Source organism: Syngnathus acus, chromosome 12, assembly GCF_901709675.1.
Source record: "Syngnathus acus chromosome 12, fSynAcu1.2, whole genome shotgun sequence".
Taxonomy (NCBI): Eukaryota; Metazoa; Chordata; class Actinopteri; order Syngnathiformes; family Syngnathidae; genus Syngnathus; species Syngnathus acus.
In genome coordinates this window covers 4,845,446-4,965,770 of record NC_051097.1, presented here as the reverse complement: position 1 = coordinate 4,965,770, position 120,325 = coordinate 4,845,446, and the positions used below count along the sequence as shown (strand labels likewise).

The window sequence follows — 120,325 nt, the reverse complement described above, 5'->3', positions numbered from 1 at the left end:
AAAAAGACTATGGATAATTATTTTGTGATTATAAAGTAATTTGTTGCGTCTGAAGTTGAAATAAACAAGATAAAATGGAGAATGATTTGATTTGGATTAAAAATCTGACATGATGCATTAATGGTGCGCCTTATAGTCCGATGCGCTTTATATAAGGACAAAGTTTTAAAATGGGCCACTCGTTGAAGGTGCGCCTTATAGTCCGGTGCGCCTTATAGTCCGGAAAATACGGTAGTAATAATAATAATCACACATCAACCAGCTCACTTTAACCAGTGTTTTATTTCTACACAATAAATGACAGCAAAAAAAATCAACATGATACTCATCTTTATGACTCTTCCTTATGAAAATATAGTACAGTTCCGACATGTTTTTGCCATGTACCAAAGCACCAAAAAAATTGAGATAATTGCAACTGTGAAGAAAGCAAGGACAAACATCCACGGAAAACATAAAAAGTCCAACTGGTTGTATATGTGCCTGAAAAAGTGCATACTGTAAAAAAGAAACCAAAAAGCGAGGGAGCCATCAGAGAGACATCCGATGGCCTCCTTTACAGTGTCGGTGGAGACCCAAAGGCATATCTGACTCATACAGTCCAAAGTGAGGGCAAAGAAACTGTTAAAAGTTACTGGCTGGTGCCTGAACCAAACATTTAAATGCATAATAATAATAATAAAAAAAAAAGCAACAGAGTTGCTACTGAGGTTCCATTTCAACCCAGAAGTGATCATTCGGGTTCCATTCATTTGGACGACAAATAAATACGACTCACTGGATATAATTCATGGTCTAGAAAGCTGACAACAGTACTTCCACAGAGCCATTATGGACAAATAAATGCTAACTGCAAGTGGGCGTGGCAAAGCATCTTGTTTGTTTTTTTACTGTGGTTTTTTTCTCACTGTATTTTGCGGGCGATACTTTGACACAATATACAACATCTTTTGTATAATAGGATAAAAATCCATCCAAGAGCTACTCCCGAACAGTTAGTACATTGTTTTTGCAAATACAATCATCAATATTTACATCGTAAAATATATTTGTTGCGCAATCGGGTACGAAACATTGCAGTAATACCACTAGATATCCACGTAATATGCAAATACACTTATTTTTCTATATATATATTTTTAAAATAAAAATAAACAAAAGGACAAGTCACCTTTATTGAGGGAGACAAAAAGTGGACTAAGTCTAGAACCAGAGGCCTGTGAGAGGTAATTCTTCATGTGTTACAATACACAAAGAAAAATGTCTTCAACAAGATGGCACATCAGTATTTTATGATCGGAGAGGCTTCAAACAGTCCTCGACTTCTTTGTCTTAGTTAACCATTTTTGGGCATGCAAAAAAAAAACAAAAAAAAAACAGGTGTTAAATTAGAAACAAAGTGGCAACTGTTGGTATAAATGGAGTTATATCAAAGCCTGTCAGGGGAGCGAGCACGACTCCAAACATATTAGTGTACGTGATAAGCCAGGCGCTTGGCCAAGAAGAAGTGTGTTCCTTCAGCTTGCACTTCAAACGCCTCTTTAAGCTGCCCAAACTTCCTCTCTCCTTTTTTACGCAGGGCCTCGCTCCACACTGGCCGCCCTGTGCCGCCTGAGCTGACAGTGACAGATGAGGCAGTGTGTCAAAGGAGTAGGAGGCGGGCGGGGCAGGGGCCCGAGCAGGGGGCAGGGGGTGTCCAACCTGGTGGAAGGGGGACGGAGAAAATCTGACTCACTTGCCCCCGTGGCTTACGTGTCGCTTTGCCAGTCAAGCGCTGGCCGCCACCGCCGCCGTGGGGGCATCGGGGTCCGGCCCCTGTGAGTACACATTTTCACACCTGGCCAAATAGCTGCCCAGGCCAGGAAAAGCAGCCCACCCATTCCCTCCACCACACCTTTTTATCACCATCCAAGAACACCCTGCACCCTGCACCACACTCTCAGAAAAAAATGGACTTCATCCTACCAATCAGGGGTACCCTCAAAAGTATTCGCCTCTTATGATCGGTCATAGTGACCTTTTTGAAAACCCACAATTACAAAAAAAAAAAAAAAAATCTGGTTTATTCTTCTGTCCATATGTTTTCTATCATTGAAAATATTCATATTCACCCATAAAACAAACAGGATTTATTTTTTAAACTTAAAAAAGGTACTTTGGAGTCTCATAAAAGTACCTAATTTTTAACATTGTAGTTGTTATAACACTACATACATGAATTTATTTCCCCAAAAGCAAACAAGAGAGTTAAAAAATAATTACATTCTGTAATTTAAATCTGTAACATATTACATGTGTGAAGCAAGCACTGTCTCTTTTCTAACGTTTAAGGGTTAAAAAAATATAAAAGTGTGTGAGGGCAGAGGGGGTTGCCTGATTACAATAATAATGATGGATGAACAATGTCAAAAATAACTTACATGGACATTAAATATAACTTAAAAAAGTATAACACTCTCAATAAATAGTTCTACTATGTACACCATCGGTATGAGAAGCCAAAAGAAAAAAAAAATCAATAAAATAATATATATCTATATATTGAAGCAGCAAACATTACAGGCATGAGGTACAGTGAGGGATCCTGTGATGACGACAGTTTCGAGGTGATGTTCCTTCTTTGCGTGAATCGCTCGGTTGGACTATGGCTTTTACGAGAGGAGAATACCTCCTTCTTCAAAAGAAAATCCAGTCTTAAGTCTGTAGCCTTTGGAGACAAGCGTGGATTTTTTTGGATACAGGTCATCATGAGTCACAAACAACCAAATGGTCCATTCAAATAGCATAGCAGGAAGGGAGCTGAGTGGTGGATATTGAACCTGTGGTCATCAGCATGAAGAAGTAGGTTGAGCCCCCCCACCCCACTGGTTGCAGTTGTATGTAAAACAACTGAAACCAGAGTACTAATATATATCATAACATTGTATCGTAATATCAAGATAATACATGTCTTCTGCTAAATGCAATAAGAATAACATAGCCTTACAATCATTCATAAATAATTGTGATTTCTTCATTTAGGTTTCCTTCTCGTTTGACTTTGAGTTTCTTGGTGAAAAATAAACAGTTTTGAAAAAAGAAAATCAAATGTCCAGTTGAGTTAGTTGTGATATGTTGAAATATTAGTAAATGCACAGTACAACCTCCAACATCGATGAAACCAAAATGTTGGGAAATATCACTAGACTTAATGGAGAAGGTGAGTAAACATTTTTGGGGGGCAATTTGGGTGTGTTTTAGATTTATATGGCGCTCAGGGGGCCGTATTAAAAGTATAAAAATTGGGGAAGCAATGATTTTTATTAATTTATTATATTTGTCGTGCCACCGCAGGAGCAGGATGACACAATATGGCAAAGAGCCGAAAAATGGAACTTACTGCAGTTTAAGACAGTAGTCTTCAAAATGATTGCTCAGCACAATGTGATGGACCTTGGAGGTTCTACTGAATATACACTGGGGCGGATTTAAAACCTTTCGATATATCTGATGTTCTTGTTCGCAATAAGCAAAGCAAGTTTGGGAAAAGGTCATGTCAAAGCAACACATGGGGGGCAAAAGGATCAAATATTTGTCTTGGATCACCATTTGGACGATAGCAGCTTCTACATATGTTTTTTTGAAAGACATCCTTTTTTTTTTTACATGGCAACTTAAAAAGTGCAGTAACTGAAGTCATTATTACAAACACTAATTGAATATGACATTTGGTTGAAAAATCAAATACATGAAAAAGAAAATCTCACCCTCTATTGAGAAGTAATATTTACAAAATATTTGTCGTTTCTTGTGTGTATTTTTGGTGATGAAGAATCCCTCGCAACTGTGTGTCTTAGTCACGCTGTGACCTAACCAGAGCAGCAAAACGTGGGCTGATAAGCCAAGCAGCAGCATCAGCAGCACTGTTTGTGCTTGTGTGTGCGTGTGTGTGTGTGTCATGAAAATGAAATTAATTCACCATTTCGCTAAGCCTGGCCAATCACCGTGAAGAATACAGGTCAAAAGTTTGGATATATTATTGATCTCTACAACGATCCTTTTACGTTGCGGGGCAAATTGACTAGTTAACGATGTAGAATATTTAAGTATAATTTTTGGGGGAAAAACCTTTGCGAATTCACAATGTAATAGTTATTAATAGAATTTGTCATGAAATAAAACCAATGTTTAGTCAGATCTTTTTCTTTTTTGACATGTCTGGTTAATTAATCACACTCTGGGTCAAAGTGACCCAGTAGCATTTAAGTATAGTTTTTGGGGAGAAAGCCTTTAGGATTTCACAATGTAATAGTTGGCAAGAAAATTTGTCCCTAAATACAACCGATGTTTAGTCCGATTGTTTTCTTTTTTTACATGTCTGGATAATTAATCACACTCTGGGTCAAAGTGACCTTGTAATATCATTGCTGTTAAAAAAAAAATACCCGGAAGGTTTAAAGGTTATTGGTTCCAACTTGAAACATGTTGTTAGTCTGTTTTTTTCCATTTGCCAAACACAACGGAAATACTCTAAATGTAGAGGATAAAACTATGAGGTCATCTGTCGTAATCACCATCTGCAGTGTTAGCAAGGTTAGCCAGGGTGATTGAAATGTCTTCTGTTTTGTTTCTTTTGAAAACTGTGACTGGAGATAATGGAAGCACCAAGTTGGTTCCAAAAGTTTTATAGACTGAATTAATAGGAGAGATGGTGGAAGGGCCGTTATAGGTCTTAGCGAAAGGTGAATTTATGGGGAAACCGTTCCGTGAGAATTAAATAACCCAAACTCTACAACTGAAACTAAAACCAACTACTGCAAAGTGAGGTGTTTACAATGACGTTCCTTCAGTTGCAATCAATGGATAATGCTATTTTTTGGTTGCAAAGGATTCCCTGCGAACCGCAGAAAAAAGACGTAAACCGCCCGCCCCCCCCATGAGGATACTACAATGCAAAAAAGTCGAGTAGCGGCAGATGCAGTAGCAGAGGCCGCATGGACGTTGTTTTTATTCCACGCTCTGAAATTTGCTTAAACAAAAACAAACCGAGACGTATGGGAATATTGATTCTGCTGTGGCAGGGTAATTACTTAATAGTTTCTGTGACTGTTTGTTTATTTTATCTCAGTTATTGTGTGTGGAATCTGCGGAGTGTAAATGAGACGATCGTTCCAGGCGAGTTTGAACCTCTGATGTGCCGATGAAGAAACACATGAGTGAAATTAAAATAGATACAGAATGTCTGACCACTCGTGCCAAAACCTCATGTCTTCTAAACGTGTCTGAGAAACATGTGTCTTCATTTCCTTCATATTTATAATTATTGATCCAACACTCCCCCTCCCCCACACACATTTGGAATTGCTTTCATTTTGTAATTATCGAGCTAGGGCACTAAACTAGACACTGAACAAAAGGCATGCTACAGTACCTCGGCCTGCCTAGGTTTTCCTTTTTTTTTTTTTTTTTCTGGCTATTTCATAATTGGCTGCATTTTGCTTCATGATGATGATACTGTGAGGCTACTTTCCTTATAGTTGAGGAATGACGTTTTCAGTGGCGTCTTGTGAGTCCTGTCGTCTTTTCTCGATCTTTTCGTGATGCAGAGGCAGAGGGGTTGCGAGGATGGAGAGGTATGCCTGTTAAAGCAGCATGTGCAGGAAAATGGAGGATAAAGATCGAGGGGCAGTTGGGGGGTGTTACCGCCTTACCCACTCTGAGTGTGGTGTTGGTGCAAAGGGTCTTGAGATGTTGAACAAAGCCCCCCCACCCCCACCCCAAAGCCCTCTTCCTTCATCGGTTTGGTCAGCCCAGGGAATGGACCTTCTCTTCCCTTCTGTTCTCTACGGCGTTGGGATCCCGACAGGAGCACTCGTTCCGTATGTTACAGGACATCGGGAATGGAATCACCTAAGCACAAGACAGAAGTGAGAAGGAATTAGGTATTTTTTGGATGGGGTATTTCTAGCTAGACCTCTTCTTCCTTTGCTTTCTGGATGGAAGGATTGATGGAAGGCTGCTACTGTCCTTTGATAACATCTTAATTGGTAGAATCGTGGGGTCAGTATCCTTCGACATGACCGGATAAAACGCTGAGAATGTGCTGCCACCTTTTCTGCAAGCTTCTCTGGGGGGTCTTCAGCTGTTTGGGTTAGGGTTAGAAAAAGGTGGCTTATCAGCTTAATCTGTGGAGGTCTACTGCCAGCATCACTATTTCTTATTAGAGGTTAAGTGGTTGTGAACTCTTTTTGTACAATGGTTCCCAGTATGCAATGTGAACATTAAAATAAGACTAATCCAGCCTGACACACCACACAGTTTGGGGTTGTTTTTAGCTTAGGTATCAATAATGAAAGTTGACTGGCTGTTCCTTTCTGTGAATTGAAAATGTGGGATAAAATTGACTGTTTAGATTGCAGAGCATGAAGGAGTCTTTGGATCACACTGGAAAAATATTGTAAAATTCTAATAAAAAAGGTGTTAAGACAAGAGTTTAGAATGACCCCTCCATTAAATTTTGAACATTCAAATTAGTCGGGCCTGGTCAGACTTCTTTTAGTTAATCTCTGTTAGAAAAGAAGAATATAAAGATTCCATCGGCCATTTTTGAGCCACGCAAGTTAAAGGAGACAAAGTGAGTGAGTGTTGGCACTCCCTTTAAAAGAGTGTATAAAAGAAGTTGTTTGTACGTACGGCGGGGTGGACAGAGTGGGCAGTGCCGTGGACCCACCTAAGAAAACGACGCCTGGATGGGATGATTTTTACAAGACCGGGGCCGGATACGCATCAGAAACAGCTGTCAACAGCGTGATGTGTGTTCCTGTATGAGGCCAAGAGCTCCCAGTTTCAGTTTAGTTCACGTCTCACTTTGGTTTATCTTTCTATCCCTACTCACACCCCACCAATTCCTCACTTCACCTCACTTTCCAACCAAGGCTTATCTTCTATCCAAGGTTTACCTCTCTATATATATTGAATGTTAGTGGGTGGCAAATTTGAACTGTTTTCCTTTGACCTTGACCCAAAGGGTGGCGGGGGCCAGCTGCAACATCTGGCCCTGACTTGAGAGTCTCTCTTCAGGGTGGCTGTGAAAAGGCTGGCTGGCCTTGTGGGCCCGAGGCCTCATATCCCAGTGCTAGAGGGAGGCCTGGGGGTCGGGGCGGGGTGGGAGACACGCCGTAAGTGCGACATGAAAGACCTTCTGGTGGTTGTTGACCCTGTCAGAGCCTCATCTTTCCATCTCTGGTACAGGTCAAAATAACACAGTGTCCTTCTCATTTCACTTCACTCTGTGTACGTCAGCCATTGCTTGGAGTAGTGGAAGGTATGTCAGGCTAGTGTCGACTGGACTGTATCAAAGGCGGCTTTAGACTCTGGTGACTGATACGCTTGCAGATTTTCAAACATGAATGCTGTTTCAAGGGCAAGGCAAGGATGTAGTGTCAAGGGCGCCAATCCAACACAAGCAAGCACACAGTCACAATAGATTTCCAGGTGTGAAGATAGTGTCCAAAAGCATTTGGAAATGGACGTCACAAACGACAAAACAAAACATGACGATCTCCATCCTGGCAGACTTAAATGGAATACAAACTATATTGATTGCCAGTCAATTACTAATCGGTCACTGGGTCACCAAACAAGATGAAGAAGATCTATGCTGCTACTTCATAGGGGAAGGTTTTATGATAACTTCAGAATACTTTTATAAGAGGGGGAGACTTATTAGGATGTAGGAATGGCAACCTTAATGCAAAAAAAATAAAAAATGCATAACTCTGTTTGGCTACATAAGTGCTAGCACTTAACATCAGCAAACTGCCAAAATCGCTAACAAACAGAGGCAAGTGTGTCCTCACTGCTGTGCAACTACCTTTGCTCAGCTGCGGAGAAAACCCCCCAATCCTCCTTCACATTACCCCTAAGTCCCGTCCTACTTAAATGCCCTCAACCACCAGAGTTGGCATTGGAGCTAGTTATGGCGAAATGCTGTTTATTCAATTGTTGGCAATTACAGGGGATTTCAGTAGCCTGGCAAAAACATGAGAAGGTAGGAAAGTAACCCTGGATACCACCGGCAAAACACAACTACTGAATATTTTGTGCGGCTGTTGACCACAGACACCTACCAAATGCATATATTTAATACTTAAGTGAAGGCAAACATATTTTCTATATTTCAAATACATGCACCATCATCATCTTCATCTGTCATTTTAGATGTATGAAGTTGTTTAATCATCTGCAGCTGAGAGCAGGAGCAAACGCGGGGTGGTCAGTGCTGGCAATGGCGGACCATCAACTTGGACACAAACATCAGTCATGACACTTTACAAATCGCGTATTGAGAGTTCCTGCGTCAGACGGAGAGCTGTAAACAGCGTTGAGAGACTGGGAGGCAACTCAAGAGCCGACCACCAAAGCAGACAGAAAAACATATAGTCTCATTTAGCAAAAGTTGTTTTAGAGGGGCCAAGCCATATAACTATATAATTGCTGCCCTCTCCATATTGCTTCAAGCTTCCAAGAGAGGAATTTCTTCCAAAATTGGGATGTGAAGGAGGGGAGGGGGGGCTCTGTGCAGGCAACCCTCAAAAGGCATTACTCCATACGCTTGCCGACTCTCATCCTCTCCAAATCCGACTGACAGCTTGCAACTATTAACGCTAGATCCAGAGGTGACCTTACACGCAGCTAGACCTTGCACCCTCAAAGCTCCTGGGGGTGGAATAATACATAACAAGTCATCCCGAACTCAAAGGGGGAGTCAGCCATTGTAATCCAATACATGTTTTGGCAAATCCAAGAATATTTCCTCATGATCAGTTAGCTGTCTATACTGAATGTGCGCTAAGAACAAAAAAAATACAAATTAAAAAAAAAAAAAAAAAAATCAAACAAAGTGGCTTGGACGAAGCTACACAGTAGTTCTCCAGCCAATCGCTTCATGGGGGCGTTCGGGTTCTTGTAATGCTTCTGCTGGCGACTCGCCTTCTTCCATGAACGTCCCTGAAAAATTTGCCTCTGAGCGAAAAATCAAATGTAGATCAGCATACATTACACGGGCTTCTTGGTATATTCATCAAAATATTTGACTTGGCAGACTCAGTATTTCATTCAGCTGGCGCTGTCTCCCTTTTTGATGTTATGACACAATGAAGGTGCACTTTGAGCCACTGGCTTGGTTCTGCCTGAAAACATCTTCATAATACTTGTTTGCAATGGTTTGTTTTGGACTTTAAATGAAGCGTACTAAGCTTTAAACTGGTCTTGACCTGACATTTAACAGTACGGTATAACCCCCGTCGCACTCGGATTGCAAGAGGAAGCAAGGTCTTAGCGAGAGCTGAGCAAACAGCTAAAGGCTATGGTTCAGAGACTGCAGCCTGTGCTTCGAGCAAGTATTTAACGATGTACTTTTGTAAAATCAACTAAGAAAACAAACATGGAATACCGCCGTCTACTCCCGTATAAAATATATACCATCATCTTTCCAATATTCGCAACAAGATATTGTATAATTTTCTAGATTTCTGGAGAAGGAACAGAGTGATCACCACTGTGTTTTCAAAACTTTACTTCCCTTGAAATGCAATCCATTGCTCAAAACGCCGTCACTTAGAAAAGCACTGCTTGTGATTGCGGCTTATGTCTGCGCGGCTAAAATGAACCGTGCAAATGGACAGGAAGCATTCTGGAGATGTTCGACTGTACAATCAGAAAAGCGCACGATGTTCCTTGTACTACATCCTAATTCATTCGAAGCAATAAAGAGGCTTCCTAGTCAGGCACAGTGAAATATCCAGGGACACGCATAGACCTCTGTATAAATGTAGCCAGACATACAGATGGATATGCCAGGAGTACAACTACAGACCCTTGCCAAATTCAGGAGAGGCCAAACCAGAGAAGCAGATGTTGCAGCGCAGAAGCTAAACTACACTTCCAATCATGCCATTTGCCAGCGACTGCTAAGTGTGATCCAGACAAAGCCCGTTTGGTACACTGAAGAGTGCTGCTGCTACCACAGGACCCGAGTGCTTTGCCGTATGCAGCCAACCGCAAAAACGTTAACAACTGCCTAAATGTCGAGAAAGTGTTTATGAATGTGGGGAATAACATGGAATGCAACGGAATGTTCACAGGTCTGAATGCTACAACCGCAACTAACATGGACATATGTTCAGGATTATTGACCGTTTCTAAGATTCACTTTTGGTACAGTGGTACTGGGTCATTCATTTGATGTACCATGGAGGAGTAAGCAGAAAAGACCAAATATCCAAGCAACTTTTGTGGATGTGCTTCAGTGTCCTGAGATATAGAGATGATTGTCAGGAGCCCAGTGAATGATTAATTCAGTGTTGCTTTGGTTAAGTCATGCAGACCAATTTTGATAGGCTGCCAATGGAACGAATGTGGTTGAATTTGGAGGTACCCTATCAGTGTAATTCTACTTTTTTTTTTCACCCCAGTGGTCATCAATGAACATGCTGCTTACAAGCGAGGCAGACTTCATTGTTTGACATAATAGAACTTAGTGTGCAATGTTCTGTTTCTGTTCTCAAAAGTTTGCATGATAGCCAATCAAAAACAACAACGAAAAAAAAGATGATTACTCAATAGTACAGTGGCTGTAATAGTGTCTTGGATTCATCTGCGTGTTACGCCGTGTCTCGCTGTTATGATGTCACACAATTTACGTCGCTGGTAGCTGACGAGACTAGCATCATCTCGCCTACACACCCTGCGGTGGAAACAAGTTGAGGTCAGGATTTACCGTTCCAAGCCATACCCAGGGGATGGAAAGTGAACTTTTGTTGCAGACAGGGTATGAACTCAGAGGCTTCTTAAAGTGCCAGTATGGTATTGATAATGAGTTTTGGCAACCATCAATAAGGCAAAATGACTCCAGAGGGAGTCCAGGACGAGGATTTATGGGCATAACAGTTCTCATTTAACATATTGCCTCCAATATATTTTTCTTTCAAAAGTACTTTATATTATTTATGGTGGTAAAGGCTTGCCAATGGTAACATGTAATCTAGAAAAAAAAAAAGGAAACCGAGTTCATGTGCCGTACAATGGTGTGTCTAACCTTCTTGGTCTTGACAGTGGATTGGCAGCAGTCTCCTCCATCGTAGTTACAGAAGGCTCGGTTGTTTACTGCATCACAGTAGTTGTCTCCCATGAATGGCTGTGTTCAAAAAACACACAAAAACAGTCATCTTCAGTAGTATCATATTGATATGGTTGTGTTAATTGTAGTTTCTCATGAGCAATACATGGCCTTTTACATCCTTTATCTTTTAATGTGATCCCCCACCCCCTTTTTTTTGGCCTTTGGTGGACCAGAATCGTAAATCTGACAGAGAGTGCAATAAACTATTCACTACAGGAAAAAAAATAAACTAAAATCTCCCCTACGAGGAGATTTATAGGGTTGGCCCGACCCTTTTCACTTGCGTTAACAATCAGGATATCCAATTGGTCTAAAGTGCGCACATCATATATTTCTTACATACAGTGGAGGGGAATTCCTTCACACGTGAATGCAATATTTGCAGAAGACAGATGCTGTTTGATGTCATGACCTCAGTCTGACCTACAAATAAACTAAAGACTTAAAAGGCAGTGGATGACACGGTAATGACTGGCTGTCTGGATTTAAGTCAACTACACTTCACCTCTTGTAACCACTCCCAAAGGTTTTCTTCCTCGTTTACAAAGCCTTGACGAGTCCACCGATGTTCAAGAGATTTTATTGTGAACTTCAAATCATGACAGACAAATGTATTCAATAAGAGGGAAAGGGGCAGACATGCTTATTCAATTTTATTTGACTATCATTTAAACTATTTTGAATCCTGATATATGTATATTTAGTTCAGTTCAAGCTCTTTCAAAACAATGTTTACCTGTTTTGTCTGACCTTTTCTCAATTTATTAGAAAATTAATTAATGCAGGCATGCTCTACTAGATGATTTTTTTTCTAGCATATCAGGTCTTTAGAGCATATCAGGTTTTTATAGTAATAATGATAATCCACGACCACATTTTTTAAATCAAATAAATAAATAAATAAAATATCGTCTTACCTCACATCCTTTGAAGCAGTGCAGCAATTCCGGGTGTGGATGCCACTTCAGTCCCATTGTACAGACTATACTCTGTTAGATACATTGTGAAGAAAGGTATAATCAATTAAGCTGTTAAGATTAAAGAACAAACAAAAACAGTCAATGTCAACTCATCAAGACACGTGCATGCATTTATGATCGTGTACTCTTTTCATATTCTTGGCTGCCTTTGATTTACACTGACCCGTGCCCCCATCAGATCAATACAGTTTGATAAGATAGAACCTAATAATAGTTGTGTGTTTGTTCATCGAAGTAAAGCTGTCCAAAGGGATAATGTGTCCGGCAGTAGGGTTTGAGGGGAGGACAGGGGAAACACACACCCAAAGGTAAAGAGCACAATGTTCTCAAATACCTTAACAGAATGTGTGGAATCCTTTCCCACTGTGCTTGTACTTAAAATACAGCTCATGGGAGGTGTGTGTGGAATGTGTGTGTGTGCATTTGTTTGTGTGCATCTGCGTGTGTCTGTCTGTCAATCTTTTAGCATTAATCCCATGGCAGACAGTAAAATGTCATATCCAAAGTTAATTTGTGTCAACTTGTGTGCGCGTGTGTGTGTGTGTGTGTGTAAGAATGAGAATTCAACCGTCGTCGTCCACATAAATAACTCCACAGCTCTCACAGAAAGAGTACAAAAAAGAGGTGCCTTGGAATGTCTGTGATTATCTTTACTAGGCCACCATATGAATCAATCAGACAATCAATGGTCTCATGCATTCCAGTACACACTGAAATTGTGGCATCTGTAAAGCTGAGGTACACAGTCCGGTTTCATTATAAGTACTGTAACACAAATTGTCAGATACTTTTGTAAAGGCCAAGATACTGTTTACTTGATCATGTGCTGCTGTTTTGGTTAGCAACTCATTTTTCACAATCTAAGTAAAATATTTATGTCTACTAGAGGGAGGCATTTATTCATATTAATGTGTATGGTGTCTATATGAGGAATAATGAATGGTATTATAAATTAAAGAGGCGACTTTTGCCCGACATGCCTCACACTCTGCAGTTGAGTGACTCAAAGCTCTCAGCCAGAAAAATATATAAATGCAGAGAATCACAAATTATTCCACTGGATAGCTTGCCCGCATTCTAATACGCCAGTAAAGGAAAGCACACTTGGATGTCAGTGAATTTACACTTTCATAAACCCTTCAACACCTGAACAAAAAAGTTTCATTATGGAAGCAAAATACATAAAGGAAAAAGGAAATACCATTAAGATCTCAAGTGTTGTTATAAACACACAAACTGTTCCAAATTAAACAGTGTCCTGTGTTATCCGTGCAGGTCAGACCACTATAAATCTAACATATCCCGGCGGGATAAAATAACTGCCTTACCTCAAATAACACCCCCAAATAATAACACCCCCTGTGTGCCTTTATCTAAGAGAATTGACATGGTTTTCCTTTGCGGCCGAAAACGAAGGCTATTTGTCATTTCAGCACTGTCAGCAAATCGATGCGATGGAGAAAGATGGAAGATGGAGGAGGAGGCGCGCATGGCAGAAGGCGAGGCCTACAGTAGCCACGCGGCGCAAGATGGAGCACCTTAATTCATTCGGGAGCCGAAAACTTTTTGCACCTACTGTACTTTCCACTTGTTCTCGGTGCTTTAGCGATGATGTCATCCATAAACCCTGTCCCCTCCCCTCTCTCTCTCTCTTTCTCACTTTCTCTCTCCCACTCCTTTCTCCTCTCTCAGCAGGGCCGTAAATCATGATAATCCATGATGGTTGCCTGGCTTCACCCCTCACTATGTATGTGATCCTCACTCGCTCCAAGCCTCCCGGGGCGCTGATACCACATAAAAATAGATCCCCATCTCAGCGCCACCTTAGACGACGTAATGTCATATAGAAAATGACTAATGCCACTGGAAGCCCGACAGGCTAATTTTGCTGATAAAGGGGAAGGCGGGTGCTTGGGGTGGGGGCCCGCAGAGTCGTTAGCTACACAGGGAAAGAAGGAGGAAACATGTCTAAGTGGGTCATAGTGAGAACTGAACTACAACTGGTTTAAAGCAATTAATCATCATCACTTATTAAGGTGGACAAAGTTAACCTCTCGCGTAGGCAACGTTGAACTACATTGAATTTACATTTTGCTGCTGTGCGTTAATTATTTTTTCAATACAGAGACTTTGGGTAACAAACTAACTGTCTTGGGGGGGCGTGGGAGGGTCAAGGATATCTCAGGGGGTCAGTAAAAAATTTTTTTTTACAAACCACAACATTTTTTAGAAAAGAGATTCATTGTTTATTCTTTTCGAGAGACGTGGAAATGTTGAAATTTATTTTTGAAAAAAGGAAAAAAATGGGCCAATGTCAATTATCTGGCCTGGCACCAAGTGTGTGCAAGCATATTTCAAGGGGGGGGGGGGGGGGGGGCAGTGCCCTTGTGCCCCACCTCTATAGCTACGCCAGTGTCTTCTTCTGATGGTTCACCGAACTTTGTGTCCAATGGCAAAAGTGGTGTTTTAGGGTTAAGATATATTTTCTTTTTGTATTTTAATTTTCTTACTACATTTTAGAGGACAAAGATGCGTTTTAACGCTTGGCTACAAAAGTTCCTGTTGATCGTCCTTTTTGTCTGTGGAATAAGATACACACACTTAAGTCAATCCTTTAGATACACACACTTCATTGACTTTCGGGCAACTGACTGTATGTCAAAGTAATAGTTAATAAATCATCTTCCCGCTAAAGTAACAAACAATGTCAATGCTGAGCTTTGGCTCCCAGGACGCACTCAACCTTCTGGCATATGACCGCTATCTCTTTACGGATTTACTTGTATGCAATCCATTGCGGCGCCCTCCAACAGCACAGGCTCAATTTACCACTGAGCACAAATCATATCAATTACGTACACCCATGAAAAACAGATCATTTCATGTCCTCGTGGCCCAGCCCACTGCTGACTCAGCGTGACTCTGAAAGCATACGAAATGGGTTGTAGGAGGGAAAGCACACCAACACATAAATAGTGTGATTCTTTCCACATCAGTGTCCCCTCAACTTTCCCTATCAAAAACTAAACAAAGCAATGCTGGGATAGGCTCCAGCACGCCCACGACCTCCATAGGGACAAGCGGTATAGAAAATGGATGGATGGATGGATGGATCATCATTAAATGTGATACTACTCTTATACCATACAGCACGGGTTTCAAACTTGCCGCCTGGGGGCAATTTGTGGCTCACAGGATGATATTTTGCGGCCCCCTACTTGACATCAAAGTTTAACGCCAGTGGGGCCCCAACCTTTTTTGATATTGCCCTGAGCTTTTTGTAGCCCATAGCTCAGGCTCATGACAGCGTTTGGCGAAATGCAATTCCAAAATTGACAACAAGTGGCATGAAAAGATATTCTTTCACCCAGTCCTAGTCATGACTATAAAACCTAACGTGAAGAAAATATCAGCAACAAGAACAGCCAATTTAAAAAAAAATAGGAGCTGGACCGTTTTATTTTATTTATTTTATTTTCCCCCTCACATTTCTTCAATGTACGGAGAAAGTTGCATTGCTCAAGAAATCAGATGTCATTATTCAACAAGACATGTTGCGGAATACGCTATGGGGGACAGGGTCATCAATCTTGTGTTTGTTCTGAGGGGCCGTTAATTTTCTGAACTGTTATAAATAAATGTTGAGAAGACTGGATTAGTTGTACTTTTTGAACCCTTTTTTGTGGAATACTTGATGTGGCCCAGAGACACCCAGATCCACATATAAATTGGGACCGTTTCTGTAAACTATTGAGATGACTGTTAGGGTTAGGTTAGGTTAGGTTAGGTTAGGTTAGGTTAGGTTAGGTTAGGTTAGGATGAATGCAAAATGCTTAACCCTAACATTCACCCCAACTCTAACCCTATATATAGTAAACTTAAATTTTGATGTGAACACTAAACATGAACGTTACGCCTAACTTCTAACTCTTAACGCTAGACATATTTGTAATCCTTAACCCAACCCAAACCTTAAACCTTTCCTGCTCAACCTAACGTCTATAACATTATTTGACTCAATTTCTGTAATTTATTCCAGTATGACACACACAAAAATTGAACGTTTGCACAGGTGTGACTTGTCTGCATATCCCAAAAATAGCAGTCGGCTCAAGCACTATAACGACCACGCTAGACGGTAACACCATGTTCTGAAAAATGTCTGAGGGGTTGCCATGTTTCAAATCAAAACATTTGGTCACGGCGGAAGATAAAAGGCAGGCACACGTGGGCCTTTTTCGAATTTCGACCGATGGAGCAAGGATATCGACACCAGGCGGCAAATTCCTTAAAGGAGAGTTGTGATCACAGGGCTTTGTCAAGTGCGTCTGTCACAACGGTGAAGTGGACACGCTCCTCCAACGTACCTTGACCTTGTGCGGGTTCCTCCAGTGCTCCTTGAGTACACTCTCTGCCGTCATGTTGCTAGGGAGGATCACCACGTCGTTGTTGCTCTCCCTGCACGACAGCTCACACTCCTCGCCTGCACGTGACGGGAAATCCAGACAAAAAAAATCCAACATTTTAGCAATGGGCATTTGATGATGTTGATGACAGCACTTCTGCTGGTTACAACCAAGTAGTGCACTCATCTTGGTCTAAATTGCTTCATGACTCCATTAATCAACAATCAAGTCAACTGAATCAGTTAATTAGTACGACCACTCCAAGTGGTTGTTTTCAGCTAATTATTTTCATCCTAGCTTATTAGCAGAACACCACAGAAACACTTTCGGTTGGCTGATGCTAACCCTACCACGAAAGTACTTTGTAATGCAGATTCAAGTAATGATATAAGTCCCTTGGAGATTGTCAGAAACAGTGATGCGAGCAAAAAAGTTGACATGATTAATAAAGACAGCTGATCTCTGAGTGCATACCCACCTATGCCATGACCTCGCCTGCATGAGTACTGAAGGCTGTAATGCAGGTTTTGAGGTAAGGAACACTGGCCTTTGATATTGGGGCAGAGGCGGAAGGACCCCGTCCAGTTGCCGTCCTTCCTACAGCGGATCGCGTTGGCGCTCGCGCCCTGCAAAAACAACACGGACACGCTCAACCGACTGGCAGGACGAGGACATTACGCGAGGACATTATGCTGGCATCTCGTTGCAAAAGCAGGGAAATACAATCCAACTTTTATCAGGCATCCAAGCCACGAGGCCTGAGAGGCCGAGCAGATTAAGAGGTGTATACATTTCAGAATTCCAAGGCAAGCAGTGTTGTTGTGGAAATCAATAGCCTTCTGAATAGAGCAGCATCAAACTAAGGGGTGCTACGGGAGTCGACTAACCTGAAAACAATGTAAGGACTACCCGATAAAAGATGGCAGGTACTATGGGGGCAAGTCGGTTTCATTAAATATCTATACGAGGAACTTATCAGAGAACTGTTTATAGCATGTGTTTAGTTGACAATATTGTCTGTTTTACACAATACGGACAAAAGATTAAAGCTCTCAGGTTCTTCTACGGTGCTTTAAGCACTGAGGCACAAATTAGGATCTCTCTTAAACTGTGCCTCCAAATGTCTTTATATTAAGACTCGTGGGGGGGTATTAAGCCGATTAAGTTAAATTTATGGTGTTACTAATATAGATATATCATAACTCTAAAAATAATTATTATCTTAATTATTTAGGAAGCTAACTAATATGATACCAGTTTGCATTTAGAATATTTTAACTCATTTTTAAATTACAAATGTTTTCATTTTTCCAATTAATTATAATCAATGAAAAATCAATTAGAAAAAGTAATTAATATACAGTATTTTAATTGATTTTTTTACCGTAGTATTTTAATTTTTTAAAAATAATCTACCCATCCATGAGCTAATTATCTACCCGTCCATGTATTTATTTTAGTTCATCGATTTATCTCTTTTTGCATAAAGCCTTCAAAGTACAAAACACTCAAAAAGAGGAAAGAAATCCAAGACAAAGGCAATGTTTTGTTGCTCTACAAATGACACATGATAGACACACACACAAAAAGCGCAATAAAGAATAGAAAGAGAGGCAAGAGATGGACAGACCTGCTTGCATGGAGCGTGCAGCAGCCTCACCGTGTGGGCGGAGCCTCCAGTGACGGCATTAGCGCTATTACCGGCCGGGTCAGAGCAGTTAAGTCGGCAAACGCTGTCGAAGCGGAAGCCGTCGGTGCAGTGGTAGGAATCATGGAAGGTTGGTGGCGGGGGGTCGCAAGTCACCGGTTCGCAGGCCCCCTCCAGCCAACTGCCGTCTTCGGTGCACTGACGTTTAAACGCTCGCCTGCAAAAATTTAAATTATGATGAGGAAATTAGAGAACGTTTCAAATAATCTGTTTCTATTCACCACAATTCTGTTTGTGGGGACAAAAGATTCGTTCATCAATGACCATTTGCTTCTTTACCTCTTGGGTTTATTGGTCACATGATAGCCCGGCCTGCATTTGTACTTGCACAGTGTTCCCACTTTGAGGCCCGTCTCATTGCAGCGTTTAGTCTGCAGCACGGCGTTGGGCACGGGCGGAGGAGCAGGGCAGCGAAGCTCGCAGAGAGCCTCCGGAAAGGACCATAGCCCATCCTCCAAGCAGGTCAACGTGTTGTTGGTACCTGATCAACAGACGAAAACATGTAGATTGAAGGACCAGTCATGAGATGTTCAGTTGCCTGTAAAAGTCGTGTCATCTTGCTTTGTATCTCTCCCACTAGACTCTGAAAAATGCAGAACTTACCAGGATCCTAATGCGCATTAAAATTTAAAAATGAAAACAATGTAAGAGAAGACACGGGCCTCATCTGTTTGCTTGTCTGACACTCCCAAGATTGCACTTAAGTTTATGCCATCTTTCCCAAGCAAACCTCGCCAAAGGTATTTTAAGGGCAGGCTGAAAAAAAACATCTATACATGCACGAGCACGACGAGGCCACTCACCTACAAGCTGGGCGGGTTCGCGACACTGGAAAGTGCTCTTCTTGCCATAGGTGGTTCCCTCGGGGAAGTTGAAATTGGCCGGATGAACGTGATATTTGTCAGGCAGACCGCAGTCGACTGGCTCGCATGACACCTGTTTGTTCCATTTGCCGTTTGCGCAGGTTATGGTCACCAAAGAGTCAGACTGCAAAGGAGCACAGGGTATCGTTTCAAAAGTTGTTCTACTAGTTTCTTTGTAAAGCAATATCTTATGCTTCCCAATTTTCAGAAGAGTATCATTTGGTAGTAGTACGCTTGTATATGGTAAATGTACAATGTAAACAGACTGGCGCCATTCATAAGATCAAAAGGTTGCATATCAGAACTGTCGTAAACCATTTTTTAATATCACTTACATGCGAAAGAAACTCATTGTTTTTGTTATTTTTTTAGGGTTAACCAGTGATCCCAGCTGACTTAAACAAGACACCTATTCATTTTTAATAATATCTCGAAACAGGATGGATGAGGTTGCTGAAGTCAAAGGTCCTTAAAGGTTACTGCTACTTTTAGTGTTTTACCCGGTGCAATTTTTGACTTCAAGACGCAATAACCCAACGAATTGACGTTTGCTCGTTGATGATAGTGAATCGCTGTCCGATATATGCTTTTATAAGCATGTCGCCTAACAAAATCCGATTGAGCTTCGCTTACGGCACGTCGGTAAGCCGCACTGGCCACTCAGCAGTTCAAGTAACCAACAGGACATTTGCAAGTTGCACCATTTAGACAACTGATATCCTACAAGTGCACCTAACACCTCAGCGCTAACACAATGCAGGCTGACCTAGGTAGCAGTGTGTCAATTTCTGGGAAGCACTCACACACAAACACACACTGGATGTTTCTACAGAAATTCAATCGGTTTTGGTGCCTCAATTTCTTTTGACAGACAGCCCATTTTTTTTTTTGTCTGGTGGATAGAAATACAAAAAGATGGCTCAATGACACATACACAGATTTGACCTACCAAGCTAATGCCCTTAGCTTAGCGGCATGATTTATTGATTGACAGCTGACTGATATCCATAAATCTAAATCCCGCCAGTCTGGGATTCTCAAACAAAAAAACGACGTCAGACCTTCAAGTTGACTGATTGCACTGAGAGCGATTGGGGACTCGAAGGCTGGTGAAATGGAAGAGGACACAACGGAACACAAAGGAGCCAGACAAGCATTTATAAAACTTGCACTATTATACAAATGTTTGGCGGCAGGCGCATGCACGCATAGGGTTGGTGTTCATACACTGAAGCTGAGTGAAAAAAAAATGAGGGGAGGGATAAACAACAGTTATAAAATTTCTCCAAATCGAAATTTCTGATTGGCTTGATACCCTAATAGAAATAGTTTGGATTCCTTTATATTAGTTGGCTTGTGGTATTCTATTGAGAGGGATGAGAGCAAAATGCGGAGCGCCGTCCAAACCTCAAGTGTTTTCATCCTTTCCTATTAACTCGCAACATGTTACACAACGGGAATGCTTAGATTTATAACCACGCCAACAAATCTCGCAACAAAGCTGGGAACCTTTTATCATTTTGACATCCGTCGCCGACTCAGACTAAATAAAGGAAAATCTGTGTTTTTAACATAAATTTCTCCACTTTTTGTTTTCCCCTTTAAAGAGTGTCCAAATATAAACGTCATTCAATTGAGCAGACTTTTCTTTTGCAACAGAAACCCCTTATTTCTCTGCCGTCATTAATTTTTGATCTTTCATCTGGATCCCAGCATATGACACTGCATAACAGTATCAGGTTCACCCCAAATAAATAAACTCCCAAATGCTTAGAACGCAACACATGCGTCCCATGTGAGCGAGGCCGCCGTAAAAGGGAGTCATTAATCCCCCGGGAGCTAATATGATTACAAAGAGTATGCATGCAAGGTTCTTCAAACGCAAAGGAAAGCCATCCGATGACAATATTGAGTGCTGTTAAAGGTCTGTGGTAGGCTGCTATAGGGCACGTAAGGCTGCGAGTGCCGCTGTGCGTGTAAATTTGTGGGAAGTTTCCCTCCTTTAAAAACTTTACAGCTGACTAGCGCTCCTCCAGTAGCCACTTTAACAACCTTTGGCCACTCTGCCTAATTCAAGCCAGGCAGCCTATTAGACACAAGAACCAACAGAAGGACGACATTTTCATTCGAGCCAGAGCTTTTCCTTAAGCGGCACACAAACACATGAGCACATGTGAAAAGTATGGCTGCGGCCTATATACTGCACTTGTATTTTGTTAATACGTTCCAATGGCGCTATATAGAAGTACCACATTTGGAATGGTTTGATGGAAACAACCTATATGTCATTATCCTGTTCATTATGTTGATGATTTGACGCACTAAAACAGCAAAGGAAACACATTTTCAGTATAAATTTGGACACGCGTAGACTTGAAACTTGTATTGTACAATAAAAAGGACTCCCGCTGGTATTTTGGCTGAGGTTGACTTGATGTCTAGCCAACCGCTGTTGTGAAAAAAAATAAAATGATTTGTGTGCAGAAAAAACAGTAACATCAGAGAGTCTTTGAGTGACAAAACACAGTAAGGATTTTGACTTTGGCAACAATATAAGCTCTCATTGTAACCTAATGAATGAGAGAAGGAACCAGAACCACTGAAGGATTTAAGCACATAATAACCTTTTCGGGTTATAAAATCCGCAAACATGGTGCAGACGGATATTTTAGCTGGAAGCAACTGTATATCTAAAACGAAGAACCCCATGTGTTGCTCTGCGGCGGTACCGCAACAAGCTCCAATTTTCAAAATTAATTTCCGAATAAAATTAATTGGAATGAATCGGTCTAAAACCCCGAATAGCTGTACAGGGAATATTTTTGAAATTCGATACAAGTTCAAGCAAAGATTCAAACATACTTCTGAAATTAATTAGAGTGAGTGTTGCTGCGTCGCATTACTAGCAAAAAGCTCTTTTTGTGTGAAGGTTTTTGGTTTGACTTACAAGCTTTAAAAAAATGAAGCCCAAAAACTGTCACTGGAAAGAGGTAAATAGTGATGACAGAGCTGAGGTATTTAAGTTTGCCAGAGTTGCATTTTTTAATTAGCAAGGTCCAATTTGGCCAGAACTTTGATGAGGGTCAAAGTGTTTGGAATCTACTGAGGTGGGACAATAAGAGAGCAGAAGCTCCTCAGCTCTCCAGAGTTTTGGTAGTAGTAGGTACTAGTTTTTTTAGATATATTTTCTGTTATTTAGCAAGTTAGCTATAGCTGCTTATACGTTATCTTATGCAAAGACATTTTAATTAACTCAAAGGTATCTGCAATTAGCAGTAGAAGACAAAAAGCAGTAGAAGACATCTTCAGATGAACTGACTGACTTCCTACTTCAAATGCCCTTTCACTAAAATAATGTCAGCGTCTAATACGCATTAATTCCGTACTGAAGGTAATGGCCTCTGGGACATTCCACAGCATTTGTCTGAACGGAGCCTATAGTGGCCCTCTCCTCGCACGGCCACACACATTTACAGGTCACACGTTGACACCATGCACCACCGCCTTAAAGAGACTTAAGAGGGTCTTCTGGTCACACTCTAAATCTAATATGTAGTCGGGCTGACTTGATCACATACAGTACGGCCGTAATTCAGCTCGCCGAGCACTTTCAAGTTGCCGTGTTGTATTACCACAAGCCAGTAGAGCCCGAAAGGGATGTCTATATGAGAAACCGTGGCTATTAGTCAGTTGTGGTGCCAGTACTCAGTGTTCTCTGACCACTTGAAAGCAATTCAAATGGCAAACAGACAGCTGCAACATTTACAACTTAAATGTACGGATGGGGGGGAAAGAAAATATCCAGAGAAGAACGTGTTCCTGGATCTTTTTTTTTTTTTTAGTGTGATAAAGATACAATGGCTAATGGAAGAAGATAAGAAGACACTGCCTGTTAAACTTTTCAACTCGAGCAACAAGGCAACCACAATTCATTCCATGAAACACTTTTTGTTTACTTTCAAATAGAAATTTCCCATTGAAAGTAATTCTATTTTGAATAATGTGTACCAGAGTCTAAACTGTCAGCAAAGCCATGGATGGCAGGCAAAGTAACGTTTTAACATTATTGTCATATAAAATAGATATATAAGTTTTTAAAAAATATATATAGTATTTCATCAAGTGGTGGTCCAGATATAGTTTCAGACATGATTTTATTGTCTGCAACATAATCCCAAACCAAACATGGCCGCTATTTGGTAGTTCTACTAAGTTGCAACTACTGAGACTTTTTTTTTTTTTTTTAAATTCATACCGGTAACGTCTCCCAAATTTTGACCGAGATAAACGCACCAGTAAGACTTTGTGAATTTGTATGGAAGGGAAAGCACTCAAATGAGCAATTTGGTCTAAGAATAATATTGACCTCAAAAAGTCAAAGGGGCTTTCCTACCCCAACTGATATAATGTAAAATATTAAAAGAACAAGCTTATTTTGATCACAAATCACAAGCATATTGCTCGCCAGTTGGCGCAACCACAAGAAACTAACAGTCAGAGCTCTCTTCAATAGAAAACAGACAATTTCACTTTGAATAAAAGCAATCTGATATTTTATTTTGTTCAACTTCTGTGTTGTTGAACTTGATTTGACTTTGCAATGGAACGACGGCTCGTGACTCAGCTCGCTTTTGAAATTGGGATGTAAGAATGGGCGTTCACAGTGACTGCCTTAAATCTCCTTCACGTTTGTCTTGTTTGTCCAGTGTTTTGGCAAATGTACGCTGCTGTCCAGGCGTGAAAAGAAAAAAAAAAAAAAGCCACATCCGCCCCCAATTAACCCCACCACATTCTATAGAGTAATTATAAACATCATTCTGTCAGCACAACTACTTTGCAGCATCAGCTCTATTATCGGCGACATGTGAGCTGAGTGATTTAGGTGCCCCCAGTGACAGGACAAGGCTCATTTGAAAATCATTTCGCAAATTTATGTTGATGTTTTTTGGCACATGGTTGTCTGTCTGCCTACTTAAAGAACATATGTAGCCAAGTTTAAGAGTCAAGAGGAACATGGCTCATCGCTGAAATGATCCAAACCCTCGAAGTGACCCCAGAGTGACTCTGACTGGGGTTGGACATTTGACTACATCATTTTCTTCATTGACTATGGGATAAATGAACGATCAATCAATAGTTTTTTTTTTTGGTTTTTTTTTTTCAGTATTTCTTAATATTTCTCATTGAATATTCCATAATACATTTTGTGTTCTTTAGACAGCAAACTGGCTGAGAGTCTCAATATCATATCAGTAGTTGTTTCTTTTAAGAACTGGGGAAATTGAGGAAAGTCATCGTTTTAGAATTGATGAAAGTGTTACACATTCTGGAATATTTTCTCAAACGAATTTCTGTTTTGTTGACACTTAAACACCAATAAAAAAAATTCCAAGAGGGTTCATCCTGGTAATTTTTCACAAGTATGAAGCCCTCAAATTGGCTATGATGGTGAATACATTTAAACAGTGTATACAACAAATATTTTATAGTTGACTTTTTTTGTATTTGGGTGAAGTATGGCAATAAGATTTGAAAACTTGCCACATTTCTAAAAATGTCACAAGGTCAGAGTTTGCCCAAACGTCTTATGTGTGATGATGAAGACTCCTAAATGTATACATGGAATAACGATGTGATTTCCTTCAAACAAATCCATCATCTGGTGCACCCACAACCCATTTTTATCTTCCTCGGTGGTCCTGCTTAACACATCTTAGTATTTTGATTGAGGTTAGCCTTCTCTATTTAAATAACTGTACACAAAATGGGGCAGACCTTACTGTCTTTCCTATTTGCCGCTGTCCCTCCCCTCCACTTTCTCCACATATACCTGCCCCTGCCACTCTAACAAAGCATAATTTAGCACTAAATGAATTGGCATTGATGAATAGCCACGAAGTACGGCGTCAATCAAACCCTAATGCAATTAGCGACGCGCTCAGACTCAATGGGGAACTATTGTGTTTGTGGACGTAAATGCACCGCCACACTCCACTGGTGTAATTATTCCCATGTGGCACTTTATGCACATGTACAGTGCAGACCGGGTCATTGAGCAGAGGACACATCAGGGACAGCTATAAAGGAAACAATACCTACTAAAGTCTGGGAAAGTCTGCTCACTTTTTTTTAATCATTATACACGTGTGGCTATGCATAAAAGCTCATTGGACACTTTGTTATCTCATCTCGTTTCTTATTATTCTGGCTTTAACGTTAGCCATATTGGGGGATAAAGCATTTATACTGGCCTTTCCAGAATCTTGAAGCCAATTTTACAGCTTTACGGCATGGCGTCAACTCTCCTGTTTGTTTATTTACTTGTAGAAGTGCATGTGCCTGCATCTGTGTGTATCTTGTTTATGCAGGGCATTGAGTGCAATTTCCCGTATGCGTGTCGGTTTCTACATGCAAGTGCCTTTTATGTGCCGACGCGGTAGCAAATCTATGCAGTTAAACAGTGGCTTCACTGTGTGTGTATGCGTGTGTGAGTGTGCGTGTGCACACGCATGCGTAAAGGAAGTGAGAGAGGCTGGGAGTGAAAGAGGGAGGGGAGGGGTAGCAGACACTATGCGATGATGTCATGGTCCCAGCAGAGCGACAGGCACACAAAGTGACTGTCTGAGGTGATGGCGCAGCATTCTCGGCGAGGGACTAAACAGGTATGAGGCGCTCACATGTGCAGAGAGGAGGCGCCGGGTGGACATCTCCCCAGCTCCTCAGTGCCGCACTATGTCTACCTGGATGATGTCATCCCCTTCCCCCTACCTCACCCAACCCGAGGGACTGGCTGTGGCACTGGCAGGTGACAAAAGAAGTGCAGAGGCAAGCAGAAGCTCTCCCCTGGCCACTTGTGTGCTGAAGTTTGCATCGTGTGTGCATTCACATTGGCACGCATGTCCCAATATGCTCTTTGTTATGTACAGACGATGTTGTGCATCACCTGGCTCTTGATGATGTCATCATCCTGGTGGATCTGCAGGACATATCCCGAGTTGCAGGAGATGGTGCAGCGGTCGCCGTTGTAGAAATGGCGGCCGGCGTTGTTGCACTTGAGCTCTGCATTGCGGATCAAGGGCTCCTGGCAGTCGATGGCTTCGCACGAATAATGCACACAACTGCGAAGATGGTGATAGATAGAGGGGAGGGGAAAAAAGTGAACGAGTGAAATGATAAGTCACAAATGAAAGTGGGTGAAGTAACAATGTAAAATGTCAGTGACCACATCTGTCCCTCGATGACTGCTTTACATAGTGGATCGATAAACCACACGGAGACAGAAGACAGCCATATTTGGCATATGAAGGAGGAGAAGTGAAGGCTGGGATCGACACATTGTGGAGTGACATGTCGGAATGAAGAGTGGCAGATACAAGCACTGCGTTGGCATTTCATGCTCGTGAAATGCCTGCACGCTCAAACTGACAACGTTTTTTTTTTTTTTTTTACAAGTCTACCATATAGGGGTCCACAGAGAAACTGTGTGTGTGCGCATGTGTTGGACTGCAGAAATTTAATCTCGAGTTTTATCTCTTCATCCATTTCTGTTTTACGGCCTCTCTTCTAGCTGTAATCTTTCTTATTTAAGTGCTTTTTCCCCTTCCACTGAATCACGGACTGCCTACGTAGTATGTAGGCTACCGTATTTATATGCATCCATGCCCAATAGTTCCATCCCGCAACTGACAAGCGTAAAAATGTATTGTTCATAATGGAATTAGGCCAAATAAAATGTTTAAATATGCAAGGTAGGGCGACATGTGGCGCTATAATGATGCAATCAAAGTCTGATTTAGCCAGTCAGAAGCAGCTGTCGCTCAGTTGGTTCGAATGCCGACACCCATTGTCTGCTGTCAAAGTGTCCTTGAGCAAGGCATTGAACCAGAGGTATGCATTGTAACTGCTCTCAATTGCCTTACCTGGTTAAGAAAAAAACAAATAAATAAATACTGTACATAAAGTATTTGCAAAAAATAACAAGGGAATTTCCGAACTATGCTCAGAATATCCTGTTCAAATATAAAGGTGATGAAAAATAGTAGAGCAGTTGAGGACAATGAATTGGAGGAAATCCGGAGGTACTTTATATTCTTTGGTACTTGGAATCCTTTTGTCATAAATTTGGATTTAACCAGTCAATATTCAGCCTTGTGCATCGTATAACTCAATACTTAACTGTGGACTGGCACGAAAAAACGGAACGGGAGAACGGTGTGCACAAAGTGACGTTTAATAGCTTTTTACTGTTGTTAACGAGTGGGGGCGGATGAGGGGAGGTGGTGTGGAGGGGTAGGGATGTGGTGTTTTGGAATGTTACAGGAAATGTGTGTGAACGAGGCAGCACTGGAGATGGAGGCGCACAAAAATGGGAGACCTCTGCGAAAGCTGACGTCTACGCTAACAAAATGAGAAATTTGGTCAAAATGAAGCGTCAAATTCATTTTCGACTATGATGGTTAGTTAAATCACCACGTGTTGGCATCCATTGCAGATATAGTTCTAAATCAATTTAGTTTTTGACACATGACAAACAGCATAAAGAGCTTTGAGTGTTTGTGTGTCTATATGTGTGCATCATCAGTGCGAACAGTTGCATGCGTGACAGCGGTGTGGCAATCGGGTAAACACTGCGAGTTCCTTTATACGTGCGGTCGGATGTTGTCTTTTTTTGTGGTTCAGTGACTCGTCACTCAAAAAGGTTTTGAATTCAAATTGGTACCAAATCTCCAAAAGAACGAATTTTACTACAAAATCGCATTGGTGGTCCAATGAACAACCCAGAGGAATGACATCAACAATTGTTGGTGGTGTTGGACTTTGATTTGAAGTGGCTGGCTGCATCACATGTTGGCTTTCCACACATCCTCTCACACGCACGCATGCACGAACACACACACAAACACAAACACACAGCTAACTCTGATGCTAACAAGAACAGCAGCACCTACCAAAGCTCATAAACAGTTGGAGTTGAATAGAATCATGGAGACAATAATTACACTTATTTTATGTGAAGATGGCTTTAATGATGATTAGCATTCGATGAGATTCTGACATGTGACCCTCAACCGTGTTTTGTGTGGTTTATATTCAAGTTTTGGGGTGCTACATTATATATGTATAATTTTTCCAATTCATATTTTCTTGAATGGCAATTCTAGTTGTTTGTTTTTGTGGGGAAATCGAGACATCTGCTTTGCTAAACTTTGGGGAGTTAAACGAATCATTTCTGGTCAGAGGAAATTTGTCCGTCAGGGACGTATAAATAAACTTCCCAGTGAATACAGGCAATGTTTAGCACATTCGCGGAATTGTGTCTCAGATTGATTTGGAGTAAATGAAGCATGTCTGATTCCTCTGGTATTGCACGTCATTATTTGGCATAAACACATTATTACATTTACTAATTTTAGTCAGACTACAATTGTATCGTGAAATAAACGATGACAGCAAAGTTTGACAATATGGAATCAATTGTACGGCCTGTGGTATGTTGGCACATTTTGCTTACTCACCTTTGACCAGTGGGGTTGTAGATCTCATTACTCTGGCAGCTGCTGATGGTGATGGGGTCAAAGGACTGGAAAGAGCGCAAACCCACACCGGAGATGGCCACCAGGCGGGAGGCGAACATGACCAGGATGGCCTTGGTGTGGTAGAAGGCCACCGATAAGTCGTGGCTCACTGGAATCACCAACGGGTTTGTACGGCAGCTCAGTCGCCATTCACCTGTGAAGAAGGACCAAGAAGAATTGGGGATTTTGTTGACCAAATACAGACCAAATATTCGTACTGCACGCAGAAGAAATAGTATGTGAATGTTCTTGCCAAGACTATGGATTCCTTCTTTGGTGTCCACCAGCTGAACGGTGATGTTACATTGAGTCTGGTCGATGTAACCCGTCCCGTCAGCCGCCAGGTGTATGATCACCGCTGCCGCCACCATCGGGTGAGAAAAGTGGGCCTGAATAAGAGACGAAGACAAGCCCAGATTTCCAATGAGCGAAACTAACTGCGCTATTAAGTGGTTTTCTTCTGAGCCATATTCAGGTTGCTTATATTGCACCATAAATGTGACTGTATTATGTGGTTACATTCTTTTAGGCATTTTTCCCTCTTTTCAGCAAAATCTTAAAAGTTAATGGTTCACGAACACAGGGTGTTATAAAACCAAGATGTATGTTTAAGGTTTTAAGCATCTTTTCAGTATGTTTCAAGAAAGCAGCCACTGTAATTAGGATATGATGCGATGCTGCATCGCATGGTGCCCTGGTTTAAAATGTTAAGGTGGCAATCAAATAACACTCATCAAAACTGACAATTCATTCACTTGTTGCACCATCTTGCATGCTAACATAAAAGTCTACAACATTAGATCCAGTTGGAGACACAAATATAAAACACTAAGGATTTTTAGTTGGTTTATAACACTAAAACCTGAATGACTCAAATGTTGCATCAGTGCCAATTGATCCATTAAATCAATTAAATTACGGAAATGAATCTGGTGTTACCTTAAGCCAGAAGTTTGGGTATCCCCACCGAGACTTGCGGGCATCGTCACACGGGAACCAGGCGTATTGAGAAACCCCATCAGAGAGATCAAACACCTTGGACTGACATGTCTAAGGAAAGACAAGAAGTAGAGGGCATAAAACATTTACTACTATTTTGACTAGTAGTTGTAGTAGACAAAGAATGTTCTAGCCATCCCGTGCCCCTTGTGCTTAACTTTATTGGGCCCCAAAGACCAGGCCCTTTTGTTTTGTTTCTATTTCAGTCAATCAACACATTGTTTTACATAAAACCAGTTTGTTGCGCCTTTAAAATGTTATGCTACACCTGTCCACTACAAGGCGCTAGAGTGCTGTTACAGTTCCAAATTTGCTGACGCTCGCTTTTCATGAAAACGAGTCAAATGGTCCATATTGTCTTGCGTGTCAATATTTACTGTCAAAGGATCGTGTAGCATAGGAAGAAAACATCATAGATTGAAGAGAAACAAAAGTGACAATGAGGAAAAAGGTGACAAGTGGACGCAAAGTAAAGGATTAGCAAACACAAAGGCAACTGGAGGGCAGATAAACAAGGACGGCCCGTGTCGCCCACTGTCCTGAGCTAGTGAAATGGGACACCCGTAACCGGAGATTTTTTGCTACAGGGGCTACTGTAAGATTCTGCCACCGTGGAAAAACTGTCCTATCCACCTATCTGCCCATATTATCTGTTCCCTGAATCTGTTGACATGGCCTCTATACTTTCTGCTGATGCAGCAGAAATGAGTATTCCTATGAGAATGAAAATGCCATTTTGTGAAGAGAGTCCCATGACACTGTGATGTTTTTTTTTTTCAGGTCATTGCTAATTGCTGAGAATAATGTGCAGGTTACGTGTAAAGGACCTTCCAATCATCGGAATCATAAGACGAGAAAGTAACAATACACTGTGTTTGCACGACTTGCTGTAAAAGGAAGGGCACCCATCAAAAAAAAAAAAAAAATTCTTGGTAGCACCCCTGAAGTTCAACCCCATGCTGTTCTTTGACGCCAGTGGAACTTCAAATGGCGGTCAACTTGCAAAACAAAGCATCCTAGTGACATCAATCACACCGTTCCAGTGTAGTGTTTCACCTTCCTCCTCTCAACTAGTTTCAGTCTTCAATACTGTGTGCTTTTGTAAAGATGGCTCAATACCTTTCATCTGATCTTAAAGCCACAGACACCATCTGTTTATATATTTGTCTCTCCATCATCCGATCCCAAAGACTCCTAAATCGGTCACTTGTCTCCCATCTGTGACGAAGCAATGGTTTTGATTCAATACATTATTTTCTATAAGGTTTCATTTTAAGATCACTACTGTCTTTTCCAGGTATATTATACCTGTATTTCAGTCAGGTTAGTTTACTTTCAAGCTCGGTCTATATTGCACATAATTTCTGAGATAAAGCAGACACCCATGGATCTCTCACTCAAGGGCATTGTTACGGTCCATAGTAAACCAGTAGTTGAATGTCATGTCAGCAGAAATTCACAAACTCTATTTCTATTAGCAAAAACCCTGCTATCAAAAGCCAGAGTTGCAATAAGAATACTTTGAATTTTTAATGCATTGAAACAAAAATGAAATTTGCAATGATGTTCGCAAGAGTAACCACTGTGGATTTTGCAATCACTTATAAATGGATCATCACGGACAACAAACATACTTCAACAACTGAGCTATTGTACCAAGATTGATCAGAAATCTTGAGAAACCAAAATGTGCAACCAATCCCTGCGTCCACAATCCTGCCTAGCGTTAACCTAAGAAGCTTAATTTGATACAGTCGTGATGTAGCAAGAGCCTTCAAACACACTGCAGGGAAACATTCCTTGGACTCCGTTGAGCCATGATCAGGTATTATATTAAGACCAAAAATGTGTCCCGGTGGACAGTAAAAATGAACGTTGTTGATGAATGCGCGAGGGGAGGGCTACAGAACCCCGCAACATTTATAGAAGTCCTCTTTATAACAGGTTGAGTAATAAACCACATGGAAACAATTATTAATATTCCAAGGCTACTTCTACCAGTTTACCATCTGCGAAAGCCAAAGTCTGCGAGACCGGACAAACATCTGCTTAGTCATGTCACTATTATTGACAAATTTGAGACAGGTAGTCTTTTGCAATGTCTTTTACCATGAGACTTTCCCTCAATAGAATAAAAATGAGAAAATGGAGGAAAATACATGAGTTGAATGAAAACCAGATGCCTTTAGCTCTATCACAGTCAAACTGTATCAATACTGACCAGTCAGCCCACCCTCGAGGCAACGGAACTGTCAAAGGCATTAGTAACTGATATTTTGTAGGCTGTGGTATTCAAGGCCAAGACGACTGTTCACACAAAAGTGATTGGCAGGCAAGACTACACAGTAGTTTGCATACGAGTGGTACAACACCAAAATCAGCACACGTTAATGTAACAAGGCAAAACTGGAACAAAACCTTTTGCAAAGAGTATGACAACACAGATATTTGCCCTCCTTCAGTCTGGCTATTAAGAAATACCGCCTGCTAGCAGACCTTTCAATTGATTGCTTGATTAAAACAGCCGTAATATCACAGCGGGAAGAGATGACAAAATGTGCTACACAGAATATTTATAGTCTCAAAGTGCCCAGAGACAAGGGGAGGAGACAGCAGATATGGATGATTTAAACTGGTATGCACTGGCAGTGCGTAGCGATGACAAACAATGAGCGTCACTGCTTGTGAAAAGTGGCGATGGGACACCAACGCCTTTAGCGTTACAGGAATAAAAATGTGAATACTTCGAGGGAATTGTGAGCGTTGTTAAAACGTACCGTATTTTCCGGACTATAAGGCGCACCGGACTATAAGGCGCACCTTCAATGAATGGCCCGAATTTAAAACTTTGTCCTTATAGAAGACGTACCGGATTATAAAGGCGCACCATTAATGCATCATGTCAGATTTTAATCCAATTAATCATTCTCCATTTTATCTTTTTTATTTCAACTTCAGACCCATCAAATTACTTTATAATCACAAAATAATGATCCATAGTCTTTTTGATTCATGATTCATAGTCTTCAGCGGGCCACTTATGATTGATTTCATGACACAATGCTTCGGGCCAGTTTAAATTTAGGAATTTGGTCCATGTATAAGGCGCACCGGACTATAAGGCGCATTGTCGGCTTTTGAGAAAATGTTAGGTTTTTAGGTGCGCCTTATAGCCCGGAAAATACGGTAATTGGAGCACTTGCTTGCTTTCCTCAAGCTAAGTTTTAGACTAATTGTATACTGATGACTTTCACACTTAAAGTATTTGCTTGTGGCTTAATATTTTACAGTATTACGCCAAAATGACTTCATTTGACAGAATTCTGGAACCGCAACCTTTATTCATTAGGAATAGGATGAACGCACTTGAGATTTCCTTACTATGAGATTATTGAAAGGAAGTGACACACATATGCTAAGGGATCCAGTCTTGAACCCTAACCTCCAGCTCTTTACGGGTGTAGCCGTAGGACTACACCCTGGACTTGTCGCCAGTCAGTCGCGGTGCAATGGTGAATGGGGCATTGAGTGCGAATCAATCTTATGCCAGCTGTGTGCAAGTCAGCCATGTAAACCACCGCACTACCAACGCAATGATGAATGAATGAATGAAACAGTCAGCCAACTCTCAGCAAACATTTTATTGCCCATTTTACTACGAGTGCCTCACTTCTCCCGACACAAAGCCAGTTTCGACTGTCTTAATGGTGTCACCAGTCTTCGAAACAAACCGTAGTGACTCATTGCTGCATGGAACTTGTTTTTCCCTCTACCAGCCACATTCTAAAGAGTAAGCCAGCGACTGTTCTGAGATCAACAACCTTAAATCTTCCAAAACATTTGGTCCTGTCATCACAGCAGGAACAACCACAACACTAAGTTCACAATACTTAAAAAATAACTCAATAAGCCCCTGTAACAAATTCAAGAAAAGTACCAATATTAAATCATGTATGCCATTCTAGGTGTTCACTCGGAACAAAAACTCACAGGGAATACGTGCGGTCTTAATTTGTACCAGCTGGCTGGTCAGGCAACAGAGCGACCGACCCTATCTGTAGACACCCGCTCGTGTTTGTTAAACATTACTTTAGCTAACAGCAGCATTAATGTGGAGCCAGGGGGCAATGGAAAGGAGAGGAAGTCAAGCAGAAAAAGAGTGAGAGGGCAACTGTCGGACTCATTACTCTGAAAGTTTGTGGGCACGGGGAAATGTTAGAGAAAGAAGTCATGATTAAAGAGGGAAACACTGTTGGTAAAGTCAAAGTCATGGCAATATTAATGACTCCTATAGAGTGATGTACTGAATGTGGACAAAACTGAAGCATGACAAACATCCAGGTAGAAAAATGATCAAACCCTGCCCGGCTTTCGCTCTTATTATGAAGCCAGACTGTTGGTTCAACTCAATAAACCCTATCAATAAACACAAGCATGAGGTCATTTCTTCACTTAGATCATCTTTACTGTACTTGGCAATGAAAAGATGCAACACATAGGCCAGAGAAAGTGATTGTTTTCATGCTGGCAAGCCCTCTCCATATAATTCTATGCCACTCCTAAGAAAGTCAATAATTGGGGTACTTGCTGTGATAGATTAACGGCTAGACTGTTTGCTGTTTGTGCCAACGACTTAACAAATCACTTGTAGAATCAACATGGACTTAGTCTTAAGTATGGGCTAGGTACAATGTATCGGCCTGTCTGACAAACGGCTAAACTGTCTAGTACATAGAAAATCTTTCAAAGACAAGAGTCTTGTGGAGTGTTTTGGCATAATCAAAAATAAAGAACACAATCCCCGTCATTCATGTAATGCAATATATCTAAATGTAAACCTTCTTAAATTTTGTGCATGAGTTCTGACAATTGACAAAAATAAATGTGTATTGAGTAATTACCGGTGGTGACACGTTTGTTATGCATGAGATTCATGTTCAGTAACTGCAGGTTTACCTCGCAGTTTAAATTGTCACTTTGAATTTGACTGGCAACCAATCCAGGTTGTAGTCCAGGTTCACCCACATCTGTGATAGACTCCAGTTGGTAATGAATAGATGAAGGCTATTCAAGTTAGCTCTTAGTAGGCTACATTAGCCGCAATGTGCTTTTTACATTGCAGAGGTTGGAACCCATTGACGCAATAACATCAAAACATATTTGCCACAGGTATGTTTTTAGGTTTATTCCTCAGATTCTTGGCAAACATACATACTATGAATTTGAAGCCTGAGGAGACGTAAGCAGCTGCGAGGTATTTGTGGAAGGAAAGGGAACAAGCAACAGAGAGAGAAACGAGCATCACTTTCCAAGCGCCATCCCATGGTTTACCGGAATGTTGGTGAGCGCCTGGCGTGTGAGGTAATGTCCTGTCACCCAGTCCCACCCTCAACCATTGAGGCTCACCGTCTCATTGGTGCACGGCTAATGGCAGTGACGTCGGCAGCCTGCTGAGAGCGAGGCTGTTAAGCACTAACGAGGGAGGGCAATTATGCAGTTTACCTAAGCCTGTCTCATCAGGGAAGACTGGGTGGTAGCGAGCATCGACCGCAATCTAACATATATGAGTTGGTGGGCGTGCGATGGCGGAAAGTTGAAAACAGATGGGTCTGCTGAGAGGATAAATGTCCCTCAGTCAGTGGTCCCCTTTGCTGAGCAGAACAAGACCAAAGCCTTGCATATTAACAGCTTGAAAATGTTATGTGGGGTCAACAGTGCCATGAAAAAAAACACACCGACCGCACTGAGGTTTTTGCATGGCAGAGCCACAATAATAATTGAAACGGGAAAAGCAAAAGGGAAAAAGGAACGCCATCCCAGAGGTTTCTTTTTAACGTTACCACACGCTTATGTCACTGGCATGCTGCCTGACGAGGTCTGTGCGGTTTGAGGGAATGTTGGCGAGGGAGTCTGTGCCAAAAGAGCTGGCTTTCCTCTCCTGCTGAAAGCGGCAGCCCGGCTACTGTTTTTTTTTTTCATCTGTAATGTGAGTATCTGCTCTACAGTAGCCTTTACATGGTGCTTCCGATTGCTTTTTTGGGCGCTGTAAGGCAAAAGTGGGCCACTTATTTTATTTCTCAATATTTGCTTGGATAGCTACAGAGATTGCGCAAAAGCTTCAAATTTGAGGTCTTGATTTAGTCAGAGCGCAAGGGTTAACAGTCTCGGTTTGGACTTGGTCTCAACCATTCAAAGATTTTAATCAGTATTGGTTTGTGAAAAAAATAAGTATCTGGGATTGAATGTGAATGTTTGAAATGACATAAATTTGTCTTTGGGATGGAATGAGATTTTATTGCCAGATAAGTGAGTGAGTTAGCTACTAATCGAATTTTTGCTCAAGTCCAGATGTATTTTCACTCTCGTGTGCTTTCCATGGCAATAACAATTCCATATATTATTCTATAATCACTCCATTTTATTCCTTTCCAGCCTCATTCATGTGTTAACACCTCAACACGGATGAGCTTCATAAAGAAACACTTTCTGGCAGCGTGAGAGAACTCAAATGTTATCCCCTTCTGTTACTTATGTATAATTAAGGGTGGCATTCTCAAAGGATGCTCGGGGGGGGGGGGGTTGCGTCAGAGATTGCCTGGGCAGCAAATATCTCAAGAGAAATCACCTGCCTTGCTGTTTCATCTGAAATTGGAATGTGCACTAACCCCCGATGTACATGCAAATGATCACTCATGTACAAACAAACACAAAGGTCAGTTAGTTCTCAATCCCTCAAGTGAAGCCTTGTTGATGAGAGAACAGTGTGTTGCTCACCGTGATGACAACTGTAGCGCATTTAATTCCCCAGTGGAGTCGAGGGGGTGCTTGTGTGATTGCTTAAAGATCAAGCAACATGGACCACCTGAGGTTTAATGGGGGAGCTGAGCTAATCACTGAACGGAGGTCATTGATGTAACAGCATACGTCAAATTGCTCATTTAAAGATATTTTGCAAGAACAATGGTAAACAAAGAACCATTTTCTTGGCAACTTTTATATATCATTTCCAGCAAGGACTGTACTAACCTCACTTATGACATCTAACCCCATCCATCAATGCATCTAACCCCTTAAATTGGAAAAGTAACAACATTCACCTAAAAATGTGCAGTTTTGATAAAATCGCTACGATGGACCCATCCAAACTAATCTCATCATTAGTCACAAGATTGCATTTACTTGAGCCAGAAGGGTTCTGCCTTTTCTCAAAGGTTGCTGCTAAACTTTAGATTGGACCTACACTTGTTTTCTAAGATACAATTAAAAAAAAAATTATAGCAGAAATACTGCAGCGTGCTATTTCTAAAGTTAAGCAGGAAAAAAAATCGAATAAGAGCGCATGATCAGGATTTCAACACATGATATATGGCTGCAAGTACTTATCGATTTAGCTGCTTTACAGTCGAATACATAAATGTATGTGTAAAAGGTTCTCAACGCGCACACATTTTTTTTTTACACACACACAGGCTAAACTTAAGATTTCGTGCAGAGACACGATCTCTCTTTCTCCTCAAGTGCCTTCTTGTGCTGTTGTTGCCTTTCTTGCATCCGTAAAGATTCCTATCGCAGCTGCTCGTTTTGTAGAGGCACACACGGAATCAACACTGTCGTGGGACATCAAAAGAACTGATACACAAAGCCAACACAGGACTTGTTTATGAGATCGTGGGGAAATGATGTCCTATCCTCAACAAACTCATTCAGAATATAAAAAGCAACCGTTTGCAACGCCGCAAAAATGTGCCGTCTTCTATCAGGACATCTCTCGCCAGACTTTATCAAAGCGCTTTGAAATTAATCCACATGGGATGAAGTGAGCTATTAACAGGACAGGTGACGTGATGTAGTTTAAATAATAAAAAAAAATCAGCTCATTTGCACAGCCACTTTTTCAAGTGTGTGACACTATTTCGTACATACATCCTGGAGGAAAAAAAAAAGTTGTATAGAATCCATGCCAAGGAGCACTTAAGATGTTGAGATGCATGTTAGTTATGGCCTTGCCTCCCTTTCTGGAAAGAAAACAAGCACTACAAGGACAGCGATAATACACGGAGATGGATGCAAATGATAAACTCTTTGGTAAGCTGAGCAGAGACCAGAAGGGAAAACCCAGACACAAGGCATAAAAATCACTTATGTAGCAAAGGGTATTTTCTTTAAAGTACGTTTATTGCGCAAGGATTAGCAGAACAAGTGACACAGATTGAGAGTGAGGTGTACCCAAAGCACAAAGTTTTGAACTCAAAGAACCTTTTCACAATAGCAGCTTAGCCATCCGGGAAAGGGTCAACTTTAATCTCATTTATGTACGGTCACTCAACGCTCTTAACGTTGGCTCACATTCACTAACCATCAAGAAGAAGGGGGGAGAAATTATTAGGGTCAGGGTTTGCCATGGTTAATTTCAGTGGTGAAGATTGGTGTCAGTCAGGGACAGGGTAAGAGAAATTGCTAAATTTAGGCTTACTAATGGTTCAGAATGGTGCTAGAGTTATAGCTGTAATAGAGGGTTGTGGTTAGTGAAAGATAGGAATAGGTTTACAATATCATCTTTATTTGTTAGACAAAGACAGCTGAAGAAATCTAATGTCCTTGACAGAGGGGACGACAGATTTCTTGGAGAATTACCGACCCTACACAGATAACAGCTATCCAGCAGTCCTTAGACCCAGATTGTCATTATAAGAAAATATATAAAGGGAGAATAGAAATGCACTCATGACCTTTTGACCCGGACACGTGGTCTCTATGTAGATGGACGACATTCATGGCGTTTTTACAGAGACACAGTAAGTCATTTTCAAATTCTCCCTGACCACAACCATCCAGGAATGACGTTTTACAGTGATCATCAGTAGCAAAGAACAAGCAGTCAATACTCGCATGACTTTGAAAAACTCAAATGGTTCTTGGTATGAAGATTAATGATGCATAGTAGAGTTACTCTCACATTAAACAAAGTGTGGAAAGATGGGGAATCCTTTAGTTGCTTTGGACGCCTTGAATGCTGTAAAAAGACCAGCCACTGAAGAGAAATAATAAATAAGGACATGAAGGAGATGGTTTCATGTAGCACATGTCAACGCCCCAGAGGGAATTCGAGGGTTATGCCCATCCACATACATGAGGCTTTTGGTCGACTTGATATATGTGTCGCCCTAATGATTTGTGCCATCGCGTCCCAACGGCAACAGATCAATGCTTCCACCACGCTCGGGTGGAATCAATGGCTTTGTGTCCCGTCTTCTGGAAGCATTACTCTAATGAGAGAGGCAAATTTATGCATCTGCCACAGGGGAGGGGAGGGGGGGGGATCTAATTAAACGTCCCAATCTTTAAAATGACTTTACTGGCAAAATAAGTTGTTTGGCAAAAAATGATGATGTCATCTATGGATTGAAATGAAATATATGAGGATATAAAGTGGGCATTATTGTCAAGCCTGTGTGTGTCTCTCAGAAGTTCTGAGTTTGAATCTCAGTTTGGGCCATTTGTGTGTTCTCTTGCTTTCTTTGGGACTTCAATTTCCTACCATATTTCAAAACATGTATTTTAGTTTGTCTATGTATATGAGCCTAGTCATTGACTATTCCACGGCGTACCGCACATCACTCTCAGAGTCAGCTGTAACAGGCTTTAACATACCTGTATTGCTGAATTGAAAATGAATGGATGGATGGGATGGAAGGCTTAAAAAGGACGTTACCTTCGTAACAGCAGGATAACCAGCCGCAACCTCTCCCGAGCAGTATGGTTTCTTCTCGTGGGAAACATCCACAGCGGATGCCCACTGGTCCAGGAAGCCGCTGGGTGTGTAAAGGCCGCAGTCTCGAACGCCAGTCTCTCTCTCAAAGTCCTCGCAAATGCCGTCCCCGTCATAGTAGTAGCACATGCTCGGTTCCTCTGCAAATGAATGCAAAGACAACAAAAGGTGGTCAAACGCTATAAAATTCTTTCCAGGTCTTTTACCCTTCGGAATATCCCTTTGATCCATATCTCGTTGCAATGAGAAGACAGACGACTAAAGACAGAAGGGAGGAAAAAGAAGCTACATTCCCGAGAGGTTCAGAAGGAAAACTAAAGGAACAAATTAAAGCAAACCGTGATAACATGTAGGTGATCCAATTCCCTTGACAGAAGGGAATTTGAGGGTTGGTACGGGCTTCAGATTGAGTCAAGAGGCAAAGAAAGACACAACTACTCATTTTCCAGACATCCCGCACCAGGTTCAAAGCTTGGAAGTGGAAGTTGATGGGACTGGAGGACAAAGGCCTCACAGCTAAAGCGCTGAGCTGTTAGCTGGTGGGGTTCCATTTAGGAGAGGAGGGAAGAGAAGACGACATTTCGTGCCAAGTTGGCCAGGGCCTCCTTCTTGAAATTCCAGCCCTCCCCAGTGCAGTGCAAAAAAACCAAAGTCAGTTCTATGCTGTGCTGGAAGGCGAACTGAGGGGCTACCGAGGGGGCATACAGATGCCTTGCATTCAATAGAAACAGGCGATAACGGCAAAATTGAGACGCGAGGAAGTACAAATGGCGGTTACAGGGGTAAAACGAAGAGAGTGGGCGAACAAAGGGTAGAGTGTTTCAAGTGGAAGACATTTTGAAAGCCTTATCTTATGTTTATATTTCTATTTTATAATATTGTTGGACACCTTGTGTGTAAAAATTGCATTTTATTAGGACCTAGTATTACATAACAGCAAAGTTATATGAAGAGCTCAACATCTCGATTCATTCGTTTCTTTGACCTGACCATGTAATTTTGGTTGATTTTCTGTCAGTCAACAATTTACGACCTACAACCAGCATACAATACCAAAAAATTAAAAAGAAACATTCCAAGTCTACCTCAGGACAAACGTAATGCAACAAGGAAAGTGAACCATGACCACCATCATGGTTCGCGAGATGTTAGCTTAGCATCTGAAGAATTAACTACCCAAGTGCATTTTCCTTTGAATATGTCTTTCTCTTTTTGCAATGCTAGCACAGAATGCCACCGCCGGTGGCAGTATATATTAACCCAGTACAATATCAAAAATTACAAAATCACACGCTAATTAGATATGGTTTTGGTTGCAATGTTGTCTCGGTTAAGCATACGCAGTACAATATGGCTAACTTACCTAGTTCACAATAATAATAAAAGAAGGATTTCACTTATATCACAAAGCTGAGCATATGTAAGCGACGTCTATTCTTGCATGGTTTGCTTTAATTGTGTTTAACTTGTTTTTATACTTTTAGATTTAAAATATTGCTTGAAAAGCCTGCAGGGGGAGGCAGAGAAAGTAGACAGTATGTTTGCTTGCCATCATGCTATCCAAATTCTGTGCATAATTTGAGACACACACACTCGAGCCCTGCAGTTGGTGGAAAAACGACAGGGCCAATACAGTCATCCGGCAATCCAACAGGAATTAAAGCAGCCACTTCACAGAAGCTCCCACAAGCATGTGCCTGCTCGCATGTCGTGTACATGCACAAACACATGCACGCTCGCAACAGGGAAGCAGTGGGGAGAAATGTGGAGGGCGGGATTGCAGCAGGAGAGCAACACAGGAAATCCATCCATCTATATGTGAAAAAGAATGTCGGATATGCCAGTCATTTATTAGCAATGTAAAGTAAGATGAGTCACCTCTTGGAAACGTAATGATTTCCAGACTTTTTAAAAGAAGGGCAAAGCTTTTAGGGTTTCTGACTGTATGGATGGACTTGCAGGCAACATAATATGAATGTAATTGACTTACCAACACAGTTGAAGAAAGGCTCTTTCTTGCACTGGCTGGAGCAGCCGTCACCATTCATGGAATTCATGTCATCACACTCCTCTCCTTTGGAACTGACACATCAGGAGGTGGTTAAAGGAAACATCCACATTCAAACTTGCCAAACAACAGACAATGGAACGTCTACAGTAGACGAGTCTCTCCGTGTGTACACTCGCACAATTAAGGCACACGTACATGAGGATGCAATATTATTGGAAATGTGTAGGTAAAATACAGTTGTCAAGAAATCCTAAACACAATGAAGCTGCCAAGTAAGATGGTGTTATACCAACCATTAACGAAGTAACACTAATTTAATTTTTAATATGGACATCACAGTCTCTTAATATATTTCATGCTTAGTGAATATATAAAAGATTCAGCCCTCAATAACAAAGGTTATTTTAACATTAAAAAATAACCACATTAAAAAATACCATTAAAGGACACACAAGCTGCTCAACGGCAAACCAACATTATAAGGGCAAGAACTCATTTTAGGAATTTTTTTCCAACAAGAATAAACTAGTTCAATATTGTAATATTATTCGGCTATTATGCTCGTCCGAAATTTTATCCTAAAATAGGCCGACTCACGGTGTAATATGGGGTAGTGAAGGAATTGGTGCGGCGCACAGCCATCTAGTCAATGATAATATTACAACTTTAAATTATATAGCGGACCCCCACAGGGAATAGGGACCAGACCGGCCGGCGAATAGCCAAAATCTGTGACTAATTGATGCCCATTGAAATGCATTGGACAGAATTACTGTTTTTATGTTAGCTTTTAGGAGACACATTTGATCTGACGGAATACCGAGGGCAGCAAGAACGAGGAGTGCTACAGCCAAGTGGAAAGTGGGCACAATACCACAAAAGGCCCCAATTCAAGCACACTTCATCAAATACTATTGGGGAAAATGCCCGGTATGAATAAGCTTGGCTCACCTCTGGATCCATCCATCTCCACAGTAGGTCGCCCCAAGTTCATGTACCAGAGGTGGAGAAGGGACGCTTTCGCTTCGACTGGAGATGGTTTGGACTCGATAAGTGTACGTGACATGTGGCTCCACATCCCTAGAGAGACAGAAACAGAAAGCGAGAGCCCGACGTCACAAAAACGGACTGTGCATTTCAGGAAAACGGGAAGCCTCCAAGCAACGTCAGAGAGAACCGCAATTACTAAAAGATTATACGCTGCGAAGACACTTGGACCAGCCTGGTGGAAAACTGCGTGAGTCGGGACGCTGTGTGTTGCGGCATCTTTTGAGCAGCGACGCTTCCTTGAGCCAAAACACACAATGCCCACAGACGCTCCCTTTTGCTTGTGCATCATAGCGAGTCAAAGAACCATCATGAGGAACACACAAGCGGAATGGTTGGAATTATTGAGGACTACTCACTTTACGGATGTATGTCGCCATGACGGTTTCTTGAGTCGGCATGATAAGGAAGGCTGAAAATAAAAAGTCTGAAAGGAAAAAAACAATACTTAAATGAGAAAACTTAACACTATAAACAACCTGAAGAAAGTAAAAAGGAAAAAGAATCAATGAATAAATGAAAAACTGAAAACCATAAGCTAACAAACCAGAAAACTGTAAAAGTGCGAGGAGGGTGCTGTCATGACATGAATTCTTATGCAATGGAAAAACCTTTTCTCATATGTTAAGTATTTCATATCCTTGATAAATCATATCTAGCACACTTCCTTGCAAATGTGTCATTTACAGTTTTCTTATTTGCTTATAGTTGGGTTTATCATTTATAGTTGATTTTCTATTTATGGTTATAGTTTCTCATTTAAGTTTTGCTTTGGGCTTTCAGATGTCCTAAACAGCGTGCTAATGTGTGCAAAAAAAAAAGAGTAACTAAATGTTTCAGACATATCTTTATTGTTTCACAGAGTATGCAGCGCCAACTATTTTGTTTTGTCGCTTATGTATGTAATTCATTAAATGTTGCTTCAGACACGCAGCCATTGCATTGTTTCCCACAGTAAATAGCTATGAAAAAAAGAGGATCCTGTCACCTTGGCTCAGTTAGCCAACTGTTTTTTTTGTAGTGTTTTTACAGTACTATTATGAACACAAACATTTTAGGATTGTCCTTTTGTTGTTTTATCTACTTAAAAAAAAGGTTTTCTACTTATATACTTAAAATGCCATATTATTTATATTTGTGTGATATGCTCGGAATATCTACAAAATAATCTGTGTGGGGTCCAAAAAAAGGTCAGACTGCAAAATTATATATTCAAAAAAAATAAATAAAACTCATAGTTTCCTACTCGTTAAGCTTAATAAAGCCTCCTGTATTATCTTGTTTAATGTGTAACACGAGTCAAATGTATACAGTATGTTTTGTTTAATCATAGAAAGGGGTAAGGGGAGGTACAGGTTTGGGGGCAGCGTTGTTAAATTAGGGACAAATAGAACTGATAGATAAAGTAGATTATTTCATGTGAACCATCAAGTTTTGTAGGAATATCCTATGGAATTACAACAACAAAAAAAGTACCGTGATGTTATAGTGTTTTAATGAGTAGCAGGACAGACAGTGGATTTAGATGTTCAAAGACTGATTCTGATTACTGTGCGAGGAAACTTTGGGTAAAATGTATTTAAGTGATGGTATTTTATTTACGACATCTCCAGCTATGGCTGCTCTTATATGCTTTATCTTTATTTATGTTGTATTTGTTCAACACATTCCGGACAGACAAAAGCTGCTCATTCTGTCTATATATTATAAATCGGAAAAAATAATAGATCAAATCAAACAATAAGAAAAAGTTGGAGATTTTAGGTTGGATTTTTGTATTATTGAAACAATATGTTTGAACTTACAGCATCTTCAACGCAAGTGTTGACATATGGCTGCAAGCATGAAGAAGCTCGCTCACTGAATTAGCCTTAGCATCTTAGTGTCTTTCGATTAAGTTTTCGCGTTGATCAGCTTCTGCAATGACCTTAAAGCTATTCCAACCACAAAACAAGTCGGGTGCCTACTAGGTCGTGATTCGTGACTCACATCCTGCTTTGACCACTGTTGCTCATGCAACAAGCACCTCCATCACAATGATAGTTACTGTGGCTAACAAAGCTTCACTTACATGCACACAAAACTATCAGTTATCAGCTTGATGACTCAACAAAGTCCCACAAAAAAATGACCACAGCACATCCTGTCCTGGCAACATGTGGACAATAGCGAGTTTGATGGAAGACAAACACAAAAACAGTCAGTTGCAGTCGATGCGGTTGTGTAAAGTAGAAGTCAGGAGTCTTATTTCCTATTGTTGAAATGACGATCACTTGGTTGTGGGATCAAGATGTTTCGCAATTCAGGATGAAGGATAAACAAATTTTAAGACTGACCCTCATCATGGAAAAGAGGTTTTTGAACAAATGTCTTGGATACTGTTTTGCGACGAGTCCACCAAACGTAGACCACCATTTTCACGTCTGGTTTTAGCTTTCACTGATTGAATTGGTTAGCTGCCAAATGCTTGCGTCACACTTTGACATTTTGCATTCCGTAAAAATTAATACATCTTTTATGATGACGACTGTTTGTACTCTGGAATTAATTATTCCAATTAGACCTGATCTTGATGGGACTAAGTCCAAGTACAATCATCGTCACGGAATAAATAACTGTCAGATTTGTGGTACCACAGTGCTGAGCGTCAGTGTAAAGATATTAAACAATTAATTCAATATATCATATTTAAAAAAAAAAGCTTCCTATTTTAGTAATTAGATATGCATTTCACACTACAAAAGAATGTTATGTGGTTGATGTCAAAGCATGCATGGCAGGTTTATTTATATACTGTAGGTCCTGACTAATCAAAGTGATTTTCAGTGCCAAAGAAGTGTCGTAGAAATAAAACAAGAAGAGACATTAAGACAATATAAGCCCAAGACATGCCGTTTTGATGGATGAATATCCATATTCATGGGTACAGGTCAAACCAGTAAATCCGTCACTTTGGATCTCCTCGTCATCCATTTTGAGATGGATGGCAGCAATAATGATGATAAAAGTTCTCAGAGTTCCTAAAATTTCTTTTTTTTTTGTCAAAGCCAGACAGGCAGAGCGAACCCTTTGATTGCTGCTGCTCACTAATGTTTGGGGATGGTATAGATGAAAGGTAAAACAAGACACTTGTGAACCGTTTACATGCCGCCAAAGAAGTCAGTCATCCAAGTCTTTATTGCTGATAAGATTTGGAATTGTGGATCCTGACATTCCTTTCAAAAAACTTGTCAGAAAGGAATGAAGTGTTTTATCGTGAGTACCTCTACAAGATGGATGAAATGTGCCTTACAATGTTTGTAAGTGCTCAGTTACATAGATTAAAAAGAGTGTTGTTATATATCCCGTATGATTATATGAAGGTGTTTTTTTCTGCTTGTTGCTCTTTACTATGAGATCTCGGATATCTAAACTTGCAGCATCTACAAGAACAACAAACAAGTGAAGAGTCTTTGTGTCAATATGGGTGGTGATATTCATCTATGGTTTCAGTGCTTTTCAGAGTTTAATGGGCTGCATTTTCTTTAAGAAGCCCCTAAGTGTCATGCAAATGAATGCTCATACACAAACATAATATTTTTTCGATGTCTAAATGCTGAACCTGAATCTCTCTTGGCCATCTCAACATTTTATATTATTGGCATTTGAGCAATGCATCTTACTCCCTGCTAGAAGAATATCCAGCATAGACCAGCATGGTTTTCTTGCATTTTTGTCTCTCAAAGTCTCTCAAAACAACAGCAGTAAAAACAAAACATAGAATTAAACCAGACCCTTTGGGGAGTCAAACCCCAGGTAGTTGTTTCCCTTGTAGTAGCAGATGACACCACCAAGACTCCAGCTATCACCAGCTCGTGGCTGGGCCCCAGCAACATGCTGGTCTTAATGAGCGGCTGTGGCTCAGTTCGAGTTGTGGCTCGAGTTGTCCAGTGACCAAAGGTTCGGCTGTTTGAATCTTGGCTGTTGCAATTTTCTTTTCCTGCTGCTGCTGCTCTTACACCAGTAAAACCAGCACAGAAACAACAAAACCATGTTTATTTATTTATTTATTACCTTGCTTTCTGGTCAAATTTCAAATTGAACAAAGTATTGTCGTTTCAATTTTGAGGTACCGCTGTTATGCAAATACAAGACAATTTCACATTGCTTCACAGAATGTGAAGATTTTTACAGAAATGTGAAGATCTTTGATGGAACGTAAAGACAACGATTCACTTATGCCTTTGACAAAACTAGACAAAGTGCGACATTGACATTTATCGATGCGTGGGATTGAGACAATAGGTTCGGGCTGTGGGTAAGGAGTCTCAGGTAAGCATTTAGCTTTTCTGTCTCCGAAAGTAACTGCCCACTATTTAACTAAAAAAATCTTGTTAACTCAGAATCATTTAAAGAAACACCCGAGACGCTGTACGGCACTGTAAAGCTGCCACAGTAAGTCACCAAAACAGAGATGAAGAAACCGTGCCATGTAAACAAACACAACAATGATGATGAAAAAAATATTGCCAGTAAACAAGAGGCTATAAATTGGTAGATTAAATCTAGCCCTTGCATGAATTGGGGTGATTTAAATGGATTCTTTGGAAGAGTTGATTTAATTGTATCTACTTTTAAAGATGGTGTAGATTGATTGATCTGTTTTGTAGACCTCTCAACAAAGGAGCCATGGGGATTGTCATTAGATATTATGGGAAAGAGCTGTCAATCCCTGGTTCGCTCCCAATTAGAGAGGGGGAGTGGGGAGTTACTTCTCTCAGTTCTGAGATAGCCTTTGACCCAGTGACAGCTCTGAAACCCACATCACTGAGAGGATTAGCCCATCGACTGGGGTGCCTCGGCTGAATAGAGGTCAGACCAAATACAGCCCCCATCCCCCACTCACCCCCTCATGCTTTCTCAACCCCCTAATGTTCTCCTCCATAACCTATTGGCCCTCTCCTATGATTTAACCCCAAATAGTCCAACCTTCAACCTTATGCATCTCCTCTTCATTTCACACGTCCTGATTTTGCACCATAATTTATCTTTTTGCTTTGACCTTCCAGCCTTAGGCCATTCCAAACAAACCGCCACCCAAGAATGGAGCGCCCCCCCCCCCCCCACACACACACACGCACACAAAATCCAAATGCTCCTTCTGCTCAGTTTGACCCATCTCAGGTAAAGCTGACAGTAGAGCTCAATCACAGCACACACCCCAAGAAGGAAGAAGCTTTTTTGGTAAACAAGAACCTAAAACACAAAACACTCCTTTTTCCCGAAACGCTTTTGTAATTGTACTCGATGCCAGGGATTGTTTCTAGAACTCCATTTAGGTGTTCTTTTCTAAAAGACAAGTATCTGTTTCCTTTGTTGCAATCATGCTACAAAACCAGCAACAACATTCCATATGCACTCAAGGAGGTAAAGAGTCCACCAGTGCCACCAAACTCAACCGTGGGAAGCTAACCGCAGCTCATGAAATACACCACAGCTTTTAAACTACCTACGGTCCGTCAATAATCACCGATGTGTGCCAAAGTCTCCCTGCAAATAAAATGCATCTTACTTGGTGCAGTCTTTGGAAGACCTCCTGCTGTCCAAAACTAGGAAGTTGTGTGAGGGTGCTTTATGCAACACCAGTATCCTCGCTCCATCTTGTTTAACGTGTATACTCACCCTTTCGAATCTTATCAGGCGATTTTCCTTCTCATGTGAACCGCGCTGACGGCACGATAGCAAGATGGCACAACACACATCGGTGCCACGTATAGCACAAATCTTTGACGAGTCAGCACATTCCGCGGGAGCAAAGCACTAAACTCTCACCACAGTGTGCACATAATACTTTCAACAAGCCATCTGTTTGCCCTTGCTTCACGGAACAGGGGAAAAAACAAATGTGGGCAACGATTGACCTGCGACTTTGGAAATACTTGTCCAACCGCAGGTTTCAAACTCCAAGAGTAGCGGTGGCTTACTCATTTTCCTCTCCAGTGCTGAAAGGGAAATCTGCTATTGCAAGACCATGTTTGTGAGTGTAGTTTGCTCGTACAAACAAACACTGACTGTCACCCATAAAAATCCCTAATTAGACTTCCAGCTTTTAAGCAACTGAACTAAGAAAGAAAACTGGTTTCATGACTTTCCTGTAATACTCCTTCCAAATACACGGAGAATGTATTTATAATAGTCTTGTCTGGAGGTTTTATCCCACAGACTCTCCAAGGGAGCATCACAGACCACATGGACAGTTGACTCAAAGAGGAATTTACCTACCAGGTCACTCACCTGTCTGTATATCGGCGCGATGGTTCATTGAAAATGAGACCATGTGGTGCGTGGGTGAAGGGCGGGTCACGCAGCAAACGGTAGCGCAGTGGTTGGCAGTCATGACACAGAGAGCAGTCCGGTTTGGATGCCAAGAGAGTGGCGTCAATCTCCAGGTTCTGCTCCATGGTGAAGAACTGCACCCCGTAGACTTCTTCCTCAACGTCAAGCTTCAGGGTGAGTGCGGTGTCGCAGAAGACATTACTAGGGCCTAGTGAGATGTTATTGCCACTGACGGTGAGTAGCAGGATGTTGTGGATAGCCGGTAGTGCTGTTTCTTCAGCGCTGAAGAACGTGACCCAGACAGTCAGTGTGTCGGGTACTAGCAGATGGGGGAACTCCAGCTGGAGCATGCAGCCCTGGAGGGGGCACTCGGAGGGCTTGACCCTGCCCCGCTCATTCCCCGCGTTGGGGCTCCAGGTACGCACGCTTGGTTCGCAGGCCTGCTCAACATCAGGAGGACCTGAGGGATAAAGTTACAGAAATCAGATATTTTATTAAACAGCGCTGGCAATGCAGGGTTAGTGGTTGTACGTTTGTCTCGCGTTCAGGAGAGTCGGGTGCAAATGTGACAAAACAGATTGATAAAAAACCTTGAGGTACCATCCTGTAGAGGTTCTTCTATACCTGCCATACTTTATTTCAAAAGCTACATTATACACTGACAACAATCACAGTTCTCAATCCTTTTAGGAAGCACTCATTTCTTACATTAATTTCGGTATTTTCAATGTGCCCTCACAAGCGTATTAAACAATTCAAGACTTATGGACACAGTGTCTGATAGTTTTGCTAGCCTGTCTTCTGCTTATTACTTCCCGCCAACCCATTTGTTTTGTTATTTTCAGGTTCCTGATTTTGTCTCCAAAAGTTTTTGGAATCGGGCTTTTTTACCTCCAAGGAAGACTTGGCAAGGACTGTTCTTGTTTAATCAACAGCAGAAGGGAATGGTCTGTAGTATTTATGACTACATTTTGGCCTTACGCAACCCACCGGGCATTAAAATTCAAATTGGATGGGGAAAAGAATTATGGATACAAATAGATGTTGACTTTTGGCCGCGACTCATACACAGGAGATGATCTACCACCTCCTGTGCTTATCTGGGACGTATCCAGTTTAAGATTCTGCAAAGGGTTCATTTTTCTAAATCCAGACGTGTTGTGGATAAATGTGACAAATATTGCTATTCCTGTGACCTTAATCATATGTTTTCTTCTTGTACCAATCTGGGTAATTTCTGAACCAGATATTTTACGTGCGCTGTACTCCGTGTGATTCTGCAGCCTTGCTCTTATATTTGGAATTCCATATACCTCTCTTAAATTAAATTCCATACAAAATGACATTATAGCCTTCACATCTTTCCTGGCAAGACTTTGTTTACTACGGCACTGGAAGTATCCTCCCATCTCTCTATGATTTATAGACACCATGTTATTTTTTAATCCTGAAAAGATTACAAAATAGTTGCGTACAGATTTTAGGCAGCATTAATTGGGGATTTTGTTTTTAATGATTTATCTGTGTCTCGTTTATTACATCATTAAAATCGTGGCATTTGAGTGTTGACTTTTTACATCGATTGAACTTCATGTTACAGTGATGCATGAAATCCAGAAAGGATGTCACAATGATCTCTTGTGCGTGTTTAAGGCTTTGGATTTTATTTACGAGGGACGGCGGATGAAGAATGTACATTACTGTTTTTTTCTCCCCTCCATCTTGGGCACCGCTTGCGACATGAAGGTGGAGGTGAAACTGAGAGTTCATTGTGAGTTCTTAGGAGCTGAGTGAGGTGTGTACCTTGCGAGGAGGGGCCCCGCCGTGAGGGGCTTTGGGTTCAGCAAAGTCATTATAACAGTCCGAACAGTCACACTCACTCCATATTTGGAGTCGGCACACAGCTAGCTCGCATTATCCCAAGTGACGTACGCTAACATTCATCAAGCACTTTGAGAAGCCAGTGAGCGGCAGACTCTATGTTCTCCCTCGATTTCCTTTAGTGCACTTCCAAGCTGGCGGGCGACGAAGCCATTTGCTAACCTCATTTCTGGGCACCGTGCAAAATTCCACTGTTTAATCAAGTGAACACTGAATATGCTTTCCAAGCCACATTATCTCAACACATTTATTATTGTACTTTAACTCCGTGTGTGGCCAGAGTGGAGGTAGTAAATGAAAGAAGAAAGAATGTGGAAAAATAGACAAAAGTAAGGCTGGTAGAGAAGTATTTGTCAAAATACTCGGAGAGCTTGGGTTTACTCTGTGACCTCCTCCTGCAGTCCTCGTTTTTGTTTAGTATGTAAGGAGCAAATCAGATGTTATGATGGCCTACTACTGCTTTTTGCACTGCTGTTCAAAAGCTTATGCATGTATGGTCAGTTTTTTTGTCTTAGTGTTCATGGTCAAGTCAAAACCACAGTGCTTTACAGGTTCTCAGGAAAGTGTTAATATAAAATAATTTATTATTATTACTATTATTATTATTATTATTATTATTATCCTGTGACCCCCGTGGGGACAAGCTGTATAGAAAATGGATGGATGGGTTATTATTATTATTATTATTATTATTATTATTATATGCAAATTCCACATAGAAGCTGGACTTGAACCCATGACCTCATAACTGTGTGGCGGATATGCTCATCTGGCATCCACCATGCCACCTGTTGTTGTTGGTGTTATTATTGCTGCTATTATTATTATGCATATACTGAAGCTCTCACCAGGTTAATGTAATAAAGTTTACACTGCACATCTAAAAAAAGCTTGAATTCTGAGGAAAAAGGCAAAAACAACTACAGAGCTAAAGTAATTATCATAAATTTTTTCCTCATACCATAATTTATTTTTCTTAAAGACACTTCTATTTCAAGAATCCATGTTTTTTGTTATTTATGACGACAATCCCTGAAAAAGTGGGTGAGCCCATAGACAGATATTGGGGTCTTCTCCCCAGCCTAAGAGGCGGGTGGGTGAAGAATTGTACATGTCCAGGCATGTACACATTGCTGCTTTCAAGGAAATGGCTCCCATGGTGAATGACTCACTGTCACACACTGTTACACACTCCCAAGGCAGACAAGATAATCCCACCGCACACACACCCGCACACACTTGATGCTCTCATAAGTGTGCACACTTAACGGGAGCAAAAGACACTGACAAAACAGCTTGGGAGTCAGAGTCGCATTGTGTTGTCTACCTTATTGGCTACCACGGAGACGGAATCTAGTTTCTTTGAGGTTGGGATCAGCACTACACAGCTCCCACAGAGATTGTACAGAGCAAGTTAGCTCAGTGCTCAATGTTCGAGAGTAGCTGGGAAAGTAAGGATTTCCTGGTGACAGCGTGACGTGGACACATAAAAACACTTGACAATCATGTAAAATCGTGTTGGCTAAAATCAATCCCAAAACGATAAATCGTTCAGCCCGACTAGCCAGATGGGTGGGAATGAATTGCCATTTCTAGATTTTTAGATTTCTAAATTTCTAGTTTTTGTCATTGCATGTGTTCAGCAAAGTTTGATGAACCAATGAAGAGATTATCAGCCACTACAGCTGGCAGAAATCGATCAATGCTATTGCATATGGTTGATTCCGAGCATTACCGTATTTTCCGGACTCTAAGGCACACCGGACTATAAGGCGCACCTTCAATGAATGGCGCATTTTAAAACTTTGTCCTTATATAAGGCGCACCGGACTATAAGGCGCACCATTGATGCATCATGTCAGATTTTTAATCCAAATCAAATCATTCTCCATTTTATCTTTTTTATTTCAACTTCAGGCGCAACAAATTACTCTATGATCACAAAATAATGATCCATAGTCTTTTTGATTCATGATTCATAGTCTTCAGCGGGCCACTTATGATTGATTTCATGACACAATGCTTCGGGCCAGTTTAAATTTAGGAATTTGGTCCATATATCAGGCGCACCGGATTATAAGGCGCACTGTCGGCTACTGAGAAAATTTTAGGTTTTTAGGTGCGCCTTATGGTCCGGAAAATACGGTAGTTGGTTCCACCCAATTAATGTTCTTACTCATAGGCACGTATACATGCAGGATGTTGCACCACATTCACTCACATGCATGCACACTGCTGTTTCCAATCAAGCCAGGATCCTTGCCTTGTGAATGACGCTAACCACAGACATCTAGCTTAAATATTTTGGTTGCTTTCCACCGCACACAACCTCTCTTCCTCTCTACCTCCTGCCGAACTCGTGTCCATGTGAGCTTTTTCTTTTTGCCCTTTATTTCCTGCCCGGGCATCGCGTCGTAAACATTTATGAGAGGTACTCTGGCCCTGGATGACCATGCCGCCGTTTGAGGTGCGATGTGTATGCATGAACGCTCAACTCATGAATGCATACGCACATGCAGCGCAACACGGCATCGTTTATCTCCAGATATGAGCCACACTGTATAGTTTAAATGCAAATGCATCAGTTTCCAGTCATGAGCGGGTGCATTAGGAGAATGTCTACTACTGCAGACACTTTATTCACCCAAAACGGCAGCTGGGAGTCCACCGAGACGCTGGCCCGGGCAGAGTTAAGAGGAAATGGGGAGCTGACACAAACGGGGAGGCTTTCCAAGAAAGAAAATTGAATACAGTTTACACACAGAGCATGTTAGACAAGCCCAGACTTGCCTCTGGTACACACATTATGGCTAGTGTTAAGGCAAGGTTCAGTGACTTTAAATAATCTATAGATCACCCACACGCACGCACGCCAACTCTAGCAGACAAACGCCGCAGAGATAAAGGGGACACATTAAATTTGGCTGCTTGGCGACGTGCCTGAAAGGAACGCGCACATACACTTGATATGATATGTGGAGGAGGGCAAGCTTTAAAGTCCTCATTAAAAAGGTGTAATAACGCGTGAGTAATAGGTCTTAGTTGGACAAGGCTTCCAGCTTGTGTACTATAAACATGAAAAAGATCGTAATCACCACTGTCATACCTTGGACGGATACAGATGCACAGTTACTACTTGCATTTATTTTCTTCCAAGTTTTTTTTTTTTTAATGTGCAGGCTCATGACCGCACTTACTTAACCGATTTCCACAAATATTTGTAGAGGGTTGGGACATAGGCCATAAAAGTAATTTTTGTTATTTTAATTGTTTCATTAATTCCAGTCTAGACATTTTAGTTTTTCTAAAAGCCATATTAAAATTGATTCATATGGAAATAAATGAATACATACTTTTTTTTTTTCCAGAGAGTGATTCCAAATTAGGATGGTCCGGCCTTGGTGGAGGTCTGTGCTATGAGTACTATTCAAGTTTGATATTAGCAAGAGAGTGATTGAGCTTGGTGTGAATGATGCCTGAACAATTAAGTGGTGCACAGATGGGACACTATTTTTATACCATAAATACCTTATTCCTGTCAAGTCTTTATATAGGGGACTCGCTATCAGAGCACCAAAAAAAAAATCTCATCTGAAAGCCCACGTCAGCTTTCATTGTGCCTAAATCCTATATATATATTTTTTTAATCGGGGAATGACAAGGCCTTCAATTTTGGTCTTGAGGCCTCATGCAACATGAGGGGCGGTGCCTGAAAGCTTGATTCGTTGGGAGTCGACCAAATGATTGCGTGTTAAACAAGTGAGTCAGTTGTCGAAATGTTTGCATGTTGGAGCTCTGACTCAGAAAAACAACAAAACGGTAAAACCTCAATTCCTGTTTACATATTTTGCACAGCAAACTGGGAGTGCGTAGCCTTGATATCACTTAGTGTAGTGGAGGTCGTAGATATAGAGGTTCAATATGTCATGAACGTAACTACCTTCAGCCTCGAGTGGAGACCAGTGTCCAGAAGGGTCGCACAGTCGGGGTGATGATGAGTTGGAGGCGTACTGAAGTAGAACTCTCCCCTCTGTGCATTTATCACACACTGATCCCAATTCTCTAGGAAACACAACAGACAGGCACAGCAGGCAACTTAGATACAAGACAGGTGCCGTATTTCCTCAAGCAATTGCCCCTACTTGACTAGATGCAGCTTCTCCATTATTGGTCAACTAAATTCTTATCAAGAAATAGAAGTCCAATTTTTTATAATAATAAAAGTAATAACTGTAATCATATGCAATCATTCATGCAAGGACATTATAGTATTAACTGTTGATCCCATTTGAATTCTGTTGGTAACCAAATCAGCAGCCGCTACAGAGGCATGTAAATGAGTTCTATTTGCAGTATGATTGTGATAAATACACACATTAATGGTTATGCAATGCAATATCCAATTAGGCTACAACATATCAATTTAGACTTTCCAAGCAAAGTCATTGTAATTGATAGGCAACCAATCCAGGTCATTTCACCTGTCGTAAAAGTGCCCCGAAATAGGCGGGAACCATTCCAAGCTGATAGAGTTGTGATGCTGCTCCACCACCTGAGGGGGCATCGGCACCGGGGGAGGTTTGGAGGCAGGTTGCCACGTCTGGTAGACAAGGTCCATGTAGCAGTGCATCCGGGCTACTTGATTCAGGGTGAAGGAGTCGGTACAGGAGTCGTCTGTGGGGAAAACAAAACAAAAACAGTGGCCATTTCCAACATTTCCATCCAAAATACCAATAAATGTCATTATTACTTGTGGTCTATCAGATATTGAATAGTCAACTCCTTTTAACTCTGTTGCTAACCAAAACAGGAGCAGTAAAGCACAATTTGAAGGATGAGGTGACGGCGAATAGAAGTCCAGGAGACCACTTTAACTTGACCTGAATTATAATATACTTGAAAAAATAATTGCCCGTAAGTGCTTGCAATGTAACATAATGCGAAAATAACAGTAACAGTTCACCATTCCTCACCTGCGTAACTCATGTAGTTGTTGAAGGGCGTGTTTGTGAAATGCGGACAGCCACAGGTTTCGTTTCCCGGCTCGGGATCATGGCAGCCTTTGAACTTGGGCGTGGGGTTGGTGTCGGCGCATAGATCGCCGGTCTCCATGGAAGGCTCAGTCTCCAAACAAGCGTCGTTGCACGACTCGATCTCAGAGATCCCTCGAAAGACGTGGTAGAGGCCCAGACTGTGACCCACCTCATGAACCATGATGTCGGTGTGGCCGAATGTGCCGTAGAAGGACGGGTTCAGCACAATTCCACCTGGGGGAGAGGAAAAATAGTGTATCTAAAATAAAAAAGGCTACACACCTCTGCTTAAACGCTATTTTTTGTGATGCAAAAACAATAACCGACCAAGAGAAATAATTTCATTCTCACTTTTTTCTAACACAATAATTTGACATTTGGACAGGGGTGTGAAGACTTTTTATATCCACTGTAAGAGCATGATGCAAACTGCAAACAATCAATATGTAGAGGCACGTAATGCATTATTCACGGTTCACCTGGGCTTCCTCACAGTTCGAGCTGGGATCAAGACCAGCGCTTGCTGCTTGAGGCTTGAACTGTAATTACCCCGAATCAAGAGTCTGGACGCCCAGATACGGCATGCGCTGAATATTTGCATATGTGTTGGGGGTAGGTATGTGTGTGCGTGTGTACGTGCACATTGCGTGTCATCTAACCTAAATGCGTGAGGGCTTCTTTGTCCCATGGCCAAGTCGCAACCCCGGCTAGATCTTCATCAGAGGAGTTGGCAAAGAAAACATTCAGGTGAGTAGAGCCGTCCAAGCGCAGGATCTCTTTGAGCTCATTCACATCCAAATAGGCTCTGGGAAAGCACATAGGAATGAAGTGTTTTAATTAAAAATCAGTTTTTTTTCGTACAAAGAAATATAAGGACAATTGGAAATAAAGTCAAAGAAATAAATGGATAAAGTCATAATATTAGGAATAATCTATATACCTAATAATCTTGAGAAGGTGTTGTGTTTTTCTAACAATAAATATTCAAATATCACTCGACAAAAAAATGCCTGAATTTGATGACAATCGTCAGAATTTTACAAGAATTTGTAAATATGTCATCATACAAGATTATAGCTCTAATTTACAGGAAAAAAAATCTGAATTATGCAAAAACACATTTGAACTACAATATTGGAAAATATATATATATTTTCTTGCTTTTTGGCCCCAAATAGTGATTATTTTTTACTTTAGGACCCACCAGCACACAAAACACATTTTCAATTGGATAAGAGTAATGGATTCATGTAAGTGTAATGTACTCTTATTTATGGAAAACCTGGCTCGGGAACTTGAGCAACAAATTATGTGCACAGACAGATGAACAAATGGAGTTCGAGGAACAATTTGATAAAATGCGGCAATGCCGTTTCAATTTGAAAAACGTCCTAATCATTTGTCAGGCTTGTTATTGCACCCTTGTGTAATCCAGAGGAAATTGAACCATGTTGAGGTTGTTGTCTAGGAAGAGCAACAGGCCAATAAACAGTAACCCAAAATGGAACCAAGGGCCTTCATTTCCCTTGTTTGTAGCAGTGCTGATAGCCAAGCCGCAATGCCTTGTGAACATCATGGCGACACATGTTTCATGTTGGGAAGACAACCAGTTCAATAAAACATTCGCTGCCATTATTCCATTTGATTCCCAACATCTCTCGACGCCTTCTTCATTTCAACAATCCACCAATTAATTAAGTGCACAGAGTGAAGTATTGTCTTCCAGCATGTGGCCCAGCGATGCGATCTAGTAGGAGGGGGGGTACTGATAACTGCAATCATTCGGCGGCACGATAAGTTATCGCCGCAGTCTGACTGTCATTCATTTTAGGAACAAACTAAAACCTGGCCGCTGGCCCTGGCAGGCTGTGTCAGAAAGCACAGCCATCGCTTCAAAGTGTCAATAATCTTTTGCATCTGCTGGAGTTTTTTTTTTTTCTTTTCTCAAAACACAAGACTTGGTCACAAATGACACCCCTTTTAAATATTTTGACCGATGCGCTCGACTGCTACAACCAATATTTCGGTTTATAACTTCTGTGTTCTTGGATCATAAGATTAAGTGTGACAACACAGAGGCAAAAATAAAAAACATGGCTGTGTACAGCTGGGAAACAAACATACTTCCTACTAAACGGTTCCGACCCTCTGGTTAAATGTGGACAAAGTGGTGAAATTAATGCGGCATAATCTCTCACTGGAACAAATAAACTGCACGCCTATGGGTAGTTTTTCTAAATGGCTGCCTCTGTTTGTCCATTTACACATTAGACGTCTGCGGTGAAGTAACGGAATCTTTGTGGATGAAAGTTAGAAGCAGGAAAATACTGGGGGGGAAAAAATGGGATGTAATGATTTATACCATGATTAAATAACTCTTAAAGGTCTGTTAATTAGATTTCAATGGCTCTACAGCAACTGTTTTCTTTTACATGAACCCTCCAATTACTTCATTACATTCATTTAGTGCCGTCTGTACTGTTAATTTCTCGTTCATCCTTTTGCACCACAACACTCTGTGTATCATTTATTCCATTCTGCGCTCTAAAAACCTAGCCAGTCATGCCAGCATGCTTTGTAGTAAATAGTTCCACATCTTTAAAAAATGTATAAAAAAAAAAAAAGGAGAGGCAAGTGTCTGCACAAGATATTAAAATCTAAATGTAAAACCAAGCTGACTGGTGGAGTATGTTCAATGTCACCTAGAGGAAGCAATTTAAAAGTGGCTAACAGCAGTGTTTGGCAGGGTTTTAGAGGAAATACACTCGTGAGAAAATTATCCCTCCTAGCAATTCAGCGAAGGTTTAAACCCAGAGAATGTAATAGATAATATCTCCACAAAGTTTGATGGATAAATCTCACTGCACAGCAAGTATAACTGATTTCACAGGGCACTTTTCTGCTTATTCAAAAAAGGCCTACTGTACTTTTCAATTTCTTGCATAGTTGTGTCTGTTAATTACCGAGATGCTTACTTCCAAAAATACTGTGAGCCGTGGACTTGGATGCTAGGTTGGGCTAAGATCAGCTAATTTTCAGGCAACAACGTGACAGAGGTATCAAATCCAGGTCCAGAGAGTAAATTAACATTAACACGCTCGACATACGTTTGGTGTGGAAGTGTTTGTAGCGCAGAGTTTGGACCGTTCACTCCATCTTTGTGCCTGTCCATTCACGTCTTTCTTTTAAAGTTCCTTGCCATGACCCTTACCCGCTTTAACTTCCGACCCCGCTTTCCCTCTTTGGACCCTCGTCACATGGGGACGTTGGAAGGTTGGCAGTGAGGGATCGTTTGGTGCGAGATCGGGGGATTTGTGTGGCTGCTAACATTTCTGTGTTCAAAGCTTTTAAACTGGAGATTATGACTTCATCCATTTACACCCATGTATAATTCATGTAAATTTGCCTCGTATACATTCAGTGGAGTATGCCTGGGTCCAGCAAAGGAGCAAGCTGGTGTGGCTATAGCATTCTGGTGGCCAACGTTCATATCCCGTTTGGGTTTACACCACAGCTCCTAAACCCCATTGTTCATCTCCATGTTTATTACCAGATCTGACTGCTTGTCCTCAACCTTTCTACTTAACAAATGCACTCTTGCCCATTCAAATTCTCTGGAAACGTGAATGATGAAACACTGAATGCTCAAAGAACATTGGCAATATCTTCAGTGCACCTTATGTGACTTAAAGAACACCATCTAACTAGATTAAAAAGCAGAACAGCATATTTTCTAAAAAAGACAGTATATAATCGACAACCATTAGCCCATCGAGTAGACTAATGGCCTCGAATGCCAGGAGGCCACCCCTGTCACTGAAAGCACAGGTGAAATCTCAACACAGGTGTTTTTTATTAGAGCGCTCCGGCTTTAAAAGGGAAGTGCAAAGTCCTGGTATTTACGAACAAGCACTCCATTATGTTTTATGGGACGGGGCTTAATGGTTTAGACGACCAACTGTAAAACACCCAAGTCAAGGGCCCGGGAGATTAGTCCCTCCACTGAGCTAAATACAGTGGGGAGAGGGAGTGGAGCAGAGAAAGGGTGTTCCATCCATCAATCTGCCACGCTGAGAGGTATTGACTCATAAGGAGGAGAGGCAGAGGCCAAGGGAAAACGGATGACCTATTAGCCTCTGACAACGTCGGGCCGGAATTTCATTTCCCAAATGAAAGGTTACGCACCCATCTTTCTTTGGTTTCGGAGTGCTTCAAAACTTAATATGGGAAGCTTTGAATATATTGGTGAATATTTTCATTGGTGATTCATTGGGGTAAATCAGAAACCAACTTGCTGTGCCCTTCACTATTGATTCCTCCTCTCATATACCGTATTTTCCGCACTATAAAGCGCACCTTCAGTCAATGGCCATTTGAAAAACTTTGTCCATATATAAGGCGCACCGGATTATAAGGCGCACCTTCAATGAATGCCCATTTAAAACTTTGTCCTATATAAGATATATACATTTGGCCCGCGGGCCGGACGTTGACGCGCCTGCTGTAGTGGGCTCAATATTTGGTCCATATATAAGGCGGACCTGATTATAAGACGCACTGGTCGGCTTTTGAGAAAATTGGAGGTTTTTGGTGCGCCTTATATGCGGAAAATACTGTGATATCATGTACACCAGTATCAATACAGATATTGGTGTATCTGTTTGGCATTTTTGAGAAAAGTGCCATGAGATAAATTAAAATCTCATCAAGATGTGTCATGAACATAGGTTGGGAAACTGCAATGATATTTAAAAAGACTGTGTCCTGTGTCGACTTGACTTTTACAAACCGGTAGCAATGCTGAAGAAATGAAAGCCACAGAGCATACCATACACATTATGTACCATAATACAAAAAAGCAAAGTCACTTGAGCAAGATTATTCTGAATGAGAATATCGCCCCTGTGTTTTCTTTCTTTCTGGAATGCGTCAAACCCACGCCCATATTCAAATACCAGGGCGATTTGGACAGTGGAAGCCAGTTGTTGACATCGAAATCAGCAGATTCTCTGCCGCTTGATGAATGGGCTTTGAACGATGACTAAGCTGGGAAGGGATGTGAAGCCCACCTGCTTTTACTCTCCCAATGTTGTTAATTAAATGTCATTATTTGCTATTTAGCAGTCATTTCAAAACAAAGGGATAGAGGCGAACTGACAGCGCTTCCAGCTTCAGCTATGATTGAAACCAGCCACCTTCATCGCTCTAGTTGCACTATCACGAAGATCTAAACGATGATTTAACGCTTTTGTTCATGATGACAACTCCCTGCTTTGTCCTCATTCAAGGCTACTGTGCTTTGTATCCCTGCAACCGAAATACGCTGAGGACTGGCAGAGGCCTATTTAAAAAAATTCAAAATATCTATGATCTCTGCCAGCTTTTAGTCGTCATTTACAAGCACATTACATTATGACAAAATAAATATTTTTGAAGGTCTACGTGTTTTCAAGCAGCCACATCAAATACCGCAATCCGTACGTTCATGTGCTGTACACCTGGAAGGACGCTGTGAAAAAAAATAGATCCTCACAAGTTTCTCCACTGTTTTTCGTTGGAAAATTCAGCCTCCTGTGTTTAGGGACCCTCACCTGCCTCCCAAGGAAACACGTCTGTGCGGTTTCCTGGGGAGTGCGGCATGTCTACAATAATTTCCATTGCTACAAGCGAAAGTCATTCTGGTCCCGCTTTCCTGACCTCTATTTGCCTTTACAGTGTTTACAATCTCACTCTTTCCGAATCAACTGCCGCCTCCAATCAAGACGGCTTAATTAGGATCACTGGCTACAGGAAACAAAGTAGAAAAAGGTGGGGGAGAGTTGTTGAAAAATACACACACACACACATGCACAAAATGATCCGTCTGGCTTGCGTATTTGCTACCAGAAGAGTCATCATGTAGCATTTGTTTTGTCCCGCTTGTGTGTGGAACGCTGATTGAACCAGGCCGAGGTAAGATTGGACTAGCAACTCCCGGAGGATTTCCCAGGCCACACAGGCTGGGAGTTGAGTTACAACTCAGCCGCAAACCAAATGGTCAGGAAGCAGGACTACACTTCCAAGCCCATCTTGCAGGGCGAGCACACTGACAGATTTATCTTTTGATCAATCGAGGAATGAGAGGTGTGGATTTGGTCTGCTGAAATTATCTCATCGAGACTTGAAGGAAATTAACCAAGTAATGTTGCGGTGATATACTTGAAAAACTACTAAAAAGATTGGTGGTGGGCTTACCTGTGTGGATAGGAGCAGTCGAAACAGGTCTTGGTCACATCCGTTACATCAGGGTTGCAACAGTCACCGCGGTCGTAGTCGAAATTTTCCCAGTTACATTCCGGGTCACACACGCCGTTTCCTTGCTTGCTCTTAGGGCAGCGACTCCGGTGGCCCGACACGCAGTCTCCTCCGTCGAAACCGGTGAGTGGATGGTTGCATTCTGGGTCGCAAATGGTGTCACCCACTTTGTTGATGTCGCAGTTAGCGAGGATCAATCTGTTCCGAAGGGACGAGTTGGTTATGTTATGAATGCTGAGCTCCCAGGTGATGTTGTAGGGACTGAAAGCGTCATTAAGACGCTGGTGCTGCAAGCTGATTTGGTGGTCTGACACGGTTGGCTTGGTCCGCGTATCGTCCCAGATATTTATCACGCGATAACGTACTTTCTTGGGGCGTCGGAAGCTGGAAAGCTGGTTGTAATTTTTGATGACCTCTACGTTGTCACAAATCGTTTGGCCACAAGCTGGGGGCTCTAGCGTCGTGTCTAATAATCCTTCAGCATTTCCTCCACCGCCATGAAAACCCATCCGTCCACTTCCCCTCAGCTCTGGCTGAGGAAAGCTACCGTCTTTTACAGTCAGCCACTTCCTGCCTGGATGCTCAAAAGTTTCACGTATGACCAGTTGAGGTAGATCTTGCAGATCCTCATTGCCCTGCATATCCCTGATAATCTGCCTCTGCCCCCGAGCATGCCTCCACAGGGCCACCCTCTCCACCGCCCCTCTGTAGTTATGATTCAGTGCGTTTCCCCCGATCATCAGTACTTTGCACTTTTTGGTCAGGTGACTGAAGACGTCACCCGATTGCTCGCGACTCACGCCAACTTGGGCGCCGTTGACAAAGAGCTTCATGTAGACGCCATCGTAGGTGACAGCGAGATGCGCCCATTGGTTTGGTACGTAGCGTGCATTGGAGTGGATGACGGTGGCCTTGTGAGCTCGATCTGTCTTAAGGGAGAAGAAGAAGCGAGGGTCTCGGTTGCCATGTTCACTGACCGACTGGATGCCAAGCAACCAGCCTCGGTCGCTGGAGGCGTAGAAACATTTGTCGTAAAGGCCTGGGAAGACAACACAAGAAAAGCTCGTTATTATGTGCATTTGCTTAGTCTGTCACAAGTGCAACAGGGAGGGCAGTTTTCTATTCAATAATGTGAGGTATAAATACGTTTACATAGAGAGCTCAACCTTTCGCATTCACATTCACACAGTCACTGAGTGGGAATTGAACTGATGCTGTCTGCACAGAAATCCGAGTCAGAGAATTATTTTTGCACCATCAGTGTTCATACTCAAATATTACAAAGAGGTACCTCTGTCCCTTTCCGTGAAAAATGTTGACTTTTATCTCCAGTTATCTGAGGCCGCTTTTACAGAAGACTCCAAAAGGTCTTATGTGGGAGTCAAGTGAATCCCCAGAGTTAAAAGACAGAAACTCAGGTGGAGAAAACTAACAGCAGCTGCTCTGGACTGACATGTTCAAGCTTCAGATAGTTGGCCGCAACACAATAGAGTCTGTTAGCCAGAGGGAGAAAGCGTGGTACAAATATGTCTCTGCAGGCAAACGTGAAGCATGGCAGAGATTCCATGCAGATTTGGGAGGGGGCATTTGTCCAAATAAAGCTGTGGATTTGGTCAGATATTGTGGTCTTGTCTTATCCGTCACGCAACGCTATCCGCAGTCAACACGTGATCACCCAGCATAACATTAGATACAGCAATACAACATTACTCCCGCCAATGAGCTTGATAAAACTCAACTCAATCCTATACATGACTAAAAAATCTAAAATATGTTAGACTCTGGTAATTGTGATTTCCAGCTGTCAAGATCGGAGCGCAGATACATAAATATGCTTTATTTTTCTTCCATATATCTGAGGGTGTGTTGTCCTGGAAATTGGGTTGAAGTGCATGTTTGTCTAAGGGGAAACTCCATGGAAATCTCTCTGTATAGGCTTTTCGCGAACACTGAGTGCATTTAAAGTTGTTAGTGTAAATGTCCCTTGCCAGCTAAGTAGCCAGAAAAGGCACAGTTCTCTGCTGAGGCCTTGTTTTTGTAGAGGCACCAAAACACCTTTTTCCTGTTTCACTTGGACCATGTGTGTCAGCTCCAGCATGGTAATGTGTTTTCACTTCTTAGGGGATCTCTGAATGCTAACTGTTTGTTTGTTTAATGCTTGTTGAGGTACGTATGAGACTGGCGCACACGTTCGGGTCCACGAGGGTTCACAGCGAATGCGAGTTTCTGGCCCAGGTTGCTGCAGGGACGTTTTGCAAAGATTCAAAGAGGCCTTGGCATGTCCGACATGGTTCATCACAGAGGATTTTGACTTGACAGCTGAAAGTAGAATACTTTCCTCCGATTTGTCTTTTTTTTAGAATTCCTTTGGACACTATAAAGGGTCTTAAGCCCCCCTGGAGCTGAGGAATAGTGATAGCTGTAGTGATTAATAAGATTTACAAAAATTGTCAACTGATAACAGTCATCTTATACTGAATTTGTAAGAAACTACTATTCCCAGAATGCACAGCAACAGCTACAAAGTTTTTTTCTGTTAGCGGCTACATTCACAAGTACTCATCGGTAGCCCAATCAGCCTGTCAACCTGATAGGCTGTTTGGAAACCTGTTAAAACTACTGGATTCTGGATCCAATAGTTAATTTCATATTTAAAGTGTGACATATTTTCAAATGATCTCTATGGAATTCACACGTCAGGAAAACCTCCATGAGCCATATATTAGGGCCACCCCAGTCTTCACAGAATCATGCCTTTTGGTGGTTGTGCATGTATTGCCAGGTTATGCATGATGGATATGAAAGAAAATATTTACAACTAGTTACCTTAATATGATTTCCTATTCATTCCTTCATGTTTCAAACCACTTATCCTCACAATGGTCCAAGGCGTGCTGGAGTCTATCACACTCTAGAGGCACTCTAACTTATTGTCGTAATTGTTGCCATCAATATTTGAAGGTTAATATTAATCGCAATAATAATTTATCCAAATTCGCTTGTCCCATATCTTGGTTCCGCAATCGATCAATCTGGCTAATGGTGAGTGCTAACTTTTATCTGGTTCTCATTAGACAGCCAGCTGCCTCAGGATGCATTCATTAACTTGCTAATTCAACGGACTTATGTTCAAAAGAAGAGCGACGGCCCGGGTTCAGCGTCAAGGTCAGGTCTTAGGTGGATGACGTCCGCCGCCTTTCACCTCATTTGGAAGGAAAGAGCCCTCCATCTGTCAGCTAGTGCACTCAAGGCTAAAAGGTGTGCTCCAATGCTCGCAGGGCTCCTCGTGTAAACAGCTGTCATAATTCTGCCATGCTCAATTAATCTAACACACTACACTTTTCCAGAGCCTGATTTCGGGACTTGCCTGCTTTGTAGACTCAATATACAGGTGTGTGTGAATATATACTGTATATAAAGACTGTATATTTATATATATATATACGTATATATATATATGACCACTAAACGACCCCCTAAAAAGTTATTTTCTCACATTTACTGGCTCCGGCAAATAGTTCTATGAAACTGCTGTCTACATAGTGCTTCCTGTCAAACAGCAGAAACAGATGGACTAGTATGAAGTGATTACATAAAATCCACATAATAGTGCTTTGTGCTGAAAGTTGTGCAATTTCAGATGAGAAAAACCTATTATAAAAACCGTAATTCCCGGACTATAAGCCGCACTAGCTAAAATTAGGGGAAAATCCTGTTTTGTTCATAGATATTAACTGCACTGGACTATAAGCCGCAGGTGTTTTAAATGCAATATTCTCATTTTTATTACCTGTATTACCAAAACAAATCCTTTGACAATATCAGAAAAATCATGAGAAATCTGTAGATAAGACACACCAGACTAAAAGCAGCAGGGTTCAAAGCTTGTGCATAACGTAGTCGCTTATAGTCCGGAAATTACTATATTGCAAATGAAGGTAACATTAGCAGTCCGCACATTCATTCAGTGCTCCTTCTTGTCAAACAGCATAAATTGATGGACTCCACTGATGGACCAGCATGGCTGAGAGTCCAATGAAGCTTTCTACCTTTCTCAGTGCTCATTCTTATCAAACAGCACTAGCTATAAAAAAAAATCAAATTAAGTTCTTTGTGCAATACAAGCTGAGAGCCCTAGAATGAGAAGCTAATATTAGCAGCCTACGTAGACATTCTTCTACTCAAATGTACCACACCAGTCATAGAAAGACATTTGTTTGCAAAAGGTCTAGTGAGGTGGTCTATGATTCTTTAAATTTTGTACCGAGAATTTCTGGTCGAGCTTCAAACGTTTTGATTGTACTTCAAGCACAACCACTGTACATTACATTTGATATATTATCCATTTGTGTCCACACACATTAAGGGATTTGCAGTCGTTCCAAAGGCCGCCTTGAATTTGTCTCAGTCCAAGAAAAACACCCACAGGAAACAAAAGGCTCGAAAAAGTAAAGCACCACTAACACACGCACACACATGCGCTACAAAGAAACACGTCGGCTTTGACAAACAATGAAGAATGTGTTGACTTTGTCACCCTACGAGAGGTGAAATAACTTTTTGTCCTAAAGCCCTGAAGAATGATGGAAAATGCAGCTGATATTTAATCTAAAACATGAAAAATGAAATCATATTGATGATAAAAATGTCATGACATCACATATTGAGACTTTAAACATTTAACTAGGCTGTCAGGCTTAAATATTCAAGACTACTTTTGGAGTCTTTGCACTTGCGAGTCTGCCAAAAAGATTCAGTTAAAAGCGTTTCGGGTTATTGGACCCTGACAGCTTTTTTTGCACCGTAACTTTTTATTGTGACATTGACATCCCATTAAGGTAACTGGCGGCGCTCATATTCACTTGAGGATGAAACGTATAAGAGTTTAAGATAATAATCACCGTTGTTACACTCAACTCCTTTTATAAATCAACCCGTTTGTTCTTCCTTCAGCTAGTTGATGACAATTATTGACATGAGCAGAAATAGGCCGATGGAGATGTTCTAAAAAAAACTATATTGAACAATTGTATGTCTGATGTACATCTACCCATTTTCTATACCGCGTGTCCATTTTTTTTCTTAAGCCTTATGAAGGTTGTATATATGCTTTGTTGACCCGGTTTTGTGTATCGTCACTTGCTCCACCATCATGGTGAATAATCCTCCCGAGGTATGTGAAGTTGTCTGTATTCTCCAGGACCTGCTTTTGTATTGTTCTATGTGTTGGTGTATTGGCATTGATGGGCATGACTTTAGTTTTATTGATGTTTATGCTCAGTCCAACCTTCTTGCCATAGTGTTGAAGTCTATCAGTCTTTTCTTGCAAGTGTGCGTATGATAGAAGGGCTAGGTCATCCGCAAAGTCGAGGTTTTCACTGGTGGAATGGAGGGTCCATCTTATCCCCCTTGCCTTTTCCTCAGTGGTTCTCCTCATGACCCAGTCTGTCGGCAGATTGTAGAGTAGTGCTGACATCACACATCCTTGGCGGACTCCAGATCCTACAATAAAGCTGGTAGTGCTTGTTCCCACTGTGCAAGAAAAGCCGTTCCAGAACTGTTGGATGAAGTTGATTGTGTGGGAGGGGATTCCATAGTTTCTCATGATTTTCCAGAGACTATCTCGATGGATGTTGTCAAACGCTATGTCGTGATATGTGCTATGTCCGGTGAACAGATATGTTGATCCTGCACAATGACATTCTTCTCGGCCAGGAAGTGTCAGATGCGAACTTTTCTGATGCACAATCATCCTCACTCGCAGAATCGATTACAGTTTTCACTGTACCTTATGTGCAAGAATGTGAGAGGATACCCTGAAGAAAACCCAAATAAATGCAAGATGCTAACAAGTAGGCCACCGTGCTGGCATCTGTACGACAACCACTTGAAAATCTCAAATGGACATATGAAGTCTTTTCCTTCCCAGTATAACAGTTTTTGTGGTGAAGTACAAATGATTGCCTTCATCTGGTTTGTACCAGACATGAATACAACTCAAGGAATTGAAGCACCGGATTACAGTACATCTGTTATCTCAGTAAATATCAGCCGACGTCTGCATGGAATTCTCCCTGGAGAGAACCCTGGTTTGCCTTGCCATTTATTTTCTTCTTCCCTTGATGCGGTACAACGCAAAATGACCCGGATACGGGGCTAAAAGGCCACAACAAAGTTTGCATAACATTTGGTTGCAGAACTTGATGTTCTGATCGTGTGTATGTGTGCGTGTGTGTCTGTCTGTGTGTCTGTGTGTGTAACAGAATATTTTTTTCTTTAAAGCTGGGATCAATTCTGACCACATGTAACAGTCACAGCAGCACTAAGCTTAAGAAGAGCACAAGACGTACCCAGAGATTTGATCTGCTGAGTGTTAACGGATGCCTATTGACAGTATTGGCCGACCAAACAGACAACCTTGCCAGCTCTCTGGTCAGAAAGGAACATAGGCTACCCCTCTTAAAGAGCCCTCCATGCACACCAAATAATGTCACCTTTTTGGTATTAGTTACTCCAGGGAACATATTAGGGAAGGGACAAGAGGTCTAATTGCCAGGTGCAACTCAGTAAACAACCACAGTGCAGCTCAGCCTCTGGCTATCAATATGCTTTTGACAGGACGTCAAACTTGGCGAATGCTCACCAATAATGGGGGAGAGTCTTTGTGGCACAGCATGTACTATATGCACATTTTTGGGGGGTTTAATCAAATCGATAGTACGCTATTTGTTGTAAATAGTATGATCTTGAAATTATGTTTTGGAATCGTTACAGTTACACAGTGTACATCCTGGGGAATGTCAGAACATGGCTCTTATGCCCATCTGAAAAGCATGGGTTCACTATGTATGGACATAAAAAAATGAATAATTATTATTTTAAATGTTAGTCCAGCCCGTAATTGATTAATTCATACATAAAGAGCATCCTGCCACTTGTCCCTGCACACTGACGTGATTTTTCCCCTTAGACTGTCGGATGTCCCGTGCGGCTTCCCCCAACTTTCCAAATGAAAACTAACAACACAAGTAAACGGGTCAAAAATGAGAAACTTTAGAAGAGAGCGAGGGGAGGAGGGGCGGCACTGGGGACACAGGAAAGGAGAAAACTGAAATGGTCAAAACAAGTCAGTCTAGAAAACAGCTGCAGCAAACAAGCCGCATGGATCAAAACAAGGGGATGGGGCATTTGCAGAGGCCTGAATTTAGATTTAAAAGATTAGGCTTTATTGGGAATGTTTGATCATCTTATTTGCTCTTTTTAGGGATGGCAGTTTTCCTCCCCACCCCCAGCATGGCAGAAGGCGACAAAGTAGTGAGATATGGCGAGGGGGGTCAATATTTATGTTAGAATCATGTTCTAATTTCATTTAGTGCATCTTTAAAGGTGTTAATGTGTATGATGCACTGCCTCCCAGGGTTTATGTGTACTTATTATTATCATTATTATTATTATCACCACAAACTCTTACAATGCTTTTTTTTTTTTTTTTTTTGCAGAGCATCCCCTGCCAACTGGCAGCTCTAAAAAGTGTACTCTGCAAACAACACACACACACTACTGTGATTATTTGGGTGTGAAGTCAGACACAGATAGAAATAAGTAAATTTGCTCAGATGGTTGAGTGAAAGTCCCACCAAAAACGTGCTGCATGCTTACGCGCGAGGAGGTACCGGGTTCATTCCAGTTCAGTTCAGTTCGGTTCGGTTCAAAGGCAGCCAAGCAGCCATCTGCACAACAACGCAAAGGCAGCAGCAGGTAACGTGTGGCACGACGCTCCCTATTGGCGAACCAAGGTAGCGCGGGTTGTCGTGCACTGTAAATTGGTTGAACGTTTCGACTTTTGGTGCCGCTTTGTACGCACGGCTGCAAACCCGAATGGACAACCCCACTCGAGCTCCTGAAATCCCGTCTCCACATCATGACCTTATCATCTACTTAATCTAATTAACAGCTTTTATATTGCGTGGTGGGAGATCAGTATGACCGGTGCGTAAAAGTGCGCAAAAAGCATCCAATCATTTGAAATAACGTCCTAAAAATGCGTGCCCGGCAACTTCTCGTGACGTGCTCGCGCCGCCAAACTTTTTGACCATTACATCATAGTTTTAAAATAGCCAAGTGGGCTTTTGGAGGAATACGTCTGAACGCGCGTCGACACCAGCTGACACGCTAAATCTGCTCCATCCAAGCTGCATGCAAGTGCGTTGCTCTGTCCTCAAATGATGCAAAGTTAGAACATGCACGCGCTGACATTATTGTGCGGTGCGGATTAAGTGATCTAAACTACACCTAAAATAGCAAATAAAAATAAATACGCAGTGGGTTCCTACCTGCTATAACAGTGGGTGATCGCTGACCTCCCTCCGGCTTGATCCACATCTCAAGTGTGAAGCTTCCTCTGGGGATCTCCACGCCGGGCTTCAGCCGGAGCTGGTCGCCCCTGCCGGTGAAATAGACAGCCTTGCCCCGCTCAGGGGAGCTCACCTCCGGCTGCGAGGAGGGGCGTCGACGCTGGCGGAGCCCCTGGCGCTCCAAGCCGGCCAGGGAGCGCTTGCCCCGGGGCAGACGCGTGGCGCAAGCCCCCGGGACGATGGCTCTTGCCTCCCTCATGCGCACCAAGTCCCTCTTGGATCTGCCTTTCCGCCGCTCCACAGTTCCGCACTCTGATCCAAAACACAGGATGAGAATCACCAGACAGGACACCCAGGGAGACGTCCAAAGTTTCATTTTTTCACAATGAAAAATGCCAACAAATGTGACATAAAAATCCCGAATAGAAAAATATAGTCCACAATTCCTCCTCTGTTTGGAATCCTCTTCTTTTTTTGCGGTTGAAAGTGTCTAAATAAACCTCATAAAGCTTTGCTGTTTTCCCCTTCTCTTTATAATGCTAAGCCACGACCCCCTCTCTTCTTAAGCAAAACTACTGTGAGACATTGAGGGGACACGAGGAATATTTGATTCATGTATGTGTTCCACGGTGCCTTTTCAATGGGTCCCATTTAGCCAAAGGGATGACTAATAACTAATCAATCAAGGAGAGGGGGGTACGGCCGATGGCCCCCCCTCCTCATCTCACCCCCCTCACCCCCCCTCTTGGACGGTAGGAGTTACTCGCAGAGATCCACAGTTGTCCGCCAAGCTACTGTCACACCTTTTTTTCCTCTTTCCTTTCTTTTTTGGAATTATTTATCCCACCCTTAAAAATGAATAAGACGTTTCACCAATTAAAAGGCGTGGGAAAGTGACAGCGAGACGACCGCTCATATTTACTCAAAGAAATCTTCACAAACAAAAGGAAAAAGGTCCCAACTTCCTTTAGGATGCTGTGTTTAAAAAAATAAATAAAAAAAAGTCAAAGAAGTTGAAGCGGACAGGGAGAGGGGCTGCAGAGCCACAGCATCGCCGTCCTCACGCGCGCCTAAAGCGGTCACACTTGTGCGCACCAGTCGCTCCTCGCTTGCGGAGCCGGTTTCTCCCCAAGTGTGTTGTCTGTGTGCGTGTATTCGAAAAGAACAACTCGTGTTTCAAATGTTTCGGCTTTGTGTGTCTGTGTGTGCGCGCGCGTGCGTGCCCGTGTGTATGTGGTCTTATTCCCCCATCGACCCATCCCCTCTCCTTCAAAGTGGGAAGTCACACGCGCACACAGGCGCGTGCACGCACACAGGTAGGGCTCGCACTGTCCACGGCATGCTGAGATATGATGACGTTTAGTGTGTGCTGTATCCCCCTAGTGGCTATAACCGGAACTAGCTTGCCATGCATGCTCAGTAAAATCCATAATTATGACACATCAATTAATTGCTTTCGGAAACATTCCCCAATAATGTGCTCCAGGACCAAACAGTCACAATCACCAATCTGCACAAGCAAATTTTGAAAGGCAATCTTTCAACATTCTTAACAGTCATACAAGTGTACAAAGAAGCAAGGTTGGTGCCTTAAATGATGATGTCACAGATGGACCTCGCTAATTTTTTTAACATAACTGTGAAAAGTTAATAAAAACAGACTGAATTGCGTTTCTTTCCGTACTTTGGTATGTTCACATTCAAGTAATTTGACTTTTAATGAATTTACATGCATGGCTTTAATTTAATATGTATTTCATATACAGTAATCCCAAGTAGTAACTTTGTGTCGACTTTCAATGTGATGTCTTTCCGCAGACTGCGTGACGTTCTTTTCCATAAACTTTGTATTTACTTTTAGTTTATTTCCATTGACTTTACACATCATATTTCCACAAGCTTTAAGTTAAGTGTCTTTCCATTGACTTTACATGTAGACTCTGTCCTTAGAAACCTTAACTGTGGTGTCTTTTTCCATAGAGACCGTCAAGTGGAATGTGCCTTGTGCTCGTCGGTTGCTGTTTGTTGTAAATGTGTGTTGCCACCGATCATAAAAGGAAAGCGGGAACAAACATTTAATATTTGCTTTCTTTCTTCTTGTGTTGTTGCGACTTCAGCCCACATATTTCCTTTTGTGTCTCTTGTATGGGGTGTGTGGGGGGGTTGTTGGGGGGGGAGTGACATGTTGGTATATTGAAAAGGTGTGTGACCTTAAAAGAAAGGGACACATGTTTTAAAATAGGGGCGAAATGTTTTACAGATTCAGCTGCACTTTTTTTGGGTTGGGGTGAGGGGTATCCCATACGTATTTTCTCGCCCAAGTAGTAGAAATGCAAAAGTTTGAGACTAATGTCTGTTGTGTATTAAGTGGGGATTCAGCATCTTGTTACGCAATTTACAATAGTCTGTCTTGCAGCCCCGCCCCATTCGAACCCAGGGCCTTAGTTAGGCTACACCATCTCTCCTTATTATGCAAGATCATCCGGTTATTTTGAGATTTGACGCTCCAGAAATAACAACATCCAGTTTGAACCGACAGACACCTAAGAGGCCTAAGGCCAAGAAGCTGCCAGACCCCACTTGCAATGTGTTTCCATAAGCTTTGAATTAAGAGCCTTTGCATAGGCCAGACCCCCGAGAAGCTGCATTCTGCTTCCCGCAAAGCATAGTGAACCCACTTTGCGCCATCAGTCGTTAGAACGATGACCAAAATTAGAATCGGTCCTTTACGATGGAGCGCGTTGGTGTACATCGTCCAACTCCCGGGGCGATGTGGTCGCTTGTTCTCACTTGTGTTTAGAGAAAAGCGGTTGCGGCGTACTCCCGCAATAATCCCACTGCGTCATCCGAGCCACTGTGGAGCAAGAGGCAGCAGATAAATAGGAAAAAAAACACAGCCTCATAATCCATTAATGCACTGAGCTTAATCTGTGACTGTTTGAAAGTGCAAACCTAAATGCCGTCGCCTTTTCAAACATTGTTGCTGATCTTACGCCATCTACGTCCGAGTGTCAACGCTGTGTAAGGATATCTGTGACTATCGAGCACAATCATAAAAATATCCACGATAGGATTCTATGACGCTGCCAGAACCTCAAATGGGCTTCTCTTTCTAAATAGCGTTAGAGAATAACCCATTAAAGCTTTTAAGAGTATAATCCCAACTCCAAACTAACAGCAGCGGCTCAAATTTTCAGCCATTTCGTGAAAACTGTCACGCAGAACACCCCCCCCCCAGCTCGGAAAAGAGAACCACTTGAGGGCCGCAAGCGACCAGCGTTGAGGTGTTGTTTGTTACTTTTAACCAACGGCAAAGATTATAGGGAAATGTATACGTGAAACGCATAAATCGGGTTTAATCTTTTCTAATGCTTTTGACAGCTGTCATTTTTTTTTTTTAGATGCGCTTAGCATGGAAGGGCAGCCTGCTCACTGGAGTATTTATATGGTGTGAATGCTGGACAGGGGAAAGAGGAAAAAGCAGACCACAAAACAGTTGTGTTAGCATCAAAGATAATGCTAATGTTAAAGATGGTGCACGGTCTCATAAATTAGCGAAAGCATTAATTTTGTTGGAATCCTGAAAGGGGTGCACAGTATCAAAAGTTGCCTTTTTTTTTTTTTTTTTTAGGGTAAGAACAAGGGGTGAGGAGGTGCGCCAGCTCTGTCATGATGTTGAAAGGAGGGTGCGGCTTAAAAAGTTGGGGAACGGCTGATCTAAAGGATTATGAAGCAATAATTGGAAGGTCACATTTCAGCATTAGTCTGCTTAGCTCAGTGTAGATGTCAGTGTATAGTTGAGTCATTTCATCTCTGATTTCTAGCCTTGAATGATGTCTCCCCATAAGACTTTCCATCAGCACATCATGATCTATTACATTTTACTTGTTTTTTTTTCTAATTTCTATATTTCATCCCAGCATCTCTAACTCCCCCCCGGTTGGCCACTTGATCTTCCCTCGTCCACGTGCTCTGGCATCCATTAGTCATAGCTTCCAGCTGTGGTGCGACACAAACACACGCAAACACACATAAGAGGAGGTGGGATGCCACCGCGTTTTTCATCCCAATCCCATCGTCTTGAACGCCGCTTGGCCTCTTGCTTGAGGTTGCATTTGAGCCAGTTTTGCCGATGCATGAGGAGCACTGACAAGACTCGGTCCAATCGACAAAATAATTTGGGTCCATGAAAGCATTGTCATGGTTTGCAGGTTGACATTTTGTCCAAATTTCCCGTTTTTAAATGAGCTCTGGTTTGCAATGTGCTTCATGAATGAACCTGGGTTCTTTTGCCTAAAAAAGGACATACAGTCAAGAAAATCTCTCTAAAATTTTGGGGGTGCTTCAGCACTAGCAAAAACGAGCTTAGATGGGCATAAAAAACTTCGACCAGCATCCTGGAAGTAGTTTTAATGTATTAATAAGGTGATAAATAAGCCAAAACATTGAGTTTGTCTTCACAGTCCACTTTAAGAGAGGTGTTTTCAAGTGGATGTGTTGACTGAGTATTTTTGGACACTTTTGCTTTATGTTGGTTCATTACAAAAATTAATGAGCTCACAAAATTTATAGCCACCGCCGCACGGTTAAGCAGTAATATAGACGAAAGCGTTAAGGTGCCAGGCTTTATGGGTTTTTTTGAGAAGATCAATTGTTCGTCAAAAGGGAGAAAGTGTGATGAATTGGTCTTAACAGGAAGGCCCCGGCGTTCAAAAAGTCGCCGTCACTGCCACATCCTGGAGTTTGGCTGCGGCTGTTGTGAGTGAGGCGTGTAGTAAATAATATTAATCCATTATGGCTCGACGACCACAACCAAGGCTGCTGGAGCCTTGTTTGAATTGCTCTGCTTGCGGGGGAAGAATTATATGCGCCGAGTATGGCGCAGTCAGCACACCGCTGCTCGCCACCACCACTGCCCCTCCGTCTAGACGCTAGGAAACGTCCATATGGAGATGTTTAACGCGCTCGTTAGCCGGCCTGCTTGAAATACACTTGCACTGACGCTCGTCCATAAAAACACAAAGTCGAGTGCTTTGCGCGGACGAATGAACCGGGCTGACGCATCCGAGGATTTTTTTGGGCACGAGGCCACGCAGTTGCCAAGCGTGGCTGGAACAGCGAAGGCGTAAGGAATGAGATGATTCCTCGGAACGCTTCTTGAGGTAGTCTGATCCCTTTGGTTGAAGATGAGTGGAAAATGTTTGCTAAGGTGAATGGGATACGGCCCATTGGAAGAATATGAAAATAATAACTTCATTGGTTAAAGGCGCACCCCTTTCAATATGCACAACGTTTCACGCATGATCTCTTTTTTAAAAACAGGCCATTTTCTTATGTTTTAATCCTCGCATCCTCTTGGACATTTCTTCGGATTGGGAAGACATTTTCTAAAAGGAAAAAGTATCGACCTATCAAAGCCCCAAAAATGCCATTCACAAACATTTGAAGCAAAGCAACTTCTCTCCCTCTCTCAATACTCAACAAAAGGTCATTTGATGACTTCTGAAGCAGCACACACACAATTCAACATAAAGTGCAGCAGAGTTAGCACACACATTCCCAAGCTTACTAAACTGCACTCCCCGTCCCCCTAACATCCCAACAGAGTTCCCGGGTTCTTATTTTCTAAGGAAAAAGTAATAAATAGGAATATAAATACAATCGCAATGTTACAAAATGAACTTTTATATATTGACATTAACATTTTGAGGAGAAGGAAAAAAGTCATAATATTGATAATAAAGGCATTCATCCACTTTACATGATTTCCTTTGGGAAAAGTATATTTACGAACAGATCACAAGGTCAAGCAGCATCATTTGAAAGGTTTGCAACAATCCGTCGGCCAAACCCAACATGAAAACATGCCGACAAATTCAAAGCACTCTCAAGTGTCCTTGAAGTTTTTTTTTTTTTCTCCCCAATACAACAAAGACTTTTTGCTCAATACAGTTCATTAAATGCAGCCAGGTCCCCCGACAAAAGCATATTTACACTGAACTAATGTTGATAAAACCATGAGCCACACTAAGCAAGAAATTATTACAGAATTTATTCTTTTAGATCAGCCAATCCCAAACTTGCAGCCCTTTTAACATCCGACCGAGACTCACTGAGTTGACCCTTGACCTTGGATTGCTAACCACATTTAAATTCTCGGAGGGGGGGAAAAAAATGGGCGGAATGCCCAGCATGTATAAGGTCAACAACAAGAAAACAACACGACGTGAAGAATTCAACTCATTCACTTTGGAGAGCGCTCAGTGTGTCAACAACATTTCGTGTGTTGTTGACATTACTGAAATGCGCGGCTGAAATGTATATGCGGGGCGGAGGAGGCGGCGTAATGCGTTTAGCGGGCGGGCTAAGGCTGAAAAACACATGCTGCGGCATAAGTAAACAATGCAGATGAGCAAACAATGGGTGCATGCTGATTCACAGTCAACAATGCTACGCCGCACCTTAATGTGTCTGGGCCACACAATGCAAAAAGCCGATTATGCAAATTGGGGTTATCGAGGACACGCCGATGTAACAATGGCACCGAGTTGATTGAGCTGCACTGTATGCGCGTGCGTGCGCGCGTGTGTGTGTGTGTGTGTAAGCCACCATTCCCATGGGTAGCCTTTCGCAAACCCTATAGCTTCTGATGCGAGGCCTCATTATAGGCCCCGCCATCAATCAAGAGGTCAAAGGGTTGTGGCAGATCAATATAGCCTGATCAATCAGCTCATCTTTTTTCTTTTTCTTTTTTTTTTTTAATGACGTCGGGAATCATTAAACCTTGTAAAACAAACCTTGCCTCCTGCCTTGCATTTTCTCCCCTCATTTTGAAGGACACTGCCAAGGACTCCCGACATGGACGTGCGTCATCACGTTGCACCTGGAGTGCCCTCGCCACATCTGCGACACTTTGCAAGGAAAACACAACCACACACAGACACGCACGCACACACTTGCACGCAGTCGACGTTGTTTAAGCTCATATTAGCGTATTGACACGTTACCATGGAGAAAAAAAAAAACATAAAAACATCAAATAGTACGGCGATTAGCCACGCTTACTCCCATTTAACTATAAATCATGCATCATGTATCCAAATCGCAAGCTCATTCTCTTTTCATGCCAAGCTTTGGAAAATTGCGATGAGCCATTAGCTTTAATTATCAAAGCTAATAAATGGGTCATTTTTCAGAATCCTATCAAATCAAAATTGCCCAATTGGCGCCTGTGCCAGGGAACTATTCTCCCACAGGAATCATCAGAGCCAAAAGAGGTTACAAATCATGGAAAAATGAGAGGGGAGAATTTAGAATAGGGAACTACACTGTATGCTAAATGACAAGTTTGTTTTGATTTTTTTCCTTTTAACTGTAAAAATATTCAGTTAAATCCATAATGACAAAAATAGGCCTTAGAACATAGTATGTTAGAGAGTACATACTGTAAGTGCACTTGCACACTCGAACGAGATCTATCACTCACAAGTATTTGGACGAAGACATTTTTATCCTCGCTATAAAACGCCACAATGGATATGAAATAAGGTAACCTCGATGTGATTGAAGTGTCAACTTTGCACTTCTGAGGTGATGAATTATGTCATTTTTCACAATATAAAATCGCTCTCTTACGAGAAGGCCTCTCGATATTGTTTGGTCAATATACACAAAGGATAAAGAAATACAATTAACTCCTACTTCTTAAACTTGCTCATTTTTGGGATGGTGGTTCTGTCCAATGTAAATGCAGTATGGCATTTGTTACCATGACAACCAGGGGTAGAAACTGTGTGGGGGCAGTTGTCATCTAAAACATACCTAACTGTTATGTAACAGTGTTGCGGGAGTACAGAGGTCACATAGGCTAGTCAGAAAAAGGTAAAAAAGTTTACTTACATTTTGATTTCATACTTGATGAGTGGGCAGGGATTCCAAAAACTCAGTTGTCAGATTCTGAAGTTTCAAAGAAAGCATTTACCATTCTGCAACAAAAGAGTAGCTCTATTTTCAAAGGCTTACAAACATTAAAAACAAATTACTTCATTTGTAATACTTACAAGCTTATTGACATTACAAAAATTGTGAGTTTCCTCCCTGAGATGCTTTGCCAGGTTTTGATTTGCTGGTCGTTTCTGGGTCTTGATGACTTTAATTGTGTTCATAGGACAGCACTAATAAGAGGAAGGAAGTTAGAAAAACATAGATGAAAAAAAAATATTGATGTTCAGGTATTATTTACATTGGACAGGTGAAACTTATTGCAGATTGCTGGAGAGAGAAAACGAAATGAGCTATCCAAGCTATTCACTTAGTACAAAACAATCAGGGGCAATATCATAAAAATGCAATGGAAGACATTTTAGAGAGGAAGGGATGGGGAAAAAAAGGCAAAGGAACAACAGGAGGAGCAGATTGTTTGAGGAAGAGGAGTCAACTTTAGTAACTTTGCGACTCATAGTAACTTCCTTGCCAAGTTACACACTCTGATAGAGAATCAGTGGTGGCAATGACGCATGTGTGTGAAGAGCAAACAAGCCTGTTTCCCTAAATCCAACAGTCCACAATGCAAATGACACGCGAGCTTTTTTCAGCTGCACGGAACGTCCGGATCATGGTGGCGATGAATAAATGATGACAGTGAGATCTGTTGGGTTGGGTTGAAAGGGATTGAGGGGAGAGACCTGGGGTGGTGGGGGGGGGAATTATGTTTTAGGGGCTATTTATAGCACCGCAGCAGAAATTTAACCTTGACCTCCTTTCGGCACAGCAACCGTGCAGCCCGGCCTCCTCCAGTCAAACGTCACTTTTTTTGACTTGGACATGAATTTTTTAAATGCCTCGGAAATTCCCCATCACGGGGCTTCACTTGGGGAATTTGTGGTGGTGGATGTTTGGGGGAACACATTGTAAATATTTGTTTGACTTGACTTCCTCTCTAATTTGCAATTAATATTTAACTTTTCCACTTGTGGAATATTTGAACACAAGGTGTGTCTGAAAAATTCCAGGAACAGCATCACAAAAGATGAATTTCAAATCTGAACTATAAGATAAGCAAAAGTAAGCAAACAAAAAGTGATTCCCATAAGTCTAAACACATTTTCCACAGTTTTCTGCAAAGTCTTTGTGCACTCCTGGAAGGGTCAAAACAGTTGACCTTGGTGACCCCCTTAATCTTGAAGGGGGGAGGGGAGGGCACAGAAGATTATATATATATATTATTGAGAGCTTTCCCCAGGTTGTTCTTGACCAGGAATCCTTAAAATTGCATCGTCAAGCTGGATCTGTTTAACCTGTCAGGACTTTCTGAATAAAGCAAACGGAGCAGGATCTCTGGACATGCTGCTTGACCTTCTCGCCCAAGGTGAAGGGGATACATATACTGTATTTTGTGACACCAATCTTAGAACCTTTCTGACACCCCGTTGACTTTAATGCAATTTTACATGTATGTATTGTAAATGTAGGCCTATGTAACTGCAGAGTCAGCCAGTGGAGCGGGAAGACAATGCAGTGCGGGCAAGGTGCCAGATGCTGGCTGAGGGGCTTGTGAGGTCACGGCCTAGGTGGAGTGTTAGCGGGAACGACACCTGACAGCAAGCCGGCCGGATGCGCCTTGGCACTTCTGTACATTCGTGTCACTCCTGATAAGTCAGGTGCTCCATACAGGAAGGAGAGGAAGAGGAGGAAGAGGAGAATGCCTCTTCCTTCCTGATTGTTCTTGCTCAGTGAGGAGACGAACAGGGTAGCTCTACCCAGACCCCTTTCTATATGGCCCCACAGTTAATTAGATTAGTTTGACGAACGCTTCTTTTGGTCATTATGGTTTCATGCATGCACGCAGGAAATACATCAACCAATTGCATGACTTGACGCAACTAAACCTATCACATGATTAATTCAGAGCAGCTTGGCATGGCAAGCAGTGACAAAGATATTTATATAGTAGAAAACTTAGGTGCGGGAGAAAAGGGGGATATTTAATTGTGGTTGACTTTCAAGCAACTCTGGACCAGGTTGTAGGTTAAATCTAAAGGGACACTGCCATCTAGCGGTCGAGTATAGTATAAAGGTCATGTTATCAAAAAAGCTCGTGGGATAATACCAACCCAAAGATGATATAAATATTTATGTACTGAAACAATTATCGTCTCAATCTACTCTCACAACTATTTAGTTGATTTGTTATTTGAAAACCAAGCTCTTGCATAGATAAGAGGTTAATCACACAGGTTTGTGCTCACTTTGCCATCTACTGGAAGAACATTGAATTGTTCTGCTTGTCACAATTTAAAATCCTTTATGGGAATCACATGTAGAAATCCCACCTTCACGGTATTAACATATTCATCTATTAATACATTATTCACAGGACGCCAGAGATGCAAATATCTCTGTGAAAGCTTGGAAATAATTAAAAAAGGATGCTATTCATCCCGAAAATCTATATCAAGATTCAAGAAGTTTATTGGCCATGTTTGGGCATGCCAAACAAGGAATTTGACCCCGGTAGATCTCAGCCTCTGTTCAACATTAGGTGACTAACAACATTCAGGACATGTGCAAAAATTCAATCAATCAATCAATCAATCAATCAATCAATCAATCAATCAATCCATCCATCCATCAATCCATCCATCAATCCATCCATCCATCAATCCATCAATCAATCCATCAATCAATTAATTAATTAATCAAATATCTACATCAAAGAAACAAAATATAATTTAGGCCAATGTAAAAAATTATTCTGCTGAAGAACTGTAGAGACGGTTTTGGTGCATGGTACATCAGGAATTAATACAATATCTGCCCACTTTTCCTTACAAGAATGCTCCAAATCTGTAAAATTGCGATGACGCGCAAGTCGCCTTTAGTTTAAATGTCGACCCAAGAATGGCATCATGTACACATTTCAGACACAGATTAGGATTTTATTCACACATCACATACTACAGTGGGTTATGTAGTCCAGAAATAGTTTTGAACAGCGCTGCCATTAGAAGACATAAAACCAAAAGACATTGAACCCTTGTTTTGTCATTATATAAAAATAGTGTTGCTACAAAAGTATAAATTAGGCTTACTAATAAGACAACTCAGGTGGGAATCTACACAGGAAGAAAAAAAGGATCAAACGTATTGTATAACAGTAGAAAATGAATAAAAACGCCTGTAAAATAGAATTAAAAGCAACACACGATTGTTGACCTGATCTGATATCGCAGACTAGAAGGTAAAGGAGAACACATCTCAGTGTTAGCATATTTTTACAACTGACGTCTGAATAAGTTAAAATCAAACTTAAGAGTGGCTGGCCTAACAGTATCTAAGTTGAGTTCTTTGATCGTATCAAAAGACTTATTTTTGTTGTTTCTCCTTAAAATGCTACTGTAGAAAAAAGAGGTATAATGTTATCGGTGCTCCCTACTGTGTCTCGGAATTGATGGTGCCCCCCTCATGGCATAAAAACAGCAGTTATTTCGTATTTACATAATACGTCCTGGGAAAACGGATGATGTCGACCACGCATTTGCACCGCCCCATGATCAGCAGTACCTTGGCCGCCTCCCTCCACACCCCAAGAGGCTAAATACAGTCTGACATAAAAAAAGAAAAACTGGCTTCAAAGTGTACTATCTTATAACCTTATTAAAAAGCATGCATAATTATTTTATGATAGAATTCTCATTTCAGCAAAAACACAAAAAAATACACGCTAGTTCTAGGGTTCGATTATGTTGACGCGAGCATTGTGACGTCAACTAATGGCATTTTGTCCCAGAGCATATCCTATTTAAAGTACATGGTTTACAAAAAAAAAACGCTACTACAAATCCCTTCATCTATTCCCGGCACAAAGAAAAAGCTCTAACTTTAAACCATTTTTAATGTTTTTTTTGTGTTTTTTTTACAATGAGCAGCAACACTACCTGTTAAATATTGAGGTAAACCATTGAATTGGTGTATTTCGAATAAAGTACATTTTTCCTGTACTCATTTCAAATATATTTAAAAAAGGATTAAGTGATAACCCTATAGTATAGTTAATATGTCGTATGGCATTGACGGAAGTGAAATGGAGTGCATGATTTGACCACAACCAGCATGGGTGCTGGTGAAAGTCTACAGAAGACCACTAAGATTAGCTTTGCTATTTTGTTTTACAAAAATCATTGACGTAAATGTGGCATGTGAAAATGTACCTCTTTTTTTTTTAATTGCTTGTAAGTATACGTGACTCACAAGCATTTTCAAATCTTCAAAGATGTAACAGGCAGGTTTTTTTTTTTAGTTTTGATCATATTATGCCTGGTTTGCTGTGATAATGGTTATCACATTTTTACAATTTTTAACAATTTTTTTAAATCAGCAATGCAACGTCTCATAATATGTGTGATTTGCTGTGATAATGGTCAACACATTTTTACAATTTTAAGTATTTCTTTTTAATCAGCGATGCAACGTTTCCATTTTTTTGCGCTGATTCCAAAATTGCCCCCATTATTTTTCTCTGGCACATCAGGTTTTCAGAATAATAATCATACAAGATGTTATATATGTATAAATTAAAGGTTAGGATGAGCAAAAGGCAATTTTTTTAAACGTCATACCTATAAATTACAACGTATGGTAACACTCGTATTGCGCAAGCTTTTATAGGTCAAGGAAAATATCTCAAAAACGTGATGTGCTTGAAGAAAAAAGTAAAGGCATTGTTAAAATTACCATCACAATTTAGCGACACAAATCCATCCCTGATTAAAAAATATGCTGTTGGCCAGTGTTAATATACAAAATAATACAAAAACCGGACGCTTTCGAAATACGTGTTTATGTTACCCGAATGTTTCTGGAGAAGACCAAAGCTCAGAGCCTTGTAAGGTGGTGATGTCGGTAAAAAAAAAAAAAAAAAATAAAATAAAAAATTGTCATCAGGGGAACTGAGGTATACAGTACCAGAATAAAACAGTATCTACAGGACTTTTTTTTATTTTTCCAATTTACTGGCGCTTCTTTGTTTGGCTACATTTTGTTCACGTCACAGTTCTCAGAGTCAAATAGCACAAGAGCGGTCGGCTTTCCCCACAGACTTCAAGATTTATGGTCTTAAAGTTTGAACACGTTTAGTTTTCAAGATTGTCGACACCACCCACTTTTAGACCTTACTATTGGGACAAATCAACTCTTAATACACCTAAGCCGGAAGGACAAGATAGTTGGGCATTTAACTTTTTTTAAATGGGAACGCACAAAAAGAGTCCGATTGCTTTTGTACTGGGCCTAACTTATTTGCCTTTTGCTGAAAATCTTTCAGTGTGCTAGCAGTCTGATGCTGAGGATGATAGCTGGCTCACTTTCATGACACAGGGCTTACTTCTAAAAATTAGCTAATTCAAGGGAGTGCTCTGCAATTCTTTAGCTCTGGGGTATGTTGACAAACGCATATTCACAGATGTTAAAAAGTTGCCTGGAACCTGTTTAGGATTCTGAGAATAATGCCCAATACTAAAAACGTATGAAAACGATTCTTCATTGAATAAAGAAATGCATATGGTATAAAGATACTGAACATTTTTAGCCATAAAAATAACAATATTAATTGATAGCTCATTAAATGTTTTTCAAGGAAGGTCTTCAAATGTGGACGCGCTATATAAATAAAGATGTACTCTATTGTACTAAATCAGGGTGCTCGGTGCCTCGCAAATACAGACATAATTTTAGAAGAAAAAAAAAGAAATAGTGAATGGTAATATCAGTGTAATTTGTTCTAAAAATGTTTTCTAAAAATCATAAATATTAAAAATGTGTGATGTCTATAGCATTTTGTGAAGCTTAAATACGAATTATTCACTGTTTGAATAGAATACCGGAGAATATATAAGGATAGTATTTGAAGACAATTATGGACTTTTCATATTATTGGGGAGGCAAAAGCACTTGTTAATTTGGCCATAGTGCATTAACCACTAGAGGTCACTGTTTTCAACAGTCAGTCAAACTTGCTTTCCAGAGCTACAACAATAAATACAAATAAATGGGATGTCGCTGACAAGGCGATAAATTAGCAACGTAAAGGCATTTTTTTTTTGCAAAAAGGGAAGTGATATGAAGCCCCAGACAATGCAGCTCCCATTCATCCAAGGCAATTTAAGGAGGTATTTGCCTGCCCCCCACCCAAAAAAAAAAGGTACTTGACATTATTAATGAGGGGAGATGGCAGGCTTAATTATTCCTTTGAGGGACATTTCTGTTTCGATTTCCACAAAACAAGAAAGTGATTGACGGTGGGAGCAGCGTGTTTGTTTTGTGGATTTTGTTGTTTGCCCTTCCATAACCATACACTTTTGTTTATTGCCTTAAGAAATTAACACAAGCCCCGCTGAAGGAAGACTAACCTATATTGATCAAATAAAGAAAAGCGCCTCGGACTTATGTAATTACCAGAACTGTGGCTATTCACATTAGTCATTTGCCTGTAAATAAAAACACCATATTTTTAAAAAAAATCAACAGCAGGTCAGCATATTTCTCTACAGTGAGCAAGCTAAAACTGCCTAGTGATTTAAATATATTAAATACAAATTTGGCTGTACTCTAAGTATGACTGTTAACAACATAATCATGGAAAACCCCAACTGTCTGATCAGAGTTGTCTCGTGTGCCTACAATCCAAGCAGTGCGGCTAGCACAGGTAGCAGCAGGAAACTGGATTTACACAGCAGGATACAATTCTGATTTTCTGTTATCGATGTAGGTGTGTCATGGAAGTGGAAATAGAAAGAGGAAAAAAAAAACGGCATGCAACTGGATACCTTCAAATCAAAAATCCTGTACGTGTTCAATTAGAACTAGCCACTGATGTAGACCTGCCGTGCAATTCCAACCAAAGTAAAGAATCATAAAACTTAGTACAAAGGTGAGTTTAGCAGCTTTGAGGGGGTAGGTTGCTGAAATAATTTCAATCTCTGTGGCATTGCCACAAATTTGGTAGACTCAAAAGGTGCAAAAGGCAGTGACATTTCTGAACCGCTTGTGTGTCGCATTTGTGTCACCGACCTCACTCATACTGACCTTACCTGCCATCATGTAAGTCTAACAGCATGTAGCCTTTAAAGCAGTTGAGTCTTCAGGCCAGAAGAAAGAAGCTCACCTGACACAGCTACTGTTTCATCCCTAAAGCACTAAACACCTCCATGTCAGTGTGTCATACAGTATGTGACAAGCCTTAATGTTCCAAGTGCTTGCGATCTAAAATTACTTTCAGTCTTTCCACACAAGTTTCGTTTTACAGTCGGTCTAAACCTATATTATATAAATAAGTCTGTGGTGGAAGGTGAAGGTTTGGTCGGTTAGCCCATGTTGGAGCGAAGGAAAATGAGTTTGTTCATTTCTTCAGCGGTTACCTGCTGCCTCCTCTTCATGGCCAGGCTCTGCTCGCACACCGTGACGCATTCGCTGCGAATGCCTACCGCCGGCACGGCCAGGAGCCACAGTGCCAGGCGGGCAAGCCTGGGAAACCTGTCGCCCATTGTGGAGCTCCAGTATTGGAAGAGATCGGTGGTGCCTTGGAGAAGAGGCTCCGCCAAGTACTGGAAGATCTCTTGCCTGACGTGACTTTGACTCTCGTCGTTGGTGGACAACGTCACCCTCGAAAGGCCGCCATTGTTTCCGGCTCCCTCGACTCGGGTTATTTTGGGCATGGGCGGGCCTTCATTGTCCCGCTCCTCGCCGCAGGACGCCCCGGCAGCGGTCATGCCGCCGTCCCTAGGTTCGGCCGCAAGTTCGCACGCTCGGGAGATTATGTCCTCGTGCTGGTAAGCAGGAACTGAACGCAGCTTGAGCTGAGGGTCCAACACCATGGCCACTTGGTGAGCTCGCTCAACCTGAGGACAAGATGGTTGTTTCTCGTATCATTACCATGATTTATCCATCAAATTTACAGCAGTGATTCGTCCCAAACAGTCAGTGTGCCAAGCGAGATAATCACGGGTGCCACGAAATGATCTAACTTCACTCAAATTGTTTATTTATCACAAATGTAGTTGTACTTTGAGATACAAGTGAGATACTACTTTGCAATTTGAAATGAGTGCTGTATTGTGGCGGTGAACTCGGTTCAACTTGCCTCACAATATGAAGCAGCAGTTAACAAAACTTGAAAAATTCACAAAAAAGGGGCTTTATTCCGTAAATGCCACTCCAAGTTGAAGTTTAGAAACATTTAGATAATACGCAAAGGCATATATTCTTTATGCTCTGCAAAAAACTATTAATCTTACAGTGTAGCAGTTCTTCAATTTCTCATAGGAATTATCAATAGCGATTTAAAATAGTTCCAACAAAAACATTTGCAATGATTTAGGAAACACTTATTTAGGAAATACATTACCTTAAAATTCTCCTTGAGTGCTTCTAGGAAGTAGTGGCAGAGTTTGCTGGCCATGCCAGTTCCTGCTTCTCCAGCTTTGGAAGTGAAGAACTTCTCAAGACGCAAGTATACGGGTAGCACCTGCTGCAGGGTGGGCCTCCTCTGGCTGCTCAGTTCAAGTGCCGCCAGGCGCAGAGGGGCCAGCAGACAAGTCAGCGTACCGAGCAAATGCTTGTTGAGGCCCTGGAGCAGCGGTGCTGTGGACTTACTGCGTCCGTACGTCTCACAGATGTGCTCAAAGTGGGCGTGGACCTGCAGGAGTGCTTCGGCCGTACGGTCCCAACAGGGAGGGGTGGGGCACTGGGCAGCGCTGCCCTGCGCTCCCTCTTCATTCATGCTTAGGTAAGTGTTGGTGTACTGCTCCTCCTTCAGCGTCAGTGTGGTGGAGGCGGAGATGTCTTTGCACGTGGCGAGGAGTTCGGCCAGGTCGTGAAGGCCTCGAGCCTGCAGGCTACGTTTCCCCAGGACTGCCTGGACCACTGCCCCGAGCGAACATCCTGCGCAGCGCAAGCATATCCTGCCCCTGCCACCGAGTGAAGACGCCCCGAATCCGGCAGCCGACACCCGGGGCTCTGCCACGTACACAGTGCGAATGTCTGACATCACAAACTCAGACAACACATTCTGGACCCAGTGGTGAATCTGCTCCGGTCCCTCCCTTAGTTCCGCCTCCCGCACTCCAAGTACGTAACGTTTCAGTCTTGAACCCTCCACTTGGTACGCCGTCAGAACGTAGCAAGCGTCCGGGCCCGTTGTCTGGGAGTGGCAGGTAACTGCGATGCCAAGCGAAGCATTGGAGCCGAGAGCGCATGTCACCTTGACCTTGACCTGGTTGTACATGCGGGGCAGCTGACGCAGCGCCAAGGCACTCATGTTGCCGAGGGCGTCACGGGTTGAGTAGGCGCCGTGACGTGCCCCCGTGTCAACCAGCGTCTGTGCCAGCTTGAGGAAGTCCTTGCTGTTGAGCACGTTGAGCATGTTCAGATCAGAACACATTACCCGTAAGAGACGTTCAGCCACCTGTAGCCGCTCCTTATCAGGCAGCCCATTATTATCTGGACACAAAGAAACGCCATTTAAGAAAATACAATTAAAACTGGTCATAATGAACCTTGACTGAGTTGTAATTGCCGAAGACTTCTCGCGCATTTTTGAGTGGCTTTTAAGGCAAATTCATAATTAAAATGTAGTTTTGAGGTATCACTTCAAATGTATAAATTTACTAAAAACATACGGTTGACATTGTGGTTCCGCTGGACGAGACTTTGAGGTTGTATCTGTAGTTTCACTGGAGGATGGGGGGGCTGAGCAGGAGACACTCTCCACAGTGGCTCCTGAGGACCCGAGGCTGAGGAGGTTTTTGGAGGGTCCCCTTTGGTATGGTTCTCGTTGTCAGCTGAGGAAAATAGAGAGTAACAAAATCGACTGTGATATTGCAATCTTGAAATTTAAGAAAAATGTTGAAGTTAAAAAAAACAATAAACTAAAAAGCAAAAGAAGCTACAAATATAGGCACTTGCAACACAGAAACAAAGTGAGTGAGAGAATGTGAATGTTTCAAATATGGTCCGGATTTAAAATAAAATGTCAGATGAATAATTTCAACAATCAGTTCTCACATGCAGATCTGACAAATGCTGTCAGATTAATTTGATGAGTGGCCCTAATGTCAAAACAAAGCAGTGGAAAATGAAATATAAAATGGACGGTAATCATAATCCAAAAATAATTATAAATCCTGGATACGCCTAAGTTATCTCTGAAACTGGCACATGAACGAACACACTTTATGTTGAGAACAAATATTATGACTAAGCCATTGCACAGCTATCTGATTATACTACTCGGGGGAAAAAAAAAAAAATTGTCTGAACCATGTGTCCCAGAACCAGATCTGCAACAACCACATGGGAGAACTTGATGCCTAAAACATTTTTTGTTTTACAGACTTTCACATCAATTGCAGCCATTTGAAATTCAGTGCTTGCTTCGCTGCTGAGCTTCAACATGCATTTTGTGGGAGTGGACTCACCAGCGTGGGACTGCATGTGCTCCAGCAGGTTGTTGTAGAACTGGAACTGGATGCCACAGGCACCACAAGTGTAGGGTTCTAAAAAATCACAAGGCCCAGAAGAGAGTTGAATCTCTCTTTGGTGACAAAAGAGCAAATGCTAGTGCATCTAGCTGCTTCCATCTATGCCACGTGCAGGCCTATATGATCAATACTACTGAGTCGGGAAGGGATGCACGATAACTGGTTTTTTTCCCTCCTACCGATAACCGCTACCAATCAGTGGTGACTCAAACTGAGTAGCAAATTGGCCGGCAAAACCAAGCGCCCCTCAAAAAATATATAAAAACCACAAAAATGACTAATTAAGCTCAAACTACAATAGGATACAGACAAAAAGAAAACCTACAAGAGCTGCTAGAAATTGTTTTTGGCTACTGTCATTATACAGTCTTTGCCACCTCTGAGAATCAGATTTCTGAAAACCACATACACCAGATTAAAACATACCATTTAACTCAGCATGCTTCTCTTTGTTTTAACTCAAGGAATCAACTTTACCAAACCTTTTGCCATTTGCCAAACAAGACATTCATTGTGCACTATTAGAACATTTGTCCAAATTATTATCAAAAACATAATCCTGTATAGATAAAAAAAAAAACATCATACGTGATGACAAATGTGGGGTAGGAAGATTACATCAGAAAGTGGACAATCACATGTTTGACTGCTCTGAACTTTAGATGGTGAGCAATCTCAAAAGCTTTGTTGTGTATCAGAACCTTGCCAGAGATAAAGTTGGCCTCATTGTGATTAGATGCAGTCTTAACTACCTTAAAGCAGACATGGGACTCAGTCAAACCCTTAAACTGAATCAATCCTGCTATACATCAAGTGTGCTCCAAAAAAAACAAATACCTGGTACATACTAGCCGCAGAAACTTTGAATCGGTTGACCAATTTATTATATCTGTGCTAAAATTGTTCAATATTATTACTGACCAGCACCAGTCCAAATGCATGTCACATGAGAACTGTTCACAAAAGATGCTGCCTGACTAATATGTGTTGTGTCCCCATAAACATATAAATCCTACCGGATGTTCTTGTGACACTGCTCTCAATCTTTAGGTGGTGTCTGGTGGTTTGCTGTGAGTAACGCAAGCACCAAGTTCGATGTGCGAGTTGCCCCGTGAGCATCTTGTCCACAAAATGAAAGGAGCACACCTACGTTGGTCATTTTCAGACTAATCCTTTGGGAATTCTCATTCCAGAGGACTGCACCGATTATCAGCACTCTTCTCACCCGGGCTACATATTGAACAAAACCACTCTTTGTGGCCTTACTTTCAACTACAAGTTGTTAATACCGTACAACCGCAAACAGCCTAACAAGTTCCTAGGACGTGCAAGGCATTTTTTAAATCCCCGTTGCAATTAAAAATGCAAATGATCAAAAATTATGACTTTGAATTTTGCAATACAGTGTTGAAAAGTGTCTTGTTTATGTTCTGAGGAGAAGCTCACGACATACTTTGAAAAGACCGGATCTAAGCCTCCACAACCAATGTAAAAGAAAAAACAAAAAACTAATATTCATCCTCTTAAGCATTCTTTCCCCAGTGATGATAAATGTAGCAGATTTGTGCAGGAGACTCACAATGGCTTACAGAGAACGAAAAGTGACATGAAATGAAGAGCTGTGTATGCAAACTGTACATTTCTATGACGCAGAAAGATGTAGATGTACAGGGGTGGGGCTGGCACTTACTCTGAGGTGTAGGGAAGGAAGTGGCCACCAGAGGGCTTGGGGTGCCTGTGAAGAGGAAGAAGAATGAGAAGAGGAAGGCAATATTACTGTACCGTTCTTTCTTTTTTTCTGCATTTTGATTAATTAATGGTATAACAGTGTGCAGAGGCGTCACGCAGGCACTTGCTTTATTGAGGGAGCAAACACTATTTAGTAAATTTACTGTTGCATAAGGAAAAAGAACGAGGGGATTAACAACTCACCGCTTGAATTCCGAGAGCTGTTTGTGTCAACCAGACTAGACTGCAATGCATTTTCCAGTTTCCGTCTGAACTGACTGCCTGTGTGAAGGCAAAAACAGTAGACACTAATTGTAATGCTGCATGCAAAGTTTTTTTTTTTATGTTGAAAGTAACCATAAAATCATTATGCAATTTTAATGTGAGTTTACAGCATACTATACATCTTAATATACAGTATATTCTCAAAGGGACAACATGATGAACCATTTATTTTTAATGGCTTGGATACAAATAGTAGATCCCTGGATTGCTTTTTTCGTTCTGTCTATTTTTGAAAATGTGACCGTGAGAGAGCCAGGCATGTTGGGGGTCTGTCTGATTTACACACGTGGACAAAATTGTCCGTACCCCTCTGTTAATGAAAGGAAACCCACAGTGGTCACAGAAATAACTTGAATTTGACAAAAGTAATAAAAATAATAATTGCCAATAAAAATCAGACATATTTTTTCAATTGTGGTTCAAAACAGAAACCAATACAATGGTGTCCGACGGCATTGTTGTTGCAAAACTGAACACTGCTGAAATTTCAAAGCATTCTTATGCCATAATCACACAGATGCTGAATATTAAGTCTACAATCTATTTATTGTACTTGCCTTTGTCTTTCTAGCAAATGCAAAAAAGAAAAAATAATGTGCTTACTCTTTATCTTATCAGTTTGGCTGTGTCCAAATTTACTCATATCCAAGCTCCCACACTCCTGCACCCGAGACGCCGTCAAATCAAAGGAGCCTAAAAGGAGAAACACAAAAACATTAAGCGATAATGGGCATTAAATAGCCACATGCTTTGAGGAATTATAAATAAACAACACTTCATCACTATACTGTACATAATTTCTGCCAGTATCAAAAAGTATTATTTTGTATCATTAAGAAGGCAAAATGAATATATCGTGCTGATTTAAGCATATTTTGCAAAGGATATTAAGAAAGATTATTTACAGAGAAAAATAAATACAATAAACATTGTATTCCAAGACAGAACCTTGCTGAACTTTAACGTGCAGTTTACTAACTACAAAAAGGTTTTTGTTTATCATTTACTAAAAAGATAGAGGCACGTTAGCCGACACACTGGCTTGGTGCGTTTTACCAGCAATTATTGACTTCACAGTAATGATGCAGAGATGGGGGAAGAGATTCAATTTATAAGCCAATCAAGTGCATTAAAAGACAATAAATGTTCAGGTTATTTTATATCAGATTTTACAGAAGTGCAGAAACCACTTTCACTGAGGAGCAATAAAAAAAACAAAAAAACAAAGGACTCACTCATGGGTGTGTGAAGTGCGACGTGCTCCTGGTATGGGTTGAAATATTTGTACTGCTTCCCACAGAACTCACAAACAAAGCTGCCCGTTTCTGCAGAAGAGGAGGAAGGCACACAGGAAAATGTCTTCAATAAAGATTTAAAAAAAAAAAAAGTACGGTTGTACATAATACTAAAACTAGCACATAACAGTTATTTCAATTAGAGCAGGAAGTGATTTAAAGAATCAGCCTTTTTTGTCTGATTGGAAAAAAAAAGAAAAAAATGGTGGTTCCAGCACGTTTTCTTCAAATCACCATCCGTTCCGGAGGATAAAGTACCTATTTAATTTTAAAATTAAAAAAACGTGTACATATAGATTTATCGGCCACACTTGTCTAGTTGCTTCAGGTGTCCACGTTGTAAAATGGGATAGTTACAGAGAAAGATGTTGTCTCTGTTCAGTGTCAGTGATTAATAGAGGTCAGGCATTCATTTGAACAAAAGGTATTTCTGTACAAAGGGATTATAACATTCAGTATTTTTTTTCCCTTCCACAATTGCAATTATACTACAGAATATATATTGCATCACAGATACGTATATATTGTGTTACTCTATCAGTAAATCGTACAAAGGACTCAGGATTAATAGAATTCACTACTTCATTTGATAAAGTATGGTAGGGACATATCAGATGAGAAGGAAGTCTTCATTTTAAATTTGAAGACAATAAATGGTCTTACTTGGTCCAATTTTAGGATAAGATTCAACAGGCTCCTCTTCTTTAAGGCCATCGATGGGTATCATGACCTGCTCGTATGGATCTAAAGGGAACAGGGCAGAGAATTGATGTAAAACTTAAAACTCCAAATGCAACCGTATGCAACTTAAAAATATACATGTTTAGACATTAAGATACATTCAGACATTGTTTACAGGTGATTATTAATCTAGTCACAAATATACTTTAGCCAGAAATAAAGCATTTCCTTCAGGATCATTCTTTAGCTCGAGCTTATTTTTAGTTTGTGGTTCTTTTTCTTTCAGCTCACTGAAATTTGCTCCGTTACCATCCACTGCATGCAGGTCGCGGTGTTCCTGGAAGCAGCTGTAGTATTTATACTTCTTGCCACAGATGTCACAGGAGTAACGGAAGCCACCTACAAACGAGCAGACATGAGTAAGATTCAGGAACAGGCAGGCAAAAAAAAAAAAAAACAACGAAAAAATTATCGACCTTGGCGGGCACTATTTGATGGAGGGATGAAACTGGTATTAATTATCGGTGGGACTCCAGAGAAAAAAATATTTGTTGACTTTAGAATAGTAGGCCGATCCAGTCAAGTTGTGACTTTGTATAAATAAAACCGTCATTAAATAAATAACAGACAACACGCTTGTTGAGTTATTTTGTCTACCCAGCAGTTCTGGTCTTCTCTTTATTCCCGCTTTAGAAAACAGTTAAGGATAAAGTTGGAGCAACCAAAGATTTTATTTGTTGGCATAAAATCCACACTTAAAAAAAAAAAAAAAAATCTCCACTTAAAAATGAAGCCCATTGTTATGATGGACAATCATGGATTATTTTAGAAGGTATACATGGGAATATTCTGACATCACTTTTATTTTGGATTAGCCATTTGGCAGTCAAAATAGCAAAGCATTTTGGATTCGTCAGAGAGAAATTATATTCAAAACCTTTATTCAAAGAGTAACTATAGAATGCAATTTCTGGGAAATTGCGTGTGAAGGCTAATGGACTAAATTAAAACTTGTGGAATGTTATGGAACATCAGTTGGTATAAACTGAATAGTTTAAAGTTGGAACGGTTTGAATCAGTCAAGAAATGTCGAATTTAGAGGGGAAAAACAGAATGAGTCCAAATACTTGTAATGAGGAGAATGTAGAATATTTGGTAAGGGAGAATTCTTGGAATCAGTAGGCATAAAATGAACAGTTTAAGGGTGGATCAGCCAAGAAATGTAGAAATTAGAGGGGGGAAAAAACGGAATCAGTCCAAATACTTGTGGGTCTTGGGTAGAATGTAGAATCTTTGGTAAGGGAGAATTCTTGGACTCTTGGAGTAATTATCAAGTATTTAACTGTGGAATATAAAAACAAAGGGTGGAACTCAGCATGTTGCATTTTTGAGAATTTAATCCATCATAACTTGTTGCCAAGTATCCTTGGTGGTCTACTCATTTGCTTTCACTAGTGTTTTTTTAATAAACTACAGATTGTATCTGTCAGCATAAAGACGACTTGGGCTCTCACTCATATTGATACTAAGGTAGTACGCATGTACTGACTAGAGTGGATGTCGAAAGATTCAAAAATCTCAAGTACTCTCAGGTAGGAAAGCATTTACCGTAATTTTCGGACTATAAGTCGCACCGGAGTATAAGTCGCACCAGCCATAAAATGCCCAAAAAAGTGAAAAAAAACCATATATATGTATATAAATCGCTCCTGAGTATAAGTCGCCCCCCCACCCAAACTATGAAAAAAAACCGCGACTTATAGTCCGAAAATTACGGTAGTCCTGATAAAAGCTAAAGTGCCCGAGAGCCAATATGAAAACTGGGTAGAATGTCTCTGATCACCTTCGGTTTTGTTATGAAAGTATCAAAAAGAAAATCATGTAACGATAAAATACTCACTGTTGGGAGGTGGTTGTAGCTCTGCAACCATGCCCTCAGATTCTGTCATGCAGTGGAAATCAGCATTAGGCAATTATCCAAACAAACACTTTTACTTTACGAAAAAGGTTAAATACAATTATTTCATATTTAAATTAAAATAAAACACACTGCATCTACATATACATTTTTATAAATTCCCTTGAAAATTTGGTCATTCCAAACTAGGCGTATCCCCTCAAAACAAACAAAAAATAATAATTTGAGTGAATTTTGATGTTTGTCTATTTATGAGTACTAATTCATTTGTTTTCACACAAAGCAAAAAAAACAACTTAGTGTCTAATCATTTTCATGTATACTGGATTATAATTAAAGAAAATATTTGCACATTTATGTGTATATAAGATAACTGACGCCAAATTCTCAGTCGATCCCCTCATTAATTTCAATGGACCTAGAATTCTTAACAAAATACCTCAAACTAAACTTCCCATGAAAACTTTCCAGAAATTCTCTAGCCCATTAACAACCTTATTCAAAACCGACTTCTTGGAACACTACAACTATGACATTTCAGGGTCGGCGTGAGCACATAAACACTTTTTTCCTTTATTTTTTATTTGTTCATACCATTATGATGACACAAGTAGGTTCCTCAAGTGGAATCAACTGAAAAATCTTTCCAATATGTTCTAGTCTAGGAGTATCCATTATCCTGTTCATGTCGCCATCAGTTCCCTTCAAGTCAAACGTTTGTGAATTACTTCGCAATCAGTGTTCTTGTTCCGACCGTTTCCATTCAATGAGGGACTATTTGCAGCACTCTGCAGCAAAGTACGGCACATAGCTACGCAGTTGCATTGCATGACAGCCATTAAATGAAGACATATTTTGTGCTTTTGAAGCCAACAGTTAATTTGTTTTTTTTCTGTATTATGAGTTGTCATTGCATCCACCACCACAGAATAACAGTCTGTTCCCCATTCTCCAAGACATAGCCTGCTCGCTTTACTAGTTCAATGTTTTTGAACTTGTGCGTGATATTTTGGGACAATGGCTTACCTCTGTGTGCCCTGACATGCGTCTGAAAGCAGTTGTAATACTTGTACTTCTTCCCACAAACTCCACATACATAGGAACCTTCATAAGGAGAGACAGAGAGAGGTTTTATTAGTACATAATCATTCAACTGAATTAAGTACTACTGCACAAAGTCAAATCTAAATTCAGGAATGGGCCACAAAGAGTGGCCGAACAAATTCGGCTCAACTGCAAATTCTCCTGTCAAGCTTTTATCAATATCACTGTGAAAATGGTGCAGAATGTTAATATTTACTTTGCAAGTCAATTTAACATGTGCACCCTTAAATTCGCTTCCAGCGCACCTAAAATTCTAAGTTGGGTGGTACTATGCTCATGGTAAAAGATGTTAGTCTTGATCCCTATTTTAACATGTGTGCAGTATGTTTTAAATGTGGTAACACACCTATGCATGAGTCTGTGCTCTTGGTTGGTGGAGGAGTACCAAGAGCGAACATACCCTCCGCCTGGACTCTGCGAGATGCGCCTCCGCTTGCTTTGCCGTCGTTCCCTCCGATGACGACGCAGATCTCGGCTGGGTTGGTGTCCCCGAAGGTACCGTTGCTCGTCTCCGTGATCCCCGGTTCCTTTTTGATTGTGACTGGAGGTAAGCTGACATCTTGGCTGACCACAACAGAAGTGGACGGGGGACCGTTGGTCCCACCGCTCCCCAGCTCATTGCTGGGATTGGGTGGCTCTTGGGCACTCACGACTCCGCCTTCTCCAATTTTGGGTGACTCTTGAGCACTCATGACTCCACCTTCTCCAACTTTGGGTAACTCTTGAGCACTCATGACTCCACCTTCTCCAACTTTGGGTAACTCTTGAGCACTCATGACTCCACCTTCTCCGACCCTGAATTTCCATATGATTAAAGACAGACAAGCAGACAACAACATTATTAACATGTGGCAGGCAACATAATTGGTTAATAATTACATTCGTTGAAACTATTAAAGGGCATTGGCCACAAGCCTCATTAGAATAAATAGTTAAACGAAAAAGGATCCTGTTCAGTTTGCGTGTGGATCCAGTTAGCATTCCTCCCCCGTCTTTTGTTAATGAAATATGAATAAGAAAATATTCTCAGTGAATAATGCATGAATCTTTATGAAAATAAATTACGGATAGACAAGAGATGGTTATCTATCAAGGTTCTGATCCCAAATAGAATTGTTTGGCCTTGGTCGATGTATACATTCTCGTCGGGTGTTTTTAAGTACGAATCTTAAATCTTAAAAATGGGAAATAATTTATGTTTTTTTTATTGAGTAAACTCGTTACCCCAGAAAAAAAAAATCATGCTCCAAAGTCTGGGGTTTTATGAAAATTGGACATATTAACCTCTGGTAGCACGTTTGACTCCAATTATCTGAGAAAGTAAAAATGCCACAAGCTTAATATTTCACTCTTGCAGACAATGAAAAATACATTCCTTATGTGGAATATTAGATGGGAAGGCGCACTGGTTGTAAAGAAATCGTTTTTGGAAAAAAGTCATTTTCTGAAATTACTGTCCTATTGAAATCCTGGCTGTCATTTTGGAGAAGTCGGAGCCATTTTGGTATTCTGCTGTTGTAATTATTTTCTCCACTAGAAATAAGGGCACCGGTCATGGCAAAGTATAAAAGTGTGTTGATGGCCACACAAGCAGAAATTTAAGAACCAAAGCCAAAGTCATGGCTGCTGAGTACAAAATGACTAAGTGTATGTTGTTATAAAAAATAAAAAAAATGCAAGAAAAACTCATGCTCCCCCTGCTGCCTATTAAATGCAGAGCTCCTCCTTCCAGCCTTCTGGAGCTGCCATCTCCTCATTTACACGCGAGGCTCGGAGGGAAAATGGAAACAATGGCATTTAAATGCCAAATGCAAAAAGACAACTTTAAATGCCAAATAGTTAGGTTGACTAAAGTAGAAGAAGAAAAAAAGACTTCCTAATACTTGGGCAATTTAAGCGTGCCTATTCAAATTAATTTCTAAGCTCATCTTGCAACTCATGTTTTCTTTTGTTTGCATTGCCAGATCACGATTTCTGTTTGTGTATCCTAATCTCGGTTGTTCAAATTCATTGAGGAGGCTTTTTTTTCTCTTCATGTCATGACAAAGTGAGAAGAGTTTACAGTCAAGCGCCGATTCCAATTTTTTATTAATTAGGTTTCTTAACAGCTCAAATTATTAAATGTATTAAATGATTCACATAGACTAAGATGTGTCATGATTCATACCTAATATGAACAGTCATGATTATCTGAATTATTACTTTGTACCCGATGATAATTATGAATGAGTGAATTAGCTCAGCTCATGCTTGAACTACGTTAACTTCTTCATCTCTTCATTTACGGGACATGATACACAGTACATCAACTTTGATTCATTTGAGATGTTAGTGACAGCCCTTGCTGGAACCTTCATCAAGTTCTGTAGGAACTCAAGCGGCAACCATTCCATACCATTATGAATGAATGAAGGAATGAATATTCATTTATTTGTCTATTAAAGTTTTTTTCAACAGGAAATGGGAGGGGGAGCATCTGATGTCACTCCACAGTAAATTCCAAACCATGAAACCACCAATAAATGACATCAATTCCCCATTATAGATATGACATCGGCACAGTTTGTGAGTCCACCGGGAGGAGCAGCTTTTTGTGCAACCTACTTTTTTCTACTGCTGATTATAAAAGAATGGAAAAGGGCAGAATCAAACTTTTTTTTTTTTTTTTTTTTTTTGCTAGTGAAAGGGAGTTTATTTTTTAATTTGGTCCTGTGGTATACTGCATATATAATTATTGACCACAGCATCCTGTGGGTCTTGAATATGCCAAAATGCTCTGAAATGGCCAGCAGTGACTGATTTAATCGCATTTATGTTCCCCATAGGCAATCATGAAAGTTTGACAAAGGCCCCTCCCTAGTCCATTTTCTATCTATAGCTTTAATTCAAGTCAAGTTTATTTAGATTCGGTCAAAGCGCTACTACGTCTACGCCAGTAGTGGGCAATTTTGCAAAGGGACCATGAGAAGCTAGAACGTCTGTTGAGGGGCAAGCCAACATGCTAACCTCAACTTTGAGTTTGTATTTAGAAAAAAAAAAAGTGTTGCATGTGTAGATACGGTATGTATTGTCCTAAATTAGGAAATACACATTTAATACATAATATTATAGTAACTAATTATATTAACTACCAACTCATACTAGGCAGATTTAGATATCAAACCTAAGTAGGAAGTAGAATATTATTGACAGTTATTTATAATGCTCGATTTATGACTTGTTATAAACCAAATTAATAGTTAAACCTCTATATACAAAGGTAACTAGTTCCGGGACCTACTTTGTATGTTGAAGTAGTTGTATGTTGGATCAAATATTTCCATAAGGATACACTGTAATTTGTTTAATTCATTCCACAGCCAAAATAACGATAACTCCTGAATAAATACTGCAGATAATTACACACAGCAATAAAACAAATGCATATAAGAGATGTAAAAAAAGAAATAAATTGCAAAGAAACAATAAAAAAGGATTTTATTCTCACTGTACCTTAGAGACAGAGATACATGCGTTCCGTAACTTACTGCAATTTACAATATGTGAACGTGAAACTTAGCTTACTCTTATTTTTCTATAATTTTTTTCTATTTTAGTTTTTTTATCAATTTACATAACATTAACTTAAAACTTAGCTTATTTATTTATTATTTTTGTATATTTTTATTATATATTTTATTCTATTTTATTATACATTGTTTTTCATATTTAGTAGTAGTTTTCTTTTTACCTTTCATCTTTGCCCTCTTCACTTGCACTCAATTCAAGCTATCTTTTCTTTGCTTCACTTTCCTCCTCATCATCACTCGACCGCTTTGCAGATTTTTTTTAAAGAAAAGCGTGCCCTGTATTCCAGGGTAGTGCTGCGACGTTTAGAGATGATGGTGATTCCCTTGGAAAGCTTGACCGCTTTGAGGGCTTCCTTCTGCTTAATCGTCGTCACTTGATCGTCAAATTTGTTGACATATTCCGGCCATATTGTTTCGCAAGATCACTCACACGCATGTGTCCCGCGGTCATGTTTTATGATTTCTTGTTTTAATTGTAAAGAAATCCTCACCTTCCTTTTTTCACGACAAAAACTGAAAAAAAAACTCCTTTTCCACACTGGCGGGCTCACAAGAACCATTTCTTACGTGTAGAAAAACAGTGGGTGTGGCTTGCCACACATTGCCCTAAAGCTGCATGCCCACAAATCATATGGCTCCATCAATGGTCACTGCACTCTCAAATGAAAAAACGCAGGCATTGCAGGGACAAAATGGAATGATTTTTTTTGTAGTTGTTGGACAAGGTTGGCGGGTTGGATTAAAAAGCCCCGCGGGCCGTGGCTTGACCATGTCTGTACAATAATGAAGGAAATCAATCACTCTCAGAACAACATATTAAAAATGGCAGAACTGAGGTTGCCATTTTACTTTGTACTCCCCCCCCACCCAGAAAAAAAAAAAAAAACATCTGCTTTGCAAGTCAAATACACCAGGAAGGAAAATCCAAATATGAAATACAAATTTGCTTAAGGGATCAGGAAAATGTTTGCACTCTCAGGAGAAGGAGTAAAAATAGGAGCGAGTTAAAAATGGAGGACTGACGGGTCACTTCAATCACTGCTTTCACTGCATTGGTGTGCATTATCCAGAGCCAAGACAGGAAAATGCATCTTTCCTTAATCAAACGTACATTTTCCTGTCCTCTTGTAATAAATGTCTTCTAATATTGAGCTTGACCATCATTTCAAAAAGCAATAACGCAAAGAAATACATAAATCCCCCACCAGCAACTCCACTCTAACATACACTCACACACACACACACACACACATACACAAAGACTACGCAACAAACAGGCATCTAGTAAAATTCCAGAGGTATTCACTCCACAGCCCCCCATAAAAAACATTTTCAATCTATATGTTAATGCTGTGAATTAAATTTTAATAACAAGAGATATTGAAAAGCAGACTTGAATCACACAGGAATAAATCCAGAAAGATCAGGGCCCTAAAATTAGAAATTCAAGACAGCATCCGATCTGCTGCTAAAACCCTTGAAGGCTGGCAGATTAAATTTTTGATGGAAATCAAAATTACACTGCAAACATGCGCAGGCGCGGCAAACCTGGCATTATTGTGATTTATGGATTCATTAAACCTGCACCAGTTTCAGCCCTCCCCCATTTTTTTTTTAACCACGCACAGAAATTACATTTGCTTTGCTGAATTTTTTCCCCCTAGAAAAGCAGCACAGGCACTACCTTCACAAAATGGTCAAGTAGGAAAAAAAAAAAACTATTTCGTGTACATAACCGCTGCATGTAAACGGGCCTAATTTTCACTGCTGCAGCAAATGAACATCCTGATGCATTATTCATCAAACCAATAAGATTCATTTTTACAAGGGAAAGGAGAGGAAGAAATATGAGCGGAAAGGAAAGCACACAATTTTATGCGGCGGCCCTAACCCCTGAAAAGCAATTTCCCAGGGACTAATATAAATTAAGCAATTTTCAGACATTTTCAGCAGAGCCACTGAGAACACAAGAGAACAGTGGATGCCTGCTATGCTCAAAATGGATTCTAAAAGGCTCATTTTAACCCACATCACTCATCCAGAATAGTGCTTAAAAGGACTGGCGAGGAATCAAAGAAAGCAAATCTCTTTTTTTTTTTTCCTTCAGAAAATACAAACTCTGCTAGCAAGTTGATATGGACTAAAACAGAAACCCCTCACTATGACTTGATAGACCACTGTTGTTTTAACACAGACTGGAAATTTCCACTATCTGTTCTCTAAATATAAACCTACAGGTTTTGTTCTCCATTCTCTGTATTACTCAAAAGAACATACGACGGCGGAAACTGTACGTCAAAAGCAACAAAAGTCGCAAAAAAAAACAAAGATTGCAAAGCCTCTGAAGTAGAGAAATGCTAGGACGTTAGTACAAACACTGGCCACTTTTTTTTTTCTCGTTGGTTTTTAGTAGCTTTTATACCATTTGTATTCCAAAAGAAGGAGCACAGTCACTCACTTCTTAGTTGAACGTTTGCGTCGAAACTTGAAAACTCTTAGTCATTCAAAGCATTAGCAAACCGCATGACCTGCGTTTTAGCACGTCAAACGATACCACAGCATATAGATAATTTTACTACATGCAGTTACGTTTTCATTTCCCTTTGAAAATTGTATTTTATGTTTGTTTTTTTTGTTTTTTTTATAAATATCGACTGAATGAAGAAATTTGCTTTGCGTATCCGAAGTCACAAGCTAACATAAAACCAGGTTTTTCTGGATCCAATCGAGTATGCGCACTTGGTAGCAATTTAAACTACACATGAAAGGATGCTTTTCAAACACTTCCATGTGAAATTGTATCTGGTTTGAACACATTTTTGTTGTATGTATTAGTGTGTGTGCGTGTGCGAGTTGGGAATGTGATAGCGGCGGCAACATAAAACCCGGATCCATCCGGATCTGACCAAGTCTGCGCATGTGGAAGCAATCAAAATTTTACATGGAAAATCTCATTTAACATGTTCCGATGCTTTCAGCTCTGTTAAATTTCTTCAGCGCTACTTAATTTGTTTGGATCCCGTTACATTTTGTTCCCTTCTTCTCAAAAGAAAATTTGACTTGAATCAAAACTATATTCTTCTGATCTTACTCAAAATTATCTTACTTCAGCTAGTAAGGTTACAGGTTGTGGTCACTCTATAATTATGCACATGGCAAATGTTTAAGCCTCAGGGAGGTCTATTGTTAAAATTAAAAAAGAAATCTATTTCCTTATTTGATATTAAATTACAGCTCAGTAAACAAAGGCAGACTTGTCCTGCCAGATTTATTATAATTTTGCAGCAGCTCACTGAATTTATTATGAGGACTTGACTTGAAGGTCAGCATTCAAATTACCCCCAACAAAATGGCAACCAGACTCAAATAAAAAAGCAAGTCCAGCAAAATGGGAAAAGCGTCCGCAGGATTAATAAAATAAACTGCAGGAGCGCTGCTGTGATTGTTTTTCCTGCCCTGCATTTTTTTTCTTTTTTGCTGACATGTTCTTTCTACCTCCCTTGCTCCTCTATTCATTTTGGACATTTTTTGGGAGGAGGAGGGGGGCATGCAAATTTCCCAATCTGAACGAATCGCAAATTTTAGGAAGAATCCAGCAAGGCGGAAAGGGGGAAAAAAAGCAAGGTAGAAACGAAAAGCTTTGAAGGCAACGATGCAGTGAAGCACTAACTTAATTATCTTAAAAAAGAAATCCAAGGTGAATTTGCAAGATTTGTCACTCTTAAGCAAAAGCATTCAAGGCCAGAGAATCCTGCAGGGGGAAAAACACAGGGGAGGAAAAAGGCTGACTTGCACCCTGCTCATGGCTGCAGAATTAGTTTTTAAAGGTCATTGTGAATGTATTAGGTTCAACATTGAATTCATTTCATTTCCATTTGAAACAAAACGAAACTGTAATTTGGGTGAAATTCTTCAAAATGAGTCAACAAATCAAACTAATCAAATTATGTTGACTATTTCATTTCTCCGAATGACTCCCTACAGGTGGCGCCAGTCAGTCGCGGATTTGACAAATTAAAAAAACGTCTACATTATTTGAGATAGAATACAATACAACGTTTTTTGGACGCCGACATTATAGTGACGATTGTACCAGTCTGTGAAGCGTGTTAGGCGGTCACGGAAACACCGAGAAGTGGTGCGAATTGCCTGAGTACCGGAGAGAGAAGGGGGGGCAACTCCGAAGCCCTGCTCAAATTTGATGGAAAATTCACAAAAAAACATGGCTGCAAGATGTTTTTGTGCGCGATTAGATTGTTCCTCCCCTTCCTCATCGCCCTTCATCTCGCCACCATAGATCGCTTGCAGCATCGGTCAGCTGCATTTCCCCCCCATCACATGACTCAAAAGTTACAATTCCTAAATAAAATTCCGCGACAAACGAGCCAAATTGCTCCTCGATGATGGCTGCACCTGGTTTGGAAGACGAGCACTGAGCTGACGCGTCCATTAGCCAAGTGGAACAGCAATAAACTTAATGTTAGCATGTTACTAGAAATTTGCAAATTCAATTTTTCTCAAAAATAAAAATATGCGATTTGACATACCTGCAAAAGCAGCGTTGCTCATGCAAAAACACCCCCGACGAAAAAGCCTCCTTTCCCCGGCCAGGGGTGACTGCAACAACGGCTTCCTCCTCCGGGCGAGAGGAAAAAAATGTGAATTAGTTATGAGGAAATTCAAAAATGTTAGAAATTTCCCTCCAGTCTTGTGTTTGCCCCCCCTCGCCACTTCTGCGCGCTACGTTACATTTTTTGGAGCAAAATAATGTAACGAGTCGTGAAAAAGACGACAGTCGGGACCGTGCGGGCTGTCCGCTCGCAGCTCTCGCACCCGGGGGGAGGTTGTGTGACACTGTTCCTGGTGAGGAATTTTTTTTTTCATCCACCATACACAAGGGCAGATTCCAAAATTACGGCGCCGGCCTGCAATAGCCTACATTAAAAAAGGGAAAAAATGGAGGGGGGGGGGGGGGTCTGGGAAGAAGAGTGAGGTGGGAGAAACATGTTGGCCGACCAAAAAGGTGCACGTCAAAAGAGTGCTCCCCTGTTTTATGGTTGACAGATGCTATATTAAATCAAAACTAAGTATGCGTAGCTCTTTTATTATTAAGAAATACTTCCATTTATTTTCACACAATGTATTTACAACCTCTTGGTCATATATGTCAACGACAACGATTAACTGAGCAGGATATACATCGCAGTCGTTGTCAAGCGTAGCTCTTTGGTTGGCCAACATTTTTATTTTGAAACCTAATTCTAACATTTTTTTTTTACTTTCATAATTACTTAAATTCGTTGTTTCGACTGATTGTTTAGGGATGCAGAATTTAAAACAAACTAACATTTTTTTATTTAAAAGGCTTTTTAAGGTAGAATAGGTTCAGGTTTGATATGAATTGGGAGGAATTAAAAAAAAAAAAAAGCCAAAACATGATATAGTGCAATTAACTGCAATTACTGAATTCATGGCAAATTTGCAATAAATTGTGCACAGTTCGCTCCCTGTTTGAGGAAATTCGTTTTTACTTTTTTTTAAATCCCCACTTAGCGTCCTCTTGCTGCATTAATTTGATGCAACCAGCAGAGAGCAGCAACACACTTATGAATAATCATTGCTTGTGTGTTTGGCGGGTGAGCATATAATAAACTACCTCCTGTTTATTTGGGGAAACAGTCCAATAATGAGGATGGGAACATCTGGTCAAACTATACATTTAAGTCACTTAATCAATGAATAAATGTAAACATTTTTAGAAGAAAAAAAAAATCACTTACACAAAATTTCACCTATGCATTTGATCAGTCACAATAGTGGACAAAAAAAAAAGAATACACATACTGGAGCGTGGGGATACTCCGGCACACGAGGAGTAGTTTGGTAAATCTTTGTCTTGCTTAGGGACAAACTAGAGAGTCTGGGGGTTTTGGATAGTCATAAACCAGGATATTTTTGTGTTGGGGGCAGTGGGGGTACTGGTGCCGATCCCAGCTGACATTGGGCGAAAGGCAGACTACACCCGGTTCTGGTCACCAGCCAGTTGCAGGGCAGCCAGTCACCTCCTACATTGTATTTGATATCCCAAAATATATTTATAGATTATTTTCTCAGCCCCATTTAGCCCTGGGAGAGAGAAAATTCCAGAGCCATCCCTGGAAAGGAATACACAAGACCTGACCTTGCTAAGATATTTTTTCTCTAGGAAAATAAAAGATCTTCACAGAGCTTTGTCCTTTCTTTTTTTGTTTTCGTGGCTAATCCTAGAAAAAAAATCCAAGAATGTGATGCTATTCTGAATAAGCAGCTCCAAGGTTATCAAAAACTCAAAATTGAAGCTGAATAGCATTCTGCTAGACTTATTATTTGAATGGTCAATTAACAAGGACATAGTACTTTAGCAACAAAAGACACCAGCATTGTGCTTTCTAAAAGGAATTTCATACAAGGAATTTTACAGGACAAAATTAATAAGGTTTAAAAAATAATTTCCCCACTGACAATGGTGTATGCTACTTCAGGTCATCTCCAACAGACGCCAATGAATGTCACTGAGCCCATTTATGGACAAACCTGTAGGTGTGTTACCTTTGTCAACTTTGCTTCGGAAAAAAGAGAAGTGACTCATTACTAATAATATGTATGAACTGACGAAAGCTATTTTTTTGGTTACAGAATTTAGTCTGCATTTAAAAATAGATCATTACAATACTGGCATTTCCAAAGTTAATTATTGTGAGTTAATTATACTTTGATGTCCACAATTGATTTATGATACAATGGCCTGCGGATGGTATGCATGTTCTTGTCACTCAACATTAAACGGTAGAAACAATGTAAATAAAAACAACCATTGTGTTGTGTGTGGTCAACGTTCATGAAAGATACTGTGTAAATGACTCAATGCCTTATTAAAGCGAGCCATGTAGATAACATTCAACAATGTGAGAACGCAAACACTACAATTGTATCTTACAAACTATTGTTTATCATATGCACAAAATAAACCTGAGCCCTAAACACGTGATGTCATTTCCAGTCAAAAGCAATGTGTTTGGGCTTTTTTTAGGTATTATGTTAATGAATAATAACTGAGAGGCACACCAGCCCTAAAAATTTGACTCATTTCCACACTGTGCAACGTCAGGGCCCTGAGCAAAGAGACACAGTTCTGTTCTGGACAAGCAGGGCACATTCAGGACAGTTTCTTATCAAAGTCTGCTGCTTGGTATCAGTAAGGTACAATTTGTAGCCACTGTGTTCAGTTCTTTCATGTATCTGACTTTCTATTCTCAGAATTTCTTCCCACTCCCCTGCTGTCAGTCATTCTTTGGTCATTTGGGCCAGAGGTGACTCATCTCGAGAACAACCTCCCTTTTTCTCACCTCCCTAAAGGATATAAATAGAGTGTTAACCTTTCTAGAGAATAGAATAGAATAGAATAGATCTTTATTGTCATTGTCACACATGTACAAGAAACACATGCGAAAGCTCTGTTCACACAGATGTGATCTTATTAGAAACTGGCACATAATACGTTCAATGACAATTTTGACTTGCTATACGAGTCTCCTCTGTAATTCAATTGGGACTGAATGCTTCCGAGTCCATTCAATAATAGGTTCAGATAGTCTGACAATGACTTCACTGTCATCTGTAAGAACAAAGCCAGGAAACTAGTCTGATCACAAGCATCCCAAGTATGAGGGAAAAGCAAAAAAGATCCTTGCCAGAATCTGCAGATGGTCAAGTGAGACAGAAACTTGATCTCAGATGGTTTCATATCCTGTTGATGATGACTCCAACCCGACAGCTCACGAGTCTGTCTTTGCATGGGTAAAACTGCCGTATGCAAAATGAACATATTGGGCACGCAAGTCCCCTTTCAAAAAAAAAACATTATGTAACACGCACACACGCACACACACAATAATCATAATAGTGGTAAAAATAGTCCATGTACCGTATTTTCCGCACTATAAGGTGCACCTAAAAACCTCAAATTTTCTCAAAAGCCAACAGTGCGCCTTATAATCCGATGCGCCTTGTATATGGACGAATATTGAGCCACTACAGCAGGCGTGTCCAAATATATGGACTTATATATGGACAAAGTTTTAAAATAGGCCATTCATTGAAGGTGCGCTTTATAATCCGGTGCGCCTTATATATGGACAAAGTTTTAAAATGAGCCATTCATTGAATGTGCGCTTTATAATCCGGTGCGCTTTATAGTGCGGAAAATACGGTAATGATGAAGCTAACTGAAACAGCTAACAACAGTATCCTACAGAGTGAATCAAATATTACCTTCATGTAAATCTCATAAAAACTGAAAGCTTCCTTTTGGCACGGACAAAAAAATAAAAATAACACCATTCAAAACAAATTCAACTTCATGTTTCTTAATCGACGTTATCATGCAACAGGATTCTATGGTGGGTAAAATGCATGAAGGCAACTTCTCGACGCACTTTTAGAATTCAAACAATTTTCTTCCAAGTACTACAGTCATCTCACTTGGATCAGGAACGAAAGTTCCTAAGCAAATTCATCCTCCGGTTACGAGTTGCAAATATGTCTTGGCAGCCGTCTCACAGAATAAATTGTAATTTATTTAACAAAATCTTTTGTCAGACAGATGAGCAGGTTTCTAACCCAGGGAAGAAATTTTTGGCCCAAATGCTGGTAAGCACAATATGTCACAGATGACATCCAACGCAAGGGAAATACCAGTTGTGAATGATTTAGATTCCTCTTTCCTTCAACACATATCTGGTCACATCTCTTAAAGACACTCAGAGAAATTCAAATGGAAGAATACTATTTCGAGGAATTTCTCATTGGAAATCAGATGTTCAGTACCAATTCATTTGATTCTGTAGAAGTTACTTTCAGCATTTACCTCAAAGCAACAAATCTTCATTATATAAAATGAAAACTCACTTCTTGGCTTCATCTGAAATGAATGTAATTTGTAGCGGTGAGTCAAATGGCGTCTTGAATCATAAATAAGCAAATAAATAAATAAAGCAGTTTTGTAACATTAGGGACCTGGGACAAAAGGAATCCCTGGCATCAATAATCGGACTAATGACTAAGAAGAGGCTTCTCAAGGTGTTTGTAACTTTCAGTTAGTTACCCATTAGTCGTGCACTCATTTGAGACAGCAGCTCTTAATGAATAAAAGGCTCAGATACACGTGTGTTTGCTTGACCCATACTTTGGCCTCGTATAAATGAACAGTCTATAATAAGCAGCTCATTAAGCAGGTGGCTGTATGATAAAAGAGGTGAGCGCATCTCAAGGACAAAATCTGCCAATGATGTAATGCTCGCTGACGTCTCTCCAATTGTCCCCTGAAGGCTTCATGGTCTAATTTATGTTTTATAAACCTGTAAAATGCTGTAGTTATTATTCTTTTATGTAAAGCCAACTGGTTGACGCAGATGGCCGCCGAGCATCTGGTCCAGTTTTTCATTCTGAGTCAGGGACTTTTCTCATTATGGTAAGTTTTTCTTTTCTTTCCATTCAATGGTCACTCTATTAGGAACACATTCATAGGAAATGTTAAAAAAATCTGAAGGTACCCCAGCCACCCCATTATAGACTTAATTGGGAAAACATTGTATGCAATTTTGAGCGTTTTGTTTAACTTGAAGGAATGCTGGGAAATGACGTAATTGACCTTATTTGGAAATTTATCGGCAATCAGGATGAATCCATTTAGCATGCCATCCATTTAGTAGTCCTTAAACTGTTGAAATATGAGCATAAAAAAATGTGGAATGTTTCCAAAGTTTTTTGGGGGGGAGGACAGCTGATGTCATCAGCTTTTATTTTTATCCCTGTTTTCCATTGTTCAAGAGGAGTCGACTGACAGATGTTTACTTTGCATTATGTAAAACTCGGGCCAAAGTCTTTCCTTTGGTTTCGCTTGACTTTAAAATGGTCTTATGACTTTTGCATGATTGTCTCATCATCTGACCGGCTATTTTCAGCCTTTCCTCCCTGTTTGCGTATTACATTCTTCTGCAGTCTTTGTTCCTCCTCCCGCCTCACTTGTGAATGAAAATGGCCCCGGCTGTGAACTCTGAGGCTTTCACACCATCACTGTTACTCGACACTGCAGCATTTGTTACTCCCAGCAATGTCCTACTTTATCGGCACGTATAGTACGTGCAGTCGCTCACCAACCATAACAATCATAACAATCGCTTCTTTCTAATTGTACAAAACGCTTGCAACACCTGCCGTCTTGCAAATAAAAGTGTCCGACTATTGCCTTCCGCCTTTTTGCCTGGAAGACATCCACTGAGTGTAATCCCTGGCATCACACAATGACTTTTAATTACTGTGCCCAGTAATTAGAAGTCATTAAGAGTTCCGCCAAAAACAAATATTTGCAGTAAATATGCGACACAAACACCACAAAGGACACAGGGTCACATTATTACATCACAAAGTTCTAATAAACAACACTGAGGAATGCATTCCAGTCTAAAACTATCAAGTATAATCGAAATTTACCCGAGGAATCTAAGCAAATGTGAAAACTTGCGTATGCAAACCTTGTGACACTGCGACTGACACGATTGCTTTGCAATTGTGCCTATGCTTCCTTTTTCCAACGGCTCAGCCCCATTTACGTCACAGCGCGGAACAGAAAAGATCTACTCATGCACATGCTCTAATTGTCGGCGAATTATGCAACTGACCTACAGGTAAATCGGGCTTGGTGGAAAGGGGGAAATAGGCTGCTCATTACCAGGACGGTTTCCTGTCTGTAAAATCTTCCTATTCCCATGAAAGGAGCAATGAATGACTTGTCAGCATCATTGCTACCTTGTTGATAGAAAGGAAGATCAGGGCCGCACTGAAAATAATAACATAATATTATATTATATTATATATATATATGTCATATTATTGATATAATGAAAAATAATAGGATTATGTCATAAGGATAAAGTGATGTTAGGAAAAATCTGAAGATTAGTAAAAATATTTTACATTATTTTACTAGAATATATTTAATATATATACGTATATATATATATATATATATATATATATGTATATATATATATATATATTTCTTATATTTATACTATGCCCAAAAAAATCACAATAACATTTGCTCCCCTTTCATCAATACTCCCTTGTACATTATATGTGCGATACTCCAAACCAAAAATAACTCTTTGGATTATTGTGATGTTCGTCATCCCTTTGTTTTGATACATTCAACTAAAAATAGCCATCAAATAACCTTAATGGATTCCGCCCCCCTCCCACCACTATTCACTCCCCAGTGACGCTGGCAGGTTATGAATGCAGTGTAATAATAAACATCATCTTTAATCGTAATTCTTTGCTGACACTGCCTGCTTTCAGGATTACGCTACGTGAGCGCTAATCTGGGATCGAGCACCTTTTACCTAATTTTTCGGTAACAATGTGATTGAGCAGTGACCTAAATGTGTCCACAGGCTTCCGGTTAAGTTTAAAAACAGGTGAGTGAACAAGTAAACAGATCAGTTTATATGTAAATACTCCTGTTCTAATATATGATTAAAGTATTTTGCTGGACAGGGCTTCCAGTAAAATTCTGTATTTTTAACAGTCTCAACTTTTAAAGTGCATTCTTTTTAAAACTAACCAAATTTGTCAACATGAAGGCGTTTTCAATTAGAATTACTAATAGGGGGATGCAATCTCTTCTCTCCAAGGAAGTCTCCTCCTTAGTGGATGATGCATATTCATCCTTGAAAAATGCAAAATGACATCATAGTTAAATGCACTCATTTTCATTTTGGTGTCAGGATGTGATGCACTTTATGATCTCGCTGCCGCCAGCAATGTTTTTGCATCTCTTTCAACACTCCGGTTACTATTCACTGCGAGGTCATTCACAAAGAGGATGTAAACAGATGATTGAAATAAGTGAAGTGTAAAAACTGTTGAATTTTCAAACTCTGACGCAAACTCATATACAAACATATAGTATATGAGTGATGTGTTACACATCGTTTACGCCCCCGTTTAGTATTCTGATTTCACAATAAATCACAAGCAGGATGATGCAATAAGCGAGTGAACGATAAGCCACTTCCTGATGATGCCAAAGGCAGCTTCTTATGACTCCCGGCCCTCAAAGCACAAATTTACACGGTTACGTGGCGTCAAGCTTAGCACTGATTCGGAGCAAAATACAAAAGGGGCATGTATAGTTGTTGCCAGTACAAAAATAACAATGCTTTTGATTTTACGGAAGGCCTAAAAGGTCAGAAGAATTAGACTTGTCAGGGATTATATTGATTTCCTTTTCTTTGGTACCTTAGAAAAACAGAGAGCTTGGACATGAAGTCTGCGTCTCTTCTATTCTAATCCAATAATTGTTTTTTGATCCTTTAAGAATATTGTTCCTCAAGGTAGTGCTCAGCAAGGCAGAAGGGAATCAAAATAAATTGCTCATGTCATATCACTTTTGTTCATCCTATCAGACGACATCAGTCACAGGAGACTTTAACAGACACGGTAAGGTTTGCTTAAATGAGGTTGACACTTAGATTTACTATTACCGTAACCTTCTACTATATACTGTACCGTATTTTCCGCACTATAAGGGGCACCGGATTATAAGGCGCACCTTCACTAAATGGCCCATTTTAAAACTTTGTCCAAATATAAGGCGCACTGGATTATAAGGCGCATGGAATAAATAACTCAACGTTGCTCAAACGTTAATGCAATCACAATATAGTAACTCTCGAAATAGTGAAAACAATAACAATATATCAATAACGCAACGTTGCTCAAACGTTAATATCACACAACACACAAAATAAACACGTAAAGCGTACTTTAATAAATTAGTCCTTATCCACGAATCCATATTGGTCCTTATATAAAGCGCACCGGATTATAAGGGCGCACTGTCGGCTTTTGAGAAAATTTGAGGTTTTTAGGTGAGCCTTATAGTGCGGAAAATACGGTACTTACACTGGGTCTTCAGTTTTCAACTGTCTCGACAAATGACATTTTCAAAGTTAGGAATGGTGCACAATGACCAAATTTGTGGAGTGGCACAAGAATATGTCGACAAGCAGCATAAGACGGCACTCTCAATTAGACTAGAAGTGATTTCATACACATACTTCTTAGTATGTTCCATTCTGCCACCTTAATTTACTTGTCAAGACACTGACGTGTTTTCTTTGGCTCCTGTTTTCTAATGAAGAAAAAAAAAAAGGTGACGGGGGAGTTTCCCCCAACCTTGTCCAAAGGGATCGAAACCCGGTTGCTAGGATACTAATGGAAAGTCATGGGCCAAAACGAATGGCAGGAGTGAATCACTGACCAAGAGGGAAACTGTGTGAAGTCAAGAAGGACCAAAATTAGAAAGGGGAAATGATACCAAATCTCAAACGAGAGACGGTTGAAAATAGTTTCCTGTCTATAATAAGCCTGTATCTCTTTCAGATAAGCCCAATCATATTGATTGTTGCAGCACAATGAAATGTTTGAACGATAAAAAAACGAAAAGACCTCATTATGCCGCATTGAGAATATTTCTGCTATTAGAAAAAAATAGCAAATTCCTCCTCGTCATCAGCAGTTCAGATAAATGACTTTTAAAATGATTTGCCTATCTCTTCTCGAGCTTGACTGAACTCTTTATGTTCTCCTGCAGGTACATGCTGACATTAAGCGGTGTGATATTAGGTAAGACAATTATGGGTGGGGGCCGGATGTTTGCCCCTGTTAGGTTGAGCACTATAAAGTGAATCTGCACTCTGCTCTTGACATTTGCACTGAAAAGGAGAGCCTGTTTGTGCCCCTGGGTGTCCCGTTCTCAGAAAAAGGGAATAGTACTTACCAGCGCATCCAATTTGCCAAAAGAATGATGACGACAATCGCTTTAGCAGGATAATTACGGAACATAACACCAGGACATCAAAATACTGGAAATGGCGGGGATCTCGTGTAGACTGTTCTTGAGAATGTTTAGTGTGACAATGATCTTGAAAAAAATTACCATCTTAGGTCTTTTATGATCAAACAACTACATCACAAAAGACGTAAATCTCATCAAAGAGACTCTCTTTTTTTCTATGATCACTTTTTAAATAGCATAAAATTCTGCAGCTGCAGGAAATGCATGGGACACAAAAACAAAATAATTTCAGGAACCTCCGAGTACTTCTTGCATCCATCTGCAAGTATTTGGATTTAGCTGACGTAACCAGCGAGAGAGTACAGTCTATCAATTTCACGTAAAAAAAAAAAAAAAAAGCAGCAATCAAGTTAGGCCTCACAAGGGGAAGGTAACATAAACAACCGTGAAGTATAGTAAAGCAATCTTTCCTGGGACTTTCAAGAAGGTTTTTGTGAATGGATTCCAGAACAGAACCCGAATTGAAAACAAATGTACGGTAAATATGCTAAAGCAAAGATGGGGCACAGATGGATTGCATGCCTGCTCCCTTGTTATTGGGAGTCAGCGGAGGAAACTTAGCATGCACTCTTGTTCTGGATTAACAGGATTTTTCCACATTAGTTTTAAAAATAGTGTGCGTTTGAACCCGTGCAATCCAAATAATTGATGAATTAAATTTGGTCAGCGGGAGTCATACATTTACTTTTTGGTACAAGCAAACATTGGAGCATAGGCACAGTAGACCATTTGTCTATTTGAGTACGTTGATCATATTTGTGTCTTTTTACAAATGACCTACAAAAAGAAACAAACATTGAAAGTTGTTGGTTGGGAACTGTTTCCACTCAATAATGCAACATTACTTTTGCGTGATGGTGCGCTCTGAAAATGTTCCACGACCGTAAACAACATAAGGAGCTGCAGACACAGTGTACCTAAACAGACTCACCCGTGTCTATTCAGTCACTTAAATATGTTTTTAGAAGTTCTTCCTGTTGTTTGAAATATTCTTCCTTTCTGTTCCTCCCACTGCCAAACAGCTGCTTTCAGTACCAGAAGATCCTGACCAAGATTCAGGCCTTAGAGGACTAAATTCCTGAACTAAAATAGGTATTTGTGACACCTAAAGTTGTTTACACACCACCCATCTTCCGTTGGAGACATGGAAACAGCTTTAGATATTTCTCAAAAGGGAATCCTGACTTTTTTTTTTATGCCTAACCTGCAGGTGAACTCTTTCTGCAAAACAAAGTCGCACAGATAGCAAATCCCGAAATAACTTTGAATACAACATAGTTGGGAGAACAATGATATCAAAACAATGAGAAATTCTCCAAAAGGGATGATGGCTCTGACAAACCGGGACCTATAATGACATTTGGATAGACGTGGGTGAGGGACAAGGAAAAGCAAGGAATTGATTGGATCGATAAAAGGTCTAGTGACCTGATAGGTCAAAGAGAAATGCAGGGGGAAAAAAAGCTGAGGGTAGAGTTAGGGCTAGAATTATGGATTAGGGTCAGGATGGGGTTAGGGCACTAAAACTGGTCAGACTAGATTTCAGTTCAGGTTAGTAGGGTTTGGGTCAGGGTTGGAGTTGGTGGTAGTCTGAGGAGAACCATGATTGACACCTGCGCCTTCCCCAAATTTTTGGACTTGACAATTAAGTATCCCCCTGGACTGGCATAGACATAGAGTAAAGGTAAAGTGAGGAATAGGGTTAAAATACTCAGGTTTGACATTTTCTAATGAATGAAGTCAAATTTAACATTACTATTTTTTCTGATTTATAATTGGTGCCCAAAAATAAATCATTCTCCTCGTTTCTGCTAATCCACCCTCTTTCATTCAGATGTTCTACCTCATTATTCACACCCTCTTTTTTTCTTGCACACCCAACCACCTTTCATTTCTTGGTCTATTTTTACATGACGTTGAAAATCCATTTCTGCCCCCGTAGCATATGAATGTACCATTAAGAAATTAGCAGTCACAGCTTTAGGCCCGACGCTATTGGTGAACAGCTGCTTTTGTGCCAGCTTCTGATCCTCCACAACCCGCATCCACCCACACGTTGTGAATGATATGACAAATAGGAAGACAGGCAACGACTCATTCATTTGTCAGACACTAACTATGCAAACTCAACAATTCCACTGAGGCTGTTTTTGAATACTTATAAGATGTAACTGACTTTTAACTATGAGGATTTTATACAGAATGAATCATTATCCAGGGTTTAAGATGGATTTATGTAGTTTTTACTTCTTTATTCTGGAGCCTCCTTCTTAAATTATAGAATGGTGGCAAAGTACCAAGTGTGTATCATTCCACTCTGCAATACTGGCGGTCTAATATGTGCATACTCCATCCTGCCTTTTTTCAGTAATGGCTTTTCAAAAGATACTTCAAGGAAAAACTTTTCTCAGAAGAGTAGGAGGTCTTTCATCTGACAAGATCATCTAGGCCCTTGTTAGAGAACATCAAGTTGTCCGAAAAGTACGGAAAAAGATGCCATGCATTCAAAAGTTGAGACAATTTTAATTCAGATGTTCATTACAGTGAGGGGAAGGGGATTTTAGGTTGCTCTAAAATTGCAGCAAAACCGGAACATTCTTAACATTTTTGTGAGTTGTGAAAACTGAACTGAGCCGCCCAGAGTGGTGTGTCATCGCATCTTGCCTTATTGTCATCACTGTAGGAAAAATAAAACAAAAGGGGGGAGGAAGAAAAAAAAAAAAGAAATAAAGCCTTTAGTTAATCCCTGATCTGAAGTCTCACAAGAAATTAGAAATTTTGTGAGGTTTGCAAACATCTTGCAAATATTGGCTGACACTGATCCAAGTTTTTGGTCAACTTCTGAAGCCTAATTCTATTTTTTTTTATTTCTATTATTCTACACTCTACAGTACCGTAAAGGTCCGTAATGGTGGACTGTTGTCCTGATTTTCCCCAGTTCTTTGCCCCAACTTGAAAAAGGCCCTTGGTCTTGTAACCCAAACCGAACAATTCAAACAAATTTCCTACCATTTGCGTGTGACCAGGAACTGAGGAGTCTCTTCGAGTTTCTTTTCTTTGCTTTCTCTGATTAAGTTTTCTTTCTTCCACTAAGAAGCTTTCCCTTCTTTGATCCCCAGCTTTTATACTGGTCTGCAGGCAATATGGCTGTCCCTGGCATCTGATAGGAAGTTTGGTTAATTGTGATCTGACTGTTTTTTCTCTGCCTCCTGCAGGTCTGGAGGAGAAGTAGTGGATATTTTGTTGGGTCATCTCTGCCTCTGTTAGTTGACGTGACAATAAATCCAATTAGTCGATTTAATCCATGTAGATGTAAATCACTCCCTCTTTTTTTTGCCGCTTATTAACTTGCCCAGGCTGGAATGATTCACAATTCCAGAAGGAGGCCTTGGCTAGCAAATGCATTACTCATCGCCATTCGGCACCATCTTAGTGATGGAAGACAAACTAAACACTGCAGAACTCGTTGGCCAATATTTTTTGTGGATTCAGGGGTAAAACTTCTGTCAGCTGTATCTCATGCACATTTTTCTGCTCATTTCACAACTTTGAAAGAATTATGTTTGTATTGCCACTCGCAGATTTGGAGTTACAAAAATACCCTTGTCTCGATGCGTCTTTTTATTGCAGCTCTCCTTCTGTCAACATTTCTACCTGTCTTTTGACAAAACATATGACCCTTTTACTTCAAATACTGCACAATAAGTACATTATACTGGGTAGTGGAATGATTTGTGACTGAATGGAAAACAAGAGAAAGGCCATGGCTGTCTGGTTAGAGTTAAAACTGTTGCGTAATGGTGAGGCTGTGACGGGGAAATGGAAAAAGAGGATCCGTCACAGAGCTGTGGCAAACACCTGCAGATGAAGCCCGGTACACCTAATCTGTCTGTATCGATTCGGATCGCGTAAAGGCTGTAGAGTGGCGTGAGTATGCACGCTCTCTATAGGACAGACAATGACGAAACGCTTGTGTTCAGCCTCTAATTAATGTATCGTTCAAACATGAGGAGCTGAGGCAGAAAATCAATTGCTGCAACAATGTGTCAGGCACTGGTGGGCAGCCCTTTTCCTATCGGGGGCTGTTTTAGTCGATCCACCGAACCCTATACTATATTTATGAGAAAATATGATGTGACAAGCATACAAACGTGTCTAGTACATTCGACATTTAAAGCATTCTGTTATATTTCATATATATGTATATATTTGTAAAACTGTCCCTCTGAGGCTTTATTACACTCTCTTGGAATCACTGTTTTTTTATTTTTCAAATGAATGAATGGCCTAAAGGAAGTCTCTACTTGTCAGAAAATTACACTACCCATGGGAAGTTTAAAAAAAAACAGCGATCAAAATTGAACAGGAAGTCAGACAGTTGGTTTAGATTTCAGGCATATTTCTGAGCTCGCTCAAGTAAGCAGATGGGCGACCATAAATTTCATGTGGGGGTAGCATGGTGTTAAACAATGATGATCATCTTGAGAGTTTGCGGAAAAAAGGGGGTTTTAAGGGCCCCTTCATTCCTAATTGCAGCTTTTATGTCTTTTTCAAATTGCCAGATCAAATGCTCTTGCATGCCGCTTTTCTCTTTGAGACAATATGCCTAGAAATGTGTTTTTTTAAATGGAATGTATGCTGTCACTTCATAAATATAATGCAATGCAATAAAATGCAGCAAAGTTTGCAAGCCTATTATTTTGGTCAAGGATTATAGTTTTTCTTTGTTGATCTTTTCATTTTTATTGTTATGTACATACAAATAAGTTTAAAATTACAAAATAATTCCGTTCGAATGCATTGAAATCCTTTCCATTAGAGTGTGTACCCCAATTGAGCCTCTTTTTGGATTCCAAGCCTCAAACTCGACATAATCCAGAGCAATGTGGAAGCAGATGCTGAATGAGTAATTTGACCTTATTAAGGTGAGGTGAAGGAAGTGGTTTTTTTTTTTTGGGCTGGATCAGGTGACATATGCTTGGTTTCCCTTACACCACAAAAGAAAGGGGATGTTTTGATGTACCTGTTTTGTATGAGGCTAATCCAGCAGTAAAGTACAAGCGTTTATCCACATCTGAAGGAAATCCTCATGGACTGGATGTACCCAATAAAAGAACCACCGGGAAGAAGGCCAAGATGGACGGTGTCAACTTATCGTGACACAAGGACAAAGCATTGGACGGCATGTGTTAAATACAACACTAAGGAGACTAGGAGAGATGAAACAATTTATCAAGCAGTAGTCCTCAATTTATAGTTTTAGACATTCAGTTCAGGTAATTTTATAGCATGCAGTGTTCGATCCCACACTTGATTCAAATGATCAAGATTGTTATCCAGCTCCTGCAGACCTTGCAAATTATCTGACCATTTAAATCATGTGTGTCGCAACAGGGGGACATGCAGGACCGGAGTTGCCTAACCAAGGATTAAGGCTTGCCATGAATAATGTTAGAAAAGAGTAGCAGAATAGATGATGACAACCTGAAGCACACCACAAGCAAACTGAGAACAGGAATAGTTGGCATGATTTGAACAGTAGTGAGTAATCAACTGAAAGAGCTGAACAAAAGAAACTGGCAGCAAGTGAAAAATCAAGAAAATCAATGTGAGTGCCAATCAGAGACTAAATCAACACAATGAGGTTTTTTGCATCGTTGACTTTACGCGCAATAAGTATGTGTTCTTGACAGTTACTAACATGACTGAACACGTCTACTGGCATCTTTCTTAAAAAAAAAAAAACCCCTCAGGATTCATACCTTCCTGGAAGTTTCATAATATTAGACGCCTACTGGAAAATAGGTTATTTGTAGATGAGGATGTGATCACTTAGTACCATGGCGTGAGCACTCATTGGACCCTTGCCAAGGCCACAACTAGTGTGTCCTTCAGGTGGTGCTAACGCCAGGAGCTGTCTTTTAATAACAATATTATTTGTAATTCCTGGATTTGTAATTTGGATTTTCAGCAAGGTTGTCCAATAACTCTATAAAGTTCCCTGGAAGTGGGCAAACCAAAACATCCTTCCGTGTGTTTTGTAATTGGTTGAGTTTGACTTATTAGTCGGGGTGGTTAAAAACAAATCCTCCAGATCTTCTCAATCTTTTTGGGAAGTGGCTTTGCATGACACTAAATGAAACCAGAATAATGAATGCAGGCCTCCGCCAAGGTCTATCAATCCAAGCTCTTACGGTTTCCGAGCTCCTGCATATATGAGAGGAGTATTTGGGGACACACAAAATCCTGAATATGTATACAAAGTTCAATTAAACATCTGTATAATGAAATATCTTCTGCATTACTGCAATTTTGGCACTAAAGTTCAACAACGTTTGGTGGGAAAAAAAATAAATACTTGTGTATTGATGCCACTGCTTGGAAGATGACACGTTTGTCGTATTTTGCTTAACAACTACTAAGAGGCCATTCAGATGGAAAACAAGCTTTCAGTCATATGAAACGACCTGCGAGAAACTTTTTTTTTTTCCAGGAACACGCTGAAAAAGACTTTTGTGAAACGAAAGTGTGGCTTGTAAAAGTATCCAATTTTTCTTGAAAGATGTCCCATATTCCAAGAAAAACATTTCCGCAGAAGCCAAACACAAATATTTTGTGTGCGTACGTTTCTCCCGGTTGTGCTCACTTTCCTTCTTAAACAGTTGCGCTTTCTTCTGCACTAACAACATCATAAGAATAACATCATTATCCGCCATGAAGCGGTCTATGAGTCAAACACAGTTGTAATGTACGTGGTAGGAGATCGTGCGTTGACATCAAGCGCTTGATTCATTTGTGCTTCCTCCCTTAAGATGACACATTACATCGCATGATCACACAAGCCACTAACAACTCA

The 120,325-nt window shown here is 40.7% G+C and overlaps 2 protein-coding genes across 10 annotated transcripts; both read right to left on the bottom strand.

Moving 5' to 3' along the window:
- Positions 1–263: 263 nt before the first annotated feature.
- pappaa (pregnancy-associated plasma protein A, pappalysin 1a) lies at positions 264–71,929 on the bottom strand. 2 transcript variants are annotated; one of them, XM_037265534.1, is made up of 22 exons: positions 70,376–71,929; positions 61,983–63,081; positions 56,408–56,553; positions 55,689–55,982; positions 55,197–55,389; positions 54,656–54,777; positions 48,793–49,294; positions 42,424–42,552; positions 41,452–41,543; positions 39,405–39,601; positions 29,633–29,743; positions 28,947–29,082; positions 28,634–28,847; positions 26,062–26,236; positions 19,059–19,242; positions 18,535–18,736; positions 18,208–18,412; positions 17,026–17,173; positions 16,509–16,624; positions 12,079–12,150; positions 11,078–11,176; positions 264–5,889 (listed from the first exon to the last, which is right to left on the bottom strand). In XM_037265534.1, exons 1-22 carry the CDS (start codon positions 70,770–70,772, stop codon positions 5,785–5,787), a joined length of 4,938 nt encoding a protein of 1,645 aa, XP_037121429.1. In that variant the 5' UTR covers positions 70,773–71,929; the 3' UTR covers positions 264–5,784. The 2 variants fall into 2 exon arrangements, with proteins under 2 accessions (XP_037121429.1, XP_037121428.1); XM_037265533.1 differs by having other exon boundaries at positions 18,178–18,412; positions 70,376–71,928.
- Positions 71,930–81,427: 9,498 nt separating this feature from the next.
- On the bottom strand, positions 81,428–104,460 carry znf618 (zinc finger protein 618). 8 transcript variants are annotated; one of them, XM_037265404.1, is made up of 15 exons: positions 104,057–104,460; positions 96,287–96,740; positions 95,863–95,940; positions 94,819–94,860; positions 94,183–94,260; positions 93,210–93,317; positions 92,901–92,981; positions 92,178–92,267; positions 91,546–91,635; positions 90,862–90,939; positions 90,620–90,664; positions 88,867–88,944; positions 88,069–88,230; positions 86,796–87,889; positions 81,428–86,289 (listed from the first exon to the last, which is right to left on the bottom strand). In XM_037265404.1, the coding sequence occupies exons 2-15, from the start codon at positions 96,714–96,716 to the stop codon at positions 85,756–85,758; spliced, it is 2,988 nt and encodes a 995-aa protein (XP_037121299.1). In that variant the 5' UTR covers positions 96,717–96,740; positions 104,057–104,460; the 3' UTR covers positions 81,428–85,755. The 8 variants fall into 8 exon arrangements, with proteins under 8 accessions (XP_037121299.1, XP_037121302.1, XP_037121303.1 ...); XM_037265407.1 differs by having other exon boundaries at positions 93,228–93,317; XM_037265408.1 differs by having other exon boundaries at positions 96,341–96,740.
- Between the last annotated feature and the right edge of the window lie 15,865 nt (positions 104,461–120,325).

Excerpts from the sequence above, each read along its gene's own strand:
- pappaa (XM_037265533.1), bottom strand. The coding sequence starts at position 70,772 with ATGAAACTTTGGACGTCTCCCTGGGTGTCCTGTCTGGTGATTCTCATC. Across the intron at positions 41,544-42,423 it reads GGAGATGGATGGATCCAGAG|TTCCAAAGGAGAGGAGTGTG; the intron begins GTGAGCCAAGCT and ends CTGATGTGTCAG. Across the intron at positions 39,602-41,451 it reads GCCTTTCTTCAACTGTGTTG|AGGAACCGAGCATGTGCTAC; the intron begins GTAAGTCAATTA and ends ATTCATTTGCAG.
- znf618 (XM_037265404.1), bottom strand. The coding sequence starts at position 96,716 with ATGAGTGCTCAAGAGTTACCCAAAGTTGGAGAAGGTGGAGTCATGAGT. Across the intron at positions 94,861-95,862 it reads GCATGTCAGGGCACACAGAG|AATCTGAGGGCATGGTTGCA; the intron begins GTAAGCCATTGT and ends ACTGCATGACAG. Across the intron at positions 92,982-93,209 it reads TGGTAACGGAGCAAATTTCA|ATCCATACGAGCAGGTCATG; the intron begins GTGAGCTGAAAG and ends TGTTCCCTTTAG.